At 43.4% G+C, this 144179-nt stretch overlaps 3 protein-coding genes and 2 pseudogenes across 4 annotated transcripts; 2 read left to right on the top strand and 3 right to left on the bottom strand.

Moving 5' to 3' along the window:
• The first annotated feature begins 57864 nt into the window (after nucleotides 1-57864).
• Nucleotides 57865-60291, top strand: HSD17B10 (hydroxysteroid 17-beta dehydrogenase 10). Its single transcript, XM_017654137.3, has 6 exons — nucleotides 57865-58009; nucleotides 58374-58538; nucleotides 59156-59320; nucleotides 59447-59575; nucleotides 59657-59765; nucleotides 59964-60291. The coding sequence occupies exons 1-6, from the start codon at nucleotides 57983-57985 to the stop codon at nucleotides 60152-60154; spliced, it is 786 nt and encodes a 261-aa protein (XP_017509626.1). The 5' UTR covers nucleotides 57865-57982; the 3' UTR covers nucleotides 60155-60291.
• Nucleotides 60292-60599: 308 nt separating this feature from the next.
• LOC140847347 (RIB43A-like with coiled-coils protein 1) lies at nucleotides 60600-62806 on the bottom strand (annotated as a pseudogene).
• Nucleotides 62807-79832: 17026 nt separating this feature from the next.
• RIBC1 (RIB43A domain with coiled-coils 1) lies at nucleotides 79833-82513 on the bottom strand. Its single transcript, XM_037010759.2, is given in 3 exon segments — nucleotides 79833-80830; nucleotides 81013-81094; nucleotides 82397-82513. Coding segments are annotated over 3 exon segments (714 nt in total). The 3' UTR covers nucleotides 79833-80315.
• Nucleotides 82514-87299: 4786 nt separating this feature from the next.
• Nucleotides 87300-140519, top strand: SMC1A (structural maintenance of chromosomes 1A). 2 transcript variants are annotated; one of them, XM_037010379.2, is made up of 25 exons: nucleotides 87300-87627; nucleotides 91655-91843; nucleotides 91955-92067; nucleotides 93034-93237; nucleotides 93327-93565; nucleotides 94214-94472; nucleotides 94564-94704; nucleotides 95507-95589; nucleotides 95744-95951; nucleotides 96877-97062; nucleotides 97155-97334; nucleotides 97434-97580; nucleotides 97673-97810; nucleotides 98635-98751; nucleotides 98855-98961; nucleotides 101053-101194; nucleotides 103228-103373; nucleotides 103464-103617; nucleotides 104632-104742; nucleotides 125082-125238; nucleotides 125715-125869; nucleotides 125991-126142; nucleotides 127275-127344; nucleotides 127629-127739; nucleotides 140271-140519. In XM_037010379.2, the coding sequence occupies exons 1-25, from the start codon at nucleotides 87519-87521 to the stop codon at nucleotides 140487-140489; spliced, it is 3837 nt and encodes a 1278-aa protein (XP_036866274.1). In that variant the 5' UTR covers nucleotides 87300-87518; the 3' UTR covers nucleotides 140490-140519. The 2 variants fall into 2 exon arrangements, with proteins under 2 accessions (XP_036866274.1, XP_017532982.2); XM_017677493.3 differs by lacking the exon at nucleotides 140271-140519 and adding an exon at nucleotides 128175-134481 and having other exon boundaries at nucleotides 87304-87627.
• LOC140847504 (large ribosomal subunit protein uL11-like) lies at nucleotides 112027-113911 on the bottom strand (annotated as a pseudogene).
• Nucleotides 140520-144179: the final 3660 nt, after the last annotated feature.

The following is a 144179-nucleotide window of genomic DNA, read 5'->3' as shown; positions in this document are numbered from 1 at the left end:
AGTTCATTGAAGAATGCTGTTGGTAGTTTGATAGGGATTGCATCGAATCTGTATATTGCTATGGGAAGGATGGCCATTTTGACGATATTAATTCTTCCTAGCCAGGAGCATGCGATGAGTTTCCATTTGTTAGTGACCTCTTAGATTTCTCTTAAGAGTGTCTTATAGTTTTCAGGGTATAGGTCTTTCACTTACTTGGTTAGGTTTATTCCTAGGTATTTTATTCTTTTTGATGCTATTGTGAATAGATTTGTCTTCCTTATTTCTCTTTCTATTAATTTATTGTTAGTGTATAGGAAAGCCACAGATTTCTGTATGCTAATTTTGTATCCTGCAACTTTGCTGAATTCCGATATTAGCTCTAGTAGTTTCGGAGTGGAGTCTTTAGGGTTTTTTATGTACAATATCATGTCATCTGCAAATAGTGACAGTTTAACTTCTTCTTTACCAATCTGGATTCCTTGTATTTCTTTGTTTTGTCTAATTGCCGTGGCTTGGACCTCCAGTACTATGTTGAATAACAGTTGGGAGAGTGGGCATCCCTGTCTTGTTCCCGATCTCAGAGGAAAAGCTTTCAGCATCTCGCTGTTCAGTACGATGTTAGCTGTGGGTTTATCATATATGGCCTTTATTATGTTGAGGTACTTGCCCTCTATGCCCATTTTGTTAGAGTTTTTATCATGAATGGATGTTGAATTTTGTTGAATGCTTTTTCAGCATCTATGGAGATGATCATGTGGTTTTTGTCCTTTTTGTTGATGTGGTGGATGATGTTGATAGATTTTCGAATGTTGTACCATCCTTGCATCCCTGGGATGAATCCCACTTGGTCATGGTGTATGATCCTTTTGATGTATTTTTGAATTCGGTTTGCTAATATTTTGTTGAGTATTTTTGCATCTACGTTCATCAGGGATATTGGTCTGTAGTTTTCTTTTTTGGTGGGGTCTTTGCCTGGTTTTGGTATTAGGGTGATGTTGGCTTCATAGAATGAGTTTGGGAGTATTCCCTCCTCTTCTATTTTTTGGAAAATTTTATGGAGAATGGGTTTTATGTCTTCTCTGTATGTGTGATAAAATTCCGAGGTAAATCCATCTGGCCCAGGAGTTATATTCTTTGGTACTTTTTTGATTACCGCTTCAATTTCATTGCTGATAATTGGTCTCTTTAGATTTTCAGTTTCTTTTTGGGTCAGTCTTGGAAGGTTGTATTTTTCTAGGAAGTTGTCCATTTCTCCTAGGTTTCCCAGTTGTTAGCATATAGGTTTTCATAGTACTCTCTAATAATTCTTTGTATTTCTGTGGGGCCCGTCGTGATTTTTCCTTTCTCGTTTCTGATTCTGTTGATGTGTGTTGACTCTCTTTTTCTCGTAATAAGTCTGGCTAGAGGCTTATCTATTTTGTTTATTTTCTTGAAGCACCAGCTCTTGGTTTCATTAATTTTTTTCTATTGTTTTATTCTTCTCACTTTTATTTATTTCTTCTCTGATCTTTATTATGTCTCTCCTTCTGCTGACCTTAGGCCTCATTTGTTCTTCTTTTTCCAATTTCGATAATTGTGACATTAGACCATTCATTTGGGATTGTTGTTGCTTCTTTAAATATGCCTGGATTGCTATATACTTTCCTCATAAGACTGCTTTTGCTGTATCCCACAGTAGTTGGGGCTTTGTGTTGTTGTTGTTTGTTTCCATATATTGCTGAATCTCCATTTTAATTTGGTCATTGATCCATTGATTATTTAGGAGTATGTTATTAAGCCTCCATATGTTTGTGAGCCTTTTTGCTTTCTTTGTACAATTTATTTCTAGTTTTATACCTTTGTGGTCTGAAAAGTTGGTTGATAGAATTTCAATGTTTTTGAATTTACTGAGGCTCTTTTTGTTGCCTAGTATGTGGTCTATTCTGGAGAATGTTCCATGTGCACTTGAGAGGAATGTGTATCCTGTTGCTTTTGGATGTAGAGTTCTGTAGATGTCTATTAGGTCCATCTGTTCTAGTGTGTTGTTCAGTGCCTCTGTGTGATTACTTATTTTCTGTCTGGTGGATCTGTCCTTTGGAGTGAGTGGTGTGTTGAAGTCTCCTAAAATGAATGCATTGCATTCTATTTCCTCCTTTAATTGTGTTAGTATTTGTTTCCCATATGTTGGTGCTCCTGTATTGGGTGCATGTATATTTATAATGGTTATATCCTCTTGTTGGACTGAGCCCTTTATCATTATGTAATGTCCTTCTTTATCTCTTGTTACTTTCTTTATTTTGAAGTCTATTTTGTCTGATACTAGTACTGCAACACCTGCTTTTTTCTCTCTGTTGTTTGCATGAAATATCTTTTTCCATCCCTTGATTTTAAGTCTGTGCATGTCTTTGGGTTTGAGGTGAGTCTCTTGTAAGCAGCATATGGATGGGTCTTGCTTTTTTATCCATTCTATTACTCTGTGTCTTCTGATTGGTGCATTCAGTCCATTTTCATTTAGGGTGATTATTGAAAGGTATATACTTATTGCCATTGCAGGCTTTAAGTTTGTGGTTACCAAAGGTTCAAGGATAGCTTCTTTACTATCTTACTGTCTAACTTAGCTCGCTTATTGAGCTATTATAAACATGGTCTGATGATTCTTTATTTCTCTCCTTTCTTATTCTTCCTCCTCCCTTCTTCATATGTTGGGTGTTTTGTTTTGTGCTCTTTTTTGGAGTGCTCCCATCTATAGCAGTCCCTGTAAGATGCCCTGTAGAGGTGGCTTGTGGGAGGCAAATTCCCTCATTGTTTGCTTGTCTGGGAATTGTTTAATCCCTCCTTCATATTTAAGTGATAACCGTACTGGATACAGTATTCTCGGTTTGAGGCCCTTCTGTTTCATTGCATTAAGTATGTCATGCCATTTTCTTCTGGCCTGTAGGGTTTCTTTTCAGAAGTCTGATGATAGCCTGATGGGTTTTCCTTTGTAGGTGACCTTTTTTTTCTCTCTGGCTGCCTTTAATACTTTGTCCTTGTGTTTCATCTTTGCCATTTTAATTATTATGTGTCTTGGTGTTGCCCTCCTTGGATCCCTTGTCATGGGAGTTCTGTGTACCTCTGTGGTCTGAGAGTCCATTCCCTCCCCTAGTTTGGGGAAGTTTTCAGCAATTATTTCTTCAAAGACACTTTCTATCCCTTTTTCTCTCTCTTCTTCTTCTGGTACCCCTATAATGCAGATATTGTTCTGTTTCAATTGGTCACACAGTTCTCTTAAAATTCTTTCCTTCCTGGTGATCCTTTTATCTCTCTCTGCATCAGCTTCTCTGCATACCTGTTCTGTTTTCTAGTCCATTGATGGTCTCTTGCATCTTGTCCATTCTGTTTTGAAGTCCTTCCAGAGATTGTTTTATTTCTGTATTCTCCCTCCTTAGTTCTTGCATATTTCTCTGCAAGTCCATCAGCATGGTTATGACTTTTGCTTTAAATTCTTTTTCAGGAAGATTGGTTAAATCTATCTCCCCAGGTTCCTTCTCAGGGGAAGATGTAGAAGATGTCAAAGCTGTCTGGGTTAGTCTTGTCTGGATCAAATTTTTTTGCCTTTTTATGTTGATAGATGCGGTGTTATGCTATTGAGTGTCATCTGGGAGAGTCAAGACTCCACTTGGCTCCTGGCCTTTCTTTACTGGGACAACTGCGACCCCTAGTGGTTTGTGTTGGGCAATTGCATGTAGATTGGGTCTCTGTATCTTCCCAGGCCGGAATGGAGGAAGCTCCCTTTCTGTGAGCATGGCCAGCCTCAGGCTTCTGCTCTACTATGGTAGGGCCCCAGAGGGGTAATGGATGGGGGGCTGTTTGGCTGTTTACCTCTGTGAGGGGTCTCAGAGCTGTTGCCCAGGGGGTTAGTGCACCCAGAGTTCCCTGGAATTTCCAGCTGCTGGACTGTGACCCGGGATGCTTCCATCCAGCTGTGGAGTCCCTGTCCCTTTAAGACTTTCCAAAAGCACTCGCTTTTCTTTGTCACAGGGGCACTGGCTTCGGGACCTGCTCACAGGTCTTACTGTCCTGCTTCCCTAGTTTCCAGCACCCCACGCATGCACTGTGTGTCTGAGCTCTGATGCAGATGGCTAGGGCTGGGTGTTTAGCAGTCATGGGCTCCCTCTCCCTCCCCGCTCCGACTCCTCTCCTCCCGCTGGGAGCTGGGGTGAGGGGCCTCAGGTCCTGCCAGGCCGCGGCTTGTATCTTACCCCTTTCACCAGGTGCTGGGTTCTCGCAGGTGTGGATGTGGTCTGGTTGTTGTCCTGTGTCTTCTGGTCTCTCTTTTAGGGATAGTTGTATTTGTTGTATTTTCAAAAATATATATGTTTTTGGGAGGAGATTCCCACTGTCCTACTCACACCGCCATCTTGGCTTCACCTCTGGACAAGATGGGTATTTTGAAGCCCACCCATAGTCCTTTCAATACCCCAGTGTTTCCAGTAAAAAAGCCAGATGGCTCATGGCGTATAGTGTGGATTACAGAGAACTGAATAAAGTCATACCCCCTATGCATGCTGCTGTCCCCTCTCTTGCAGGCCTGATGGATACCCTCAGCCATGAACTAGGAACATACAATTATGTGGTAGATCTTGTTAATGCCTTCTTTTTCATTGACATTGAGCAGGAAAGTCAGGAACAGTTTGCCTTCACATGGGAAGGGCGGCAATGGACTTTCACCATCCTACCACAGGGATACCTCCACAGCTCCATCATCTGTCATGGACTTGTAGCCCAGGACTTGGCTACATGGGAGACACTGCCAACGGTGTGGCTGTACCATTATATTGATGATGTCATGCTCACATCTGATTCTCTTTCAGATCTGGAAGGTGTAGCACCTAGACTGCTGCAACATTTACAGGAGAAAGAATGGGCTGTGAACAGCACCAAGATTCAGGGACCTGGTTTATCTGTCAAATTCTTAGGGGTCATCTGGTTGGGTAAGACCAAAGTTATACCAGAAGCAGTTATAGACAAAGTCCAGGCCTTTCCTACCCCCACAACTGTAGAATTGCTACAGGAGTTTCTGGGTCTTCTAGGCTGCTGGAGAGGGTTTATCCCACACTTGACACAAATTCTGAAGCCCTTATAACCATTGAATTCTGATCACAACTCTGGAACCGGGCAGAGATACGATACCCTTTGATAGAAAAACAACTGGCTGCATGTATCATGCCTTGCTGGCTACAGAATCCATCACTAGAATGGACCCAATAAAGTTAATAACCACCTATCCCATCTTGGGGTAGGTACGAGACTGGACCCAAAAGCCAAGGATTGGTGTGGCACAAACACCCACACTAGCCAAGTGGGGTGCTTACCTACAGCAGTGTGGTGCCCTCTCTAGTAGCCCTTTGAGTGAAGAACTCCAACGCTTGTTGGGGCCAGTGACATATACTAGTGAAAAGCAGGAAGAACTTGCTTTTGAACCATTAGTAGCAGAGAGTCCCTATCGGGAGGGAAGAGCCCCTATACCCAAAGATGCATGGTGCAAAGATGGTGACCTTGGGGGCAGGCAGCCCCCAAAATGGAGGGCCATAGCTTTCCATCCTAAGACTGACACAATAAGGATGGAAGATTGTGGGATTAATGGGCTTAATATATAAATCAAGTAATATAGAAATCAAATGTATGAAGATATGTGACTTGATTGTCTCTCCTACAACCTCTGATGTTTGGTCAAGGACAGAATGATTAAAGCCATAAAAAGCTCCTACAGCTCGTGACTGCCCTCACATGGTTTTGGTGCCCTTGAGGAGTGTCTTGTCCTTGGGCTGGACTCAAGGATAGATAATGATCATGTGCTGAACCCCCTACTCAGATTTCTTCAGATGTTCATTTACTCAGTAAATATGAGGAGTGCCTTCCTGGCATCACTCTTGAACTTTTACGCCTTGAGTCCCCTGGCTAGTTCATTCAGGTCTTCGATATCTCATCATGTCGCCTCCTTAATCTGCGGGTCAGAGACAGGGAGGAGGCTGACAAGTGGCACCCAAACAGGTACCTGAAAGATGGTCAAAACTCAGAGCGGGGAACCTCCACTCCAGGCGACCCTTGAAACTCAGAGCGGGGAAGCTCCAAAGATCGTCGACCTGTTAAGGCTCCCGAGAAAAGCATATGTAGGGACAGGGTCCAGACATCAGGAACACTATAATGGGCCATCATGAAACTAAAGCAGCTAAACTGGAGGATCATTTAGAATTACTCTGTGCCCTCCAAAAACATCAGGAGTGAAAACATCTAAAAGGGATTTTGCTCAACTTCATAAATATATTAGGAAACATTGTCATTGGTTGCCGCCATAAGGAACTCTTAAACAGGCTGATTGGAATAATGTGTTAAGAGATTTTAAGAAGGCACACAGACAGGGGGATGTTATCCCTGTGCCTGTCTGGTCTTTATGTAATCTGATCACTCTTGCCTTACAGCCTCTACAATCTCCCCTACTTTCTGATGCTAAATCAGACACACATGAGCAAGAGAGAGAACTGCCAGATGATGTGGTAAAATCAAGTAGACGTTCCTCATCTCCACATTCATCTGAATCCTCTTCTACCTCCTCCTCTTCCTCTCCAGAGAGTGAGGATGAGAGCCCTGTTCGTCTTTGTCACTGTAAAAAAAACCTCAGCTCCTTCCTCTGCTGTGTCCACCTTCGCAGCAGGAATACGCAAAGCCCAGAGGGAAGGTGACATAGATGTTTATCTAGCACCCTTAGTGGCACCAGTTAACTTGACTCTTTTTGGGCCAGGTGAGGATTCTGATTTTCCACAAGGCGGAGTCAGAGCAGTTTATACACCTACTCCCTATAAAACATTGAAAGATTTCAAGCAAGCCATCTCTACTTATGGCACTAATTCGTCGTATGTAGTGGGTCTTCTGAGAGGATTAGCAGAACAAGAAAGGATTATTCCTCATGATTGGGACTTATTGGCTCATACCTGTTTAGACTCTTCTGAGTTTCTACAATTCAAAACATGGTGGGACGAGGAAGCAAAGGCTCAAGCTCTGAGAAATCGGCATGCCAATCCTCTGATTCTTATAACTTATAGCTGAACAGCTAGCAGGACAAGGAGATTGGCTGCAGCTAGAAAGGCAAGCCAGGTATGAGGACACCGCAGTGACACAGGTGCGTCTGTGTTGCTTGAAAGCTTGGGAAAAGATACAAGCGACTGGACAGCCCATTTTACCATTCAGTAAGCTTAACCAGGGATTCAATGATCCATATGTTGATTTTGTTGCAAGGCTGCAAGATAACTTGAGACGAACAGTAGCACATCCAGATTTGAGGGATTTGTTGTTGCAAATGTTAGCCTATGATAATGCAAATACAGAATGTCAGAGAGTTCTTAGACCTTTGAAAGCTGCAGGAGCTAGAATGGAAGATTATATCAAGGCCTGTGCAGTTGTGGGTTCTTCTACCTACCAAGCTAATCTGCTACCAGCTTCTATGAGAGGAAAGTCAAGAGAAATATTTAAAGGTCTGACAAGTTTTGGTTGTGGCAAGCAAGGGCATATGAGGAGAGATTGTCAATCACAAAAGAGGGCAAAAGAGCCAATTTTTAAAAATAAACTGTCATCTGTTTGCCCAAAATGTATGAAAGGGAGACATTGGTCTAATGAATGCTGTTCAAAATTTGATAAAGATGGTAATCCTATCAATGAGTCTAAGCCTTTAGACCTTCAATCAGGCCAGCCTCTGAGGCCCTAGAAAATAATACAGAGGCATTTTCCCCAGTTAAAAGAATATGGCATGATTTACAAGCAGCAACTAGAGGAAGTGTAAGATAAATTTTAGCCAAAATAAGCAGGCAAAGAGAGGCAACAAAGGGCCAGGTAGTTTATTTGAATGCCACTCCCGGGTGATGTTCCATGGTCTGAAACACAGGCCAGGGAAGTCACACCCGGTCAGGGAGGTAGGGGCTTATAAGGGATTAGGAGGGGAGGAGTGGGCAAGCTATCCTAGGGGGTGTGGAGAGGTATGATTGGCTAAAGGTGACATAATAGACAACTAGAAACTTTTTTTCCTTCGAAGAGGGAGGAGGCTGACATCGGGGTCTTAGTTGGCACATCAGAAGGATCGAATTTAGGAAGAGCTGTCCCCTTTCCATGTAAGGCAAGGACCTTGAGGTCTGATCTGTTCTTCCCCTATGGCATCTCTTTGTTCTGTTTGCATGTCCTTATTTTTCCTTCCTCCAGCCTAACAGGAAGTGCTGCTGTAGATCCTGCCTCTTCTCAATCTGTATATTTACATCCATCATAAGGAGTCCAATTGCTTAATACGGGAATTTTTGGTCCTTTACCAGCTAATTCTGTAGGATTACTTTTAGGCCACAGTAGCTGGACACCAAAAGGATTAATAGTAAGACCAGGACTTATTGATCAAGATTATATGGGTGAGATCAAAATAATGGTATCATTTGATAAAGCATTATATATGTAAGGCTGGAGGCACCAGGGGAAGGGGTGAGCCTGATGGACAAGCTCAGGCCTCACCAAACGAGGCGAAGAGACCAACAGGTTCCGGTCTCACAACATTTCAGAGCCTGATCGGATAACTCTCCCAACTAGAGCCCTTCCCCCAAGCTAAAAGATTAGTGGTAACTTTCCAGTACCTGGTTAAAGGCCAATGAGAGACCCCCACGTACCCTAGGTGAGCCAATCCTCACACCACAGTACACCTTTGCTCTCCCTCCCCCTGCCTTCTTTAGAAACTTCCTCCCTGTCCTACTGGGTGTGACTTCCCCGGCCTGAGTTTCAGACCAGGGAACATAACCCAGGGATTGCATTCAAGTAAACTGCCTGGCCCTTTGTTGCCTCTTGTCGCCTGCTAAGTTTGGTTGGAATTTATCTTACATTGGAATTTATCTTACAATATATACCTCAGGGAAAAAGAGTTGCCCAGTTACTTTTACTTCCCTATCTCCCACCTTTAACAACACCTTATGAAAGGGGACAAGGTGGGTTTAGAAGTACAAATAAACAAATATGGCTTAATACAAAAATCACATCTGACAGACCTCAATGCAAAATCAGCATTCAAGGCCAGTCTTTTACAGTGTTGTTAGACACAGGAGCTGATGTGTCTGTAATTGCTCTTAAACATTGGCCAAAAAATTGGCCCAAACAAGAAAAGCATATTCAAGTGTCAGATATTGGCACAGCTTTTCAAGTATGGCAAAGCTCAGCTACGTTACATTGCTTAGGCCCTGAAAAACAATTAGCTTTACTAAGACCTTTAATTGTTGATGTAGCAATTAATCTCTGGGGATGAGACTTGATGCAACAATGGCATACTACACTGTCTTTTGATGAACCTTCCTCAATTCAATCTTTTTCTTAGGGGTCATTGATACATGGCTGCCAGCTCCTATACCATTACTGTGGACCACTCAGATGCCTGTTTGTGTGGATCAATGGCCCCTCAATAAAGAAAAACTGGCAGCCTTACACACAGTTCAAACCCAACTTCAGCTAGGTAGGTTAGAATTTTCCACAAGCCCGTGGAATTCCCCTGTATTTATTATAAAGAAGTCAGGAAATTGGAGACTTTTACATGATTTAATACAAATTGATGTGGTTCTTAAACCTATGGGACCTTTACAGCAAGGTCTCTCTTCTCCAGCTATGATTCCAAAAGACTGGAATGTGGCTATCATTGATCTTAAAGATTGCTTTTTTACAATTCCTTTGGCCGTGGTGGACAGAGAAAAGTTGGCTTTCACTGTCCCTTCCTTGAATTTGCAGGCTCCTTCAGAAAGATTTCAGTGGAAAGTCCTTCCTCAAGGAATGTTGAACAGCCCTCAATTTGTCAAAATTATGTGCATAGAGCTCTTCAGCCTGTATGTAAAAAATGGCCTTCTGCTTATATCATTCATTATATGGATGATATTCTCATAGCCCTGCCCAAGCATTTGTCCCTCACGACTATTCTTAATGAGACTGAGATTGAGTTAAAACAATGGGGCTTACAGATAGCTCCTAATAAAATACAAATACAATACCCAATGGATTATTTAGGAAATTAAATCCCAGAAAATTCAATAATTCCTCAGAATATTCAGATTAGGAGAGATCATCTTAGAACTTTAAATGATTTTCAAAAGCTTTTAGGAGATATTAATTAGATTTGACCATTATTAGATATTCCTACTTATAAATTACAACATCTTTTTAATACCTTAAAAGGACCCCCAGATCTTAACAGTCCAAGATATTTAACCTCAAAAGCTGAAGAACTCAAATGGATAGAACAACACATTCAAAAGACTCAATTATTAAGGATTGATTTACACAAACCCTTACTTATATTAATTTATTTTACTTCCCATTCTCCCACAGGATTGCTCTGTCAATGTAATGGTTGGTTAGAATGGATATTTTTACAATATCAATCTAAACCCTCGTTACAACCTTACATTGACAAAGTAGCCTCCATCATCCTCAAAGGACGACAGAGACTAAGGCAGATGATCGGTTACGATCCTCATTCCACTCTTCTTCCATTATCTAAACAAGATATCATACAAGTATTTCAAGAGAATACTCAATGGCAAGTTGCGCACTCTAATTTTTTAGGAAATATTGACTGCCATTACCCTAAAAATAAGTTATTTTCCTTTTTTCAGCCTCATCAGTGGATTCTTCCTCACGAAACTCCTACCAGTCCACTAGTAAATGCTGCTGCTTGTTTTACAGATGGTGCAAAATCTTTTAAAGCAGCCTATATAACTTGTTCTGGTCTAGCAAAAACCTCTCAAACATCTTTTACTTCTGCACAACAAAATGAGTTATACGCTGTATTGCAAGCTCTGCAAGACTTTCCAAGTCCTCTCAATATTGTTACTCACTCTGCTTATACTGCCTTTTCTGTTCCTTTATTAGAAACTGCAACATTGGGCACCACACAATCTCCTATTAACGCTTTATTTTCTCAATTGCAGGTGTGTATCCGTCAGCATCTGCACCCTTTCTTTATCACTCACATATGATCACATTCCAATTTACCAGGTCCTTTATCATACTATAATGATAAAGTAGAGAAACTTGTTTCTCCAGTTAATTACTCACCAGCTCAACATTATCATGACCTAACTCATGCTCCTTCCTTTACTTTGCAAAAGCCTTTTTCCCTTTCAGCCTCTGAAACTCAAAATATCTTGAACTTCTGCTCAACCTATTCTCAAATAAATTCTCCCCATTTACAGGCTGGAACCATTCCCAGAGGAACACGTCCTAATGCCCTATGGCAAATGGACGTTACCATTGTTCCTGAATTTGGAACTCTTAAACATGTTTATGTTTCTATAGATACGTATTCTTCTGCTTCTTGGGCCACTGTTTTAACAGGAGAACGATCTCATCACGTCATTACTTATCTCTTACAAGCATTTGCAGTATTGGGCGTTCCTGCTGCCATAAAAACTGACAACGCTCCAGTTTACCTCTCATCTACGCTAAAGAAGTTTTTTCAGCTGTACAATATCACTCATAAAATAGGCATTCCTTACAATTCTACAGGTCAAGCTTTAATTGAACGTCGTCATCTTACTCTTAAACATTATTTATTAAAACAAAAAGGGAGATTGCTCCCTGACATGATTAAATTAACTGCAAATCAACGATTAATGCATGCTTTACATATTCTTAATTTTGATCTTTTACAAGGTGACAGATGATCAGCTATGGAAGTACATTTTTCTGACACTATTTCTTTTTCTAAAACAACAGCAGTTCCTGTATGGTGGTCTCCAATAGGCTCTTCACAGTGGTATAGAGGTCATATTAAAGTATGGGGCAAAGGATTTGTTTGCGTTGTTGCAGAGGATCAACATCTGATCTGGCTACCCAGGAAGAGAATTAAGATATGATATGAAGAGGAACTCCCAATATCAACACCTTCAGACTACCATAATCACTGACTGTATATGTATTAATTGTACTCAGATACCTTCTTATTGTAACTCTACTATTCATGTAAAATGGCCATATGGATATAGACTCCCAAATGGCTGAGTGTTTTTATGTAGTAACAAAACATATCAAGCTTTTTCTTCACAATATCAAGGTGTTTGTGGTGTGGGACGTATTCTTCCTGCTCTCATAGATCATCCTAGATATACAGATAGAAGGTTTCCTTGAGCTTTACCATCTAGCTGTGATGACAATGTAAAGCTGTTGAATCCTACCGCTGTTGCAGTTGCTGCTGCATTTCTTTTGCCAGTTCCTGGACTTGCTGTAGGGATGCAAAATGAAATATCTAAACTGGCCTGTGCATAGAGTAGAACTACAAATGTGACTGCTCCTATATTATCTGAACTGAACCAAGAACTGGGAGAAGTATGAATTGCAGTACTTCAAAATTGTGCTACCATAGATTACCTATTGTTAAAAGAACATATGGGATGGTAACAATTTCCAGGGATGTGTTATTTCAATTTGCCTGATTTCTCTCATACTATTCAAAATCAGTTGGATGACATTCATCATGTTATTGATAAGTTTTCACAAATGCCTGGATTATCACACTAGTTTTCTTGGTTTCATTGGATATGGCCAATACTTATAGGTTTACTTCTATTATGCATTTGTATTCCTGTTCTTATAATGTGGGCATGTCATTTCATTACCAGTCTATTGAAGCCCATTCATGCTTATGCTATTTTTCCAGAAATAATGCCTAAAGAATGATTGTTCATGAGAGTCCGTGCAATGAATTTTTGTACTTTATGATTTTTATGATTGTAGCTAGACGCAGGAATATAAGAAGAGCATCAATCTACTTCAAATGCCTCTTTTTCCTGTATACTATCTCCCTGTATGGCCTCGGAGGATGGCTGGTTAGCCAGAGACAGGTAAGATTCCTCATGGGAGGAACAACCTAAAACAGGCACAGTTGCAGGGGGCCAACAGGTGAAGGCAAGGGGGCCAACTGAGGCGAGGCTTGGAACCTCATCCCCCCATTTATGTGAGACATTCTCTACTGCTTTCGCCTAGCTAAGTTGATATCAAGGTCTAAAAACGGACTTCTCACTTATATTGCACCTACTGTTTGGGTGTTCTTTAAGAAATAAGGGGGAAATGTGGGATTAATGGGCTTAATATATAAATCAAGTAATATAGAAATCAAATGTATGAAGATATGTGACTTGATTGTCTCTCCTACAACCTCTGATGTTTGGTCAAGGACAGAGTGATTAAAGCCATAAAAAGCTCCTACAGCTCATGACTGCCCTCACATGGTTTTGGTGTCCTCAAGGAGTGTCCCGCCATTGGGCTGGACTCAAGGATAGATAATGATCAAGTGCTGAACCCCCTACTCAGATTTCTTCAGATGTTCATTTACTCAATAAATATGAGGAGTGCCTTCTTGGCATCACTCTTGAGCTGTTATGCCTTGGTCCCCTGGCTGGTCCATTCAGGTCTTCCATATCTCATCACGTCGCCTCCTTAATCTGTGGGTTGGAGACAGAGAGGAGGCTGACAGAAGATGGTGAGGAGAAGAGCAGCCAATGGGCAGAGTTATGGCCTGTGTGGCTTGTGATTAGCCAGGCGCCCTCCCCTATAGTTGTCTGCACTGACAGCTGGGCTGTCTATTGGGGCTTGACCCTGTGGTTACCAACCTGGTACCATGCCAACTGGCTGGTTGGTCACTGACCCCTTTGTGGGCAAGAATTATGGCAAGACTTATGGGCCTGTGGTCAGACTAAAATAATTACAGTATACCATGGGACAGGTCATTTGCAACTGGCATCCCCAGGAAATGATGAGGCAGATAAATTGGCCCAGATATGTTGGTTAGAAGGATAGCCTGCCTCTGATGTAGCTACATCAGCGTTTGTTGCATGCAGGGTAAAAGACAATCTGGGCTGTAAACCATTAATGGGGCTTGCCTTCGACCTTCGAAGAAGTTAGCAGAGCCCGGCAGGAGTGTGTCATGTGCTCCAAAAGGGACTTAACACTGAGTTCCACAGCAACATGGGACAATAGCTAAGGGGCCTATACCCCTTGTCAAGTGGCAGATAGACTGTATTGGGCCTCTACCTGTGTTAGAAGGATATCGGTATGCGATTACTTGTATGGACAGAGCTACTGGACTTATGGTTGCTTTTCCCACCCATTGTGAAGAGTGGCAGATGACCAAAAGAGGCCTGGAGTGTCTCTTTGCTGCCTATGGCTGACCATAGGTAACTGAGAGTGATCAGGGCACCCATTTTACTGGACATACACTGCAAGAATTGGTGTGACAGCTGGGAATCAAATGGAAGTTTCATGTGTCACACAATCCTACCACAGCAGGTAAGATAGAGAGGCACAATGGATTGTTAAAATCCAGACTAAAGTCAGATACTAATAGTCTATAGGGATGGTCAGTCCACTTACGGACCATACTACAGTGTTTGAACGAGAGGCCCTAAAAGGGAGCCCTGAGCCCCATAGACATGTTAACACATATGGCTGCCTCCCCCATACAACTGCAAGTACAAACCAAGGAAGAATCACTGAAGCTGAGGTTTGGCCACCCAAATAACATCTTGCTGCTGGCACCAACTGCACTGATCCCCGGAGACTCCATTGAGTGGATGTGGCCTTGGACCTTTTGACACATGGACCAATGATGGCTGGTTCTCTTGGCACCTTGGGGACAAGGCCTGGAAGCTGGCCTCCTGTGTATTCCTGGAATAACAGCAGATTGGCCCCGAAAGTTCACAGTAGTATATCCTGAATGGCCAGAAGGTAGGAGCATCTTACCGGGGAGTTTTGTTTTATCATTATGGCCAATGCATGCACCTCCAGTAGAACTATACATAGACCCTTCAGTAACTCCCACAGGAAAAGAAGTAAACGTGTAGTATACTAAACCTGGAAGGGATCCCCTTCCTGCTACAGTCATATCACAGGACCACTCTCTTGCATGCATCCTACCTGATGGACAAGATTTGCCTGTGTTGGTGTCATTAAAACATGTGTCTTATCAAGCCTAAAGTCTTTGTGGATTGAGAACTTCCTCTGGTTTGAGGATTATTATAATTTTTGTTATTAGGAAGCTCCTCTGGCTTGAGCATTTTTATAATTTTTGTTATGTGTATCGAAATCTTGCTGTATCTTAATTTTTATTATCTCTAAGTAGTTGTTATCCTCTGTTGCTGTTGTGGAATCTGGTTACAGTGCTCCAGCTTTCTCACACAGGTGCCATTGTGGAAGATTGAAAGCGTGTAGATTGTAAGGTGAGAATCCTGGAGGGGTGGAGTGTGGGGAAGTTGGGGTTCCTATGGCCATGATCCTCACTGAACTTACACCACCTGATGATGTAATTGGCCTGTTGCAAGGCTACCCCTTCCACACCTTTAGGCAATAAGCTATTATTGCACTATATAGAGAGCTCAGCCCAGTGCTCTGGGCAGAGGCAGAGATGCTAGGGCTTCACCTACTGCCGGGAGAACAAACTGGGTAATAAACCCTTTCACCCCAAAGAATGTTTTGCTGTCAATTTCTTTGGCCACACTGAATCCATAGCAAACTTACCCAGGGCTGAAACCCATTGGCAAGGCAAGAGAAGAGCCCTGAGCCCCGCAGACATGCTAACACATATTGCTGTCTCCCCTATACAACTGAAATGTACAATCCAAGGAAGAATCATTGAAGACAGGGTTTAGACATCAGAATAATATCTTCCTGCCAGCACCTACTGCACTAAACCCTGGAGACTCCATTGAGTAGATGTGGCCTTGGACCTTTCGACACATTGACCAACAATGGCTGGCCCTCCTGGCACCTTGGGGTCAAGACCTGGAAGCTGGCCTCCTGTGTATTCCTGGAATAACAGCAGAGTAACCCCCAAAGGTCACAGTATATCCTAAATGGCCAGAAGGTAGTTTGGGATTGGTGGGGTTAATACATAATTCAAGAAAGGTAGAAATCAAATGTTTAAGCACACATGACTTGGTTGTTTTTTCCACACACTCTGTTCATGTGTAATCAAGGACTGAGTGATGAGAACCAAAGCAGTTCTCATGGCTCAGAGCCACCTTCACACAGTTTTGGTATCATTGGGAAGCATTGCATCCTTGGGCTAGACTCAAGGCCAGATAATGATGTTTGAGTTCATTGTAAGTTCATTTATTCAATAAATATGGGAAATGCCTTTTTGGCATTACTCTTGAGCTGGTATGCCTTGAGTCCCCTGGCTGGCCCTTTCAGATCTTCGACATCTCATCGTGTCTCCTCCCTTGTCTGTGCTCAGAAGCAGGGGGGGGGACAACAAGTGACAGCCAAACAAGGACTCTTAAAACTCAGAACGGGGACAGTTGAAACTCAGAGCGGGGAAGCTCCACTCCTGGTGACCCTTGAAACACAGAGCAGGGAAATCTCTGAAGATCATCGATCCAGTAAGGCTCCTGGGAAAGCTTACGAAGGGATAGGATCGAGACGTCAGGGACACTATAATGGGCCAAACTGAAACTAAAGCAACTAAACCAGAGGATTATTTAAAATTGCTCCGTGCCCTCCTTAAAACATCAGGAGTGAAAATCCTAAGAAGGACTTTGCTCAGCTTCACAAATATATTAAGAAATATTGTTATTGGCTGCCTCCACAGGGAACTCTCAGACAAGCTGATGGGAGTAATGTATTAAAAGATTTCAAAAAGGCTCACAGACAGGGAAACATTATCCCTGTGTCTGTTTGGGTGGATCAATAGCCCCTTAATAAAGAAAAACTGGCAGCCTTACACACGTTAGTTCCAGAATGGTTTCAGCTAGATGGTTCCACGAGCCCGTGGAATTCCCCTGTATTTGTTATAAAAAGGAAGTCAGGAAATTGGAGACTCTTACATGACTTAAGGCAAATTAATGCGTTCTTAAACCTATGGGACCTTTTCAACAAGGCCTCCCTTCTCTGGCTATGATTCCAAAAGACTGGAATATGGCTATCATTGATCTTAAAGATTGTTTTTCTTTTACAATTCCTTTGGCCATAACAGAAAGGGGAAAATTTGCTTTTACTGTCCCTTCTTTAAACTTACAGGCCCCTTCAGAAAGATTTCAATGGAAAGTGCTTCCTCAAGGAATGCTAAAGACCCCCACAATTTACCCAGATTAGGTGCATAGGACTGACTCTTCAGCCTGTACATGGAAAATAGCCCTCAGCTTATATCATTCATAATATGGATGATATTCTCATAACTCTACATAAACATCTATCTCTTACTACTATTCTCAATGAGAACGAAGTTGAATTAAAACAATGGGGCTTATAAATAGCTCCTGATAAAATACAAATACAATACCCAATGAATTAATTGGGGAATAGAATTCAAGAAAATTCAATAATCCCTCAGAAAATTCAGATAAAGAGAGATCATCTTAAAACTTCAAATGATTTTCAAAAATTATTAGGAGATATCAATTGGATCTGACCATTGTTAAATATTCCTACTTATAAATTGCAACATCTCTTCAATACTTTGAAAAGACCCTCAGTTCTTAATAGTCCTAGAGACTTAACCTTAAAAGCTGAAGAACTCAAGGAGGTAGAATAACACATTCAAAAAGCTAGATTATTAAAAACTGACTTACACAAACCTTTACTCTTATTAATTTACCTTGCTCCCCATTCAATGCAGTCCTCTTAGGCCTGTGCGACTTTCTCCTGTGTAATGTAAATGGAGCCCGTAAAGCAATCAAGCTGAACCCTCAGACCTCAGACCAACGTGTAAATAGCTCTATTCTATTAACTCCTTTCCTTAGAGGCAGTCATCCCGGAACTAGGCATTTCCCTGTCTGCAACCCCAGAGAAGTGAAACAAGCTTGTGACTCAGATCAAGGCTCTAACAGCAAGAGGTCACACAGTCCCTGCACTTATCAGACAGGTAGGGGCCTCTCAAGGAATGACTAAAGCTCAGGCAGAAAAAACTAGGAAAACTGAGAGTAATTCAATCCCTAAACTCTAAAAAAGAAGTGTCTTATCTTCTGCACACAAACCTGACCTCAGTACAAACTCTCTGATTAGAGAGGCATGGCCCCTGAAAGAAGTATGCAATATAATGTTATGCAGCTAAATATATTTTGCCACAAGGAAAGAAAATAGTCAAAAGTCCTCTGAACTACTACAATATGGAATTGGTTTCCTAATTCTTTTAGTAAAAATCTATTCTACTTATTGGGTTCATCATTATCTTTAAAAATTGGGAAATTTTAAACTAGACTCCCTGAGATAGAAGAAATTTATCTTTTACAATACAGCCTGGCATTAAGTAACTGGTGCTAGAATTGTACTTGCATTTCATTTCCAGCCCCCTGGATGCAGACAGTCCCTATCAATTCAGAACCTTCATCAGCCCTTTTAGTCTGGGGCCATCTAAACCTTAACCCAGTTATGTAAACTGCTCGCCCTTAGAGTGTATTCTTGAAAACTGAAGTACTTTTAATCAAATAAGCGAAAAGCAAAGAAGGCAATTGAATATTAGTAACTCAGATCTTTGCATCAGTTTGTCTGTGTATATGTTCTTTTATATGAAAAGTGTTGCTAACTGTAGTCATTACATCTCAATCTGTATGTTTGTGTGTCTAAGTGTGTAAATGAAAAATATTTTCCTACCTCCAGATGGTATTAGTAAAAATTGATTTAAAGATAAGCACTTGTGAAAATTGGGCATTCTAAAACCTCCAGAAAATCTAATAAAAAATATTAAGCATTAATGCTAATTTAAGTTTAATGGAAACAGACATGTCTTTATAGCTATCAGCTATATGCTAAGAATGTATGTTTTAGTAAAAGTAGGTATAAGGAATAAAAATGCCAAAGTTTACTTAAAGTCATTTAAGTTAATGTTACCTGTTAAATATTTCAAGAAGATGCTTAAAGAAAAGCTTGACTTTGATGTTTGGTTAAAGTTTTATAAGTAATCTAACATAGTTGCTAAAAATAAGTAAACAAGTGTAGCAAAAGAACATCTTAATGATAATGCTGTATTAATGTATAACAGTGTATGTATCTGCAAACAGCCTGAGAATTTTTGTGGTAACCAAAATTCTTGAAGTTTTGCTAAGTTATATAGACATATTTTGTACTTACTGAGAAATTGTGCTGTAAGGCACATTTCCAAAAATGATAAAATATGTTCATAAATGTATCAATTTGAAGGCTGCTGATGTAACAGTTTACAATGGCCTACTTCTCAGTGTTCATTGCAGGTTAAAGTACCAAATGCTTTTTGAAAGGAAAGGAGCGACACATAGCAGCAATTCACCGGAGAGTTCCGCTTTATTAGGGAAAGGTGCTGGGTTATATAGGAAGGGGCATGAATTGATTGAGGTGTCACTTCTTCGGGGCTGGTGGCTGTTGGCTAGGTGCTGGGATTGGGAGGGGGGCGAGAGGTGATAGGGCTTCAGGTGGCGCCGGCGGGAACTGAGGACCCCGAAGAGAAGCCGGAAGATTGCCATCTTACTGGTGGGGACCCTTCATTCCCCCCTTTCTCCTCTATGGGTTTGTGGACGTTGCTTTCTCTCTGGCTGCTTCCTGCTGAACAGGGGCGGAGAAGGGAGTGAGGGCTTGAGGATTGGGAGGAAAGGGTTGATAGGACTCCCCACAGTAAGGATGAGTAGATGTGGACTTCTTCAGGTTGGAAATCAATGAAGGTTCCCTGTAACCATAGGTTGAGGACCTGTTGATTACAATGGTGCCAAGAGGATATGGGTGTCAGGAGCCAGGCGTCTGCAGCCATTGTTTCCAGGAACAGTTTCTAGTGTAGAGAGGGGTCCATCTCAGCATGTGGTGAGGAGGTCACGTGAGGGTGAGGGATCTTCTGTGGCCAGAAGCTGGTAGTTCCTGAGTAAAAGCTGGTTGAAAGCTTGATTAGAGATTTTTCTGACTTGGGATTTGATGAACTTTATTATACAGGGTAAGAAGAGACAGGCGAGAAGAATGATTATTATGGGGCCTGCAATGGGCCAGAGCTAGGTGAGGAGGGGGTTTGTTAGTATTGAAGAGAATGGGTTGGAATTGGAAGCAGAGTGGAGGCTGGAGGCAAGGTCGGTGAGTTTGGTGATGTCAGTTTCTACAATGCCGGATTCGTTGATGTAATAGCAGCACTCTTCCCAGAGGAAGATGCAGGTGCCGCCCTTCTCGGCTGTAAGCAGATCTAGGGCCCGCCGGTTTTGAAGGGTGACTTTAGCTAGCGAAGTGACCTGTCTTTGGAGAGAGGCTAGGGAATCGGCCGTGGATGTCAGGGCTCCCTCAAGTTTGGCGTTGAGATCTCTAACTGCCTATAGAGAGTGACCCAAGGCTTCTCCCGAAAACCCTGCCCCAATGGCTGAGGTGATCAAAGAGCTACTGACCATGACGGGAAGGAAAGCAGCTCTTCTTGTGTGCGAGGGCAGGGGAGGTTGGAGCTCAAGAAATTCTGCCATGCTGTAAAGTGTAAACTGTGGGATTAGGGTGACGAGAATGCAGGGTGTATCGGAGTTGAGAGGCACTGAGTTGAAAAGACTGCCATTACACCAAAAGAGGGGTGTAGATAGAGAGGCAGTGAAGTGCGCTGGAGGGGGGTGGAGTTGGGCCTACACAGTAGTGGATGGTGAGATTATCTGCGTATTCTGGTTCCCATAGGGGTATGTCTGCCAGGGGGCAGAGGGGTTGTCCTGCATGGAAGTAGTTGGAAATATTAAGGGGCACGGCAGCCAGTAGTGGGCGCTGTAGTGATGCACACAAGAAACAATCTGCTGTGTTAAGGGTGTGGTTGAGAAAGATGGTGGTGTCCTGAATGAGCTGTAATGAAGAGTAGGAGAAATGGGAAGAGGGGTGGGGATAACAAGATGAAGAGGCGCCGTCAAGAGTTTGGATAATGACTTTTTCGGAATGTCTGATATCTGATGCAACTTGAGAGATCTGGGAATGAGAGGGAACATACTTTTGAGAGATATGAAGGGTACCGTGGGGGGTCGAGGACCCCCCGTAGTAAACTGAGGCTGTGACTCTGGCAGCCCATCGAGAGTCCCAGGGATCTGGGACTGATAAGGAGAATGAGCCGTTGGGATATTTCATGAAACGGTTGGAGGAGTAATACTGTGGGTACTGGAAGTTACCCATGTAGTGAATTGCACAAGACCAGTAGGGACATCCCCCGTAGGTGTCTGGCCATCTCCTGCAATAGGCTTGTTTTTGGTCATAGAGGAAGCAGAGGTAGGGAGAATAAGGGTAGCTGCTAGTGAACACTTCGGTGGAGGGAGGAAAGTGGAGGTATAAAGGCTCAGAGCAGCTTTTCAGAGGGCAGTCTGGTGTGGCAATGAGGGCAGTAACTTTTGTTTGATGCTGTGTGTAAGTCTCTCTGACTTTGAATCGCCATACAAAGGAGGCTGGGGTGGCGGGGAAGACAATAAGAATGAGGAAAAAAGCGAGAGAGCAGTAAAGGAGGAAAAAGTCATGATTCGGGTATGGATTGCAAAGGGGGTGAATGGGATTTTGGAGGAAAGAGGACAGTAAGGTGAGGAGTCTGGAGGGAGGGAGAGTCTGTAAACTTTTGTAGGTTAAGAGATCTTTTAGGTGATGTGGGGACAGAATGGTAAGGGGCACCCTGAATGTCAGTTTATGATCTTCTTTCTGCAAGAGCTGTCTAGCGGCTAATGCCCGTAGGCAGGGGGCCCATCTCCGAACTGTGGGGTCTAATTGCTTGGAGAGATAAGCTACTGGGGCAAAGGATGGGCCATAATATTGGCCTAGGACTCCTAGAGCTTGACTGGACCTCTCGTGAATGTATAATGAGAAGGGCTTCGACAAATCAGGAAGATGGAGAGCTAGGGCTTCCACAAGGGCTTGACGGAGCTTAATGAAGGAGTGTCGAGTTGAGGAGGATAATGGTTTTTTAGGGGGGCTCTTGCTGAGGTCGTATAGGGGTCTTGCCAACAGGGAGCAGGGAGAAGTTAGGGATCTACGTTCTAAAATATCTAGCCAGGCTTAGAAAGGAAAGGATTTCTGTCTTGGTTTTGGGAATGGGCAGGTCAGAGAGGAGCTATTTTCTGTCTAAGGTAATGGACTTTCTTTGTTGAGATAGAAGGAATCTGAGGTAAGTGACAGAAGGGGAAGAGATTTGAGCTTTGACGGGGGATACTCGGTAACTTCTGGAAGCTAGAAGGTTAAGTAGGGAGGCAGTGTCAAGTTGAGACTGTTCCCACGAGAGACTGCAGAGTAGAAGATTGTCTATGTATTATAAGGTGGACTTGGAGTGATCATGATGAAACTGTTTGAGGTCCTGAGCTAGGACCTGTCTAAAAATATGGGGACTACCTCGGAAGCTTTGTGGCAAAACTGTCCAAGTGAGTTGCTTAGAATGTCTTGTGTATGGGTCTGTCCAGGTGAAGATGAAAAAATCTTGGGAGCAGGGTTCTAGAGGGATAGAAAAATGGGTCCTTGAGATCTAGGACTGAGAAGTGGGATGCTGAGGCAGGGATCTGCGATAAAAGGCTGTATGGATTTGGAATTAAGGGATGGATAGGGACAACGGCTATGTTGATGAGGCGAAGGTCTTGGACAAGGCGGAAAGATCCGTTGGTTTTACAGCTAATATGGGAGTATTAAATGGGGAGTGAGTGGGTCTGCTTGAATGATGGGTTGGAGGCCTATGAGGGCTGAAGTGGTTAGGGGGTATTGGGCCTGACAGATATACTGAGAGGGGTCACATAATTTGATAGAGGCAGGGGGACATAGGGCCACGGAGGGGCTTGTAATCTCCCAAACTTTGGGATTTACAGGGTGTATGAGGGCAGAACCGGAGCTTTCATTGGATAGAGGAGGGTCGTCAGCTATGAGGGCCATCAGAAAGGGAGTACTGGGGGCTGTGGGAGTGGATATAGTTATGGAAATGTGGAGGAGGGAAAGGATGTCTCGTCCTAGTAAAGGGATGGGACACTGGGGCATAACCAGGAAGGAGTGGGAGAAAGGTATGGGATTGTCTAGGATTGTGCATAAAAAAGGGGGGGGGGGGTTTAATGGGAAAATCTGTTTACCTCCTACCCCGACTATAGGAGTAATGGCTGGCATGGTAGGGCCCCGGTATTCTCACAAGACTGAGAAGGTGGCTCCTGTATCTAGGAGGAAGGAGATGGGGCGACTGTCTACTGTTAAAGTAACCCTGGGCTCCTGTTTGGTGATGGAAATGGTCGGGCGAGAAGCCCCCGGGCCCCATCAATCTTCTTCTGCCAGCCCCACTATGGCGGGCTTAGGACGGGGGTTGTTCGTCCAGCCTCTCCTTCGGGTGGTTGGGCAATCAGACCCCCAGTGGCCCTTTTTGTGGCATCTGGGGCATGGGGTGGTAGGAGATCTGGGGGAGGGGCACGCCCTTGACCAATGTCCCTCTTTTCCACACTTGAAACAAGCTCCTGGGGGGGGGGGGGGCGCTTGTCTGTAGAGGGGCGCCCAGGTTGTGGTTTTATCAGCTGGGCCAACATCTGGAAATTGGCCTGGTCAGCCTTTTGTTTACGGCGTTCTTTCTCCTCCTCCCGGTTATGGAAGACTTTAAAGGCCACTGTTAAGATCTCAGTCTGTGGGGTAGCGGGGCCCTGTTCTAACTTTTTGAGTTTAGCTTTAATGTCGGGGTAGCTTTGAGCTAGGAAGTATGTCATAAGGACATGTCTTCCTTCAGGTGTTTCTGGGTCCAGGCTGGTATACTGTAATAGGGCTTGAGTGAGTCTGTCTAAGAACTCGGAGGGGGTTTCATCTCTCTTTTGAATTATGTCTTGGAGTTTTTGAAAATTGACTACTTTACGAGCTGCCTTTTTCAGACCTGCTATTAAGCAGGAGGCAAAAATATCTCGAGAGCTGAGACCCATGGCGGTGTTATAATCTCAGTGTGGGTCTTGTTCCGGGACAGCAGTGGGGCCAGGGGGATAGGTGGTGTCAGTCCTTTGGTTTTCGGTAGCATGCGTTTGGCCAAAGTCCCAAGCTCTTCTACGCTCTTCAGGGAGGAGAGTATTGGCCAGGAGCATGAAAATGTCATGATGCGTGAGGCTGTAAGACTGGAGGGTCCATTGAAACTCCCTGATGTATGTCGTGGGATCAGTGGAAAAGGAATTTAGGCGTTTCTCTAGTTGGGCTAAATCTCTTAAGGAGAAAGGGACGTGAACGTGCACGATGCCTTCGGATCCTGCTACTTCCTGGAGCGGGGCGATAATTTTGGGAGGCTCTCGGGACCAAGTCTGAGGGGGACTGAAGGGTTCTGGCTCAGTCTGTGCGGGGGAAACAGGTGATGGGGGCAAAGCCGCGATAATTTTGGGAGGCCCTCGGGACCGAATCTGAGGGGGCAAAGACGGACGAGGCTCTTGGAACTTAGTTAGAGGGGGGCTGAAAGGGTCAGGGTCGATTTGAGGGAGGGGGGGAGGTGTGAGGGGGAGGGAGGAGGAGGGGGGGAGGTGCAGGAGGAGAGGGTGGAGGAGGGGGAAGGGAGAGGATGGGAGGCTTCTGCGGGGGTGGAGGCGGCGGCGATAGAGGAACGGGGAGGGGCTGTTGTAGGAGAAGAAGGGGAAGGGAGAGGACGGGAGGCTTCTGCCGGGGGGAAAGAGGCAGCGGTGGCAGCGGTAGAGGAAGGGGGAGGGGCTGTTGTAGGAGAAGAAGGGGGAGAGGACGGGAAGCTTCTGCTGCGGGGGAAAGAGGCAGCGGTGGCAGCGGTAGAGGAAGGGGGAGGGGCTGTTGGAGGAGAAGAAGGGGAAGGGAGAGGATGGGAGGCTTCTGCCGTGGAGAAAGAGGCGGCAGCAGCGGCGGAGGGTGGAGGGGTTGTGGGAGGGGGAGGGGCCGAAGGGGGAAGTCTGTATGGCGGAGGCTTGTCGGCCGGGTCAAAGGTAATTGAAGAGGGACTGGGAGTGTGTGGAGGGGAGGGAGACGGCTTGCAGGCTAGGAGAACTTGGGGCGGGGAGCAGGTGGTGCAGAGGCTGGGATTTTGAGCTAGGAGGCGAAAAGCTTCCATATAGGGAATCTCCTTCCATTTTTTCAGGCGCTGCCAGTAGTTAAAGAGATTGCGAGTGATGTTAGGATCAAGAGTTCCCCCTGCGGGCCATTGGTTGTTATTGTCTAGGGAGTATGTCGGCCAATTTTGGGAGCAATATTTACGGAGAAGTTTTGGTTTTATATCAGGCGTCAGGGAGAGGGTAGCCAGATGCTTAAGCAGGCATTCAAGAGGTGAACTTTCAGGGAGGGATGAGGAGGCTCCCATGGCTAAAGGACAGAGAAGGAGACAAACAGGGCAAGACGAACAGAAATCCTTGGACTGGAAGCAGACCACAAGGAGACAAAGGGCGTCCCCGATGATCCTTGGTGGTCTGCGGAAACTTGTATATGAGTCGGAATTTCTTAGGAAGTGTGGGTCGTCACCCAGACTTCCCTAAGAAGGCAGAGTGCCGGAGTCACGAGGTACCTAGCGCTAGGCATTTTCGGCGGACGGAGCAGAAGGAGGAGGGGGGGAAAAGGGAGCGTTCTCATCCACAAAGGAGTCACCTCGTTTATGGCTGTTGGAGGGGGGTGCCTGAGAGTCGGCCGCAGCCGTGAAGGCCTGAGGCGGGGATTTATGACTGTCGGAGGAGGGGCCTGAACGTCCGCCGCAGCCGTGAAGGCCTGAGGCGGGGATTTATGACTGTCGGAGGAGGAGCCTGAGGGTCCGCCGCAGCCATAAAGGCTTGAGGCGGGGATTTATGGCTGTTGGAGGAGGGGCCTGAGGGTCCGCCGCAGCCGTGAAGGCCTGAGGCGGGGAGAGTTCCCTCCTCATCCCCAAGCGTCAGGGCCTTGCCGGACTATCACGGTCAATGGCACTGCGATAGCTCGGGGAAGAGTGGCCCCCTCCGGGGGGAAAAATTACCTAAAGGCCAGAGAGGAGTGGTGAGTGTGAGGAGCCAGCGCCAGAAAAAGAGGACGAGGGCAAGCTGCTGCTGGTGTCGGGGGGAAGACGGGGCCCAGTTGGGGTGTCCCGTCTCCCGGGTTTCGGCACCAATGAAAGGAAAGGAGCGACACATAGCAGCAATTCACCGGAGAGTTCCGCTTTATTAGGGAAAGGTGCTGGGTTATATAGGAAGGGGCATGAATTGATTGAGGTGTCACTTCTACGGGGCTGGTGGCTGGTGGCTAGGTGCTGGGATTGGGAGGGGGGTGAGAGGTGATAGGGCTTCAGGTGGTGCCGGCGGGAACTGAGGACCCCGAAGAGAAGCCGGAAGATTGCCATCTTACTGGTGGGGACCCTTCAGTTTTAAGTTCTAATTAAAACTATTTAATATGATAAGGAAAACATGCTAAGAATGTATGTTTTAGTAAGAGAAGGTATAGGGAATAAAAATGCATGTGTTGAAAGTAAAAGAAGATAATTATTCAAAAGTACAGCTGTTTGTTCAAGAAAACACTGAATGTAAGAGGAGAGTTGTAAAAGGTTTATAAAAGATTGATATAGTCATGCTATGTGAAATTAAAGCAAATAAATCTTGATATCACGTACACAGCAAGACTAGAATTTTTGTTTGTTAAAGAACAAAAGTTTATTACTCTACCTTTAATGTTGAAAGATTGTAGAAAGTTTTCTAATTGTTCATTAAACAGTTTCTTATGCTTAAAGTCTCAATGAGTTGTCTGAGTATTTAAGAAAATGAGATCTTAATTTAAAAAAAACTGTAAGCTAAGTGTTGTTAACAACTATGTAACCCTATGTATTTGCTTTTAAACTTTCTTATTATCATTCTGGTTAAATAATAAGTGTTAATAACTATAATTCTATTTAGGCAAGTGCCTTAAACACTTCTGACAGCTTCCCAAGACTAAATTTTTAAAAGTATTTTTACCTCTAGTTAACTCTGATATTTTCCAAAGGGCCCCTGGAACATGTCAGAGGAATTTCTTCTCCTCATCAAGGAAAATATTTGACTAATTTGGCTTATTTACCTGATATATATTTACCTGAAAAGCACTGTCAAAAGGAATAATGCTAAACTTTATTACTGAATGTTTTTGTACTACAGTCATATCCAAATTTCCATATATCAACTGTCTCAGTAAGCTCTCATCAGATCCTTAACCATTGTCATTCGTAAATCTTTTGTCATTTATAATTACTGTTTAATTAGCCCTAAACTAGTAAAGAACTAGATTTCAACAGAATGGGTATTGGTTACATAAAATTAAGTAAACTAAAGAAAATGATTTTGTAGCTTTCTGTTTCAGGTGGTGCTGATAAAATGTTTTAAGCTTTTTCTCTTAAGCTGACTGACAACGCTCCAGTTTACCTCTCTTCTATGCTAAAAATTTTTTTCAGCTATATGATATCACTCATAAAATAGGCATTCTTAGAATTCTATAGGTCAAGCTCTGATTGAACATCGTCATCTTATTCTTAAGCATTATTTATTACAACAAAAAGAGGGATTACTCCCTGATATGATAAAATTAACTGCAAATCAACCATTAATACATGCTTTACATATCCTTAATTCTGATCTTTTAAAGGGTGACAGACGATCAGCTGTGGAAGTGCATTTTCCTGATAATATTTCCTTTTCTGAAACAACAGCAGTTCCTGTGTGGTGGTCTCCAATAGGTTCTTCACAATGGTGTAAAGGTCATATCAAGGTGTGGGGCAAAGGGTTTGTTTGTGTTGTTACAGAGGATCAATGCTTAATTTAGCTACCCAGAAAATGAATTAAGATATGATATGAAGAAGAACTTCCAACATCAACATCCTCTGGAAGGATCATTCCAGAAGATGACCATCAAAAAATCTCAACAAAAGTCTGTACATCAGACACAGAAAGCTGAAGTCCACCAAATGATAGTATCTTTGTTTTTATTTCCGATAATGGCACTTATGCATGTACATACTACACAAGCTTGCATTATAACAGCGAGCATAAGTAACCCCCCTTATTTAGGCCGTGATGTAGTTCTGCACTGCTTATCTATTTGTTCCACTCCTGTGGGTCCTTTGGTATGGAAAAAGAATAGGGAGGAAATATATAGACAAAAGTCTGGAGGGAAACTTGGATGGAATAATATTACTGATCCATCTGTTAAAGATAATAATCATTATGATATTTATGTTGGCAATTATACCTGTGAGAAATTTCAAAAGGGAACTCCTGACATATTATACAAGAGTAGTTATGTGTGTTTAAATATATCACTCATTCCAGAGAATAATCACCTAACTTGTGGTTACAACTCACAAGCCAAGAGTTGCACAAGTCATCTTTTTGTGTCACAGGAGATTCCTCTATCAGTGGACTGCTGAAGAATTTAATAGGCGTAAGACTTCCTCTTATGGTGTTCACTAATATATCAGGCATAAATATCACTCTTCCCCCTAAAGTGCTTACTCCTGATGCCCAATTCAATTTACCTGTTAGTACTACTATAATTACTGACTGTGTATGTATTAATTGTACTTATATACCCTCTTACTGTAATTCTACAATCAATGTAAAATGGTCTTCTTGATGTAGACTTCCAAATGGTTTGGTAATTTTGCATAATAACAAAACATATTAAGCCCTTTCTTCACACTATCGAGGTGTTTGTGGTGTGGGACGCTATAGATAAAATGAGAGTTTCTGTGGCCAGGATTCTCACCTGGCCCTGGTTGACTAGCTCACTGCACACCTGTGGGCAATACATGGCTGTTGACTCTATAAAAAGAGCTCCACCCAGAGTTCTGTGTGCGACATGGTGGCAAGGGCTGCAAGGCTGTAGGAGAGCAGAGCAGAGGCTGGAGTGGTGGCAGTACCAAGGACAGAAGCCCAGAGGATGGCTGTGTGGGACGACTGGGCAGAGAGGCCTGGAGGACAGCTCTGTGAGATGGCTGTGCAGAGAAGCCCAGAGGATGGCTATGCGGACAGAGGGGCCCAGAGGCAAAGACCGGCTTGCTGCATGCAGACTCGCTCTGAGTGAATGGGATTCTAGTGACTGACTTGCCACCTGGAAATAAAGTTGGGTATAACCCTTTCACCCCAAGAACATTTTGCTCTCATTTTCTTTGGTCACACTCAATCCATAGTGAACTTGCCTGCAGCTGAAACCCATTGGCAAGACAGACACATTCTTTCTGCTCTAATAAACCATCCTGGATATAAGCACAGGAGACTTCTCTGAGCTCTGCCATCTGATTGTGATGAAAACTTGAAACTTTGAAATCCTGCCACTGTTGCATTTGCAGCTGCATTCCTCCTGTCAGTTCCTGGACTTGTTGTTGGAATGCAGAAAGAGATATCTAAGCTGGCCTGTGCATATAGCAAAACAACAAATTTGACTGCTTCTATATCATCTGAACTCAACAAAGAACTGGGAGAAATGCAAGTTGCAGTACTTCAGAATCATGCTACTATAGATTATCTACTGTTAAAGGAACATATAAAATACGAACATTTTCCAGAAATGTGTTGTGTTAATTTGTCTGATTTTTCTCAAACTATTCAAAGTCAATTAGATGATATCCATCATATCGTCAGTAAGTTCTCACAAATGCCTGAGTTATCTAACTAATTTTCTTGGTTTCATTAGATATCGCTGGTAATTGTAAGTCTGCTTTTGTTATGTATCTGTATTCCTGTTCTGTTAATATGTGTATGCAATTTAATTAGTAGTTTGTTAAAAACTATACATGCTTACGTTACTCTACAAGAAATCATGTCAAAGAAATAATCAATCTTCTCATATTCTCTCCTGTCTGCTACACTCTTTACTAGAATCATGCCTCATACTTAAAATTGCTGTGCATTATATTTATTTCAACTAGCAAAAATATCTTAATACAAGTGCTGGACATAGAAGCCATGGGGCATAAATCTGCAAAAAAGTGGAAAACTAACCTATTCAAAGAATGTTACTTCTCCCTCACTTATCAACTTTATATCTCCCTGTATGGCCCTGGAAGATGGTTGGATAGCCAGAGGCAGATAAGATTCCTCAAGGAAGGAACAACCTAAGACAGGCACAGTTGCAGGGGGGCCATCAGGTGAGAAAGTGGAAGCCAACAGAAGTGAGGCTTTGAACCTCACCCCCTCCCCAGTTTTGAGAGAAATCTTTTGCACCCATGGATATTTTGTTGCCCTTGCCCAGCTCAGATCAAAACACAGTCTATAGGTATAGACCTGTTCACCTGCACCTACCTTCTAATTGCACTACATTTATTTTCTATCTTTACTCTCCTTTATGTACGTTCAAAACATAGACTTTTATCTTATACTGTAGAATGTAGAGAACTACACTATGTCAAAAAGCCTTCCATTTGAAATTGTCTACTTATTGTACTCCTGTATCTATGTACTACTTAAAAGAAAAGGGAGAAATGTGGGATTGATGAGGTTAATACATAATTCAAGTAAGGTAGAAATCAAATGTATAAGCACACATAACTTGGTTGTTTTTCCCACACACTCTGTTCATGTGTAATCAAGGACTGAGTGATGAGAACCAAAGCAGTTCTCACTGGCTCAGAGTCACCTTCACACAGTTTTGGTATCCTTGAGAAGAGTCACATCCTTGGGCTAGTAGACTCAAGGCCAGATAATGATGTTTGATTTCATTGTAAGTTCATTTATTCAATAAATATGGGAAATGCCTTTTTGGCATTACTCTTGAGCTGGTACGCCTTGAGTCCCCTGGCTGGCCCTTTCAGATCTTCAATGTCTCATTGTGTCTCCTCCCTTGTCTGCGCTCAGAAGCAGGGAGGGGACCAACAAGGTAGGACTATCTTACTGGGGGGTTTTGTTTTGTCATTATGGCCAGTGCATGCACCTCTAGTAGCCCTATATATAGACCCCTCAGTAATCCCCATGAGGAGAGGAGTAAAGGTATGGTATACTAGACCAGGATGGGCTCACTTAATGCCACAGCCCTATCATAGGACCACTCTTCTGCATACATCCTACCTGATGGATAAGATTTGCCTATGTTGGTGTCATTAAAACATGTTTCTTATTGTGCTTAAGGTCTTTGTGGATTGGGCACACACCCTAGCAAAAAACCTGCTACTCGCTGGGATGCATGGAGTTCCCTATCCATACTACTAAGTGTGAGACATGAACTTATCTGAGTAGAACTGGTTTTGAATATAGCTGAAATAACCTCCTCAGGCTTGAGGATTATTATAATTTTTGTTACCTGTATCTCAATTTTTCTTATTATCTCTATGTTGTTGTTATCCTCTGTTGCTGTTATGGAATCTAGTTACAATGCTCCAGCTTTCTCACACAGGGACCATTGCAGAAGATTGAGAGCACATACATTATGAGGCTAGAATACTGGAGGGGTGGGGTGTGGATAAAGTGAAGGTTCCTATGGCCAGGATCCTCACCTGAACCTAAACTACTTAATGATGTAACAGGCCTTCTGCTAGGCTACTGCTTCCACACCAGTGGGCAATAAGCTATTATTGACTGAGTCACATATAAAGAGCTCTGCTCAGTGCTCTGGGCGGAGGCAGTGATGGAGGATTACAGACCTGCAGACTGTTGGATACAGACATAATTCCAGTGCTCAACCTATTGCCAGGAGAACAAGCCAGGTAATAAACTCTTTCACCCCAAGAGTGTTTCATTGGGATTCTCAAGATGGTGGCATGAGTAGGGTGCTGGAAATCTCCTCTGAAAACCATATATATTTTGAAAATACAGCGAATACAACTATTCCTAAAAGAGTGACCAGAAGATACAGTACACGAGCCAGGCTACATCTATGAGAGCCCAACATTTCATGGAAAAGGGTAGGATACAAAGCCATGACCTGGCAGGACCTGAGCACTCCCCCCACCCCAGCTCACTGGCAGAAGGAAGGGAATCAGAGTGAGGAGGGAGTGGAAGCACAAAACTGCTAGATAACCAACTCTGGTGGTGTGCTCCGGGAGCACAGACACACATTGCATGGTGCTCTGGATACTGGAGGAGCAGAAAAGCAAGGTCCGAGATTGAGACTGTGAGCAGGTTGCCACAGACGGCTGCCCTGGGACAAAAGAAAGGCACGTGCCTTAAAAGTCTTAAAAGGGAAAGGGTTTAACAGGTGGACAAAATCATCCTGGGACACTCATCCCAGCAGGCTGGGAACTTTAAGAAACTTCAGATGCCCTAACCCTCTGGGTGGCAACTCAGCTCAGAAGCCCCTCAGGGCAATAAGCAGCCTGCCGTTCCTTGCCCCACACTGGCACTGCAAGCCAACCGGCTGACCCACCATTGCTGAGAAACAGCTAGGAAGCAGCCCCACCTACAGTAACCACACAGCTTAGCACAGAGGCTTCTCCCTGTGCGTGGCTAACAGGCCCAGACCCAGAGGCTGCTCCCTGCACGTGGTTGACCAGCACAGATAGCAGAGACTGGCACAGAGTCCAGGAGGCACAAAGGGGCTTTGTTCTCATGGAAGAACATGCACCACTCGCCTGCAACCCCTGCCAGTGCCCTTGGCCATCCTGAGGGCCACTCTGCCGATGGCAGCTCAGGCAATTAACCCAGCGGCTGTTCCCTGCACGCAGTGGACTGGTGCAGAGAGGGGACAATGGTGCAGAGTCCAGGAAGCATGAAGGGGCTGAGTCCTTGCAACAGAACACATGTTGCCCACCTGTGACCCCTGCCAGTACCCTGAGATATACCAAGGGCTGCACCCCCCCCACAACAGCTTAGGGAATTAAACCCAGAGGCTGCTCCCTGTGTGCAGTTGACCAACACAGACAGCAGAGATGTGGAGACAAAAGGGTGCTTTGCTATTGCAGCAGAACCTGGGCTGCTGGCCTGCAACCCCCGCCTTTGCTGTAGACCATCTGGAAGGCTGCCCCACCCATGGCAGCTTAGGGGATTAACCCAGGTTGTTCCTTGTGTGTGGTTAACAGGCATGGACAGCAGAAACAGCAAGGTGACCAACAAACAGGAAGGGACTTTGTTCTCCCCGCTGACATGTGGCAATTGACTGTGACCACTCCCATTGCCATGAAAAGGCAGAAGAACCTTGTTCAGTCCAAAATCACTCAAAACCAGAGAGAGGGCTTGGTGAGACTGAAATAACTAATCTTCCTGTAAAAGAAACCAAAATAAAAATCATAACCATGCTGATGGACCTACAGAGAAACATTCAAGAGCTAAGGGATGAATTCAGGAGTGGGATAACAGAAATGAAACAAACAATGGAAGGATTTAAGAGCAGACTGGATAAGGTGGAAGAGACTGTTAATGGAACAGAAATCAGAGAACAGGAATACAGAAAAGCTGAGGCAGAGAGAGATAAAAGGATCTCTAGGAATGAAAGAATATTAAGAGAACTCTGTGACCAATCCAAATGGAACAATATTTGTATTAAAGGGGGTACCAGAAGAAGAAGAGAGAGAAAAAGGGATAGAAAGTGTTTTGAAGAAATAATTGCTGAAAATATCCCCAATCTAGGGAAGGAAATAGACTCTCAGACCATGGAAATCCACAGATCCCCCAACACAAGGAACCCAAGGAGGACAACACCAAGACATATAATAATTAAAACGGCAATGATCAAAGAAAAGGACAGAGTACTGAAAGCAGCCAGAGAGAGAAAAAAGATCACCTCCAAAGGAAAACCCATCAGGATACAATCAGACATCTCAGCAGAAACCTACAAGGCAGAATGGAAGGGCATGATATAATCAATGCAATGAAACAGAAGGGCCTTGAAACAAGAATACTGTATCCAGCAAGATTATCATGTAAATTTGAAGGAGGGATTAAACAATTCCCAGATAAGCAAAAGTTGAGGGAATTTACCTCCCACAAACCATCTCTACAATGTATCTTAAAGGGACTCCTCTAGATGGAAGTATGCTTAAGGCTAAATAGCTGTCACCAGAGAAAATAAAACCACAGCAAAGAAAGTAGACCAACCAAATACTAACTAAATGCAAAATAAAATCAACTATCCACAAAATCAGTCAAGGGAAACACAAAGAGTACAGAATAAAACACCTAACATATAAAGAGTGAAGGAGGAAGAAAAAGAAGGGAAAGAAATAATCATCAGACTGTGTTTATAATAGCAAAATAAGCAAGTTAAGTTAGATGGTTAGATAGTGAAGAAGCTGCCCTTGAACCTTTGGTAACCACGAATCCAAAGCCTGCAATGGCAATAAGTACATATTTATTGATAATCACCCTAAATGTAAATGGACTGAATGCACCAATCAAAAGACACAGAGTAATACAATGGATAAACAAGCAAGACCCATCTATACACTGCGTACAAGAGAATCACCTCAAAACCAAAGACATACACAGACTTAAAGTGAAAGAATGGAAAAAGATATTTCATGCAAACAATAGGAAGAAGAAAGCAGGTGTTGCAGTACTTGTATCAGACAAAATAGACTTCAAAACAAATAAAGTAACAAGAAACAAAGAAGGACATTACATAATGATAAAGGGGTCAGTCCAACAAGAGAATATAACCATTATAAATATCTATGCACCTACATATGTGAAACAAATACAAACAGAATTAAAGGGGGAAATAGGATGCAATGCATTCATTTTAGGAGACTTCAACACACCACTACTCCAAAGGACAGATCAACCAGACAGAAATAAGTAAGGAGACAGAGGCATTGAACAACACATTACAGCAGATGTACCTAACAGACATCTACAGAACTCTATACCCAAAAGCAGCAGAACACAGATTCTTCTCAACTGCACATGGAACATTTTCCAGAATAGACCACATACTAGGCCACAAAAAGAGCTTCATTAAATTCAAAAATGTTAAAATTGTACCAACCAACTTCTCAGATCACAAAGGTATAAAACTAGAAATAAATTGTACAAAGAAAACAAAAAGGCTCACAGACACATGGAGGCTTAACAACATGCTCCTAAATAATCAATGGATCAATGACCAAATTAAAAAGGAGAACAAGCAATACATGGAGACAAAGGAAAACAAAAGCACAATGCCCCAACTTCTGTAGGATGCAGTGAAGGCAGTTCTAAGAGGAAAGTATATAGCAATCCAGGCTGATTTAAAGAAAGAAGAACAATCCCAAATGAATAGTCTAATGTCACAATTATTGAAACTGGAAAAAGAAGAACAAATGAGGCCCAAAGTCAGCAGAAGGAGGGGCATGATAAAGATCAGAGAAGAAATAAATAGAATTGAGAAGAATAAAACAATAGAAAAAATTAATGAAACCAAGAGCTGCTTCTTTGAGAAAATAAAATAGATAAACCCCTAGGTAAACATATTAAGAAAAAAAGAGTATCCACACACATAAACAGAATCAGAAATGAGAAAGGAAAAATGATGATGGACACTACAGAAATACAAAGAATTATTGAAATCTACATGCTAACAAGCTGGATAATAAGTAGTGAGTCTACGGCACCTTACTATGCTGATGGACAGTGACTGTAACAGGGTATGTGGTGGGGACTTGATAATGGTGGGAGTCTAGTAACCACAATGATGCTCATGTAATTGTACATTAATGATACCAAAATAAAATAAATAAAACTTAAAAATAAATAAAAGAAGTGTCATCTATAATCCAGAGAATTATGGCCCAGATGGAGATTTTCACTACTGGGATGAGAAATATTGTGCTTCAAATGGCTCCCCCCCCCCCATTGTGTCTCTAGAGGCCATTCTTTCCCTTCATTTAGAGCATCCCATAAGCAAGGTGACATGTACAGTAGCAGACTTAGGAGAGGCTGAAGCAATGAGAACCTGAAAAGAAATAAGGTCTGCTACTCACAAGAAGAATGTAAAGGGCCCTATGAAGATTATGAGGACCCAGATGTGGGTTGATTTAATACAGGCAGGAGCAGATGGAAGGAAGGAAATTAGATGGGAGTCAAATAGGATCTTACTAGAACTATGGCAACAACTGAAACCAGAGCAGCAGTTCCAGCCATTAAGACCAAAGAGGCAGAGGTCAGAGACAGAGCCACAAGTCCGGCTGTTTGTTTGCAAGACTTTCTACTGGAGACCGAGCCAACCTCACTCAAGCCCACACAGGAAGATGATTGGGGAACACGGGTTGACTAAGAAGAAGGTCAAGTTATCTGCCTTGAGAGACCAGGGGGACCCGGAGGCCACATTTTGAAATAGCTATCCCTTGGTTCCCAGTGAACATACAACATGTCCTGGCTCTGCTGGATACAGGGGCTGAATGTTCACTGGTACATGTTAACCCTGAGCAGTTCCCCAGAACTCCCACCATCATAGATAGATATGGGCGTAAGGCTATCAGAGTGAAACAAGTCCAAATCCCTTTGGGAATAAGGTGTCTACCCTCAAAGGAGTATACTGTGTATATATATCCTATCCCTGAGTATAATTGGGGAATTGATATCCTGCAGGGTCTATGGTTGTAGACCACTGCAGGTGAGTTCAAACTGAGAGTACGTGTAGTGAAGGCAGTTCTGAGGGAACATGCTAGGCACCCACCCATAGCTTTGCCTGTTCCTCGGCAGGTGACTAATACCAAACAATACAAACTGCCTGGAGGGCATAAAGAGATTGAAGAAACTCTCCAGGAGATGAAAAAGGTGGGTATTTTGAAGCCCACCCATAGTCCTTTCAATACCCCAGTGTTTCCAGTAAAAAAGCCAGATGGCTCATGGCGTATAGTGTGGATTACAGAGAACTGAATAAAGTCATACCCCCTATGCATGCTGCTGTCCCCTCTCTTGCAGGCCTGATGGATACCCTCAGCCATGAACTAGGAAGATACCATTATGTGGTAGATCTTGCTAATGTCTTCTTTTTCATTGACATTGAACAGGAAAGTCAGGAACAGTTTGCCTTAACATGGGAAGGCTGGCAATGGACTTTCACCATCCTACCACAGGGATACCCCCACATCCCCACCATCTGTCATGGACTTGTAGCCCAGGACTTGGCTACATGGGAGAAACCACCAACGGTGTGGCTGTACCATTATATTGATGATGTCATGCTCAGGTCTGATTCTCTTTCAGATCTAGAAGGTGTAGCACCTAGACTGCTGCAACATCTACAGGAGAAAGGATGGGCTGTGAACAATACCAAGGTTCAGGGACCTGGTTTGTCTGTCAGCTTCTTGGGGGAGGTCTGCCCAGGTAAGACCAAAGTTATACCAGAAGCAGTTATAAAGTCCAGGCCTTTCCTACCCCTAAAACTGTAACATTGCTATAGGAGTTTCTGGGTCTTCTAGGCTACTGGAGAGTGTTTATCCCGCACTTGGCACAAATTCTGAAGCCCTTATACTGGTTGGTATGAAAGGGCGTCAAGTGGGACTGGGATGAGACATGTGCATCTGCCTTTACTACAGCAAAATGGGCAGTCAAGGCCATGCAGGCCTTGAGTGTGATAGACCCATCAACACCCTGTGAGCTGGATGTTCATGTGACTCAAGACAGTTATGACTGAGGTATCTGGCAGCGACTTGAATGAACTGGCCAACACATTGGATTCTGGTCACAACTCTGGAAAGGGGCAGAGGTATGATACACTTTTATAGAAAAACAACAGGCTGCTGTGTATCATGCCTTGCTGGCTACCGAACCCATCACTAGAATGGACCCAATAAAGGTAATAACCACCTATCCCATCTTGGGGTGGGTATGAGACTGGACACAAAAGCCAAGGAGTGGTGTGGCACAAATGCCCACACTGGCCATGTGGGGTGCTTACCTACAGCAGTGCAGTGCCCTCTCTAGTAGCCCCTTGAGTGAAGAACTCCACTGCTTATTGGGGCCAGTGACATATACTAGTAAAAAGCAGGAAGAACTTGCTTTTGAACCATTAGTAGCAGAGAGTCTCTATCAGGAGAGAAGAGCCCCTATACCTGAAGATGCATGGTACACAGATGGCTCCAGCCATAGGCAGCCCCCAAACTGGAGGGCCATAGCTTTCCATCCTAATACTGACACAACATGGATGGAAGATGGTGAGGGGAAGAGCAGCCAATGGGCAGAGTTGTGGGCCATGTGGCTTGTGATCAGCCAGGAGCCCTCCCCTATAGTTGTCTGCACTAACAGCTGGGCTGTCTATTGGGGCTTGACCCTGTGGCTACCAACCTGGTACCATGCCAACTGGCTGGTTGGTCACTGACCCCTTTGTGGGCAAGAACTGTAGGAAGACTTATGGGCCTGTGGTCAAACTCAAATAATTACAGTATACCATGTGACAGGTCATTTGCCACTGGCATCCACAGGAAATGATGAGGCAGATAAATTGGCCCAGATATGTTGGTTAGAAGGATAGCCTGCCTCTGATGTAGCCCAATGGCTACATCAGCGTTTGTTGCATGCAGGGTAAAAGACAATCTGGGCTGTACCCCATTAATGGGGCTTGCCTTCGACCTTCGAAGAAGTTAGCAGAGCCCGGCAGGAGTGTGTCGTGTGCTCCAAAAGAGACTTACACTGAGTTCCACAGCAACATGAAACAATAGCTAAGGGGCGTATACCCCTTGTCAGGTGGCAGAAAGACTATATTGGGCCACTACCTGTGTTAGAAGGATATCAGCATGTGATGACTTGTGTGGACAGAGCTACTGGACTTCTGGTTGCTTTTCCTACCTGTTGTGCAGACCAGCAGTGACCAAAAGAGGCCTGGAGCATCTCTTTGTTGCCTATGGCCAACCACAGGTGATTGAGAGTGATCAGGGCACCCATTTTACTGGACATACACTGCAAGAATGGGTATGACAACTGGGAATCAACTGGAAGTTTCATGTGCCATACAATCCTACTGCAGCAGGCATGATAGAGAGGCACAATGGCTTGTTAAAATCCAGACTAAAGTCAGATACCAATAGTCTGCAGGGATGGTCAGTCTGCTTATGGACCATACTATGGAGTTTGAATGAGAGACCCCGAAAGGGAGCTTTGAGCCCCGTAGACATGTGAACACATATGGCTGCCTCCCCCATACAACTGCAAGTACAAACCAAGGAAGAATCACTGAAGCTGAGGTTTGGCCACCAGAATAACATCTTGCCACCAGCACCAACTGCACTGAATCCCAGAGACTCCATTGAGTGGACGTGGCCTTGGACCTTTCGACACATGGACCAACGATGGCTGGTTCTCCTGCCACCTTGGGGACAAGGCCTGGAAGCTGGCCTCCTGTGTATTCCTGGAATAACAGCAGAGTAGCCACCAAAGGTCACAGTACTATATCCTGAACGGCCAGAAGGTAGGAGCATCTTACCAGGGAGTTTTGTTTTATCATTATGGCCAGTGCATGCACCTCCAGTAGCACTATATATAGACCCTTAGGTAACCCCCACGGGGAAAGGAGTAAAAGTATGGTATACTAGACCTGGAAGGGATCCCCTTCCTGCTACAGTCCTATCATAGAACCACTCTCTTGCATGCATCGTACCTGATGGACAAGATTTGCCTATGTTGGTGTCATTAAAACATGTGTCTTATCACCCCTAAAGTCTTTGTGGATTGGGAACTTCCTCTGGCTTGAGGATTATTATAATTTTTGTTATTAGGAACTTCCTCTGGTTTGAGGATTATTATAATTTTTGTATCAAACTCTTGCTGTATCTTAATTTTTATTATCTCTGAGTTGTTGTTACCCTCTGTTGCTATTGTGGAATCTGGTTGCAGTGCTCCAGCTTTCTTGCACAGGGACTAGTGCAGAAGATTGAAAGCATGTAGATTGTTAAGGAGAGAATCCTGGAGGGGTGGAGTGTGGGGAAGTTGGGTTTCCTATGGCCATGATCCTCACTGAACTTAAACCACCTGATGATGTAACTGGCCTGTTGCTGGACTGCCGCTTCCACACGTGTAGGCAATAAGCTATTATTGCGCTATATAGAGAGCTCAGCACAGTGCTCTGGGTGGAGACAGAGACGCTAGTGCTTGACCTACCGCCGGAGAACAAGCCAGGTAATGAACCCTTTCACTCCAAGAACCTTTTGCCATGGATTCCTTTGGTCACATTGAATCCATAGCGAACTTGCCCGGGGCTGAAACCCATTGGCAAGACAGGGGTGTACAGTGTTAATACCATTTGTGCAAAACATGACTAAATCATGTTTACAAAATGCTATGAAACATGTATGGATACATTCATATATTGAAAGTTGAAGAACAAAACATACATAGGCGTGGTAAACTCCAAATTCAGGACAGTGGTAAATGGGGGGATGCACCTGTGGAACTGCCAAGAGGGATTCAACTGTATTGTTAATGCTCTCTTTAAAAAATCAGACCTGAAGTAAATATGACAAAATATGAAGATGTGATAAAACTGGGGGTGTTTATATTATTCCCTACTTTTCTGCACACTTGGAAAGATAAGAACTATACAACATAAGTATTAATATAAACAATTTAAAAGCAAAACAAATAAAATGGATTCTTATCATTTGCCCTAGCTTAGTTCTATTGTCCATCCTGGTATAATGGCACAAAACAATTATCTTGGAATTGACAGCTGCTTCATAGAGATAAGAAATCAATAACTCAATACATTAAACAAAATTCATCTGTTTCCTCTCTGATTTTGGAGACATCACTGAGGACAGTTTTGCGAATACTGAACCATGTTATAAATGCTCAATAAATGTTCTGTTGAAGGAAACAAGGAATAGGAGAGAGACCCAGGAAGAGCCAGAAGGGGGAGAGAGTAGGGGATGCAGGAAGAGGAGGGAGAAGAGGGGGCCAGTCATTGGATGAAGTCTCATTCAGTATCACAGAGTACCCGGATGTACCATACTCTCCCTTGGTCAGTAGTAGTTTCAGGTTCTCTATAGAAGGGTTGAAAACGCCCATTGTGCGGCCGCCACAGGCCCTGTAATAACGTAACATAAATTCATTGCTTGTGGCGCTCTTTTGTTAAGACAGCTGCTCAGTGGTTTCAGCTTTTTCAGTAACCTCATAACTGGCAACTACTAGCTTAGCGCCTAGCACTCGAGCCACAGTTTGCCCCTCTAGAACCTTTGTTCCATTTAGACAAAGGAGCCCTTCTGGACAGAGGCAGCCCTTCTGCCTCACAGTGTGCTTAGCTTTTGGTTATTAGAAATAAGCAACCCTCCATGCTGGCTGACACAGCCCTGCGCCAGGATGCACTGCACAGCTGCATGAACATAAAAGACTGGCTTTTAGATCCTGTTCTAACCTCCTCAGCACAAGGTATCCTGCGCAGTGAAAACGTGCTCAACCTTGTGGGTTCTGCTGGCACACAATAGTACTTGTACTCTGGCCCTTGACTGACCCCTAAACTCTTAGGCTCACTTGTCCCACCCTCCCTGCCCTAGTCCTGCTTCTGTTCACTGCTGTCACTGAGTGTGTTACTTGCACTCCAGAAACACCAGCTTCACTCCTACCCTGCTGCCAGACAAGCCTGGGCCTGTCTCAGGTCTTTTCACTTGCTCTTCCCTATGGCATGCTTTCCTTCCTAGACCTTTGCATACGTGGGTTCTCAGTTCACCTACATAGTCAATCCCTTCTTCAGGTCTCCCAGGTCTTCAGTATCACCACTCCCTGAAAGTCTAATTTGCATGTTCATCATTGACCCCACTTCCCTTGAGAACAGCAAAAACTCACTCCAGCGCCCATCCCGTTCAACCCCACCCCCAGCCCCGCACTAAGGGGCTAGACCAAACTTTAGCACAGCTTCTAGAAGCCTAAGGCTGCAGGCATGGGATGACCCAGCCCCCATTTGAGTTCCTGTTGGTCAAGGCTCAGGGCTGTCAAAAAGAATTTACCATAGCTCTAACCAACACCTGGTGATAGGCTCCCAACCTTCCCCATTCTTAGAGCATTTACTAAAAAGGGCTTTCAACTGTGGCTTCTTCCTGTCCCTTTGAGATGTATATGTAGCTCCTACAACTCAGAAGGGCCTTTCTCAAGAATCTGAGAGCCATTCCTTTGAAATGTAATCAGCAGGAAAGCTAGGGCACTAGCCTTGTGCCTCTGTGGGAGGATAGCATCCTAACTTGGATAACTGCCAGCTAGTAGACACAGCTGGCCTAGTCCCTTTTACAGTGACCAAACCCTCTAACGTGCTTTTGTGATTTTTTCCCTGACTCTACTTGTGCCAGAGTCCAGCTCCAGCAGGGGGGTGTGAAGCCCAAAAGGATGAGACAGAATCGGTGCACAGAGAAACAGGACACAGAGTCAGATGGAGATGGTCTCTCGACAATGTGCTGATGACAGCTTTATTTATACCATTTTGCACAAGGATATAATTATTTTTTATTGTTCTGTTGATTAATTGGTATAGGCAGTTGATTAATAGGTATAGGCAACCCTTTTTCTTTCTTCTTCTTTCTAATCTACTTATGGTTGGTCAAGTGTTAGACAGGTGATCGTTTTCTGTTCCTTCATCGAAACTTTTCCTAGCAACATGTACTCTATTGTGTTTCTTGTTTCTATGCAAAGCGGTTTCTAAGTAATGCATGTGACCACAGAAACGTGCAGCATGTAATAGTGACTATGGAGTCTATCAGCTCAGGGTGAAATACAGGTCACTTACTACTACAGTTAGCTAGGCAGGTATCATCATCTATATTTTTAATGCAATGGATACATTTTATCTCCTCATAATATTTATTCTATCATAGGTAGATGCAAGATAAAGATAGAAAGCATGATTTAGAACTGTAAGAAGGCAAGTGTAGATGATCAGGTTTGTGCCTATAGACTAGGTATTAATCAAGCCAGACAAGGGCAACAAAACATCCACGGGTGTAGAAGATTTCTCTCAAAACTGGGGGGGTGAGATTCTAAGCCTCACCTCTGTTGGCCCCCATTTTCTCACCTGATGGCCCCCCTGCGACTGTGCCTGTCTTAGGTTGTTCCTCCCTTGAGGAATCTTACCCATCTCTGGCTAACCAGCCATCTTCCAGGGGCATACAGGGAAATGTAGTCACATCATTTGTCTTGGTTAACTAACTTGTTACCTGAGTCAAGCTGCTTCATCAGCTTGGTCCAGTTACTACTGTGTGACTTGGGGCAACATATGGAACCTCTCTTTGTATCAGTTCCCTCACATAGCAATTCCTTCCTCACAAGGTTGTTGGAAAAACTGAAATAGTGGGCGAGAAACACAAAAGTGTGAAAGTCGGCACTCAGGGAATGGGCTTCAGTTTTGACCTTTTCCTGGGTCTTTATCATCTGGTCTCTTACCCAAAGCAGTGTCGCTTGTGGTCGTAAGGGTGCAGACTCTGGTGCCAGGACCAGACTGCGAGAGTCTGAAGTCCTGCTTTGCTACCTGCTAGTTATGCAACTTTGGAAAGTGGCTTAACTTTTCAGTACTCACTTTCTTCATTGATAAAGTAGGAATTATTGTAATACCTACCTCATAGGGTTGTCCTGATGATTAAGAGAGTAAATACAACTCACAACAGAGCCTGAAATGTATATAAATGTTTAAGAGTATGATTAGACCTCAGGATCCTCATTCAAAAAAGCATTACACTTTAAGGTGCTTGGAGCCTCTGTGACTTTGCAACCCCAGTTGGAACAGCCAATGGCTCCCTTCTCTTTCTCTGCAGGAGTCATTAACCCAATCTCACACTGGGCCTCTTCACACCTCCTTCAGGCTTCACTTCGTCATTGGTGGTCTGCAGTCACTCTTCCGGGTGCTTGCCAGGTGGGTCTGGGGTTTTCCTCCACCTCAGTGGCCAATGAGGAAGCAGAGGTTTTCCCAGGCTGCAGAGGCGGCTCCACAGTCTGTCTTTCAACACCACCGAGCCCCACAGGATGCCCCGTTTGACTTGAAGCTCCCCAGACTGTGAGGTGGGACTCTGGAGCTGACTGAAAGACCAGGGATGGGGTGTGGCGTGGTTACTACCCAAAGGTAGCCTTTCTTCGGGGGAGATGATCTGAGGTGCCTGGACCTCAGATTGAGTCCCTTCTGGGCATAGAGATGTGAGGTCGAGATTGAGAGTGGTTCCCTACGGAACTAACACACCCACTCCCTTCAGTCCTCTCGTTTTCCGTTTCCTCAAGGGACCTCAAACTGCGCTGGCCTAAACCAACCCCGGCGGGCACATTTTTCCTCTTCCTCCCCCTGTAACCTGTCGCTATCACACACCGCTTTGTGCACATCCTCTGACAGCCACTCACTGGGGGCCAGGCCGCACTCCTCTCCTCAGCTGCACCGCCGGCTCCGAAGGGGCCTCTCCCACCCTGTTGGGAGTTTGGTGAGAGGGGTTCGCGTGCACCGACAGCACCTTCACGAGCACTGCTCTATCCCGCCGGGGGGCCAGGTGCGGGCAAAGCGCATGCGGAGACTCCCGGCACCGCTCCATCCCGGAAAATGTGCCGAGTGGGTGGTGACGCGAGGCTGAACCTGTACATCTCCATGCCCCCTGCCCTCCTTCCTGTCGCTGGGTCTCGTTTTCCCACATTCAGTCATCTATAGGACAGGCCCATATTGGAGTCTTAGTGTGAATCCTTCTGTGTAGCTAGTAATCCCTCTAATAAAACGAAGGAGGAAATGACAAGCATAATGAATGTAAGGTGATTTTTGCTTAGATTGGGTGCTGCCTGAACTTCGCCATCCGATCCTTGGTTCCAGAGTCTTTTCCTCCCCACCTGGAAGTGGCAGAAGTATAAAAGGAACTTGCCTTCTGCCCTAGCCCCTTTGCCAGGCCCTGCCTGTGATGACGGACCAGGGTCTCCCCACTATGCCCCACACCGCAACCTTTGGGACATTGTCACATGGCCCAAGTGCCCTAGGGTGGAGGGCACAGCACTGTTATGGGCCTTGTTCTGGGTTCTTGTCCCCTGTACAATAAAGAATTGAAAGTCAGAGACACAATAGGGAAGCAGAGCGAAAGTTTTATTTGAATACAGGGGAGGGAGGAGCGGGCCAGAACCCAGGTAGTCGAAGGACCCGAACTTTTAGGGGAGGGTCTATGTATTACCACCTAGTTGGGAGGTTGATTGACAGGGTGAGGTCATTTGATTGACAGCTCTAGTTACACACCCATTCTTCTCGGTGCACAGGTCTTTCCCAAAATACACGTAGAAAAGCCACAGTTTTGTTTTAATGAGATTATGAGAAGGCTTGGTTTGGATGGTTCTTAATTTTGCTGGATTGCACCGGGTTGGGACCTAGTTAGGACCGGTTTGGCCTGGTCCCAATAGGCAAGAAGTTATCTCCCTTCAAAGCGTTTGTTGTCTTCACGTCCAACCGCCTACTTGAGCAGAGTTTGGACAGCTTTTTGTCCTTAAACTTTATCTTCCCCTTGCTTGGCTGCTAATGTCTATCTTTCCACCTAACAGCACTAAGCACCACCGTTGCCACTGACTGACCTTCTGTGGCCGACCTAATACTCGGGGATAAAGTGAGTATCCTATTCCCACTTCCTGACAGAGGAAATTGAGGCTGGGAGACAAAGACGACTTGACGCAGGTCCCACAGTTGCCCCTTCAATGGGGTCATGGACAAGACTGATTATAGACACTGCCTATAAAGCCTTGCACCCAGAATAGGCATCCCCACACTGCGGACCCCCCACTTCTAGGTGCTGCCTGGTCACACTAGGGGTTCACTGGCAACAACCGCCGGCCCAGGCTGACTCATCTCCCCTACAGTAGTTCATTCTGTTTCAAGTCTTTCCTAACGCTACCGGGGTCGGCGTGGAGTAGAAGGGACTATCAGAATCTCTCCGTGGTCCTCCCGATTTGGGGCCTAGCCCCAAGATGGAGAGCTGGGAAGCCCAGAGAGGGCCAAAACCCGGTATCAGCCTCTGACCACAGACAGGCAGGCCGTAGTCCTCCGCGCCACCCGCATTAGGAGGGATGGTGAGGAGTCCCGGAGGGAGAAACATGGTTCCGCCAGCATTACCGCAGCCTCCCTCTTCCAGGCTTCTGTCCCCTGCAGGGCGGCGGCTGTCACTACTCGCCCTGATGCCGGCCAGCTCCCGGTTCCTCGTCTTCATTCCTATCTGCTTGCTTTCCTGCCTTTCTTCCGGCTGTCCACATCCCCTTCTCTTCCTCCCCCATTTCCTCCCTTGCTCCCGCCCTCTTTGCCTTCCTTGACCTCCAAATAACCAGAATAGGGTCGCATCCTCCCATTCCTCCTCTCCCTTCCAAAGAACCCCCAGCTGCTCCTATAATGTCTTCGCTAAGCCTGTGATTGACTCTCAGCTTTCTAGCTCACCTGCTGGATGGATGTATAAACCATGAAAGTAATTCTTCCAAGGCTGGGAAGGGAAGGTGGATATAAGTGGAACTGACACTGTGTAGTGATCACAACACTTGATTCCAATAAATGGTGCAGGTTGATGGTGATGTCACACATACACATTCATTCACTCAGCAAATGCCACCATCTGTTCTGCACCAGGCCCTGCAGGGCAACAAGGACACAGAGATCAGAGTAGCTCTCTGGAGCTCTCAGGGTGCTAAGTATTGGTTCAGAGGTGGCATACAGAGCTGTGGAAGCCTGAAGAGGGGCATCTCACCATCCTGGGGGTTATCTGTGGTGTAGGGTTGCAAGGTTTACCAATAAAAATACAGGAAGCCCATGCAGATGCAAATTTCAAATAAATAGAAAAATAATTTTAGTATAAGTATGTCCCAAATGTTGCATGGGTGATACACTAAAAATTCATTGTTTTTTTAATCTGTAATTCAAATTTAATTACTTAGCATCCTGTGTCTCATCTGGCGGCCCTATTTGTTGCAGGGTGGAAATCAAGTCATGCATTGTTGCTGGTATCAAGTCATACAGTGTTATACAGGCTGAAGTCAGTCAGCAGGCAGCAAATTATGGAGAGCCTTGAAAGTGAAGGAGAACCACTGAAAAGGTTTTAAGTAAGGTGGAGGGAGGCAACATCATAACATAAAATTTGAGTTTTAGGATGAAGAGGCTTCTGCTGGCTTCTTGCCCCTTTCAGTGGGATCTGATCAGTTGCTATAGTACAGACAAGAGATTAGGGGTGGTGATAATAGGAAGGTAGGAGAGAGGCTGTGCTAGACTCAAGAGGTATGCAGGAGTTAAGTCAGGATTTGGCAATTAATTAGATGGAGTGAAGAGGGCATCAGTCCCAGGGTCCAGCTTGGGTGTCTGGGAAGATGGTGTTGCTATTGACAGAGACAGAAGGTATAGGTGTAAATGATTGAGTTCAGGAGATGTTTTAGAGGTGCCTAAGGGACATCTGGTGTAGAGAGGCCAGCATATGATTGGCTATCTCATTCTGCAGTTTAGTGGAGAAGGTGAGTTGGAGGTAAAGATCGGGAAGTCCTCAGCAGAGAGGCGGTAGTGAAACCAGGAGATGGATGAGCTCCCCAGAAAGGGAGCAGAAGAAAAGAAACCCAGGGAGAAGACCAAGAAGAAACAGTTAGGGAAGTAAGAGGAACCAGGAGAGTGAGGTGTCATGGAAGCCAAGAGGGGGTTTCTAGGAGGAAGAAGTGATGACCATGTCAAATGCAGCCAGTAAGTTCTGATTATACAAAGGCTAAAGAATGGCCATTGATTTGGGCAATGGGAAAGTCATCATGACCTTAGGCTGCTATCACACAGGCTCATTCAGACGTCAGTCCCATTTGTTCAAATGGTAAACCTTCAGCTAGCTTGCACCCTCAGCATGCCTCCAGATGCTAACCACAGTCATTCTTCCAAATTTAAGCCATTCATTCAAATTGTGCCCCAACTCACTCAGATACAGGCACTTATTTGGGTACTCTCCATACTCATCACTCAGGTCCTTTATATTTGCCACTGTCACCTCAGAGCCAGCCAGAGTCAGTGCAGCTGTCTTAACAGGGGTAACTGCAGGCACCCATACGGGTTAAATGGGTTATCTTACGGCTTTTGTCTCCCAGGAGTGAAGACTACCTTTGTTTTTCTCTCACCTTCTGGTAGGGTTAATAACCCCTGTGGGTTGTGAAGTAATGCTGGCTGTTGCTAGTTCTGGTGTTCCTGACATGCCTCTTTGCTCCTCTGGCCCTCGTGCACCCAAATTGATGAATATCTGTTGCGTGCAAAAGTTGTTTACTCTGTTTCTTATTTTCTAATGATCTTTAGATAGAGGTGCCAACAATAAGAGAAGGTACTCAATGGCATAAATCCCCAAGCAAATGATAGGGGCTGAGACCCAGAGTCCAGTGGGAAGTGCAAGCTCCAAACAAGGTCTATTTTCCCTGAGACCCAAGGAAAGGATAGTGTAGGTAGAGACAATGTTGGAGGTGACAAGAAAAGAGGCATTCACCAAATTGCCTCCATTTACTCTAAACACATGAGTTCTTAACCCAAGATCCACAGCCCCTAAGGAGTCTGTAGAGAGAATTCAAGAAGCCCATGGACTTGGATTGGGCAGGGGAGGGGGAATTGCATCTTTATTTTCACTCTAACAGAAATGTAGCATGTCCTTTTAGAGGATGTGGGTAACAAGTTACAGTAGAATTAGCAGTGCCTGTGGCTTTGTCACTAATAGAAATCAGATTTTCATAGCATACCATGGTTGTTACAAATCTCTCAAAATAACATCACTATTTTGAAATCATGGTAGTCATTAGACCTGTAGATGAGCTTGCTATTTAATATATTAAAAGCAGCACATACATCATGCATTACAGATGTCTTATTGTTTTGGTAATTGTATGTCTTTTGTAATCCTATTTCTCTTACGCATGCATTATTCTGGGAAGGAATTCCTTAGACTTCACAAGACTGCTAGAGGTGTACGCAACATAAAAAAGGCTAAGAGGGATCACGGGAAGATGGCAGCATGAGTAGTTCAGAGTAAATCTCCTCCCCCCAAAACATATATATTTATGAAAATACAATAAATACAACTATTCCTAAAAGAGACACCAGTGGATGTAGTACAACAGCCAGGATACATCTACATCTGTGAGAACTCAGCATCACATGAAGGGGGTAAGATACAAGCCACGGCCAGGCCAGGTGGGACCCGAACGCTCCCCTGCCCCAAAAGCTGGCGGGAAGAAAGGAGTCGGAACGGGGAGGGAGTGAAAGCCCAGGACTGCTAAACAACCAGCTCTAGAAATCCACACCAGGAACGCAGACACAAGGTGCACGGGGTGCCGGATATTAGAGAAACGGAAAAGCAAAACCTGTGGGCAGGTCCCCACAACTGGCACCCCTGAGACAAAAGAAAAGCGAGTGCTCTCTGCAAGTCTTAAAGAGACAGGGACCCCATACTGGACGAAGTTGTCCCGGCAGCTGGGAATACGAGGGAAACTTAGGTGCCCTAAACGGAGGCAGTGCAGCTCTGCAGCCCTTCACAGGACTAGGCAGCCTGCCAGTCATTCCTCCACCTGGAGCGGACCCCGAGACATGGGCCCAGTAGCAGGAGAGTGGGAGCATGCACTGGGGGCGGAAGAGCTGGAAGGAACCGAGAACAGATCTGTGCACCACAGGAGACGCTTGTGCTAGCCTGCAGCAGCGCGACCAAACAGCCCAGGCGCGGCTCGCACGCACCGGCGGCAGTGAAGCTAGAGCCCAGTAGAAGCCTGCAAGGAAAAGCCCCGTGGACACTGACAACGGAGCCAGAGGGAGCAGGTGCGCTCCCAGGAGCGGACCGGAATCCCAGCCCAACTCACAGCCGTGCGGGCCAGACCCAAAGGCCATTGTTGCCACATAGCTGCCCGGCAGGGTTGCCGCTAGCATGGAGGAGTGCACCTGGCATGCCTGCCACTCCCCGCAGGACTCCAAGCTGCTCTGACGGACACCCTGCCCAGAGCAGCTTAGGAGATTATCCCGGTGGCTGCTCCAGGAGTGCAGGTAGCCATCACAGGCAGCAGAGAAGGACAAGGCATCCAGCAAGCAGGAAAGGACTTTCGTCTCCCAGCTGACACACCCACAACGTACCTACAGCCACTGCAATCACCATGAAAAGGCAAAAAAATCTGGTCAAGTCCAAGATAGTTACACCTGAGAAAGGATCTGCAGAGGTAGACCTAACCAGTCTCCCTGAAAAAGAATTCAAAATAAAAATCATAAACATGCTGACAGAGCTGCAGAGAAATATGCAAGAGCTAAGGGATGAAGTCTGGAGGGAGATTACAGATGTCCGGAGGGAGATCACAGATGTCCGGAGTGAGATTAGAGAAGTGAAACAAACTCTGGAAGGATTTATAAGCAGAATGGATAAGATACAAGAGGCCATTGATGAAATAGAAACCAGAGAACAGGAACGCATAGAAGCTGATGCAAAGAGAGATAAAAGGATCTCCAGGAATGAAACAATATTAAGAGAACTGTGTGACCAATCTAAAAGGAACAATATCCGCATTATAGGGATACCAGAGGAAGAAGAGAGAAAAAAAGGGATAGAAAGTGTCTTTGAAGAAATAATTGCTGAGAACCTCCCCAAACTGGGGGAGGAAATAGTTGCTCAGACTACGGAGGCATGCAGAACTCCTGAGAGATGGGACTCAAAGAGGTCAACATCAAGACACATATTAATTAAAATGGCAAAGATCAAAGACAGGGACAGAGTATTAAAGGAAGCCAGAGAAAGTAAAAAGGTCACCTACAAAGGAAAACCCATCAGGCTGTCATCAGACTTCTCAACAGAAACCTTACAGGCCAGAAGAGAATGGCATGATATATTTAATGCAATGAAACAGAAGGGCCTTGAACCAAGAATACTGTATCCAGCACGATTATCATTTAAATATGAAGGAGGGATTAAACAATTCCCAGACAAGCAAAAGATGAGGGAATTTGCCTCCCACAAACCACCTCTACAGAGCATCTTACAGGGACTGCTCTAGATGGGAGCACTCCTAAAAAGAACAAAACACCCAACATATGAAGAATGGAGGAGGAGGAAAAAGAGGGGAAAGAAATAATCATCAGACTGTGTTTATAACAGCTCAATAAGCGAGTGAGGTCAGGCAGTAAGGTAGTAAACAAGCTAACCTTGAACCTTTGGTAACCACAAATCTAAAGCCTGCAATGGCAATAAGTATATATCTTTCAATAATCACCCTAAATGTAAATGGACTGAATGCACCAATCAAGACACAGAGTAATAGAATGGATAAAAAAGCAAGACCCATCTATATGCTGCTTACAAGAGACTCACCTCAAACCCAAAGACATGCACAGATTAAAAGTCAAGGGTTGGAGAAAGATATTTCACGCAAACAACAGAGAGCAAAAAGCAGATGTTGCAGTACTAGTATCAGACAAAATAGACTTCAAAACAAAGAAGGTAACAAGAGATAAAGAAGGACATTACATAATGACAAAGGGCTCAGTCCAACAAGAGGATATAACCATTATAAACATATATGCACCCAATACAGGAGCACCAATATATGTGACACAAATACTAACAGAATTAAAGGAGGAAATAGAATGCAATGCATTCATTTTGGGTGAATTTAACACACCACTCACCCCAAAGGACAGATCCACCAGACATAAAATAAGTAAGGACACAGAGGCACTGAACAACTTGCTAGAACAGATGGACCTAATAGACATATACAGAACTCTACATCCAAAAGCAACAGGATACACATTCTTCTCAAGTGCACATGGAACATTCTCCAGAATAGACCACATACTAGGCAACAAAAATACCTCAGTAAATTCCAAAAGACTGAAGTCCAACCAGCCAACTTTTCAGACCAAAAAGGTATAAAACTAGAAATAAATTGTACAAAGAAAGCAAAAAGGCTCACAAACACATGGAGGCTTAACAACATGCTCCTAAATAATCAATGGATCAATGACCAAATTAAAATGGAGATCCAGCAATATATGGAAACAAATGACAACAAATACACAAAGCCCCAACTTCCTTGGAAGCAGCAAAAGCAATCTTAAGAGGAATATATATAGCAATCCAGGCATATTTAAAGAAGGAAGAACAATCCCAAATGAATGGTCTAATGTCACAATTATCAAATTGGAGAATGAAGAACAAATGAGGCCTAAGGTCAGCAGAAGGAGGGACATAATAAAGATCAGAGAAGAAATAAATAAAATTGAGAAGAATAAAACAATAGAAAAAATCAATGAAACCAAGAGCTGGTTCTTCGAGAAAATAAACAAAATAGATAAGCCTCTAGCCAGACTTATTACGAGAAAAAGAGAGTCAACACATATCAACAGAATAAGAAATGAGAAAGGAAAAATCACGACGGACCCCACAGAAATACAAAGAATTATTACAGAATACTATGAAAACCTATATGCTAGCAAGCTGGAAAACCTAGGAGAAATGGACAACTTCCAAGAAAAATACAACCTTCCAAGACTGACCCAGAAAGAAACAAAAAATCTAAACAGACTAATTACCAGCAACGAAATTGAATCGGTAATCAAAAAAGTACCCAAGAACAAAACCCCCAGGCCAGATGGATTTAACTTGGAATTTTATCAGACATACAGAGAAGACATAACACCCATTCTCCTTAAAGTTTTCGAAAAAATAGAAGAGAAGGGAATACTCCCAAACTCATTCTATGAAGCCAACATCACCCTAATACCAAAACCAGGCAAAGACCCCACCAAAAAAGAAAACTACAGACCAATATCCCTGATGAACATAGATGCAAAAATACTCAACAAAATATTAGCAAACCGAATTCAAAAATACATCAAGAGGATCATACACCATGACCAAGTGGGATTCATCGTAGGGATGCAAGGATAGTACAACATCCGAACATCCATCAACATCATCCACCACGTCAACAAAAAGAGGGACAAAAACGACATGATCATCTCCATAGATGCTGAAAAAGCATTCAACAAAATTCAACATCCATTCATGATAAAAACTCTCAACAAAATGGGCATAGAGGGCAAGTACCTCAACATAATAAAGGCCATATATGATAAATCCACAGCTAACATCATACTGAACAGCAAGAGGCTGAAAGCTTTTCCTCTGAGATCGGGAACAAGACAGGGATGCCCACTCTCCCCACTGTTATTCAACATGGTACTGGAGGTCCTAGCCATGGCAATCAGACAAAACAAAGAAATACAAGGAATCCAAATTGTTAAAGAAGAAGTCAAACTGTCACTATTTGCAGATGACATGATATTGTACATAAAAAACCCTAAAGACTCCACTCAAAAACTACTAGAACTAATATCGAAATTCAGCAAAGTTGCAGGATACAAAATTAACACACAGAAATCTATAGCTTTCCTATACACTAACAATGAACTAATAGAAAGAGGAATCAGGAAAACAATTCCATTCACGATAGCATCAAAAAGAATAAAATACCTAGGAATAAACCTAACCAAGGAAGTGAAAGACCTATACTCTGAAAACTATAAGACACTCTTAAGAGAAATTAAAGAGAACACTAACAAATGGAAACTCATCCCATGCTCCTAGCTAGGAAGAATTAATATAATCAAAATGGCCATCCTGCGCAAAGCAATATACAGATTCGATGCAATCCCTATTAAATTACCAACAGCATTCTTCAATGAACTGGAACAAATAGTTCAAAAATTCATATGGAACCGTCAAAGACCCCAAATAGCCAACGCAATCCTGAGAAGGAAGAATAAAGTGGGGGGGATCTCGCTCCCTGACTTCAATCTCTACTACAAAGCCACAGTAATCAAGACAATTTGGTACTGGCACAAGAACAGTCACAAACCAGTGGAACAGCATAGAGACTCCAGACATTAACCCAAACATATATGGCCAATTAATATTTGATAAAGGAGCCATGGACATACAATGGGGAAATGACAGTCTCTTCAACAGATGGTGCTGGCAAAACTGGACAGCTACATGTAAGAGAATGAAACTGGATCACTGTCTAACCCCATACACAAAAGTAAACACCAAATGGATCAAAGACCTGAATGTAAGTCATGAAACCATAAAACTCTTAGAAAAAAACATAGGCAAAAATCTCATGGACATAAACATGAGTGACTTCTTCATGAACATATCTCCTGGGGCAAGGGAAACAAAGGCAAAAATGAACAAGTGGGACTATATCAAGCTAAAAAGCTTCTGTACAGCAAAGGACACCATCAACAGAACTAAAAGGTATCCTACAGTATGGGAGAACATATTCATAAATGACAGATCCGATAAAGGATTGACACCCAAAATATATAAAGAGCTCACATGCCTCAACAAACAAAAGCAAATAATCCAATCAAAAATTGGGCAGAGGAGCTGAATAGACAGTTCTCTAAAGAAGAAATCCAGATGGCCAACCGACACATGTAAAGATGCTCCACATCGCTAATCATCAGAGAAATGCAAATTAAAACCACAATGAGATATCACCTCACACCAATAAGGATTGCCATCATCGAAAAGACAAACAACAACAAATGTTGGCGAGGTTGTGGAGGAAGGGGAACCCTCCTACACTGCTGCTGGGAATGTAAACTAGTTCAACCATTGTGGAAAGCAGTATGGAGGTTCCTCAGAATGCTCAAAATAGAAATAGCATTTGACCCAGGAATTCCACTTCTAGGAATTTACCCTAAGAATGCAGCACTCCAGTTTGAAAAAGACAGATGCACCCCTATGTTTATCGCTGCACTGTTTACAATAGCCAAGATATGGAAGCAACCTAAGTGTCCATCAGTAGATTACTGGATAAAGAAGATGTGGTACATATACACAATGGAATATTGCACAGCCGTAAGAAAAAAACAGATCCTACAATTCGCAACAACATGGATGGAGCTAGAGGGTATTATGCTCAGTGAAATAAGCCAGGCGGAGAAAGACAAGTACCAAATGATTTCACTCATACGTGGAGTATAAGAACAAAGGAAAACTGAAGGAACAAAACAGCAGCAGAATCACAGAACCCAAGAATGGACTAATAGTTACCAAAGGGATAGGGACTGGGGACGATGGGTGGTAAGGGAGGGATAAGGGCGGGGAAAAAGTAAGAGGGCATTACGATTAGCATGTATAATGCGTCGGGGGCACGGGGAGGGCTGCACAACACAGAGAAGACAAGTAGTGATTTTACAGCATCTTACTATGCAGATGGACAGTGACTGTGAAGGGGTATATGTGGGGGACTTGGTGAAGGGAGAACCTAGTAAACATAATGTTCTTTCTGTAATTGTTGATTAATGATACCAAAATAAATAAAATAAATAAAATAAATAAAAAGGGGGAAAAAACAAAACAAAGGCTAAGAGACACTGCTCTGAAAAGTAACCATAGCTGTCATTTACACTGCTCTTGGAAATGCATGGTACTGTTCTAAGTAGCTTTTTTCTTATGCAGTTGTTACCTTATTTATTCTGAAGAATCCTACAAGGCAAGTCCTTCGATTATACCCATTTTATGGAAGAGGAAACTGGGGCACAACAGTTAGGTAACTTGCCCAAGGTCATTCAGCTAGTAAATTATGGAGCTAAGATTAAAACCCAGGCCTCTGGCTTTAGAGTCTGTGCTGAAAAGGCAAGGAGTTGAATGGGTAGAATGACAAGAGGCAAATGCATTGAGGGTGCCAGCAAGGATGGGTAAAGAAAGGGGGAATGAGAGAGGATCTAGACTGGTCAGAAGAAAAGTAGGAAGAGGCTACTAGGCTGGAAGAAAATGAAAGGGCCTACAGAACAGAGTTCAGGGAGCTAAAATTAGTAATGAGAGGAGACCCAAGATGACTGGGAGAACATGGTCAGAGTGAGAACTGTGGTGGGTAGATGCCAGCGAGGTGGGGGAGTCATTCCAGGGCATGACATCACAAGATTAATTATGTGGCCTTAGACAGAGTTGGTTAAAGTAGAGAGGAGGTAAAGTTCCCTGGAGTTGAGCAGATGAAGGAATCATGAAGCTGAACCCACAGATTCTCCCAAGATTGATCGATTGGTTGATTGGTTTATTCGTATTGAGTGTCTAGTACATGCCAGGCAGTGTTTTTGGCAATGGGTCGCCGAGAAGTGAAGCAGCAGGTCAAGCGCTTGCCGCCATGAGGCTTACCTTCCAGCAGGGGGAGAAGTACACACTCACTCACAGCAGCGAGGGTTGGCTAGACACAGCTCAAAAGCCTTCGGGCATGATTCCACAATGCTCAAAGTTCTGAGAAGCAAAAGGTTGTTTTTTCATACCTTGGAGCCCAAACTCATTAGGTGACAAGACCTGACCTGAAGCAGTGTAAGGATATTTCTAGTCTTGATTCACACTTGCACCAATTTTCATACTTTTCACTCTAGAAATATTAATGTTTAATTTTAAGTGATGCTCCAGACCTTTCTCCATAGTTATTTAATATAGGGTATATGCAGTAAATAGAGTCACGTAACAGAGTATATGTCTTCCTTTCTAAAACTGAAAAAATTCTGAATTCCAAACGCATCTGGCCCCAAGGTTGGAAAAAAGATTATGGAAAAAGTGCTATGCAGCAAATTCAAATATGCAACGGGTTTGTTCACAAACAGGTCCCCATACAAGGAGGGCAAGGAAAGGTCAAAGAAAGAGGCAGGCTACTCCAAATGGGTATGAGGCAGGTTTAATAAGCAAGGGAACTTACAGGAGAGGCTTGTCTTGGGTGGTCACAAGTAGATTTCTGCACTAGCCTTCCAAATCTTAAAAGTTTATATTGAAGCCTTAATTGGAGTTAGTCAGTTATTCAGTCCAGATGGTCTTAACAACACTTTACTTCCTTAGGACTGTGTTCTTGAAGCTCTAGCTGTGGAAATGGTAGGGAGAGCATACATTCCAAGAACAAGGGAGAGGGAGGAGAGCAGATTGTCCAGGTCCTGTTCATGGGTCATCCAGTCGTTACATCACATCCCCATGACTTCCTTCAACATAGCAGGATAATAACTAGGTTATTGAGTGGTCAGGGAGAGAAGGTGACATTCAAGCTTAATTCTGGATGACAAAAATATGGCAGTCATGCAAAGATCAAGGGGAGAGCATTACAAGCAGAGGGAACAGCTAATGCAAAGATGAACACAAACAAGCTACTGTGGCTGGAGCATATTGATGAAGAGTTCTATAAATTACTGAGAGGACTTCATGTAGTCAGAGAGATTGTGAATATGGTACTAAATTCTTTGATGAATATGATGTAGTGACCGTGAGTATGGCGGTTGTGGTGGTTGTCAACAACTTGGAGTCCCAGAGGGAAGTCATCCTGGGTGGGAAAGCACAGGGGAGAGACTTCAGATAGAGGAAACATAAGGCTGATTGGGGCTGAAAAATCAGACTACGGTTTATTGCCTAATGACCTTGGTTTGGGGAAAAGTATAGTAGGAAATCAGATTAAGTAGTTTAGGTGGGCTCAAGATTCTAATTAGGATGCTGGTTTAAAGATGTTCTAGGATGACAAAAGGCTTAGGTCTTAAATGACAGTCTCTGGTTGAGGTTCAATCCTCAATGTGTGATCTAGGACTTTGGCTTTAAAACAGGTTAGACACAGACAGAAGGCAATAGCAAAGGTTGAATTGATAAAAGATGTTTTTGCTTCTCTGTTTATGCCTCTCTGGGCTTGGGCTTCTCTGCAGCTCTCAGAATGTCTGTCTCCTAGTGGCTTTCCACATCCATATCTCTGCGACCCTACCTGGCATCTCTGTTCTTCTCAATATCTTCCTCAACATATTTCTCTCTAGTGGTTCTCATAATCTCCATCTTTGGATATCCATGTCTGTGTCTCAGAATCTGGTACTCTATTCCGTCCTTTGTGTCTGTACTATAATTATCTTTTTTTCAAGTGAACTGTGCCTTTCTGGAAGGCATGAACCTTTTAATATTCCTCTGGGGATCCCCAGGGCCCCGCGCAGACCCTGGCATATAGGAGTCTCTCTGATAATTTTATACTTTAATGAGGGCTTTTCTGAGTAAGGGACACACTCTTGTTCTCCAGTCGCGGAGCTGGCCGCCTGCCCAAAGGCCGGCCAGAGAGTCTGGCGGAGAGTGTGGTGGTATTGCGCTGCTGCTACTGGGCTGTTTCCCCCACGTAAAATAACTGGGAGCACCTTGCCAGGGGCCCGCCCTCTCGGTAGGGGACCCAAGCAGCTGGCATTCGCCCCAGCGTCCAGCGCAGCCTACCGCTTCCTCGCCGGCCCCGCCCCGCGACACCGCCTCGCCCAATCAGCTATTGCACGACAGCCCGGCCCGTGCGGAAGCCTGGGCAAGATGGCTGCTGCGTGGAGGAGCGTGAAGGTATCCAGGTTTTCGCCCCTGCTGCTGCTTGCCCCGCTGCACCGGCTGGGACAGTGCGGCCGTGGAACTGGGGAAAAGAGATCGGTGCAGGAGAAAGGGTCACACTTATTTAGGCCTGGTATTGCGGCGGTTGGGCGCGGGACGGGAAGGTCAGTTGTCTGCAGCACAGTCTGAGTTGACTGGATGGGCTGCCCAAGGATGAGACGAGACACTCAGAGGTCCCATCGGTCAGGAGAGGAGGCACATCTGGGCCACATTTCACGGGTGACTAGGAGCCTCCCTTGCAGATGCCTGGAGAAGGGACAGATGATAGGGTGGGGGTGGGCGGCACAGTGTAGTGGGTTGACCATGCCCCTCTTCACAGGGCCTGGTTGCCGTGATAACTGGAGGAGCCTCGGGCCTTGGCTTGGCCACAGCGGAGCGACTTGTGGGTCAGGGAGCTGCCGCACTGCTTCTGGACCTGCCCAATTCAGATGGGGAGGCCCAGGCCAAGAAGTTAGGGAAGAACTGTGCCTTTGCCCCAGCCGACGTAAGTGGGGTCTCCTCAGCTCTCCCAGGGGACGCATGAGGTCACAGGCACTGCATCTGAATCCATGGGGGTGGATCCCCTCCCATAAGGGTGCTGTCTCTGTGGGCGGTGGATCCATCTCCTTGTCCCTTTTGTCCTGAGCTGTTTGTCAAGTGCTGTGGGAGCACCTGCAGTAAGGAATGTCCTGTCAGGACTCACAGTAATGGCAATGGAGATTGGACATATCAGAATCTCCTGGAGGGTATCCTGTAATTTTATATTTTACAAAGTCAAAAGTCTTTTTAAGAAACAAGCTACAGAAAGTAAAGCTTGATGAAATTAGGTAGGGCACGAAAAACCTAGTTTCTCTTCATATCAGTAATTCTCAAAACTGCTCTAATCCATGGCAACTGAGAATCTCCAGAGCTGTGTGAGTTTATCAGAAGAGGGTATAGATGTGAAGAACATTTGAACATTGCTCAACAGTACCTAACATTTTCATCTTTGCCCCACTCTCAAGTTGCCACTTGATTACACAATTCTGTTGGCACTCAAGACTGGACCTGCCCTCCCTTCCCCTCCCCCAGGTTTAGTGGTGAGTGTGTGCTGGGAGGTGAATAACTCTTCCCTTTGAAAAGGTGACCTCGGAGAAGGACGTGCAAGCAGCTCTGACTCTAGCAAAAGAAAAGTTTGGCCGTGTGGATGTGGCAGTCAACTGTGCAGGCATTGCTCTGGCCATCAAGACATATAACTTAAAGAAGAACCAGGCCCATGCCTTAGAGGATTTCCAGCAAGTTCTCAATGTAAGGCCTTGGAGGTTCTCTAGGGGCAGGAGTAAGAGATATCTGATTGTGGGTGCCCCCAAAGCTTTTAGGGGACAAAAGGTTGCCTCTGCCTCAGTTCCCACACCTGTCTCTACTCGTCTCCAGGTGAATCTCATGGGCACCTTTAATGTGATCCGCCTGGTGGCTGGTGAGATGGGTCGAAATGAACCAGACCAGGGAGGCCAACGTGGGGTCATCATCAGCACTGCCAGTGTGGCTGCCTTTGAGGGCCAGGTGTGTAGGCAGGGACAAGGCTTGTGCCTCTTTGGTGACTTGTTGGGGCCCTCCCACCTATGACCTCCACTCCTTCTCCAGGTTGGACAAGCTGCGTACTCTGCTTCCAAGGGGGGCATAGTGGGCATGACACTGCCCATTGCTCGGGATCTGGCTCCCATGGGTATCCGGGTGATGACCATTGCTCCAGGTAGACATATCCTCTCTCTACCACACCTGGGATTGAGTGGGATCCATGGGCATTGAGAGAGGAAAGTATCTACCACCTAAGCAGCAACAGCCCATCATCTCTGGGCATAGGGAAGCACCACAGGTCCGGCTAAGGTGAGAAAGGATTGGGGAAATATGAAAGCAAGGGTGGATTTCTGACTCTGGCTGTCTCATCTAGGCCTGTTTGGCACCCCACTGCTGACCAGCCTCCCAGAAAAAGTACGCAACTTCCTGGCCAGCCAGGTGCCCTTCCCTAGTCGACTGGGTGACCCTGCTGAGTATGCTCATCTGGTACAGGCCATCATCGAGAACCCATTCATCAATGGAGAGGTCATCCGGCTGGATGGGGCCATCCGCATGCAGCCTTGATGGAGAGGGCAGAGAACACGAGCTCCTGCTGCTGCTTGCCCTGCAGTCCTGTACTCCACCTTGGGAGGAAGCTCAGTGGCCATTTTGTAACTGCCCACTTGTCACACTATGTGCCTAATAAAGTCTTATTTCTCACAGAGAGTGGGCAGCACTATGTGCTGGGGGAACTCACATGGCGAAGAAAGACCAATGGGCGAAGACTGACAGCATCAGATGCTCAGAGCCCAGGGGTGGGGCAGGAAAGGCAGCACCTCACACCCTTTGTGTCCTATTACAACAGGTGGCCTTGATTTTAGTGAATAATTTTATTACCGAGGGTCGAAGGTGGGGGTATTGGCTCAGCTCCTCCCGAGGGTATGTAGCATTATCCTCTTTGACTTACAGCCTCTGTGAGCTTGTTGGTAGGGAAGGGAGCAATTACCATCCTGAGCTCAGGATGTAGAACTGGAGGTAATACTGGGCTATAGGTTGGTTGGTGTAGATTAACGAATTCAGGTAATTCTGCCTGTGAAAGAAGTGCAGAGGCCTCAGCTGATGGGTGTTCCCTCTCTCCCTAGCCCTTGCCATCCCTCCTCTCTCCCCCATGGCATTCATCCCTGCTGCCACCCCCTAGAACTCACTGGGTTTTTTGCTCCTGAGCCAGCTGCTGGTTGAAGGAGCCCAGCCCCCTCTCCTGCTCCTCCAGTTCCTTTATTGCCTGGGCCAAGTTTATGGCCTGGTTTTTCCATTTGGTATCCAGTGTTGTTTGGCCTGGCGCTGTGCTTCCTTTTCCTGGCGTTGTACCTCCTGGACTTTACTGATGGCGGCTCGCTGCTCTGGACTCATGCCCTTCCAGTAACAGGGCAAGACCTGGTGGGGAGCTGCAGGATGTTGAGTTACCTGGGGGATCTCAGTTAGGAGGTTGCCCATGATCCAGTTTCTGGATCTCCATGTGGTTGGTCTCCTGTTCACTCAGATGCTCTTGATGCTGCCACTTAGCCAGTTCAGCTGCCTGGGTGGGGGTAGGCCCTGAATGTGAGCCTTTGGGTGCCCAACCTCAGGGAACTCTCAGTCACAGAGGAGGGGGAGACAAGGCCCTACCCATCTCTATCTCAGAGAGACAAGAAACAGGTATTTTGAATGACCTAAGGTGGAGGGAGGGGTATAATGAAATTCCCTGCCCTCTGGAAGCCTATGGACTGAGAGGCTGTGAAGGGAGGGCAGCATTCTGTTCTCTAATCATCCTGAGTCTGGAGGCTGTGGAGGGGCATATTCTGGCGTAAGAGGGCCCTTAGTTCAGTGAAGGGGGAGTCCTTAGACAGATGAGGGCTGTGTTGATTCAAGAGGGGTTATAAGGGGACAGATGTGACCAAGGTTCTCCAGGACTTTGTTCAGAGGGTTGGGGAGAGCCTGACACACTGGAAGGCTCAGGCCATACCCGGGATTTGTTGGCTTTGGCCATGGCAGACATCATGGCCATGCAACAGGACTCCTCCAGCTTGGCCAACTGGGTGGCCCGCATGTCCATGGCTAGGTGCAGCTGGTCACGGAGCACATCTGTACAGAGAAATATGGCCAGGGCACTGCACTAACCTGCCCCATCCTGGTTCACTCAGCCATTTGTTCAACAAGCTTGGTGGATATGTGCATATATGTTGGGAAGGGAGTAATGTTCTATTTGTAAGGATGTGGAAGGAGCTACTCTTTGGGGCTACAGATAGCTAAAGTGGCAGCAACAAGGATTTCTCATGGGCCTAACAGAGAGATGCCTCCAATGGACCCAGGGCTATTGCTCCTGAGCTCTGTGACCTTGGGGAAGTCCTTTCATTTCTCTGAGCCTTGGTCTAAGGGCCATGTGTTAGGTTCTGAGGACACTATAGAATTATATCCTGTCCTCAGCTCCCTGTCTGGTGAGGGAGACAGCTCAAACACAGATAATAAGATGGTAAAGGCAATGACAAGAGAGGTATACAGGGCACTGTAGAGCTTTGGGTGGTGGGTGAGAGGAAGACTTCCAGGAGGAGGTGATCCTTGAAATACATGTTGCAAATAGGCAGTGAGAGGAAAGGGAATTTCAGACTGTGGGCACAGCATTAGCAAAGGTACTGACACTTGGTTTCAATTTAGCCACACTGGCCTCATTGCTATTTCTAGAACATGCCAGACACTCTTGCCTCAGGGATTTGTCATAGATGTTACTTGGTGCTCTCTTGCTTCCCTCAGGTCTTTGCTCAAATGTCAACACCTCAGTGACACCTTCCCTGTCTCTCCTATCTAAAATTGCAATGTGCCTGCTCCAACTTATCCCCCTTTCCTGATTAATTTTTTTGCCTAGCATTTGTCACCATCTAATATACTCTACCTTTTACTTGTTTTGTCTATTGCCTGTCTCTCTCCTCCCTAGAAGGTAACTTCTGTGAGGATAGGGATTTTTCTCTTCTTTTTTTTCACTACCATGTCCCAGCACCTACATCAGTGCTCAATAAATATTTGTTAAATGAGTGAAGGAAAAATCAAACAGTATGGTCTGTATCTTAAACTACAAATAGTCTGCTCTTGCTGGAACATAAAATGTAAGTGGCTAGGGGGCTTTTTACTGACCAGATTAAGGGCCAGAATCTTGCCCTGAAGGTGGTAGGGAACACAGAAGGGTTTTAAGCAAAGGGGTGACATGGTTAGATTTGCCTTTTAGAAAGCTTCTTCTAGTGGCCAGTAGAAAGAACAGTCAGGCAGGTGGGAGACAATGGAGGTAGAGAAGCCAGCTTGGAGGCTATAGGTCAATTGGGAGGGCTTAAAGTGGGACAGTGATGGAAAGGATAGAGGGGAAATGTATAGGTGGTTACACCAGCAGTACTTGATGGATTGCATGAGGGAATAAGGGACAGCAAAGACTGAGGGATGCTTCTTAGGGTCCTGGTTTGAATGACTGGGTGTATGATGGGCTACCACCGAAAGTAGAAAATACAGAATGAAGAGCAGGTTAGGGGGCACTGATGAATTCTGTTTAGGAAGCTGGGTTGGAGATGGTTAGGGGGCATCTGGATATCTGATTCTTCAGGTAGAGAGTCCTCAGCACAGAGGTGGTGACATGGTGGCTGAAACCAGAGTAAGGGCTGACAGCACCTGAAGTTAAGTATGCAGAGTAGGGAGAGCAGTGTGCCAGGAATAAAGTCTCAACAAGGAAGGAGTAGAAGGAAGAGGAGCCCACAAAAGGCAGATGGAGAAGGAATGGTCAAAGAGCTTTGAGCAAAATGTGCTGTCACAGAAGCCAAGGAAGACAGAAGTTCAAGGAGCAAGATGTGATCAGAGTCAAGTGTAGCAAGAAAGGTCTAGTCAAGGAGAAAAGACTAAAAAGAGCCTCTTGTACCTGATGTCACAAAGTGAATCGGTAATTTTAGTAGAGCAATGTCAATGAAGTTGTGTAGGGAGAAATGAGATCTCAGGAGGTTGAGGTGTGTCTGGAAAGTTAGGGAGAAAAGACATCAAGTGGAAGCAGGTGTTTCCAAAAGTATGACTGTAAAGAAAAACAGCCAGCTCACAGCATCTAGTGGGATCACAGGGTGGAGGGAGGCTTTTGTTTTTTTTTAAGATGGGTTAGACGTAAGCATGTTTACAGCCTGCACAGAAGGGGCCAGTGGAAGGGGAAATGTTGGGAACACAGAGAAAGGGAGACCTGAGGGAGCACAGCCTGGGGTGGGGCAGGGAGAAGGGTCCAGAGCAAAAGTTGAAAGCTTGGCTTTACAGAGGCACAGGGACATGGACTTCAGAGACTGGAAGGCAGCAGGGAAGACATGGTAGGGGTGCGTTGTTTCATTTCACTCGTCTCTTTTCCTAAAGAAAGGAAAGGATCAGCCCTATTTTTCAGATGGGGACACTGAAAGGTCCAGAGGGGAAGTAAAATACCCAAGGTCAAACAACAGGCAAGTAGTAGATTGGGATTTCAATCTAGGTCTCTTGAGGAATCAGCCCATGTGCCTTCTGTTACACCACATAGACACTCCTTCAGTGTTCTGCTGTCTCTGTTGCCTTGCTCTGCCTTCTTGTACATCTGCCTGCTGCCACTGGGCAGCTGGCCCCACCATGCCACTGCTAGTACTATGACAAAAATCAAATACTCCTCATTTCCAAGTCCAATAGACAGGTTTCTGTTCCTATCTGGACTTCTCCAGGGTGTTTGACATTATTGATGACTCCCTCTCTGAAATGCCTCCCATGGCCTCTGAGTACCCACTTTCCCATGGTGACAGAGAGCAGTCCAGCAGGGCACAGTGGTCAAGAGCACAGGTTCTGGGAGCCAACCTGCCTGAGTTCACTTCCCACTTTCATCACCGACTAGCTGTATGACTTTGAACAAGTTCTGTAACATCTCTGTTCTTCATGTTCCTCTGCTGAAAATTGGTGTGATACGAGGACTTCAGTACTTGCCTCATGGAGTTGTTCCAAAGATTAAATGAGATAATATATCATAGAAAACTCAGTGTCTGGTAGACAGTAAGTGATCAATAAAGGTTAGCCATTGCCATTATTCTTATTTTTTATTCATTTTATTGTCATTAATCTACAATTACATGAATAACGTGTTTACTAGACTCCCCCCTTCACCAAGTCCCCCCCCACAAACCCCATTACAGTCACTGTCCATCAGTGTAGTAAGATGCTGCAGACTCACTACTTGTCTTCTCTGTGTTGCACAGCCCTTTCCGTGACCCACCACATTATACATGCTAATTGTAAGGCCCCCTTTCTTTTTTCCTGCCCTTATCCCTCCCTTCCCATGCCTCCTGCCCAGTCCCTTTCCCTTTGGTAACCATTAGTCCATTCTTCGGTTCTATGATTCTGCTGCTGTTTTGTTCCTTCAGTTTTTGTTTGTTCTTATACTCCACATATGAATGAAATCATTTGGTACTTGTCTTTCTCCACTTGGCTTATTTCACTGAGCATAATACCCTCCAGCTCCATCCATGTTGTTGCAAATGGTAGAATCTGTTTTTTTCTTATGGCTGAGTAATATTCCATTGTGTATATGTACCACTTCTCCTTTATCCATTCATCTACTGATGGACATTTAGGTTGCTTCCATTTCTTGGCTATTGTAAATAGTGCTACGATAAACATAGGGGTGCACCTGTCTTTTTCAAACTGGAGTGCTGCATTCTTAGGGTAAATTCCTAGAAGTGGAATTCCTGGGTCAAATGGTATTTCTATTTTGAGCTTTTTGAGGAACCTCATACTGCTTTCCACAATGGTGGAATGAATTTGCATTCCCACCAGCAGTGTAGGAGGGTCCCCCTTTCTCCACATCCTCGCCAACATTTGTTGTTTGTCTGTTGGATGGTGGCGATCCTTACTGGTGTGAGATGTTATCTCATTGCGGTTTTAATTTGCATTTCTCTGATGACAAGCAATGTGGAGCATCTTCTCATGTGTCTGTTAGCCATCTGAATTTCTTCTTTGGAGAACTGTCTATTCAGCTCCTCTGCCCATTTTTTAATTGGATTATTTGCTTTTTGTTTGTTGAGGTGTGTGAGCTCCTTATATATTTTGGATGTCAACCCTTTATCAGATCTGTCATTTATGAATATACTCTCCCATACTCTATTGATGTTCTATTGATGGTGTCCTTTGCTGTACAGATGGTACTCCACCATGTTCTATTGATGGTGTCCTTTGCTGTACAGAAGCATTTCAGCGTGATATAGTCCCACTTGTTCATTTTTGCTGTTGTTTCCCTTGCCTGGGGAGATATGTTCATGAAGAAGTCGCTCATGTTTATGTCCAAGAAATTTTTGCCTGTGTTTTTTTCTAAGAGTTTTATGGTTTCATGACATACATTCAGGTCTTTGACCATTTCAAATTTACCTTTGTGTATGGGGTGAGACAGTGACCCAGTTCCATTCTTTTACATGTAGCTGTCCACTTTTGCCAGCACCACCTGTTGAAGAGACTGTCATTTCCCCATTGTATATCCATGGCTCCTTTATCATATATTAAGTGACCATAAATATTTGGGTTAATGTCTGGAGTCTCTATTCTGTTCCACTGGTCTGTGACTCTGTTCTTGTGCCAGTACCAAACTGTCTTGATTACTGTGGCTTTGTAGTAGAGCTTGAAGCTAGGGAGCGAGATCCCCCCAACTTTATTCTTCCTTCTCAGGATTGCTTTGGTTATTCGGGGTCTTTGGTGATTCCATATGAATTTTTGAACTATTTGTTCTAGTTCGTTGAAGAATGTTGTTGGTAATTTGATAGGGATTGCATCAAATCTGTATATTGCTTTGGGCAGGATGGCCATTTTGACGATATTATTTCTTCCTAGCCAAGAGCATGGGATGAGTTTCCATTTGTTAGTGTTCTCTTTAATTTCTCTTAAGAGTATCTTATAGTTTTCAGGGTATAGGTCTTTCACTTCCTTGGTAAGGTTTATTCCGAAGTGTTTTATTCTTTTTGATGCAATTGTGAATGGAACTGCTTTCCTGGTTTCTCTTTCTATTAGTTCATTGTTAGTGTATAGGAAAGCCACAGATTTCTGTGTGTTAATTTTGTATCCTGCAACCTTGCTGTATTCCGATATCAGTTCTAGTAGTTTTGGAGTGGAGTCTTTAGGGTTTTTATGTACAATATCATGTCATCTGCAAATAGTGACAGTTTGACTTCTTCTTTACCAATCTGGATTCCTTGTATTTCTTTGTTTTGTCTAATTGCTGTGGCTAGGATCTCCAGTACTATGTTGAATAACAGTGGGGAGAGTGGGCATCCCTGTCTTGTTCCCGATCTCAGAGGACAAGCTTTCAGCTTTTCGCTGTTCAGTGTGATGTTGACTGTGGGTTTATCAGATATGGCCTTTATTATGTTGAGGTACCTGCCCTCTATATGCATTTTGTTGAGAGTTCTTATCATGAATGGATGTTGAATTTTGTTGAATGCTTTTTCAGCATCTATGGAGATGATCATGTGGTTTTTGTCTTTCTTTTTGTTTATGTGGTGGATGATGTTGATGGATTTTCGAATATTGTATCATCCTTGCATCCCTGGGATGAATCCCATTGGTCATGGTGTATGATCCTTTTGATGTATTTTTGAATTCGGTTTGCTAATATTTTGTTGAGTATTTTTGCATCTACATTCATCAGGGATATTGGTCTATAGTTTTCTTTTTTGGTGGGGTCTTTGCCTGGTTTTGGTATTAGGGTGATGTTGGCTTCATAGAATGAATTTGGGAGTATTCTCTCCTCTTCTACTTTTTGGAAAACTTTAAGGAGAATGGGAATTATAACTTCTCTGTATGTCTGATAAAATTCTGAGGTAAATCCATCTGGCCCAGGGGTTTTGTTCTTGGGTAGTTTTTTTTATTACTACTTCAATTTCTTTGCTGGTAATTGGTTTGTTTAGATATTTGTGTTTCTTCCTTGGTCAGTCTTGGAAGGTTGTATTTTACTAGGAAGTTGTCCATTTCTTCTAGGTTTTCCAGCTTCTTAGCATATGGGTTTTCACAGTAGTCTCTATTAATTCTTTGTATTTCTGTGGGGTCTGTCGTGATGTTTCCTTTCTCGTTTCTGATTCTGTTGATGTGTGTTGATTCTCTTTTTCTCTTAATAACTCTGCCTAGAGGCTTATCTATTTTGTTTATTTTCTCAAAGAACCAGCTCTTGGTTTCATTGATTTTTCTATTGTTTTATTCTTCTCAATTTTATTTATTTATTCTCTGACCTTTATTATGTCCCTCCTTCTGCTGACTTTAGGCCTCATTTGTTCTTCTTTCTCCAATTTTGATAATTGTGATGTTAGACTATTCATTTGGGATTGTTCTTCATTGTATAAATATGCCTGGATTGCTATATACTTTCCTCTTAAGACTGCTTTCACTGCATCCCACAGAAGTTGAGGCTTTGTGTTGTTGTCATTTCTTTCCATATATTGCTGGATCTCCATTTTAATTTGGTTGTTGATCCATTGACTATTTAGGAGCGTGTTCTTAAGCCTCCATGTGTTTGTGAGCCTTTTTGCTTTCTTTGTATAATTTATTTCTAGTTTTATACCTTTGTGGTCTGAAAAGTTGGTTGGTAGAATTTCAATGTTTTTGAATTTACTGAGGCTCTTTTTGTGGCCTGGTATGTGGTCTATTCTGGAGAATCTTCCATGTGCACTTGAGAAGAATGTTTATCGTGTTGCTTTTGGGTGTAGAGTTCTATAGATATCTATTAGGTCCATCTGTTCTATTGTGTTGTTCAGTGCCTCTGTGTCCTTACTTATTTTCTGTCTTGTGGATCTGTCCCTTGGAATGAATGGTGTGTTGAAGTCTCCTAAAATGAATGCATTGCATTCTATTTCCTCCTTTAGTTCTGTTAGTATTAGTTTCACATATGCTGGTGCTCCACTTTTGGGTGCATATATATTTATAATGGTTATATCCTCTTGTTGGACTGTGCCCTTTATCATTATGTAATGTCCTTCTTTATCTCTTGTTACTTTCTTTGTTTTGAAGTCTATTTTGTCTGATACTAGTACTGCAACACCTGCTTTTTTCTCCCTATTGTTTCCATGAAATATCGTTTTCCATCCCTTGACTTTTAGAGTGTGCATATCTTTGGGTTTAAGGTGAGCCTCTTTTTTTTTTTTTTTTTTTTTGAGAGGGCATCTCTCATATTTATTGATCAAATGGTTGTTAACAACAATAAAATTCAGTATAGGGGGGTCAATGCTCAATGTACAATCATTAATCCATCTCAAGCCTAATTCTCGTCAGTCTCCAATCTTCTGAAGCATAACGAACAAGTTCTTACATGGTGAACGAATTCTTACAGAGTGAATAAATTCTTACATGGTGAACAGTACAAGGGCATTCATCACAGAAACTTTCGGTTTTGATCATGCAATATGACCTATAAACCATCAGGTCAAATATGAATATTCATTTGATTTTTGTACTTGATTTATATGTTGATCCCACATTTCTCCTATTATTATTATTATTTTTATTTTTAATAAAATGCTGAAGTGGTAGGTAGATGCAAGATAAAGGTAGAAAACATAGTTTAGTGCTGTAAGAAGGCAAATGTAGATGATCAGATGATCAGGTGTGTGCCTATGGACTAAGTATTAATCCAGGCTAGACAAGGGCAGCAAGACATCCACGGATGCAGAAGATTTCTCTCAAAGCAGGGGGGGTGAGGTTCTGAGCCTCACCTCTGTTGATCCCCAAATTCTCACCTGATGGCCCCCCTGCGACTGTGCCTGTCTTAGGTTGTTCCTCCCTTGAGGAATCTTACCCGTCTCTGGCTAACCAGTCATCTTCCGGGGCCATACAGGGAAATGTAAAGTTGGTAAGTGAGAGAGAAGCCATATTGTTTGCAAAGGTTAGCTTTTTACTTCTTTGCAGATTTATGCCCTGTGGCTTCTATGCCCAGCACTTGTCTCGAGGTATCTTTACCACCTGGAGGAATTATGATACTCGGTAAATTCGATATGAGGCACGAATTCTATTTAAGGTTTGTAATTAGGAAGGAAGAAGAAAAGCTATAGATGTAGCATATGAAGGAAACTTGGGAGGATTGATTATTTCTTTGACATATCTTCTTGTATAGTACCTTAAGTATGTATAGGTTTTAAACTACTAACTAATTTGCACACACATATTAACATAATAGGAATACGGTGACATAAACAAAGCAAATCTATAATTACCAGCCATCTCCAGTGAAGCCAAGAAAACCATTTAGGCACCCTAGGCATTTGTGAAAATTTATCTATGATATGATGGATATTTTCCAACTGTACTTGAACCATCAGACAAATTAAAGCAGCCAATTTCTGGGATCTGTTCACATCCCATATGTTCTTTTAACCATAGATAGTCTATAGTCATGAGATTTTGGGGTGCTACAACTTGCACCCCTCCCAACTCCTGGTTGAGTTCCAACAGTACAGATCCAGTCAAATTCGTTGTCTCACTGTATGCACATGCCAGCCTAGACATCTCCCTCCTCCTTCTTATGGCAAGTCCAGGAGACGGTGGGCTGGATGCAGCCACAACCGCAGCATCGTCCGGATCCCTGTGGAGGCTTTTTGATGATCATCCCCCGGCACGAGTCCTCCAGAGAGTGCTGATGCCGGAAGCTCCTCCTCATATCGTATCTTAGTTCATTTTCTGGGTATCCAAGCTAGGCCTTGATCTTCTGCGTAGAAACAAACAGACCCTTTGCCCACACTTTGACATGCCCTCTATACCACTGTGCAGAACTCATTGGAGGTCAGCACACAGTAACTGCTTTTTTTTTTTTTTTTAATTAAGAGAAAGGAATATTATCAGAAAAGAGTACCTCCATAGCTGATCATCTGACACCCTTTAAGTGATCAACATTAAGGATATTTAAAGCATGCATTGATCTTTGATTTACCAATAGTTTTATCCTGTTAAGGAGTAATCCCCCTTTTCTTTCTTTCTTTCTTTTTTTTTTTAAATTTTTAATCTACACTTACCTGCAGAATACTATGTTTACTATGCTCTCCCCTATATCAGGTCCCCCCTAACAACCACATTACGGTTACTGTCCATCAGCTTAGCAAAATGTGGTAGAGTCACTACTTGTCCTCTCTGTGTTGTGCAGCCCACCCTCCCCTTTCTCCCTCCCCCCCATGCATGCTAATCTTAATACCCCCCTTCTTCTTCCCCCCCCCTATCCCTCCCTGCCCACCCATCCTCCCCAGTTCCTTTCCCTTTGGTACCTTTAGTCCATTTTTGGGTTCTGTAATTCTGCTGCTGTTTTGTTCCTTCAGTTTTTCCTTTGTTCCTATACTCCTCAGATGAGTGAAATCATTTGGTATTTCTCTTTCTCCGCTTGGCTTATTTCACTGAGCATAATACTCTCCAGCTCCATCCATGTTGCTGCAAATGGTTGGATTTTTCCACTTCTTATGGCTGAGTAGTATTCCATTGTGTATATGTACCACATCTTCTTTATCCATTCATCTACAGATGGACATTTAGGTTGCTTCCAATTCTTGGCTATTGTAAATAGTGCTGCGATAAACATAGGAGTGCATCTGTCTTTTTCAAACTTGATTGCTGCGTTCTTAGGGTAAATTCCTAGGAGTGGAATTCCTGGGTCAAATGGTAGGTCTGTTTTGAGCATTTTGATGCACCTCCATACTGCTTTTCACAATGGTTGAACTAATTTACATTCCCACCAGCAGTGTAGGAGGGTTCCCCTTTCTCCACAGCCTCGCCAACATTTGTTGTTGTTTGTCTTTTGGATGGCAGCTATCCTTACTGGTGTGAGGTGATACCTCATTGTAGTTTTAATTTGCATTTCTCTGATAATTAGCGATGTGGAGCATCTTTTCATGTGTCTCTTGGCCATCTGTATTTCTTTTTTGGAGAACTGTCTGTTCAGTTCCTCTGCCCATTTTTTAATTGGGTTATTTGTTTTTTGTTTGTTGAGGCGTGTGAGCTCTTTATATATTCTGGACGTCAAGCCTTTATCAGATCTGTCATTTTCAAATATATTCTCCCATACTGTAGGGTTCCTTTTTGTTCTATTGATGGTGTCATTCGCTGTACAGAAGCTTTTCAGCTTAATGTAGTCCCACTTGCTCATTTTTGCTGTTGTTTTCCTTGCCCGGGGAGATATGTTCAAGAAGAGATCACTCATGTTTATGTCTAAGAGGTTTTTGCCTATGTTTTTTTCCAAGAGTTTAATGGTTTCGTGACTTACATTCAGGTCTTTGATCCATTTTGAGTTTACCTTTGTATATGGGGTTAGACAATGGTCCAGTTTCATTCTCCTACATGTAGCTGTCCAGTTTTGCCAGCACCATCTGTTGAAGAGACTGTCATTTTGCCATTGTATGTCCATGGCTCCTTTATCAAATATTAATTGACCATATATGTTTGGGTTAATTTCTGGGGTCTCTAATCTGTTCCACTGGACTGTGGCTCTGTTCTTGTGCCAGTACCAAATTGTCTTGATTACTATGGCTTTGTAGTAGAGCTTGAAGTTGGGGAGTGAGATCCCCCCTACTTTATTCTTCTGTTTCAGGATTGCTTTGGCTATTCGGGGTCTTTGGTGTTTCCATATGAATTTTTGAATTATTTGTTCCAATTCATTGAAGAATGTTGCTGGTAATTTGAGAGGGATTGCATCAAATTTGTATATTGCTTTCGGCAGGATGGCCATTTTGACGATATTAATTCTTCCTAGCCATGAGCATGGGATGAGTTTCCATTTATTAGTGTCCCCTTTAATTTCTCTTAAGAGTGACTTGTAGTTTTCAGAGTATAAGTCTTTCACTTCCTTGGTTAGGTTTATTCCTAGGTATTTTATTCTTTTTGATGCAATGGTGAATGGAATTGTTTTCCTGATTTCTCTTTCTATTTATTCGTTGTTAGTGTATAGGAAAGCTACAGATTTCTGTGTGTTGATTTTGTATCCTGCAACTTTGCTGTATTCCGATATCAGTTCTAGTAGTTTTGGAGTGGAGTCTTTAGGGTTTTTTATGTACAGTATCATATCATCTGCAAATAGTGACAGTTTAACTTCTTCTTTACCAATCTGGATTCCTTGTATTTCTTTGTTTTGTCTGATTGCCATGGCTGGGACCTCCAGTACTATGTTAAATATCAGTGGGGAGAGTGGGCATCCCTGTCTGGTTCCCGATCTCAGTGGAAATGCTTTCAGCTTCTTGCTGTTCAGTATAATGCTGGCTGTGGGTTTATCATATATGGCCTTTATTATGTTGAGGTACTTGCCCTCTATTCCCATTTTGCTGAGAGTTTTTATCATGAATGGATGTTGAATTTTGTCAAATGCTTTTTCAGCATCTATGGAGATGATCATGTGGTTTTTGTCTTTCTTTTTGTTGATGTGGTGGATGATGTTGATGGATTTTCAAATGTTGTACCATCCTTGCATCCCTGGGATGAACCCCACTTGGTCATGGTGTATGATCCTTTTGATATACTGTTGAATTCTGTTTGCTAATATTTTATTGAGTATTTTTGCATCTACATTCATCAGGGATATTGGTCTGTAATTTTCTTTTTTGGTGGGGTCTTTTCCTGGTTTTGGTATTACGGTGATGTTGGCTTCATAGAATGAGTTTGGGAGTATTCCCTCTTCTTCTATTTTGTGGAACACTTTAAGGAGAATGGGTATTATGTCTTCTCTGTGTGTCTGATAAAATTCCGAGGTAAATCCGTCCGGCCCCGGGGTTTTGTTCTTGGGTAGTTTTTTGATTACTGTTTCAATTTCTTTGCTTGTAATTGGTTTGTTTAACTTTTGTGTTTCTTCCTTGGTCAGTCTTGGGAGGTTGTATTTTTCTAGGAAGTTGTCCATTTCTTCTAGGTTTTCCAGCTTGTTGGCATATAGGTTTTCATAGTAGTCTTTAATAATTCTTTGTAATTCTGTGGAGTCTGTCGTGATTTTTCCATTCTCATTTCTGATTATGTTGATTTGTGTTGACTCTCTTTTTCTCTTAATAAGTTGGGCTAGAGGCTTATCTATTTTGTTTATTTTCTCAAAGAACCAGCTCTTGGTTTCGTTGATTTTTGCTATTGTTTTATTCTTCTCAATTTTGTTTATTTCTTCTCTGATCTTTATTATGTCCCTCCTTCTGCTGACTTTAGGCCTCATTTGTTCTTCTTTTTCCAGTTTTAATAATTGTGATGTTAGACTATTCATTTGGGATTGTTCTTCCTTCTTCAAGTGTGCCTGGATTGCTATATACTTTCCTCTTAAGACTGCTTTCGCTGCATCCCACAGAAGTTGGGGCTTAGTGTTGTTGTTGTCATTTGTTTCTATATATTCCTTGATCTCTATTTTGATTTGTTCATTGATCCATTGATTATTTAGTAGCATGTTGTTAAGCCTCCATGTGTTTGTGAGCCTTTTTGTTTTCTTTGTAGAATTTATTTCTACTTTCATACCTTTGTGGTCTGAAAAATTGGTTGGTAGAATTTCAATATTGTGGAATTTACTGAGGCTCTTTTTGTGAGCTAGTATGTGGTCTATTCTGGAGAATGTTCCATGTGCACTTGAGAAGAATGTATATCCTGTTGCTTTTGGATGTAAAGTTCTATAGATGTCTATTAGGTCCATCTTTTCTAGTGTGTTGTTCAGTGCCTGTGTGTCTTTACTTATTTTCTGCCCGGTGGATCTATCCTTTGGGGTGAGTGGTGTGTTGAAGTCTCCTACAATGAATGCATTGCAGTCTATTTCCCTCTTTAGTTCTGTTAGTATTTGCTTCACATATGCTGGTGCTCCTGTATTGGGTGCATATATATTTAGAATGGTTATATCCTCTTGTTGTACTAAGCCCTTTATCATTATGTAGTGGCCTTCTTTATCTCTTGTTACTTTCTTTGTTTTGAAGTCTATTTTGTCTGATATTAGTACTGCAACCCCTGCTTTCTTCTCACTGTTGTTTGCCTGAAATATGTTTTTCCATCCCTTGACTTTTAGTCTATGCTTATCTTTGGATTTAAGGTGAGTTTCTTGTAAGCAGCATATAGATGGGTCTTGCTTTTTTATCCATTCTATTACTCTATGTCTTTTGATTGGTGCATTAAGTCCATTTACATTTAGGGTGACTATTGAAAGATATGTACTTATTGCCATTGCAGGCTTTAGATTCGTGGTTACCAAAGGTTCAAGGTTAGCTTCTTTAGTATCTTACTGCCTAACTTAACTCGCTTATTGAGCTGTTATATACACTGTCTGGAGAGTCTTTTCTTCTCTCCCTTCTTATTCCTCCTCCTCCATTCTTCATATGTTGTGTGTTTTGTTCTGTGCTCTTTTTAGGGGTGCTCCCATCTAGAGCAGTCCCTGTAGGATGCCCTGTAGAGGTGGTTTGTGGGAAGCAAATTCCCTCAGCTTTTGCTTGTCTGGGAATTGTTTGATCCCACCATCATATTTAAATGATAGTCGTGCTGGATACAGTATCCTTGGTTCAAGGCCCTTCTGTTTCATTGCATTAAGTATATCATGCCATTCTCTTCTGGCCTGTAGGGTTTCTGTTGAGAAGTCTGATGTTAGCCTGATTGGTTTTCCTTTATAGGTGACCTTTTTCTCTCTAGCTGCCTTTAAAACTCTTTCCTTGTCCTTGATCCTTGCCATTTTAATTATTATGTGTCTTGGTGTTGTCCTCCTTGGATCCTTTCTGTTGGGGGTTCTGTATAATTCCATGGTCTGTTCGATTATTTCCTCCCCCAGTTTGGGGAAGTTTTCAGCAATTATTTCTTCAAAGACACTTTCTATCCCTTTTCCTCTTTCTTCCTCTTCTGGTATCCCTATAATACGAATGTTTTTCCTTTTGTATTGGTCACATATTTCTCTTAGTGTTGTTTCATTCCTGGAGATCCTTTTATCTCTCTCTATGTCAGCTTCTATACGTTCCTGTTCTCTGGCTTCTATTCCTTCAATGGCCTCTTGCATCTTATCCATTCTGCTTATAAATCCTTCCAGGGATTGTTTCACTTCTGTGATCTCTTTCCTGACATCTGTGATCTCCTTCCGGACTTCATCCCACTGCTCTTGCATTTTTCTCTGCATCTCATCCCATTGCTCTTGCATTTTTTTCTGCATCTCTGTCAGCATGTTCATGATTTTTATTTTGAATTCTTTTTCAGGAGGACTAGTTAGGTCTGTCTCCTTCTCAGGTGTTGTCTCTGTGATCTTTGTCTGCCTGTAGTTTTGCCTTTTCATGGTGATAGAGATAGTTTGCAGAGCTGGTACAAGTGACCGCTGGAAGAGCTTCCCTTCTTGTTGGTTTGTAGCCTTTTCCTGGGAGAATAGCGACCTCTAGTGGCTTGTGCTGGGCAGCTGTGCGCAGACAGGGCTTCTGCTTCCTGCCCAGTTGCTTTGGGGTTTATCTCCGCTGTTGCTGTGGGCTTGGCCTGGCTGGGGCTGTTCCTCCAAAATGGTGGAGCCCCGTTGGAGGGGGAGCAGCCAGGAGACTATTTATCTCCGTAAGGGGCCTCTGTGCTCCCTGCTGCCCAGGGGGTTAGAGTGCCCAGAGATCCCCAGATTCCCTGCTTCTGGTCTAAGTGACCTGTCCTGCCCCTTTAAGATTTCCAAAAAGCACTCTCCAAACCAAAACAACAGCAGCAACAATGAGAGAGGGAACAGAAAGAAAGAGAAAAAAAAAAAGGAAAAAAAAGGAAAAAACAAGCGATTTTTTTTTTTTTTTTTTTGTCCTCAGGTGCCGGTCCCAGGCACCCGCTCAAGGTGAGCCTCTTTTAAGCAGCATATAGATGGGCCTTGTTTTTTAATCCATTCAGTGACTCTATATCTTTTTATTGGTGCATTCAGTCCATTTACATTTAGGGTGATTATCGATAGGTATGTACTTATTGCCATTTCAGGCTTTAGATTCGTGGTTACCAAAGTTTCCAGGTTACTTTCCTTACTATCTAAGAGTCTAACTTAACTCACTTAGTATGATGTTACAAACACAATCTAAAGGTTCTTTTCCATTTCTCTTCCTTTTTCTTCCTCCTTCATTCTTTATATATTAGGTATCAAATTCTGTACTTTTTGTCTATCCCTTGATTGACTTTGAGGATAGTTAATTTAATTTTGCATTTGCTTCGTAATTAGCTGTTCTTCTTTCTTTACTGTGGTTTCATTACCTCTGGTGACAGCTATTCTACCTTAGGAACACTTCCATCTATAGCAGTCCCTCCAAAATAGACTGTAGAGATGGTTTGTGGGAGGTAAATTCTCTCAGCTTTGCTTATCTGGAAATTGTTTAATCCCTCCTTGAAATTTAAATGATAATCTTGCCAGATAAAGTAATCTTGTTTCCAGGCCCTTCTGCTTCATGGCATTAAATACATCATGCTACTCCCTTCTTGCCTGTAAGGTTTCTGCTGAGAAGTCTGATGTTAGCCTGGTGGGCTTTCCTTTGTATGTGATCTTATTTCTCTCGCTGGCTGCTTTTAGCAGTCTGTCCTTATCCTTGATCTTTCCCATTTTAATTACTATGTGTCTTGGTGTTGTCTTCCTTGGGTCCCTTTTGTTGGGAGATCTGTGGATCTCCATGGCCTGAGAGACTGTGTCCTTCCCCAGATTGAGGAAGTTTTCAGGACCTACCTCCTCAAAGACACTTTCTAACCCTTTCTCTCTCTCTTCTTCTTCTGGTATCCCTATAATGCGAATATTGTTCCGCTTGGATTGGTCACACAGTTCTCTCAATATTCTTTCATTCTCACAGATCCTTTTTTCTCTCTGTGCCTCAGCTTCTTTGTATTCCTCTTTTCTAGTTTCTATTTCATTTATTGTCTCCTCCACTATATCCAACCTGTTTTTAATACCCTCCATCGTGCTCTTCAACAGTTGGATCTCCGACCTGAATTCATTCCTGAGTTCTTGGATGTCTTTCCGTACCTCCATTAGAATGTTGATGATTTTTATTTTGAACTCCCTTTCAGGAAGAGTCACGAGGTCCATATCATTTAAATCTTTCTCGGGAGTTGTATTAATAATTTTACTCTGGACAAGGTTCCTTTGGCATTTCATGTTTGGATATGGCACCCTCTAGTGTCCAGAAGCTATAGTCTGTGGAGCTGCTCAGCTCCTGAAGCAATGTCGGGGGTCGCAGGGTGCCTGGGGGGAGGATAGAGCTGTTCCCCACCTCCCAGCTGCTGTGCCTGTCTCCACTGCCTGAGTCAGTGGGCCGGTCACACAGGTATAAGTTTTTGTCCCAGAGCAGGCAGATATGGATCCCTACTTTCTACAAGTGTCCAGAATCCCAGTTTCCCCAGGAACTCTGCCTGTATTAACTTTCCAACCCGATAGTCATGCAAGTCTCATGAAAGCACCATGAAATGTAGGTTTGTGCTCCCAGTGCAGGTCTCTGGAGCTAGGTATTCAGCAGTCCCAAGCCTTCCACTCCCTCCCTGCTCTGTTTCTCTTCCTCCCCCAGTGAGCTGGGGGAAGGGCTCCTGTCCCACTGAGCCACAGCTGTGGTACATTACCCCGTTCAGTGAGGTCTGCTCTTTTCTCCAGGTGTATGTAGTCTGATGTCGTTCTCTTTCCTGTTGCTCTCTCCGGATTAGTTGCGCCAATTAAATTTTCTAATTGTATCCAGTTTTAGGAGGAAGCTTCTGTCTCTCCTCTCACCCTGCCATCTTTAATCCCATTATTCTCATTTTATGCATGTTTTCCTACCTCCCCGATCCCTTCCTCAGTCTTTATTATGGGCTCCTTTTCCTCTACTCATTCATTCACTAAAGATACATTTACTGAACATCTACCATATGCCAGACACTGTGTAAGTCACTGAGGTTGTAGTAGTTAATAAGACAGTTCTGGCCTTTGTCATCACAGAGTGCACCATTTGCTCACTGCTTCCCCAGGCTCCAGATTCTGCTCATTTGGATACAGCCTCCCCTGGGGCCACAGATCTCTCCCGCAATACCAGGCTGGCTCAGAACTTCAGGATCATATAGCTACATGGCTGCCTGTCCACCACCTCCTCTTGGCTGCAATAATCTTCTACTTCATCTCCTTGTCTCTCTTACACCTCTAACCCAACTGCCACACTGACTGAGTTATCTGTCTAAAACACAAAACATGTGACTCCAGTGCTCAAAACCCTCCCGTGGCTCCTACCTCACTCAGTAAAGCCAAAGTCCTCACCATGGCCCATAAGGCCTATCTGATCTGGCCCGTCACCTCTCTGATCTCACTTGCTACCACTCTTCCCCTCACTCACTCCACATCAACTCCTCTGGCCCCATTGCTATTCCTCAACTATCCCAGACTCCCTCTTGCCCTTTGCTACTAGCCATTTCCTTCACCTGGATAGCTCTTCCCTCAGATATTTGAGCTGCTCACTCTCTCATCTTCAGAATTATATTCAACTGTTACCTCAGTAAGGTTTTCCTTATTTAAAATTGCAACTGTATACCCCCTCCAGAAGTCCCCATATCTCCTTTTGTGCTTTATTTTTCTCCTTAGCAATTATCTTAACACCTTATATATTTCACTATTTTATCTTGTTTATTGTCTGTCCCCATTAGAGTGTGAACTCCATGACAGCAAGGATTTTTGTTTTGTTCACTGCTCCATGCACAAAGTAGTAGCTTAATATTTGCTGCATATTGAAATGGTCTTGTTACTCCTCTACCTAAAAAACTCACAACTCCTTAGTTGGTATAGAAGGTTCTTGCCCGTTTTCTCTTACTCCAAGCCCTCAACCCTGGGCTGTGCTGACACTAAACTGCTCATGCATCCTAAACCCCCTGACCATTCACAGCCCTTGTGCTCTTCCTCTTGCTGCCCCCTCTACCCAGAATGGCCTTTTCTTGTTCCCTCTTCCCACGTTGGCAAAATTGTACCCAACTTCCCCAAGTGGGTTCCTGACAGCTGACCTGTGCCACCCACTACCATCTCCGTTTCCTTGTGAAAACTGGCCACTCCTATATTGATGTTTCCTCCATGTCCTAGATACACCTCTATCACAGCACCCATCATAGTACCTAATGGTTTTAAAGCATAAATATTTGCTGATGAATGACTTGTGCATGTATCTTTTTCTTTCAGTCTAAACTGATTTTCCAGAAGGCATGATTCTGTGGGCTCCTGGAGGGCAGGGCATCTGTCTTGTTTACTTTGGTCTGCAATGGTTCATTCAGCATGATTTATTGAGCTCCTCACAGCATGGCAAGCACTATTCTAGGCAACTGGGATTCAGGGGTGGAAATGAGAGATGTAGTTCATCTTCAGTAAGTTGACGTTTTGGGGAAAAGACAGACATTCCACAAATACTTTCAGAATTAGTTACATCTACGTCAAGTACATGTTAGAACAGGGTGTTCTAACAGGGGTGATTTGAAAGGTGAGCAGTTTGAGTAGGTAAGAGATGATTTTTGCCCTTGAAGGGCTTACTGTAATGCAAGGGGAGGATGTGGCCACAGATAGTGTCACAGTAATAATAGTAGCTGCTGGTTATTGAGCAATGATGCTTGTGCTTTTCAAGCAGTGTCTCACTTCATTCTCATACAAGCCCTATGTGGCATGGATTATTATCCCCCTTTTAAAGATGAGAAAAACTGAAGCACAGAGAGGAAAATTCATTTGCCCAAACCAGCTAGCAGGTGGCAGAGCTGTTAGGCCTGTCTTCACTGCACTTCCTCCAGGTAATGGAGTATCAGACTGATTGGGAACCAGTGCTCACACTGTCAGTTACTGAAGGAAGTCAGAGAGATCAGGGTCTGCTAGGTCTAACCTTTCAGCATTGACCCTTTGGGTAACTGGCCCTCCCCACACAGTTCTGGTCTCCTGGGTGCTGCACCAGGCTGTGCACAAACCCCTGCCCAACCTCAGGACCCAGCCTGAAGGGCCTGGCTGCTTACCTGCACATTTCTCATCAACTCTGGCTTGGTGTTGTTCCTGCAGCTGCTTCTCCAGGATGTACCTAAACTGCTCCTGCTGCATCCTCAGGCATGTGGCTCTGTCCAGGTCCTCCCCAGAGAAGCACTGCAGGCTGGCCAGGCCACACTGGGGATTGTTGTTACCAAAACGGGCTGGGAACTCCTTTCAGAGTCTGTTTGAATCCCAAAGGTCAAATTCATGCCCGTTCTTCAGCTGCTGCTTCTGCTCTCAAAACTCCTGGAGTTTTTTGGCCAGTCGACATGTCCATTCTGCCTGTTCCTTTTCTAGCATCTGGGCTACCAGATCATACTGTGCCTGGTTGGTACCTCGGGGTGGTGGGCAGGGACATGGAGAAGGCCCCAAGGGAGGGATAGAGCCCACTCAACATGGCCTGTACTCCCAAGGCCCATCTGGTTAGTCCCGTACACCCCAGGCATTAGACTCCACTCCAAGGCAGAACTGCCCTTATGTTACCCATCTTGGCTGGCCTCTGGCCTTCAGCTTTTACCATAACCTGCCTCCTTGCTCCACTCTGTTGCCTCCCGAAGCTTTCGCTCTTCCACTTGGCTGTTCAGGGCTTCAACACCCACCTGATACCAAAGAAATTAGCTCAATCAGGAGAGAGGCCCAGCAGCAGGCCTTGAATGCTCTAACACAAAAGGCTCAGAATTTATATGCTTCAAAATCCTCCTATAGATCCCCTATAGAATGTTATACTGGATAACATTCCATCATCTGAGCATGGTCTATAAGCCTCTCAATGGTCTAGCCTCTGCCTCCTTCTCAGTACCCTCTCGCCTTGTCCCACGCTCAGGAGATCTGTGCTTATAGTTCCCTGCATGTTAGGTTGTTCCAAGTGGGCAGTCTTTGCTCCAGCTGCTCCCTGTACTTGGAACACTCTTTCCTCCCCTTTTTACCCGAACTCTTAGTTATCCTTCAAGACTAGCTCAGGTTTCACCTTCCTGACCCCTTATACATGTGCTACTTCCATAGAATCTAGGATCTACTGTCCACATTATATTGAAGTTTGCATACATCAGTTGTCTCCTCCACCAGACTGAGTCCTTTAAGGGCAGAGACTGGGCCTTCGTCTGCCTTGTATCCCTATTGCTCAACCCAGGGCTTGGCACAGAGCCAGCCTTGAGGAAATGCTTGCCAACTGGATTTCAATCACACCACTCATCCCTCAGCCAGCTATTTACTTGTCAGGCACTGTGATCTGGTTTCCAGAGCCACCACCATATGGTAGTATTAGCCTCAACACTTCCTTTATTTAGCCTCATTTTATCGAGGAGGAGCTTGGAACTCAGAGAAGTGACTCATCTGAAGCCACCTGTCTAGTAAACAGCAGACCTGGTCCGTGAGCATAGGTAGGGTATCTCTTCCAGAACACCATGCTGCATTCCCCCCTCTATCCACCCACCCAGCAATCTGTTTTCTCAAACTATCAATATTTTCTCTTTATTTTGATTATAATTAATTTGAAACACTTCAAAATGATGCAAAAGGGAATAGGTTAGTGAAGAGTAACTGTCCCTCCCATCTCTGTCCCTCAGCTGGGTTAACAGTTTCTTATGCAGCCTTCCAGAGTTTAGGCATATGCAATAACAAATATTCTTTAGACTTCTTTTGGCTCCATATTGCTTGTCTCTTGAGAACCAGGCCACCTGGCCCAGAGTTGATTGGAGGAGAGTCAGCTATCACCAGCTCCTTCTCCCCTACACCCCCATCCCCCTTCCTATTCCTGGGGGTGGGTGCTTTCTCCCCCTCTCCTTCCTTTACAGCCCTAGGACCTGCTCGTATCAGGGATGGGCTGTAACAGGCACTGCTAGGTTGTTTACCAGCAACAGTGAATGCCCCTGGTCCTGAGAATGTCTCTGCTGCCCACTTACCCCCATGACTCGGGTCCGTACATCAAAGAATGGGCTCTGTAGCTCCTTTTCTCGATTTCTTCCAGCCTCAACGGCTGCCAACTCCTTAGGATCTGGTGACAGATCTACCTTTTACATCTGGAGCAAGGGTGAGGTGGAATGGCTGATGAGTGCTGACCATCATTTTTGACCCCACTCCCACACCCGTCCCTTTCTCCCCACAGTATCTCACCAGTTATTGATTTCTACTGATTTTACTTCCTGATATATTTCATACCTGTGTCCTCCATCTCTGCTGTCACCACCTAATTCAGGCCTTAAAATCGGGTGCCAGACAATATTCCCAGGAGTCTCACTGGCCCCCATTTCTCTGGTGTTAGCCTCTCCACTTCTTTCTCTGCACTGGCTTACCAGAGTGATTTTTCTGAAAGCAAATCTGACCATGGCACATCTCAGCTTAAAACCATTAAAAGCAGCCTTAAAGCCAATGATTCCCCAGTGTTCACAAGATACAGGTCCATCTCCTTTGCCAGATTTGTAAAGGTCTTCATGATGTGACCCCTGCTTACTCATCCAAGTCTCACAACATTCCCTTTCCAATTATGCTCTATGCAGTTTTCCCTATTTCAGTAAGTTTCTAAGAAGATGTTGAGTGCTATGGAAATGCCAAGGGGAAGTGTTGCAATTTTAAATACGGAAGTTAGGGAAGGCATAACCGAGAAGGTAATATTTGAGCAAACACTTGAAGATGTGGGAGACACCAGTGCAGGTATCTAGAAGGACAGCACTCCAAACAGGGGGAACAAGTCAAAGGCTTTAAGGTGGACACAAGGGGCATGCATTCTAGGAACACTAGGGAGGCGAGTGAGTGAAGGAGAGGTAGGTAGGAAATAACATTAGAGAGATTATGGGGTCGGGTGCAGGGAGAGCATATAGGACTTTGCAGACCATTGTAAAATGCTCTGGCTTTTACTCTGAGAGAAATGGGCAGCTACTGGAAGGTTTTGAACAGTGAGAGTGACATTCTGCCTCTTGATTTTTAAATATCACTCTGGCTGCTGTATTAAGAATAGATTTGGGGGAGCAGAAGCCAGTCTCCCTCCTAGAAGTAGGGAGAGCAGAAAGGAGCCTATTGCAGTCATCCAGGCAGGGGATGATGGTGACTCACACTGGGTTAATAGCAGCAGAAGTAGTGAGAAGTGGTCAGATTCTGGATATATTTTGAAGGCAGAGCTGACAGGAAATCCTGATGGATTAGATGTGTGGTGTGAGAGCAGTGTCAAGAATGACTTCAAGGATTTGCGATGGGGATATCAGAGGGATTAATTTGCTATCAACTAAACAGTTTCTGTGGGGAGAACAGTATGGGGTGGAGGAAGGATCAGATGAGTTTTGAAAGTGTTGAGTTTGAGAGGCCTATTAGATATCCGTTGATAGCACACAGGTGATATGGCAAATTTTATTATTCAAAAAGATATGCTGCTTCTCTCTACAGGATTATACCTTCTGTATAATCCTTATCTCATTGCCCTCAAGATTAGCCACGTAATTTGCTTTGCCCTCTGCTATGCGAGAGCTGACACATGCCATTCCCAAGCAGAACTAAGAGCTATTATGTGATGGCCCGGTTTTCTCTTCACTCTCTGCCATGAGGCTGACAATGTCCCAGGTAAGGGCTGCTCCTCCAGCCTCTGTCCTGGAATGATGACATAGAGCAGAGATGTAGCCAACCCACAAGACAAGAATCATGAATGAGAAATAAGTTTTCCTAAGCTGTTGAGATTTGGGGATTCTTTGTAATTTTGTTGGTTTCTCCCAGAGAAGGACGCCGCCCCAAATCACACACGGAAGGCGTCTCTTGATGCAATAAGCAAGAGGAATTTATTCAGGAACCAGCTAGCTGGGGTCCAAGTTAGCCCGAAGCAGCTGGTCTCAACAAGGACTCTGAGCACACAAAGCCAGAAGGTTTTATAGCATTTTCAAAGGGGGCAACATTTTCCACAATCACAATACAGTGTTTTTTCATAGACACATAAATCTTTGGCTGGGGCTACATCCTGGGGTCTGGTTAGATAAGATTATCTTCGGAATGTTTAGGGTGGTTCTAGCAAGATAAGCTTGGTGTGTATGATTAACTGATTTGAGGTCAGCTAACTAAAGGTCACTACATTTAACACTGGCTGACTAACTTGTTTTTCAAGATTCTAATAATTTTCCTCCTTCTAGGTTAGGGGGTGGTATTTAAGCCTTTAAGATGGCTGTACTTATGCTAACTTTTGATTCTTCAGATCCTACAATTTCAGCATAATTTAGTTTATCCTGACCAATACAAAGGCATCTAAAGCTATGAGGGAGTGAGTATAGATGGATAAGAATGCCCCAGGGTAGCCGGGGAGAGGCTGGGCTAGCACTGGAGGCTAAGGTGGAGTAGTCTTTGGCAGAGGAGGAGTGTGGGCTCAGAGAAGCCAAGTGAAGAAACTGCTTTTGGGAGGAGTGAGCAACTGATGTGTTAAGATGGGGACTGAGAACCGGCTGACTTAGAAACATGAGGGTTGCCGATGACCTTGACAAGCACATTTTTGGTGTGTGGGGATGAAAGCCGTACTGAAGTGGGTTCAAGAGACTAGGATTCTGAAGGACAAACAAGCCACCTTATTTTTTTTAATTACAAGAGAAAAAGAGGGAGGAAGAACCTGCAGATTTTTAAAAGAGATATATATGCAGGCAGGAAAGTTTTTCTAGCTTATACCTAGGAGTGGAAGTGCTGGCTCATAGGGCTAAGTGTATTTAACTTCACAAGATAATGCTAAGTTGTTTTTCAAGGAGATGACTGTGCCAATTAACACTTCCACTGTGGTGTATAAAAACTCCAGTCACTCCACGTCCTTACCAGAACTTTGGTATTACAGATTTTTTTAGTTTTTGCCAATTTGTGGGTATGAAATTGTAATTATCAGTTTTAATTGCAATTTTCCTTATTGCTGATGAGGTTGCACATCTTTTCATGTGTGTTTTGGCCATTTTTGATTACTCTTTTGTAAAGTGCCCATTCATGTCCTATGTTCATTTATTTAAAAATTATGTTGTTCCTTTTCTTATTAAGTTTAGGAGTTACTTCTGTATTTCACACACTAGTTATTTCTTAGTTTACATGTGGCAAATATCTCCCATCTGTGGTTTGCCTTTTTACTTGACTTACTTTGTGGCAATTTTATGGTAACAATTGACACATACAAGGAACATGATTAACACACTTATGTTAGGAAGCAATACAACAAAGTGAACACCTGTGAACCCTCTGCAGAACCCATAAAATAGAACAGTATCAATATATTAGAAGCTTCTTGTGTGCACTTATTTGTTTTCACTTTTTTATGTTACAATTTGGATGAATTTGAATGTAGTCACATTTACCAATCTTCTTCTTTATGCTTAGAAACCTTCATTATTTAAGACATCCTGAGGTTGTAAAGATACTCCCCTATGTATTCTTCTAAAATTTCTAAAGTTTTGCCTTTTTAAGTTTCTAATTTATTTGAAATTGCACTTTGTATATGGTGTGTGGTGAGGATGCAGTTTGACTTTTGTCTTCTAAGCCCCATCTCATCTTTTTAAATGGAGTAATATAGCTCCTGTTAATTGTATGAGATTGCTGTCCTTTGGTCATTTTATTCCCTCAGCCTGATTGTGACTGTTTCTCCCAGCTGAATTCATTTATGGATCCTCTACTAGATTCCATCAACCAAGCTTTCTCACTTTCCTGGACTTGTCCTGAGACTTTAAGACTCTTCCCATCCTCCAGACAACATTTTAAAAATAGCTATAATAATGGCTATGACAACCACCAAACCCTTTCCACGTCTAAGTATAACACCAAACCCAGCCTACTCATTCCATCTGTCACCACAATGCAAAGTCACTGAAGGGAAAGATTCCACAAACATTTTAAGTTTCTTGGACTGCTGAGGCCATGGCCTTAGTATTAGCAGGTATAGGGTGATAGGGGAATGAGGGAATGGAGGAGAGGGATAGAAAGGATGGGAAACAGGAAGGGGAAAGGGACGGAGAGGGCAGAGTCGGGGGGCAGAGGAGGAGAAAGGAAGAGGGGCAACAGGGAGGTTGATGGGGTGGAGGATGGTAAGCAGAGAGAGAACAGGAAGGGGGAAGCAAGGGATGGGGCAGTGGGATGTCAAGTAATGGGATAGGGATTGAGGCAAGAAAAGAGAGAGGGAGAAAGTGCGCAGAAGGGAAGAAAGGGCAGAGGTGGAGAGCACTGGCTTATGGACGCTGACTCTCAGATTCACACAAAATTCCTTTCTCAGCAAGGAGCCCCAATTTTGAAGCTCCCGGATTGGCTCAGGTCCAAGACTATTCTTGGGCTATCGCGATAGTCTCTGAACTCTGCGTGGAGGAACCGGAGGCAGGCAGGGAATAGGGGCAGTACTACTGGCCATAGCTTTCCTTAGCCTGCATTCCTGTCGCTCCAGAATAGCCTCATCTCCATTCACACCCTACCTTCCTCCCCCACCCCCACCCCATCCCACCTGTATCTCTACCCCACTCCACCCTCAGCAAGGTCTGAGCTCACCTAATACTGAATCCTCCCGCTGGCCCCTCCTGCCCGTACAGCCCTCGGCTCCCCGGGGTCCTTCAAATTCCTGACACCGTTCCTGTCTGAGCCTTCCGGCCGGCCACGCTAAAGTCACAGCCGAGCTCCCACCTTCCTCTTGCCCTAGGGCATAACCCTGCGGTGACTTCTGATTCGTCTTAGCCAGCTTGGGTTCCGGTCCCGCCTGCTTCCTCGGATCCCAAAGCTGCAGAATCCTCCAGGAACCGCCTCCTCTCCGACTCGGTGGGCTAGGGCAGCTGTTTCTGAACACGCAACAAAAGAACTGGGCAGCACAATCCGAACTCCTCAAAAACTCGTGCCCTGGCAACGGATCAACAAAACCTTCTTGCCCGCCGGAGGGCCCCACCCATGGTTCCCGCTCGCGCCGGAAGCAGGAAGTTCCGTTCCGCCTGAACTTATTCTCGCGAGGTTTGCTGCACGCCCGGCCTGCACTGCGGTATTTCCCGCGCGGGCTGTCCCAGTTCCCGGGCGGGCGGCGCGGCCTCTCGTACCCCTGCTGGTGCTGCTGCCGTCATGGGTTTCCTGAAACTGATTGAGATCGAGAACTTTAAGTCGTACAAGGGTCGACAGATTATCGGACCGTTTCAGAGATTCACTGCCATCATTGGACCCAATGGCTCTGGTGAGATAAACCCGCTGCGGCCCTGCACCCGTCCCAGCCTGGATCCCCTATCCGGCAGCAGAGTAGTACAGCCCAGCCCGTGCAACCTGAAATGTCACGAAACCTAACAGGTTCCATGTCCTCCTGAGGGCGCTCGGCGGGAACTTGCTCTCCCCGTTCGGGTGGCCTGAGTTGAACCTCTTCCCCAGGTGTCAGTTGCCCGCTGTTTGGGAGACTCCGCTCGGGCTGCAGTGGTACTGGCCCAACTGTAGGTTACCCCGCCCACTGTCCCCTCCCGCCAAAAGTGGCGCGTTCCGAGCCAGCTGCCGGCCACTGGCAGCTCAGATACCCCGCCAGACCAGGTGGTTCCTTCCGGCTTCCCCGCCTTGTTTGAACCCTCCGGAAGATGTGGGACCGCTGGTAGCCCTTCCATGGCTCCGGTCCCAAACGGTACACTTCTGCCTCAGACAACTCCCCCTCCTGTCTAGCATTGGTACGCTCCAATTCTTCCTTTCTTTACTCTTTGGGGAGGCGGCAGTTTTGAATTTCAGTCCTATCTCAGAGGTGGGGATTCCTAGAACGCACCCCTTTGCCAATACTGAAACCGTTAAGAGACAGAACTCATTCGTTTGCCAAATTTGTTGTATGTTTACTGTTTCATAAGGAGTTACTCAAGGTGCTAGGGCAATAGCGGAGAAATAGAGTAAGCCATGTTTTCAGGGAACTTCCATTCCAGAGGGGAAAGACGATAATAAAGGAGGAAATGATTTCATTTTTTAGCTGTGCTAAGTGCTATGCAGGAAATTAGGTTGCTGTGATAGAGTGACTTGAGTCTTTGGGCGCCTTTAGGAGTGGTCCGTAGTTAACAGTACCGTAATGTATATTTGAAAGTGCTTAGAATAGGTCTTAAAAGTTCTCATCATAAGAAAAAAACGTAACTGTGTTTATGTGAGTTGATGGATGTTAACTAAACTAACTGTGGGAATTATTTCTCAATATTTACAAATATGGAACCATTATCTTGTATGTGTGAAATAAATACAATGCTTTATGCCAGTTATATCTCAGTAAAACTGGAAGAAAAAAAGTTGGTCAGAAAAAGCCTCTATTTCGTCTTTTAATTCTACATCTCTAAATGAAGATAGACCAATCCACCTTCATAGACCATGGATTCCTCCCATCTACCTCCACAAGCAGGTTGATTGGAATCCTCCACCCCAGAGGTGTTCAAGCTAAATCATTTCCTAGCCTGAGGGGCTGCCCTTGCTGAAGCAGCTCAAACTGAGGACCTTCCCTGGAGTCTTACTTGGGTTTGGCTTTCTTTGTAGAGTGGGGTTACTGAACAGTGGCACTACTGACATTTCCTGCAGGATAATTCTTTGCTGTGGTTTCCATCCCGTACATTACAGGGTGACTAGTGGCATCCTTGGCTTCTATTTGCTAGAGGACAGCACTCCTACCCCCCCAAGTGTGACAATGAAAAATGCCTCCAGACATTACCAAATGTCCCCTGGTGGGGTGGGGGTTGGTGGGGGGGAATTACCATCCCCCACATCCTTTTAGAACCACTGACCTAGAGGACTAATGCTTGGTGTTCTCCAGTTTCTTGGGATTTTGGTATGGTGGTCCCCGTGGAAAGAGCCATGATACACATTTTTGCATTCAGTCCCCTCAGCATGGGTAGATTTGTATACCTAGCTGTTCCAAAAAGGCCCTTGGTTTCACTCTCTTCCCCCCCAACCCCCATTCTTCAGTGTCTGTGTCCACAAGCCATTCTTGATTCCCCTTAGGGAATTGCTCTTCCTTTCTGGCATATAGTAGATACTTGGTACGCATTAACGTTTATTTACTTGTATTCATGGTATATATTTTTGTATCTTCATCACTTGTCTATGCTACGAGTGGTCCAAAGAAGACACTCATAATACATGTTATAAAAATGTTTACAATATTGAATGATGGCAAGATGTTTTGTGAGGTGTTCTTACCATCCCTGAAGAGCATGGGAGAAGCACAAAGGTTGGAAATGGTGCCGGAAAGGCTGACTCCTGATCTGCATGATGTGCTAGTTCCTGCTGAGATGATGGAGACAAAGCTGAGTTCAGATTTGTGTTTTGAAAGGACTGTCATTTATTGAGCACCTGCTGTGTGTCAAGTACTTTATTTATTGGGACTCTTTACATTTAAATTCTCAACCCTAGGAGGGAGAAACTATTACCTTTCTTTTATAGCTGAGAAGACTGAAGCACAAAGGGTTGTGATCACTTGCATACTAACTGATTCTTAGAGCCAGGGTTAGAACCCATGCCTGTTATACTTCAAAACCTGTGCGCCTGCCACTCTAACAGAGAACTATGTGCCAAACATTGCTTTAGATGCTTTACCTACGAGTCATGGTTTTTCACATTTTCCAGGTGAAGGGAATGGAAAGTCAGCTAAGAAGTAGTGAAACTAAGATTAGAACCTGAGCTATTGGACTAGAACCCAAGTCTTAATCACTGTTTTGTATGGCCTCTGTGGAAGGACATGGCATGGGTTGCCAGTTTTATAGCTGGGTAGAAAGGTGTTGGAAATCAGGTCCTCAGTTCAAGGTTATATAACATGTTTGGGGAGAATATTGAGCTAGAACTTGTAGATAAACTTTTCTAGCCCCAACCCCAGTCTGAATTTTAAAAATATTCTTTTTTTTGAGCCTAAAATGAGGAAAGTTAGAACTGTGACTCCACTACTGAAAAGATAACTTTTGCTGTAAGAACTCTTTATTTATTTGAATAGCAATACATGTACATGGTATAAAATTTTTTTTAAATCCAAAAGGATGTACAGTAAAAAGACACCCTCCCTTCCCTGACTTGTTACCTACTTTCCCTCCTGGAAGCAACCACTGTTACATTATTTTCATTTTCATGTATTTTTTCCTATGCCTTTTCCTCTCCCCAAATTTTTATTATGAAAATTTTCAAACATGTATGTGTGTTTTGCTTAATCATTTGAAAGTAAGTTGCAGACTTAATGGCATTTCACCCTTAAGGGATTCAGCATTCATGTCTTAAAATCATCATTCGCCTGTATTACCAATATACCATTATAACACCTAAGAAAACTAATTTCTTCATGCCATCAATTATCCAGTTTATACTCAAGCTTCCCTAATGGCTCCCCAAAATGTCTTTTTGACTTTTTTTTTAACTATAGGATCCAATCAAAGTTCACACACTGCCTTTGCTTATGTCTCAATAATCTCTTGTGCTCTCGAATATTCTCCCAGTCTTTCTAATTACACATTGACTTTCTGAAAAGACCAGTCAGTTGTCTTGTAGAATATTCCACATTCTGTGTTTGTCTTAAGGTTTCCTCATGGTGTCATTTACCATGTTCCTCTAACTGCCGTATTTCCTGTAAACTGGAAGGTAGGTCTAAAGGCTTGTTTAGATTCAGGTTAAATGTTTTTGGCAAGATACTTCATTGATGATGCTGTGTGCTTTATATTGTATCATAAAAGGAATATACCTTTTAAAAAATTATGGTAAAATACACAACATGAAATTTACCATCTTAACCATTGTTAGGTGTATAGTTCAGTAGTGTTAAGTGTACTTACATTGTTGTACAACTGATCTGAACTTTTTCATCTTGCAAAGCTGAAACTCAGTACCCAGTAAACAACTCCCCATTTCCCCCTTTCCTCAGCCCTGTTTTGTTTTGTTTTTTAAACTTGGTTGAGATCAAACTATATGGAGTTTTATATCTTGCTTTGTTTCTCCTGTTGTAGACATTTCCCCATGTCACTGAAGGTTGTAGAACAATCCATTTTGTGACTGTACCATTTCCTTAGACAGAGTTCTAGTCTTTGACTGCTCTAAGTAATAATGGTAGAGGGACTGTTTTTCTAAGCCTTTGACCCAGGGCTTTGGTTGGGCTCAGTCTTTACAGGGACTGAGTACTGAGAGCTTAGGAACATTCCTATTCCTCTCAATTTCCCCTTTATTCTTTTTCTTTTCCCCTTATTCCTGATTTCCCTCTTCTGTGTTGTCCCCTCCTCCCTTAGGTAAGTCAAATCTCATGGATGCCATCAGCTTTGTGTTGGGTGAGAAAACCAGCAACCTGCGGGTAAAGACCCTGAGGGACCTGATCCATGGAGCTCCTGTGGGCAAGCCAGCTGCCAACCGGGCCTTTGTCAGCATGGTCTACTCTGAGGAGGGTGCTGAGGACCGCACCTTTGCCCGTGTCATTGTTGGTGGGTGAGGCTGGTCAGAAGGCTCTCCTTGGGTCCTGGGAGGTGGCTAGACTAGTTGGCTGAGGTAGGAGGGAAGCCTGATCCTTGGCTGACTCATGCACTGTCTCATAGGGGGTTCCTCTGAGTACAAGATCAACAACAAAGTGGTCCAGCTACATGAGTACAGTGAGGAATTAGAGAAGTTGGGCATTCTCATCAAAGCTCGTAACTTCCTCGTTTTCCAGGTGGGCATTTTTTAAAATAATTATTGGCTATCTGCTTTTTGCCAACTCTTGTTCCATCCCCACTGGGCCTTCTCTATCTCTGGCTACATCATCTCTCCCGTGAACTAATGAAACAGCTTCCTCACTGGGCTTCCTGCCTCCAGTCTGGCACCTTCCAGTTCATCTCCTAGGCCAGCTTCATCTTATGAGCACACAAACCTTCTTCCCTTTCTCTCCTTAAAACATTTCAGTGACTTCTCATTGCCTTATAACGGTAGTTCTTTGCAGTCTCCAAATCAGCACAACTGGGTACAGATATATTAGAAATGCACATTCTCAGACCCAATCCTAGACCTAGATATGCAGAGCTATGGGGTGGGGCCCAGCAATTGGTGTTTTACCAAGTTCCCCAGGCATTATAATGCACACTAAAAGTTTGAGAACCATTGCCTTAGCATGAAATCCAAGCTCCTGTCATTCAGGACACATCATCCTTTGGTTCTTGCCCACCTCACTAGCCTCATTTACCAATATTCTTCCCCTCCAGCCTTGTTGCAGCCTAATTAAATCATCTACAGCTCCTCAAATTCACCTGCTTTCTTTGGCCTGCAGGCCTTTGCATATTAATTTTCCTCTCCATGGGATAACCTCTTCTCTCTTACTTTCTTGGTTAGTTCTTCCCTATCTTCCAACTCAGTTTAGTTGTCAACTTTGGGAAGCCTGCCAGTCTCCTGCCCCCACGCTTCATTTAGTCCTCCTTCTGTGCTGCTTCTGTCACTGCATGTAACACATGGTGTTGTCTTTGCTTCCATCTCTTCTGCTCCCCATGCACCTCAAAAGGCAAGGATTGTGTCCTCAAAGCCCAATGTGAAATGTGGCATGCAGTGGGAGAGTCAGTGAACTTTTTCTGAATGATTGGGTGGGAGTGGGTAGGGGGAACAGAGCTGGCTAGCGTCTAAGTGGGGAGAGTGTTTTGACCTTTACTAGGGTGCTGTGGAATCTATTGCCATGAAGAACCCTAAAGAGAGGACAGCTCTATTTGAAGAGATCAGTCGCTCTGGGGAGCTGGCCCAGGAATATGACAAGCGAAAGAAGGAAATGGTAAAGGCTGAAGAGGACACTCAGTTTAATTATCATCGTAAAAAAAACATCGCAGCTGAGCGCAAAGAGGCCAAACAGGAAAAAGAAGAGGTAGGTGGGCTAGCTTTGGGTTCTGAGGGGCCAGGATGAGGGCAGTGCCTTACTGATGCACCCCTGCATCTATGTCCCTATTTGCACAGGCTGACCGCTACCAGCGCCTGAAGGACGAGGTAGTGCGAGCTCAGGTTCAGCTGCAGCTCTTTAAGCTTTATCATAATGAAGTGGAAATTGAGAAGCTCAATAAGGAACTGGCCTCTAAGAACAAGGAGATCGAGAAGGACAAGAAGCGTATGGACAAGGTAGAAGATGAGCTGAAGGAGAAGAAGAAGGAACTGGGCAAAATGATGAGGGAGCAGCAGCAGATTGAGAAGGAGATCAAGTAAGAGGCAGGCCTGGGCGGGAAACCAAAAGATTGTACTGCTTCCTAGGGATCCTCTGAGCCTAGAGGCAGTCCATTGCCCATACTTGTTTTCTCTCTTTCCCTTGATTTGCTTTGGCCAGAACCAGGCACATTTCTTGACATGCATTTTAGACAATTAGAGTATTTAACTACACAGACTTTGGGTAGTTCATATTTGGAAGACTGAGGACTTGAAAGGGTGGTGGCCTTGCCAAGCAAGAGGTAGTGATGGGAGGCCCATCTACCGGAGTGTCTGGGAGTGCTTTCCTAGAAGAAGAAAATTGGAGCAAGACATTTAAAGGACAGGAATTTGAAAGGGTTAGATAGGATGAGAGACAACTAAGTGAACACAGGGTGTGCTTGGGAGTTGTTACTGAGGGGTCTGGCTTGGCTAGAGTTGAGCCGGGGTGGTAGCTTTACCTTAGGAGTGGCTGAAGCCACCCATTCCAGGGACTAGTCAGATTGCCCCTTGGCTGAGGATCTGTGGGATATCAGCCCTTATTCTTTTAGGCAGTTCCCTGAGGCTGGCTGGCAGGGCTCAGGTCCCCATTTCTCTGAGGAAAAAACCTGGGAACCCTCCCTTCTCCCATGGTGCTAACTGGTTTTCCCCCTTCCCTCTGCCATAAGAGAGAAGGACTCAGAACTGAACCAGAAGCGGCCTCAATACATCAAAGCCAAGGAGAATACCTCCCACAAAATCAAGAAGCTGGAAGCAGCCAAGAAGTCTCTACAGAATGCTCAGAAGCATTATAAGAAGCGTAAAGGTGACATGGATGAGTTGGAAAAGGAGATGCTGTCGGTGGAGAAAGCCCGGCAGGAGTTTGAGGAACGGATGGAAGAGGAGAGTCAGAGTCAAGGCAGAGACTTGACTCTGGAGGAGAATCAAGTAAGTTCTGGCAGGATTGAGGGGGTGGGGAAAACACTGGGCTGAACAGACTGGCTTGGTCATCCCTGACCACCTTCTCTATCTCTAACAGGTGAAGAAATACCACCGGTTGAAAGAAGAAGCCAGCAAGAGAGCAGCTACCCTGGCTCAGGAGCTGGAGAAGTTTAATAGAGACCAGAAAGCTGACCAGGACCGGCTGGATCTGGAAGAGCGGAAGAAAGTAGAGACAGAGGTGGGCATGTGTTATAAGATTAGGGAAGATGGCCCAGAGAAAAGGAGGTAATGATAGTCCTAACAGTAATGACATATACCTAACACCTGGTGAGCAGTCAACTGTGTGCTAGGCACTGTACTTTACAAGTATTTACTGATTTAATCCCTCATTTTCCAAATGAGGAATCTAAAACACAGAAGTAAAATAATTTGCCTAAGGTCACATCACTAAGTGGTGCAAGGATATGAACCTGAGCAGTCTAGCTCTAAAGCTCACACTCTTACCATGTGTACTTCACTTATTGCCTAATAGCAATAATAGTAAAACAATAACAATAAGAGAAAGTTGTTATAGTGCCCCAGGAATCCACAGTGTTCCAGGCATTCTGCTAAGCACTTCTTCTAAGTATTTAAAACAAGGTGGTAGGCATTAATATTAATAGCTACCCTATATTAAGCACTTAATATGTAAGTGGAGGTTGCCTGCATTTTACAGATGAGAAAACAGGTGTAGAAAGGCCCAGAAAGCTAAGCTTTGCCTCGGTTTGAGCCTCACTGATTGGTGAGGAAGTTTAGCTCAGGCTGGGGAGAACTCTGTGTCAGCATCTCATAGGTCCCTGGGAGGCCCCATCAGTTAAGAGTCACCCTGAACACCGTCTGTGTGTCTGCTTTTTAATAGGCCTCCTGCATTAGTGACAGATTGTCCTGGACTGTTAGGCTCTTGGGTGAGTGGGCACATAGTGGGTGTAAGCCAAGGCCCCATGGTCTTGGAGTTAACTTGCTCAGTCCCTGGTGGTAAGGTGTATTTGTTTCTCTTCCAGGCCAAGATCAAGCAAAAGCTGCGGGAGATTGAAGAGAATCAGAAGCGGATTGAGAAACTGGAGGAATACATCATGACTAGCAAGTATGTGGCTCTGCAATCTTCCCTTCTGCTTCCAGGCCTGTTCTTGTGAACGCTCCCTGTCCTGCCCCTCCCTGGATGGGAACCCCAGAATTCCTGTTAGCCAGGAACATTTCCTAACCAACCAGGGTAATCCCTGTGTTCCCTCACTTTGTAGGCAGTCCCTAGAGGAGCAGAAGAAGCTAGAAGGGGAGCTGACAGAGGAGGTGGAGATGGCCAAGCGGCGAATTGATGAGATCAATAAAGAGCTGAACCAGGTGATGGAGCAGCTCGGGGATGCCCGCATTGATCGCCAGGAAAGCAGTCGCCAGCAGCGAAAGGCAGAGATTATGGAAAGCATCAAGCGCCTGTATCCTGGGTCTGTGGTAAGAGTGGAGAGGGGACTCATTTCTTGAGCACTTACTCTTCACCACTCACTGTCAGATAATTTTCTCAGCAGCCCTGTGAGGTTTGCAAGTTAAATGACTTGCCCCAAACCGCACATCTTATAAGTGAAAGAACTGCAATTCAGACCCAACTTGTTCTGACTCTTAGCCTCATGTTCCTTTCATCACACCAGTTGTACCTTCCTGAGTGCTTTGTCTTGCTATACCCACTCCTCTGTGGGAGGTGGGGAAACTAGAGAGCCCTTTGGAAGGGGGAGGGGCCATGGATTAGCCTCCCAGGAAGTAACTCTGTGCAAGCTTTGATATGAGCTCCCCTGGCAAGTACCAACTGGCCTGTTTACATGTAGGGACATCCTAGGTTTTATCAGATCTCTTGGCCTCTTGAACCAAATCCTGAGTTTCCAGGTTCCCTGAATATTATCCCTCTTGCTATAATCCCATTCCTGGGTTCAACTTAATTTGGTTCTACAAATATTTCATGATTTCTTGTCTAGATACCGCTGAGGAGTTTATAAAGATGAATTAGGCTCAGTCGCTGCCCTTGAAGATCTTACCATTTGTCTGATAGTTGTTAGGGAACCATGATTGGTTTGAGGGGTGTGGGAAAGTGAGCTGGAAAAAAGATTTATTTTGCTGGATGCATGTGAGAATTTGAACTAATGTATATGGCATAGTGCCTGGGGTAGCAGTGGTCCTGATATGGTAAAAGTGAGGTTTAAAAAGGTGATTTTGGATTGCGACATGACTGCCTGAAGTTGTTGCTTTGAGGCCAGAGTAGGTTTTTCTTTCATAGCATGAGGGCTATGTTCCTCATACAGATCTGGTCTTCCAAGCTGGGAATTCAGGTTCCTCAGCCAGTTCCCAAAAGCCTCATACTTTAGTTTTCTCTTCTGACTTTCCTCAGTACGGCCGCCTCATTGACCTCTGCCAGCCAACACAAAAGAAGTATCAGATTGCTGTGACCAAGGTTTTGGGCAAGAACATGGATGCCATTATTGTGGACTCAGAGAAGACAGGCCGGGACTGCATTCAGTATATCAAGGAGCAGCGTGGTGAACCCGAGACCTTCTTGCCTCTTGACTACCTGGAGGTGAGGCTGGTGGGGATGGGGTCAAGACCGTGGGAGGGGGTCCTTCCTTCTGGCCTCCCATATTCTGCCACTAACTGGACGTCTTCCCACAGGTGAAACCTACAGATGAAAAACTCCGGGAGCTGAAGGGGGCCAAGCTGGTGATTGATGTGATTCGGTATGAGCCACCTCACATCAAAAAGGCCCTGCAGTACGCTTGTGGGAATGCCCTCGTCTGTGACAACGTGGAGGATGCCCGCCGCATTGCCTTTGGGGGCCACCAGCGCCACAAGGTAGGGATCCCCCTGCTCACAGTGGAGCTAGACAGACTTAGTATTAGAGATGCCTCTGTCCAGCTTGTCCCCTTCTCCTCTCTCCTCTCCACTGTGTAGACAGTGGCACTGGATGGCACCCTGTTCCAGAAGTCAGGAGTGATCTCTGGTGGGGCTAGTGACCTGAAGGCCAAGGCGCGGCGTTGGGATGAGAAGGCGGTAGACAAGTTGAAAGAGAAGAAGGAGCGGTTGACGGAGGAGCTGAAAGTAAGCCACTGGCAGTGCTATCCCTAGGACTTGGGGTCCCAAGCCCAGGCTGTCTGGTCACCTGACTACCTAGCCCTTCTTGTCCACTTCAGGAGCAAATGAAGGCAAAGCGAAAAGAAGCAGAGCTACGACAGGTTCAGTCTCAGGCCCATGGACTGCAGATGCGGCTTAAGTACTCACAGAGTGACCTAGAACAGACCAAGACAAGACATCTAGCCCTGAATCTGCAGGTGGGGTCTGGCCTTCAGCACTGTCCTCCAGAGACAATCCTCACATTCCCAGCCAAGGTTTCTCTGGGAGTGGGGGACTTGTCTGATGTCCATCTCACCTCCTGGCCTGCTCCAGAGAACCAAGCATGGCAGAGTCAGTCAGGGGTTCAGATCTTGACTCTGTATGATATGAGGCAAATTGTTTAGCCTGTCAGTGTCAGTTTTTTTGTCTCTGTCTGTAAAATGGGAGTTAGAATAATACCTGCTTTATAGATTGTTGCAAAGATTGAATGAGTTTGTACATGTAAAGTGCTTAGACTGATTCTTCATGCCCAGTAAGTGCTCAGTAAATGTTAGGTGCTATTATTAGAATGATTCATTCAGCAAATATTTGGGTTTCTTCTGAAAGTGAATTGAAAGTGAGCTATAGGCATTTCAATCCCTGTGGGTGGGGATACTCTTCTAGGTGTATTAATGTTTTTAATTTTGGGGTGCTTCCCCACACCACTCTGGAGATACTATGCAGTGTATAGTATACATACCATTTTGCCTTTTTCTAAAACCTGAATTCCAAGGGTTATAGATAAGGGAGCGTGGACCTGTAAGTAATGCTGTTTACCATGTGCCCAGCCCTGTGGATTAAAAGCTGGTTAATTGGAGGCTGGGGCAGAAGTCATGTGATGGTTCCAGTGGGAGATGATGGCACCCTGACTGAGGCAGTACTAAGTCACATTCTCTCAGAATGTGAACTAGCCCTTCCTATCCATGAGGCCAATGCACTTGGGGTGGTTCTTTTCCTCCAAGGATCCTGGTCTCTTTTGCCCTCTCAACCCTGTTTCCTACAGGAAAAGTCCAAGCTGGAGAGTGAGCTAGCCAACTTTGGGCCTCGCATTAATGATATCAAGAGGATCATCCAGAGCCGAGAGAGGGAAATGAAAGACTTGAAGGAGAAGATGAACCAGGTTGATAGGGGATGAGCCATGCCAGCATGTGCAGCAGGGTAGGACTGAGACTGACAGCACTCTGACTCAGAGGGACTTTGCCTTCCCTTGCTTCTCCCTGCAGGTAGAGGATGAGGTGTTTGAAGAGTTTTGTAGGGAGATTGGAGTGCGCAACATCCGGGAGTTTGAGGAAGAGAAGGTGAAGCGACAGAATGAAATTGCCAAGAAGCGGTAGGTGGAAATGTGGGTAGAAGAGGATATAAGATACTCTTCAGTCCCCAGCCGATAGCCTAGGAAGTCAAATGCCATCATAAGGCAGGGCCCAGGTCTTAGAATGATGGGCATTTATGGCAGGTCAGCCTTAATGGACAGGGACATCAGAGAGACAGTGTGGCATAATCTAGTGGTTCAGTGCCAGCTTTAAATGTGGTTTACCTGGGTTAAAATCCTAGCTGCCAACTCATTATCTTGGGCAGTTCCCTCTCTGAGCTCTAGTTTTCTTATTTGTCTTACAGCATTGTTGGGCGGATCAGATGAAATAATCCTTATAAAGTATCTGGCATTATACCTAGCACCTATGAAGAGCAGTACAAGTTAGCTTTTATTGTTCTCATTGTCCTGATGGATAATGTGGGGAAGGAGGAATGAAGTTCTGGGTTGGAAGAATAGTAAGAACAAAACATCAGTTTCTCCTCTCTTCCCCACTTTAGTTTATTAACTCATTCAACAAACCTTTCTTGAGTACCTATGTTGTGCCAGTTTGTCCTGTATATACATGTGTGTTACTTAGGAGTACATGCTCACTGTAGGGAAGATAATGGAAGTAGAAATCAGGGACTGAGCCAAAGTCAGGGTCTTGCACAGACAGGGATTATAAGTTGTGTTATGAACTGTGGGTAGCTTAGCTGCACGAGAAAGGGAGGAACCCAACAAAGTTTAATAGAAACTAAGAGTGTGCTTACAACTGTCGGGAAAGTTTTGTAGAGCAAGGACTGATGAACTGGAGACCTGTAGAGTAAGCAGGATTTAGCCAGCCAGTCAGAAGACAGAAGGGAGTGCTAAGTGGTGAGAACAGCATGCTCAGAGGTGTGAGAGAACATGCCTTATACTGGAAACAGTACTTTTGAATGTCTGGAGCAAAACAGTGGGGTCAGTAGGAAGGTGGGAGTGGTGAGAGGTCAGCAGGGGCCAGATCACAGAGGGCTTTATGAATCATGCTTAGATTGGACTTAAAATTGCATAGCTCAAAATTATAGAGTTAATTACATTCCATTTAGGTTATAGTGACTAATAGGTTTAAGCTCCTTGCATGACATCTGGCAGCATCTGTCACACCATACTGGGGGGGGCAGTTGGAAGTTAGCCCTGCCTGGCCTGCTAGTGTCTGTATGTTGGTTACATACTCTTTGAGTTTCTGAAGAGATGGGGAAGAAGGCAATAACAGGAATGTAGTATTTTCACCATGTTGTTTTACTACTCCAGCTATGCCTCTTAGAGATTCTGGAATCTTTGGGCAGGGGTGTGTGTGTGGGAGTGGTAGTTGGAAAGAATCAAGGTCCTTGGGCAAGTAGGAATACAGCTGTGGACATGGTGATAATGATAGTAACTAAAATTTGTTGAGTATTTACTGTGTTCCAGGCCTGGTTCTAAGGGCTGCTATGCACATTAACTAGTTCAAAAAATCTCCCAATAACTCTGAGGTAACTACTATTATCTTCATTTTACATATGAGGAAATAGGCATGGAGAGTATAACTAACTTGCCTGAAGTTACAGTGCTAGTAAATGGCAGAGTTGGGATACAATCCTCTTACCCCACCACATGGTATTGCAATGATGCCATATGAGGAGGAGCACAGGTTTTGGTGTTAGACCTGGGTTCCAGTCTCACCAGTGCCATTTACTAGCTGTGTGGCCTTAGGCAAGGTCTTTTACCTCTTGGTGCAAGTTTCCTCATTTATAAAATTAGGATAATAACACTTGCTTGTGGAGCTGCTGATTAGAGGATTAGAAGTAATGTATGTAAAGTACACAGAAGCTTAATAAATAGGAATTATCATAGCTGGTGGGTTCAGATGGGCTTCTTTGTGCTTCCTTCCAGGAACTCAGCGGGGCTCTGGAGCCCTTCCGTGTTTAAAGGGGGATTAATGTAGTCTGGCCCAATCTCCCTTGCCTTGTGCCATATCTACACATCTAGGCTGAGGAACTTATTTCTCCAATTTAAGGCGACAGTTTCATGTTGATATGGGTGGATGAGCTGAATGGTGAGTGAGTAGTAACTGAGTCCCTACACCCTGGGCCTAGTTCTCCTTTCTCCCCACAGTTTGGAGTTTGAGAATCAGAAGACTCGCTTGGGCATCCAATTGGATTTTGAAAAGAACCAACTGAAGGAGGACCAGGATAAAGTACACATGTGGGAGCAGACAGTGAAAAAGGATGAAAATGAGATAGAAAAGCTCAAGAAGGTAAGGAAGGAGAGCATGAAAAGACAAACTAAACACTGGGAGGAAAAATTGGAAGAGATATGATAGATAGAGGATAATAGCTATAATTTATAAAGTTCTCATTGAAAGTTCTAGATAAACAGGAAGAAAAATCAGTGGCACAAACAGTTCAAGAAGAGATTCACATAAACCATAAATACATACACATAATTTAGCCTTATTAGAAATCAGAGAAATGTAAGTTAGAGCCGCAATCAGGTACAATTTGTTTCCTATTACATTACCCAAGACGTAAAAGGAAAGGATAATGCTTAATACTGGCCGTGGTGCACAAGACCAACATTCTTGGGCTATATGGCACCATTCATTGAGAGTCTTGTACATTTATCCCCTCAATTGCAACAATATCTGAGGAAACTCAAAATGCTGACACAGGTTGTGAACACAGGTTGATGTTTATTAGCATTTATACTTCCAAATTGGAAACTATCCAGTGCCCCCAGGGGATTTAGGCATTTAGCAAATTATGCTACATTCATCTAAGCTTTGTATAGTTTAATGGTCTTCAAATTTCAATAATATACAAACCCCATTTAAAGATCTAATATCTCTAGCGTTGGCTTAAAAACCCTTAACGTTAAATATATACAGACATACACATTTAGAACATTTACCCAAAAAGCTAGGAAAAACCAATTGAATTTTATAATCAACCACGTTAATTCAGTACGGCGGATGATGGTGTTTTACTGAAACTGAGTCCCTTTCCTAGAGTGCCTGTGCTGCAGAAGGCCACGGCTCAGTTCCTTTGACCCTGCTTATGCCACTGAGTATTGTCTGATGATTCACTTTTCCCACACCCCTTTTCTTTAAATTCCTGTAAAGCTTTTGTTCATTACAGCACCCCTGCCTGAGGTGATTTGGGCCTCACTTGGTTTGAGCTTATCATTTGACTTTTATGTCTGCTTATGTTTGTTGTTGGTTTGGTGGGGGATTTCCCCTCATTCAACCCTGTTGATTAAAGTAGTCCTCTTTGGTATCACTGGAATCTTAAATGTAAATGCAGATTGGGCAGTGAAATTCTGGGGCAGGACTAGGTGGACATCTCAATGATCCAAAATCTACATTTCCATGAGTTTTTTATTTTTTATTTTGAAATCATTTTAAATTTAGCAGAAAGTTGGAAGAATAATACGAACAAAAGTACAACATGCTACCTGTACCTATACAAATAGTACAAAGATCAACCTATCACTAAGATTCATCAATCATTAACATGTTATCATATTTGCTTTTACATTCCCTCTTAATGTGTGCATATTATTTTTATGAGCCATTTGAGAGTAAGTTGCAGATATATCCCCTTTATGTGACTTTAAGATCAAAATGAAAACAAAACATTCTAAAAAATGAGAACATTATAATTAAGACCACCCCTTTGGCCACTCCAGTCCCAGGGCCTTTACTCTGCCTGGGGCTAATCCCCATGTATTGTGCATTTTTCCAGACATTGTAGGCGTGTACTTTAATAGTTTTTACATTCATATGTGGGTACTCATAGAAAATACACAGTATTGTTTGTGTGGGTTTAAAAAAAATACTTATGTTATATTGCTTATGACAATAGTTTTGATGTGGAAAAGATGCTTAAATATAACAGTCAGAATATAGAGTTCTAATTTCAATCTAGTCTTAGGTATGTAATGCTGTCTATAAGTCAATGCTGGGAAGAAATAGGTTAAAATGTTAATTGGTTGTGTTTGGCTGGTGGGATTACAAGTGATTTTTTTCCCCTCCTACTTCATGCTTTTTTGATATTTTGAACTTCCTACAGCAGATAACTTACATAATGGGGGTGTGGAGGGGAGGACAAGCAGATAATTTGGAAAAAGATACAAGAAGCCCAAGGTGTGACAGTGGTATGTGAAAGCAGAGCTCATTGAATAGAGGCTCCAGCAAACTGTCTGGTGGAAAGGGCAGGTGGCAAGTGGCAAAGATCCCAAGGTGAGACGGGAAAGCCTTCACCTCTTTTCCTGTTCTCCCACTGGGACCAGGAGGAGCAAAGACACATGAAGATCATAGATGAGACCATGGCCCAGCTGCAAGACCTGAAGAATCAGCACCTTGCCAAGAAGTCAGAGGTGAATGACAAGAATCATGAGATGGAGGAGATTCGTAAGAAACTGGGGGGCGCCAACAAGTGAGTGGGTTCAAGCCTGGGTTTGGGGGAACTAGGTAGATCAGGCAGCCTCTGGATTTGAGTCTTACCTCTCTCTCTGGACCTTCTTAGGGAAATGACTCATTTACAGAAGGAGGTGACAGCCATTGAGACCAAACTTGAGCAGAAGCGCAGTGACCGCCACAACCTGCTACAGGCCTGCAAGATGCAGGACATAAAGTTGCCACTGTCTAAAGGCACCATGGATGATATTAGTCAGGAAGAGGTGAGTATTGTGGCTGGTGGTGGGAGTGGGCTATAAGCAACATTAACCAGGGATGGGGGATAAAAAAGAGTGAGGGAGGGCTCGTGAGAGAGAGAGACAGTGGGTGGAGGTGGTATAGGGCATGAGGAATGCAGGGGAGGTGAGACAGGGTGAGGCTGTGAAGGCAGGGGAGGTGAAAGGTACTTTTCCAGGAGAAAGTTGAACTGGGGATAGAGCTGTTGTCAATAAATGGTGAGGGAGGTAGGCCAGGAGAAGATGAAATTGTTCATTAACATTACGGACTTGAGCTCACTTAGCTCTAGCAAGTGATGGTTATTGGTAAGAATGGGAATGGAGGGACATCAGCCAAGAGCAAAGGAAGATGGAAGTGGGGGGGCTTGAGGAATGATAGCTTAGCTGCAGTGAGGGAGATTGGCCAGAAGAGGGTTGGGTAAGGGACATCAGCAATGCAGAGGTGACAAAGCTCAGTATAGGAAAGGGAAGGACACTAGGCATTAGAGCCAAGGCATGCTATCCACTGGCAGTGAAGATTCGTAGCAAGGGGGTGGGATGTTAACTGCCAAGAGGTTTGTATACATCTTGTTTTTGACCTGAGATGCTCAGTCCCTTGCATCTTTCTCCCTCCCCACTTCCCAAATAGCATTTCAGTTTAATTCAACAAAATACTTTCAACACCAGCAATGTGCCACTATCATGGTAACACATGACATAATTACTCCTGATCCTAAGCACAGACCTGCCAGGCAGACATTGTCCTATGTTACAATTGGAGGTTTGTGTTTAAATCAGGATTCAAGTGTCAATCAGGATCTGACAGCATGGCTTGTTGGTCAGTTTTAGAGCCAAACTTTGAACTTAAGTCTTTTTGCCTTCAAAGCTGCTGTCTTTCTGCCACAGGTGCTTTCTAGCAATGTGCTTCTCAAAGACACTGAAGGCTGCAGAGGCACCCCCAGTCCCCTCTAGAGGGGCACTCATGGCCTGTCTGCTCCATTTGACTCCCTCTTACCATTGCAGGGTAGCTCCCAGGGGGAAGATTCTGTGAGTGGTTCCCAGCGAACTTCTAGTATCTATGCACGAGAGGCCCTCATCGAGATTGACTATGGTGACCTGTGTGAGGATCTGAAGGTGAGGATCAGCCTTAGGGGTTGGGGACATCTTCGTAGCTGTACAGAGAGAGGGTAAGCCCACAACAGCCCATGTAGACCACAGCTAGAAAGAGAGACAGGCTGCAAGGGAGAGAAGGGAGTTGTGATCCAGGGTCTCCCCCTATATGTACACATGAACACACACACACACATACAGACACACACATACACACATCTTCCATTCCCATGCCCAGTTACCCCTGTCCCTGCCTGCTGCCAGTCTTCCCTTTCTAAGCCTGTACATGTCTCAGCCCAGACACACACACAACATACTTCTGTACAGTGAACAGATGGGCCTTTGGTATTCCTCAGCGCTCTCACAGGCACTTTTTCCTTCTTCTTTGGCAGGCATTCTCCCATCCTGGCTATTTTTTTCACTCCCCTAGCTTCAGCTACAATTTCTGTGCTAGGTACCACAGGTATTTCAAACCCCAGCCTTCCTCCCCAAACCTGCCCCTTCTCCTCAGTGCCAGCCACAGGTTCAAACCAGAAATCTGAGCCTTGTTCTTGATTTTCACTGTCACTTCGTATATTCAGATAATTAACAAGCCCTATCCATTTTACCACCTAAATATGTGTTCAAATCTACTTTTTTCTGTTTCTACTGTCTCTAGTGCAGATTGCTTTCACCTTTCACATACACTACTGCAGGACCCTCCTAAACACTTCCTGAGTCTTTCCCATCCACCATTATACCCAGGGGGACTTCATTTTTTTTTTCAGCCTTCCCCTTTGTAGATTTTTTTTTCTTTGGTATCACTAATCTACAATTACATGAAGAACATTATGATTACTAGGCTCCCCCCTTCACTAAGTCCCCCCAACATACCCCTTCACAGTCACTGTCCATCAGCGTAGTAAGATGCTGTAAAATCACTACTTGTCTTCTCTGTGTTGCACAGCCCTCCCCGTGCCCCCCCACACTATACATGCTAATCGTAATGCCCCCTTTCTTTTCCCCCGCCCTTGTCCCTCCCTTACCACCCATCCTCCCCAGTCCCTTTCCATTTGGTAACTATTAGTCCATTCTTGGGTTCTGTGACTCTGCTGCTGTTTTGTTCCTTCAGTTTTTCTTTGTCCTTATATTCCACATATGAGTGAAAACATTTGGTACTTGTCTTTATGCACCTGGCTTATTTCACTGAGCATAATACCCTCTAGCTCCATCCATGTTGTTGCGAATTGTAGGATCTGTTTTTTCCTTATGCTGAGTAATATTCCATTGTGTATATGTACCACATCTTCTTTATCCATTCAATTACTGATGGAGATTTAGGTTGCTTCCATATCTTGGCTATTGTAAATAGCGCTGCGATAAACATAGGGGTGCATCTGTCTTTTTCAAACTGGAGTGCTGCATTCTTAGGGTAAATTCCCAGGAGTGCAATTCCTGGGTCAAATGGTATTTCTATTTTGAGTTTTTTGAGGAATCTCCATACTGCTTTCCACAATGGTTGAACTAATTTACATTCCCACCAGCACTGTAGGAGGGTTCCCCTTCCTCCACAACCTCGCCAACATTTGTTATTATTTGTCTTTTCGATGATGGTGATCGTTACTGGTGTGAGATGATATCTCATTGTGGTTTTAATTTGCATTTCTCTGATGACAAGTGATGTGGAGCATCTTTTCATGTGTCTGTTGGCCATCTGAATTTCTTCTTTAGAGAACTGTCTATTCAGCTCCTCTGCCCATTTTTTGATTGGATTATTTGCTTTTTGTTTGTTGAGGTGTGTGAGCTCTTTATATATTTTGGATGTCAACTCTTTATTGGATCTGTCATTTATGAATATATTCTCCCATATTGTAGGATACCTTTTTGTTCTATTGATGGTGTCCTTTGCTGTACAGAAGCTTTTTAGCTTGATGTAGTCCCATTTGTTCATTTTAGCTTTTGTTTCCCTTGCCCGGGGAGATATGTTCATGAAGAAGTCACTCATGTTTATGTCCATGAGATTTTTGCCTATGTTTTTTTCTAAGAGTTTTATGGTTTCATGACTTAAATTCAGGTCTTTGATCCATTTCAAATTTACCTTTGTGTATGGGGTGAGACAGTGATCCAGTTCCATTCTTTTACATGTAGCTGTCCAGTTTTGCCAGAACCACCTGTTGAAGAGACTGTCATTTCCCCATTGTATGTCCATGGCTCCTTTATCAAATATTAATTGGCCATATATGTTTGGGTTAATGTCTGGAGTCTCTATGCTGTTCCACTGGTTTGTGACTGTTCTTGTGCCAGTACCAAATTGTCTTGATTACTGTGGCTTTGTAGTAGAGATTGAAGTCAGGGAGCGAGATCCCCCCCCACTTTATTCTTCCTTCTCAGGATTGCGTTGGCTATTTGGGGTCTTTGACGGTTCCATATGAATTTTTGAACTATTTGTTCCAGTTCATTGAAGAATGCTGTTGGTAATTTAATAGGGATTGCATCGAATCTGTATATTGCTTTGCGCAGGATGGCCATTTTGATGATATTAATTCTTCCTAGCTAGGAGCATGGGATGAGTTTCCATTTGTTAGTGTCCTCTTTAATTTCTCTTAAGAGTGTCTTGTAGTTTTCAGGGTATAGATCTTTCACTTCCTTGGTTAGGTTTATTCCTAGGTATTTTATTCTTTTTGATGCTATTGTGAATGGACTTGTTTTCCTGATTTCTCTTTCTATTAGTTCATTGTTAGTGTATAGGAAAGCCACAGATTTCTGTGTGGTAATTTTGTATCCTGCAACTTTGCTGAATTCCGATATTAGTTCTAGTAATTTTGGAGTGGAGTCTTTAGGGTTTTTTATGTACAATATCATGTCATCTGCAAATAGTGACAGTTTGACTTCTTCTTTACCAATCTGGATTCCTTGTATTTCTTTGTTTTGTCTAATTGCCATGGCTAGGACCTCCAGTACTATGTTGAATAACAGTGAGGAGAGTGGGCATCCCTGTCTTGTTCCCGATCTCAGAGGAAAAGCTTTCAGCTTCTCGCACTGTTCAGTATGATGTTGGCTGTGGGTTTATCATATATGGCCTTTATTATGTTGAGGTACTTGCCCTCTATGCCCATTTTGTTGAGATTTTGTCATGAATGGATGTTGAATTTTGTCAAATGCTTTTTTAGCATCTATGGAGATGATCATGTGGTTTTTGTCCTTCTTTTTGTTGATGTGGTGGATGATATTGATGGATTTTCGAATGTTGTACCATCCTTGCATCCCTGGGATGAATCCCACTTGGTCATGGTGTATGATCCTTTTGATGTATTTTTGAATTCGGTTTGCTAATATTTTGTTGAGTATTTTTGCATCTACATTCATCAGGGATATTGGTCTGTAATTTTCTTTTTTGGTGGGGTCTTTGCCTGGTTTTGGTATTAGGGTGATATTGGCTTCATAGAATGAGTTTGGGAGTATTCCCTCCTCTTCTATTTTTTGCTGAACTTTAAGGAGAATGGGTATTATTATGTCTTCCCTGTATGTCTGATAAAATTCCGAGGTGTATCCATCTGGCCCGGGGATTTTGTTCTTTCGTAGTTTTTTGATTACCGCTTCAATTTCTTTGCTGGTAATTGGTCTGTTTAGATTTTCTGTTTCTTTCTGGGTCAGTCTTGGAAGGTTGTATTTTTCTAGGAAGTTCTCCATTTCTTATAGGTTTTCCAGCTTGTTAGCATATAGGTTTTCATAGTATTCTCTAATAATTCTTTGTATTTCTGTGGGGTACATCGTGATTTTTCCTTTCTCGTTTCAGATTCTGTTGATGTATGTTGACTCTCTTTTTCTCTTAATAAGTCTGGCTAGAGGTTTATCTATTTTGTTTATTTTCTCATAGAACCAGCTCTTGGTTTCATTGATTTTTGCTATTGTTTTATTCTTCTCAGTTTTATTTATTTCTTCTCTGATCTTTATGTCCCTCCATATGCTGACCTTAGGCCTCATTTGTTTTTCTTTTTCCAATTTCGATAATTGTGACATTAGACTATTCATTTGGGATTGTTCTTCCTTCTTTAAATATGGCTGGATTGCTGTATACTTTCCTCTTAAGACTGCTTTTGCTGCATCCCAGAAGTTGGGGCTTTGTGTTGTTGTCATTTGTTTCCATATATTGCTGCATTTCCATTTTAATTTGGTCGTTGATCCATTGATTATGCAGGAGCATGTTGTTAAGCCTCCATATGTTTATGAGCCTTTTTGCTTTCTTTGTATAATTTATTTCTAGTTTTATACCTTTGTGGTCTGAAAAGTTGGTTGGTAGGATTTCAATCTTTTTGAATTTACTGAGGCTCTTTTTGTGGCCTAGTATGTGGTCTATTCTGGAGAATGTTCTGTGTGCACTTGAGAAGATTGTGTGTCCTGTTGCTTTTGGGTGTAGAGTTCTGTAGATGTCTATTAGGTCCATCTGTTCTAGTGTGTTGTTCAGTGTCTCTGTGTCCTTACTTATTTTCTGTCCGGTGGATCTGTCCTTTGGAGTGAGTGGTGTGTTAAAGTCTCCCATAATGAATGCATTGCATTCTGTTTCCTCCTTTACTTCTGTTAGTATTTGTTTCACATATATTTGTGCTCCTGTATTGGGTGCATATATGTTTATAATGGTTATATCCTCTTGTTGGACTGAGCCCTTTATCATTAGGTAGTGTCCTTTTTTATCTCTTGTTACTTTCTTTGTTTTGAAGTCTATTTTGTCTGATACTAGTATTGCAACACCTGCTTTTTTCCCCCTGTTGTTTGCATGAAACATCTTTTTCCATCCCTTGACTTTTAGTGTGTGTATGTCTTTGGGTTTGAGGTGAGTCTCTTGTAAGCAGCATATAGATGGGTCTTGCTTTTTTATCCATTCTATTACTCTGTGTCTTTTGAGTGGTGCATTCGGTCCATTTACATTTAGGGTGATTATTGAAAGATATGTACTTATTGCCATTGCAGGCTTTAGATTTGTGGTTACCAACGGTTCAAGGTTAGCTTGTTTACTACCTTACTGCCTGACCTCACTCGCTTATTGAGCTGTTATAAACACAGTCTGATGATTATTTCTTTCCCCTCTTTTTCCTCCTACTCTATTCTTCATATGTTGGGTGTTTTGTTCTGTGCTCTTTTTAGGAGTGCTCCCATCTAGAGCAGTCCCTCTAAGATGCCCTGTAGATGTGGTTTGTGGGAGGCAAATTCCCTCATCTTTTGCTTGTCTGGGAATTGTTTCATCCCTCCTTCATATTTAAATGATTATAGTGCTGGATACAGTATTCTTGGTTCAAGGCCCTTCTGTTTCATTGCATTAAATATATCATGCCATTCTCTTCTGGCCTGTAAGGTTTCTGTTGAGAGGTCTGATGATAGCCTGATGGGTTTTCCTTTGAAGGTGACCTTTTTTCTCTCTCTGGCTGCCTTTAATACTCTGTCCTTGTCCTTGATCTTTGCCATTTTAATTATTATGTGTCTTGGTGTTTACCTCTTTGAGTCCTGTCTCTCAGGAGTTCTGTGTGCCTCCGTAGTCTGAGCAACTATTTCCTCCCCCAGTTTGGGGAAGTTCTCAACAATTATTTCTTCAATGACACTTTCTATCCTTTTTTCTCTCTCTTCTTCTTCTGGTACCCGTATAATGTGGATATTGTTCCTTTTGGATTGGTCACACAGTTCTCTTAATATTGTTTCATTCCTGGAGATCCTTTTATCTCTCTCTGTGTCATCTTCTATGCGTTCCTGTTTTCTGGTTTCTATTTCATCAATGGCCTCTTGCATCTTATCTATTCTGCTTATAAATGCTTCCAGAGATTGTTTCACTTCTGTAATCTCCCTCCGGACGTCATCCCTTAGCTCTTGTATCTGCATCTCCATCAGCGTGTTTATGATTTTTACTTTGAATTCTTTTTCAGGAAGACTGGTTAGGTCTATCTCTTTCTCAGGGGTTGTGATTTTGGTCTGTATCAAATTCTTCTGCCTTTTCATGGCAATAGAGATAGTTTGTGGAGCTGGCAGAAGTGATGGCTGGGAGAACGTCCCTTCTTGTTGGTTTGTGTCTTCCTCTCCTGGGAGAACAGCGACCTCTAGCGGCTTGTGTTGGGCAGCTCCGTGCAGATGGGGCTTCTGATTCTTGCCCGGCTGCTATGGAGTTTAGCTCTGTGGTCGGTGTGGGCATGTCCTGCCTTGGGCTGCTGCTCCAATATGGCGGATCATCATTGGAGGGAAAACGGCCGGGAGGCTGTTTATGTCCGTGAGTGGCCTCTGAGCTGCCCTGCTGCCTAGGGGGTTAGTGTGCCCAGAGTTCTCTGGGATTCCTAGCTGCTGGGCCACGTGTCCTGGGATGTTTCTGTCCAGCTGTGGGTTCCCTGTCCCTTTAAGACTTTCAAAAAGCACTCGCTTTTCTTTGTCCCAGGGGCGACAGCCGTGGGGACCCTCTCACAGGTCTTACTGTGCTGTTTTCCTAGTTTCCAGCACCCCATGCACTCACTGTTTCTGCGCTCTGGTGTGGATGGCTAGGGCTGGCTAGTTAGCAGTCTTGGGCTCCCTCTCTCTCCCTGCTCCGACTCCTCTCCTCCTGCTGGGAGCTGGTGTGAGGGGCGCTCGGGTCCCACCAGGCTGGGGCTTGTATCTTACCGCCTTCGCAAGGCGCTGGGTTCTCGCAGGTGTGGATGTAGTCTGGCTGTTGTCGTGTGTCTTCTGGTCTCTGTTTTAGGAAAAGTTGTATTTGTTGTATTTTCAAAAATATATGTGGTTTTGGGAGGAGATTTCCTCTGCTCTACTCATGATGCCATCTGGGCTCCACCTTGGGGAGTTGATTTTTTATAAAACTTTTAATTATGGAAAAATTTGAACTGTATACAGAGGTAGGGAGAATAATATAATGAGTCCCGGATACCCATCACCTAGCTTTACTCACTAGCAACATGTGGTCAGTCTCATCTTGTATATCTTCCCCCCTTTTTGGCATATTTTATATGATATTCCAGATATTTTTCCATTCATAATTACCTCAGCATGTATCTCCAGAATAGAACGTCTCTTTTTAGAAAGTGAAACCACAATATCATACTAAAAAATTTTTAATGCTAATTGTAATATCATCCAATATTCAGTAAATGTGTAGATTTCCATGAATTTCACATGCGTACCTTTTTATTTTAAACACAATTTGTTTAAATCAGGATTCAAGTGAGGTCCATATGTTAAAATTGGTCTCCTAGTTTACAACATTTTCTTAATTCTTTTTATTTTTTCTTATTTATGGAAGAAACTGGGTCATTAGTTATGTACAATTTTCTACATTCTAAATTTGGCTGATTGTGTTGCATGATGTTATTTAACATGATCTTCCATCCCCTGTATTTCCTGTAAACTGGTAGTTAAATCTACCAGTTTGACTGGATTCAGGTCCGTTTTTAATTTTTAGCAAGAATATGTCATAGGCGGTGCTGTGTACTTGTGAACTTCCTTTTGCATCACATCAGTACACACTGGATGTCAGTTCTCTCTGTCTTTGTAATGTTAAGATTTATCAGTGTTCAATGTCACCTATGAAGTTTTCTTGCCAAAAACTCACACAAGGCTCTGGTCAAGCTTTTGTATCTACCAATTATATGAAACACTAGTGCCAGAGGAACATCTGACATAAAAGTATAGGATTTTAGTTAGCTAAATCCATCCTGTGGGAAACTCTAAAGCACAAGAGACTTGGGTTCTTCCATCAATAAATGGGGAGAAAGAAAATACAGAGGGAAAAGCTTAACAGACTCCAAGAGATAAGTCAGCCAATTGGAATGTGTGGCCCTCCCTTTTATCTACTACAAAGAGAGGAAGGGGAACCTATGGATTAAATTAGATTTAAGAGACATATCAGCCAATTCCCATGTGTGCACCTTATATGAAACCTGCTTTGAAAAACCTGTACAATTTACTTTTTATGGTACAGGGTGATTTGAACATTGATGTTCAGGAATTGCTGTTAATATTTTTAGATGAGATAAGGTTTTATGGTTTGATGATTTTATTTTTAAAATGTTTTTATCGTTTTAAAATTTTTTAATTGAACTTTTTAAAAATGTCTTTATCTCTTATAACAGTGGTTCTCAATGGGATGGGGTGGATTTGCCTCCCCAGGGAACATTTAGTAATACCTGAAGACATTCTTGTCACACCCAGTTGTAACAACTAGGCAGAGGTTATTGCTAGTATCTAGTGGGTAGACACCAGGGATGCTGCTAGACATCTTGCAGTGTGTAAAAGGCAGCCTCCAGCCTCCACAATGACAAATCGTTTGGCCTGAAGTGTCAGTAGTGCCAAGATTCAGAAACCCTGTTTTAGAGATATGTATTGATGTATTTATAAATGAACTGATATGTCTGAGATTTGCTTTAATTGGGTATAGATGGCAGAGTGTTGGCCATGAGTTAATAATATTTGAAGCTGAACAGTAGGTGCATGGGAGTTTATTCTGTTATTCTCTGCACTTGTGTGTATGTTTGGAAATTTACATAGTATAAAGTTTAAAAAAAAATCATGATCATTTGGATCAGTTGTTAGCCCCATCCACCCCCCCCCCTTTTTTTTGCTGTCATATTATCCTTTATTGAAAAATTTTCCTTTGTAGTACTTAACTAGCTGGGCATTCCACTGGACTACTGTTGATGTCATCTATAATGTCATGAGGGTGACAGCTATAAACACTGAAGCCCCCAGACTGGGTGGTCCTCATGTATCTCTTTGATGGTTCCAGGAAGTTCTCTAGCTAAAGATTGGCACTGCATATGTTGGGCAACATTTACAATCTCATCAAAAGTGATATTTGCACTGTGCTTAATGTTTTTCTGCTTCTTTCTGTTGGCAGTTCCTTCAGGGCTTTGATGATAAGGGCAGAGGCAGAAAGCACCACCTCGATCTAGGCCTGTCTGTTCTGAATGGTCAGCTTCACTGTAATCCTCAGACCCTTCCAATCACTAGTTCCCTTGGCTATGTCATCACCAGCCTTTTTGGGAGGCAGACCCAGGGGGTTGGTCTTGAGGACCAGGGCAGATGTGGCACTAACTTCCCCACTGGTGCACCTCAGGTATAGTACTTTGATCTCTTTGGGGTCAAACTTAGGCAGCGTGGTGGAGGCAGCTGGTGTCTGATGAACCTGGATTCTGGACGACTGAAGAAAGTTGCACCATGGCCTTGTCCAAGCCAAAAGCTGAAAGCCCCATCAATTTTTATAAAGTTCTCTATCACCCTTTCATGAGTTGGTTTTAGCAGCTGTTAATCATCATTGCTTAGATCCATTAAGCGTTGCAAAATGATAATTTTCTAATTCTAACATTCTTCCTCTATTTATTAATTCGAATTCTAAAAAGAACGTCTCACCTGAGCTACTTAGTTCCATTGAAATCGTTATTACAGAAAAGGTAGGATACATACTTCATTCTTTTCCTTTATTTACCAGCTATCAGAATAAGGTGGTTGGTTGCCCTGGTAACCCATAAAGGTGACCAGTGAGGTTTTTTATTTGTATTTATTATGAACTTGTGTTTAAATGTATTTTGATTTGTCTATTGGAGGCATGTGTCTTCAAATTGTCCCATCCTTGGTCAGTGGGAGCCACTTCAAGTTGATTTTTGTTGTTCTTATTTTTAGATTTTTATTATGGAAATTTTCATATGCAAAACAAGATACTATAATGCTACCTCATACAGTCATCACCAGTTTCACCAGTTATAAACTCATAAACAAACTTGTTTCATGTGCCCCATGTGAAACATACTCCATCCTTCCACTCCATTGGGTTATTAAATTCTGGACATCATCTCATTTCATTCATAAATACTTCAGAATGTATCTCTAAAAGATAAAATTCTTTTTTTAAATTGTTTTTATTAAGGTATCATTGATATACACTCTTATGAATCATGTGAAAAACAGTATGGTTACTACATTCATCCATATTACTGAGTCCCCCCCCCACACACCCCATTGCAGTCACTGTCCATCAGTGTAGTAAGATGCCACAGAATAGCTACTTGTCTTCTCTGTGCTACACTGTCTTCCCAATGATCCCCCCCACACCATGTGTACTAATCATTAATACCCCTCAATCCCCTTCTCCCTCCCTCCCCACCTACCCTACCCCACCTTTTGGTAATGGCTACTCCCTTCTTGGAGTCTCTGAGTCTGCTGCTGTTTTGTTCCTTCAGTTTTGCTTCATTGTTATACTCCACACATAAGGGAAATCATTTGGTATTTGTCTTTCTCTGCCTGGTTTATTTCACTAAGCTTAATACCCTCCAGCTCCATCCATGTTGTTGCAAATGTTAGGATTTGTTTCTTATGGCGGAATAGTATCCCATTGTGTATATGTACCACATCTTTATCCATTCATCTACTCATGGACACTTAGGTTGCTTCCATATCTTGGCTATTGTAAATAGTGGGCTGCAGTAAACATAGGGGTGCATATGTCTTTTTGAATCTGGGAAGTTGTATTTGTGTAAATTCTTAGGAGTGGAATTCCTGGGTCAAATGGTATTTCTGTTTTTAGTTTTTTGAGGAACTTCCATATTGCTTTCCACAGTGGTTGAACTAGTTTACATTACCACCAGCAGTGTAGGAGGCTTCCCTTTTCTCCCCATCCTCACCAACATTTGTTGTTCCCAGTCTTTTGGATGGTGGTGATCCTTACTGGTGTGAGGTGATATCTCATTGTGGTTTTAATTTGCATTTCCCTGATAATTAGCGATGAAAGATAAAATTCTTATAAATATTTTGAAGCATTATACCAAACAAAACAATAATTCTTTAATATTAGGATTACATATTATATAATTCCTTAATATCAATCTTATGATTAGTGTTCACATATCCCTGATTCTCATACACACACACACACACACACACACACACTCACAGTTTGCTTGCTTGAATTGAGACTCTTAATAAGATGATTGATAGATATACATACACAGATGATTGGTTGATACGTCTCCTAAGTCTCATTTAACCTACAGTATTCACCCGTTTATCTGCAGTTCCTGCTTTTACAATTACCTGCGGTCAACTGCGGTTCCAAAGCAGATGATTCTCTTCTGATGTATAGTCAGCAGGTCAATAGCAGTCTAATGCTATATCACAATGCCTTTGTCATACACCTCACTTCATCTCATCACATAGGCATTTTATTTCACATGACAAGAACAATGAGTACAGTATAATAAGGTATTTTGGGAGAGACCTCAGTCATAAAACTATTATTATAGTATGCTACAATTATTCTACTTTATTAATAGTTATTGTTAATTTCCTATAGCTAATTTATAAATTAAGCTTTACAATATGTTTGTATGTATAGGAAAAAGCATAGTGTATTGTAGGGTTTGGTGCTAGCCATGGTTTCAGGCATCCACTGGGGGTCTTGGAATTTAACTCCCATGGATAAGAGGGTGGCTGCTGGGTAACATCCCCCCTTGTCTGTTTTTATTTTTCTTTGTAGTATTTTTTTGTTGTAGAAGAAATTGATTCATTTCTCCTAAACTATTTCTTTTTATTTATTTATTTGTTCGTTTAATTATTTTGGTATCATTAATAATTACATGAGGAACATTATGTTTACTAGACTCCCTCCATCACCAAGTCCACCCACATACCCCATTACAGTCACTGTCCATCAGCATAGTAAGATGCTGTAGACTCACTACTTGTCTTCTCTGTGTTGTAGAGCCCTCCCTGTGCCCCACCGCCTACATTATGTATGCTAATCGTAATGCCTCCCTTTTTTTTTGCCTTATCCCTCCCTTCCCACACATCCTCCCCAGTCCCTTTCCCTTTGGTAACTGTTAGTCCATTCTTGGGTTCTGTGATTCTGCTGCTGTTTTGTTCCTTCAGTTTTTTCTTTGCTCTTATACTCTGCAGATAAGTGAAATCATTGTCTTTCTTTGCCTTGCTTATTTCACTTAGCATAATACCCTGTAGCTCCATCCATGTTGTTGCAAATGGTAGGATTTCTTTTCTTCTTATGGCTGAATAATAATCCATTGTGTGTATATACCACCTCTTCTTTATCCATTCATCTACTGATGGACACTTAGGTTGCTTCCATTTCTTGGCTATTGTAAATAGTGCTGTGATAAACATAGGGGTGCATCTGTCTTTTTCAAACTGGGCTCCTGTATTCTTAGGGTAAATTCCTAGAAGTGGAATTCCTGGGTCAAATGGTATTTCTATTTTGAGCTTTTTGAGGAACCTCCATACTGCTTTTCACAGTGGTTGAACGAATTTGCATTCCCACCAGCAGTGTAGGAGGGTTCCCCTTTCTCCACATCCTCGCCAACATTTGTTGTTGTTTGTCTGTTGGATGGTGGCGATCCTTACTGGTGTGAGGTGATATCTCATTGTGGTTTTAATTTGCATTTCTTTGATGACAAGCAATGTGGAGCATCTTTTCATGTGTCTGTTGGCCATCTGAGTTTCTTCTTTGGAGAAGTGTCTGTTCAGTTCCTATGCCCATTTTTTAATTGGATTATTTACTTTTTCTTTGTGGAGGTGCTTGAGCTCTTTATATATTTCGGATGTCAACCCTTTATCGGATCTTTCATCTATGAATATATTCTCCCATACTGGAGAATGCCTTTTTGTTCTATTGATGGTGCCCTTTGCTGTACAGAAGCTTTTCAGCTTGATATAGTTGCACTTGTTCATTTTTGCTTTTGTTTCCCTTGCCTGGGGAGATATGTTCATGAAGAAGTTGTTCACGTTTATGTCCAAGAGATTTTTGCCTATGTTTATTTCTAAGAGTTTTATGGTTTTGTGATTTACGTTCAAGTCTTTGATCCATTTTGAATTCACTTTTGTGTATGGGTTAAACAATGATCCAGTTTCATTCTCTTACATGTAGTTGTCCAGTTTTTCCAACACCAGCCATTGAAGAGGCTGTCATTTCCCTATTGTATATCCCTGGCTCCTTTATCATACATTAATTGATCGTATATGTTTGAGTTAATATCTGGAGTCTCTATTCTGTTCCACAGGTCTGTGGCTCTGTTCTTGTGCCAGGACCAAAGTGTCTTGATTACTGTGTCTTTGTAATAGAGCTTGAAGTTGGGATGCGAGATCCCCCCTGCTTTATTCTTCCTTCTCAGGATTGCTTTGGCTATTCAGGGTCTTTTGTGATTCCATATGAATTTTAAAACTATTCGTTCCAGTTCGTTGAAGAATGCTGTTGGTATTTTGATAGGGATTGCATTGAATCTGTAGATTGTTTTAGGCCAGATGGCTATTTTGACAATATTAATTCTTCCTGTCGAAGAGCATGGGATGAGTTTCCATTTGTTAGTGTCCTCTTTAATTTCTTTTAAGAGTGTCTTACAGTTTTCAGGGTATAGGTCTTTCACTTCCTTGGTTAGGTTTATTCCTAGGTACTTTATTTTTTTTTTGATGCAATTGTGAATGGAATTGTTTTCCTGATTTCTCTATCTGCTAGTTCATCGTTAGTGTATAGGATAGCAACAGATTTCTGTGTATTAATTTTGTATCCTGCAACTTTGCTGAATTCAGATATTAGTTCTAGTAGTTTTGGCGTAGAGTCGTTAGGGTTTTTTATGTACAATATCATGTCATCTGCAAATAGTGACAGTTTGACCTCTTTGCCAATCTGAATGCCTTTTATTTCTTTGTTTTGTCTGATTGCCGTGGCTAGAACCTCCAGTACTATGTTGAATAACAGTGGGGAGAGTGGGGATCCCTGTCTTGTTCCCGATCTTAGAGGAAAAGCTTTCAGCTTCTCGCTGTTCAGTATGATGTTGGCTGTGGGTTTGTCATGTATGGCCTTTATTATGTTGAGGTACTTGCCCTCTATACCCATTTTGTTGAGAGTTTTTATCATGAATGTATGCTGAATTTTGTCGAGTGCTTTTTCAGGGTTTTTGTAGATGATCATGTGATTTTTGTCCTTTGTTTTGTTTACGTGGTGGATGATGTTGATGGATTTTCGAATGCTGTACCATCCTTGCATCCGTGAGATGAATCCTGCTTGGTCATGGTGTATAATCCTCTTGATGTATTTTTGAATTCAGTTTGCTAATATTTTGTTGAGTATTTTTGCATCTATGTTCATCAGGGATATTGGTCTGTAATTTTCTTTTTTTGGGGGTCTTTGCCTGGTTTTGGTACTAGGGTGATGCTGGCTTCATGGAATGAGTTTGTAAGTATTTCCCCCTCTTCTATTTTTTGGAAAACTTTAAGGAGAATGTCTTCTCTATATGCCTTCTCTATATGTCTAATAAAATTCAGTGGTTAATCTGTGTGGTCCGGTGGTTTTGTTCTTGGGTAGTTTTTTGATTACCAATTCAATTTCCTTGCTGGTAATTGGTCTGTTTAGATTTTCTGTTTCTTCCTTGGTCAGACTTGGAAGGTTGTATTTTTCTAGAAAGTTGTCCATTTCTTCTAGGTTTTCCAGCTTGTTAGCATATAGATTCTCATAGTATTCTCTAATAACTCTTTGTATTTCTGTGGGGTCCGTTGTGATTTTTCCTTTTTCATTTCTGATTCTGTTGATGTTTTTAGATTCTCTTTTTCTGTTAATTAGTCTGGCTAGGGGCTTATCTATTTTGTTTATTTTCTCAAAGAACCAGCTCTTGGTTTCACTGATTTTTTTCTATTGTTTTATTCTTCTCAATTTTACTTATTTCTTCTCTGATCTTTATTATATCCCTCCTTCTGTTGACTTTGGTTCTTATTTGTACTTCTTTTTCCAGTTTTGATAATTGTGACATTAGACTATTCATTTGGGATTGTTTTTCATTCTGTAAATATGCCTGGATTGCTATATACGTTTCTCTTAAAACTGCTTTCGCTGAGTCCCACAGAAGTTGGGAGTTTGCATTGTTTTTGTCATTTGTTTCCATATACTGCTTGATCTCTATTTTGATTTGGTCATTGATCTATTGATTATTTAGGAGCATGTTGTTTAGCCTCCATGTGTTTGTGAGCCTTTTTGCTCTCTCTGTACAATTTCTAGTTTCTTACTTTTGTGGTCTGAGAAGTTCTTTGGTAGAATTTCAATCTTTTTGTATTTACTGAGGCTCTTTTTGTGGCCTTGTATGTGGTCTATTTTGGAGAATGTTCCATGTGCACTTGAGAAGAATGTGTATCCTATTGCTTTTGGGTGTAGAGTTCTATAGTTGTCCATTAGGTCCATCTGTTCTAGTGTGTTGTTCAGTGCCTCTGTGTCCTTACTTATTTTCTGTGTGGTGGATCTATCCTTTGGAGTGAGTGGTTTGTTGATGTCTCCTAAAATGAATGCATTGCATTCTATTTCCTCCTTTAATTCTGTTAGTATTTGTTTCACATATGCTGGTGCTCCTGTATTGGGTGCATATGTATTTATAATGGTTATACACTCTTGTTGGATTGACCCCTTTATCGTTATGTAATGTCCTTCTTTATCTCTTGTTACTTTCTTTGTTTTGAAGTCTATTTGTCTGATACTAGTACTGAAACACCTGCTTTTTTCTCCCTGTTGTTTGCATGGAATATCTTTTCCCATCACTTGACTTTTAGTCTGTGCATGTCTTTGGGTTTGAGGTGAGTCTCTTGTAAGCAGCATATAGATGGGTCTTGCTTTTTTATCCAGTCTATTACTCTGTGTCTTTTGATTGGTGCATTCAGACCATTTACATTTAGGGTGATTATTGAAAGATATGTACTTACTGCCATTGCAGGATTTAGGTTTGTGGTTACCAAAGGTTCAAGGTTAGCTTCTTTACTATCTTACTGTCTAAGTTAACTCGCTTATTAAGCCATTATAAACACAGTTTGACGATTCTTTATTTCTCTCCCTTCTTATTCCTCCTCCTCCATTCTTTATATGTTAGGTGTTTTATTTTGTGCTCTTTTGTGCTTCCTTTGATTGCTTTTGTGGGTAGTTGATTTTATTTGTTGCCTTTAGTTAGTATTTGATTGTTCTGGCTTTCTTTGCTGAGATTTTATTTTCTCTGGTGACATCTGATTAGCCTTAGGAGTGCTTCCATCTAGAGCAGTCCCTCTGAAATACCCTGTAGAGGTGGTTTGTGGGAGGCAAATTCCCTCAACTTTTGCTTGTCTGGGAATTGTTTAATCCCTCCTTCATATTTAAATGATAATCGTGCTGGATACAGTATCCTTGGTTCAAGGCCCTTCTGTTTCATTGCATTAAATATATCATGCCATTCTCTTCTGACCTGTAAGGTTTCTGTTGAGAAGTCTCATGATAACCTGATTGGTTTTCCTTTGTAGGTGACCTTTTTTCTCTCTCTGGCTGCCTTTAATACTCTGTCCTTGTCTTTGATCTTTGCCATTTTAATTATTATGTGTCTTGGTGTTGTCCTGCTTGGGTCCATTGAGTTTGGAGTTCTGTGTACTTCCGTGGTCTGAGAGTCTATTTCCTCCCCCAGTTTGGGGAAGTTTTCAGCAATTATTTCTTCAAAGACACTTTCTATCCCTTTTTCTCTCTCTTCTTCTTCTTCTGGTACCCCTACAATGCGAATATTATTCTGTTTGGATTGTTCACACAGTTCTCTTAATATTCTTTCATTCCTGGAGATCCTTTTATCTCTCTCTGCGTCTACTTCTCTGCGTTCCTGTTCTCTGATTTCTATTCCATTAATAGCCTCTTGCATCTCATCCATTCTGTTTTTAAGTCCTTCCAGAGATTGTTTTATTTCTGTATTCTCCCTCCTTAGCTCCTACATATTACTCTGTACGTCCATAAGTATGGTTAGCTTTATTTTGAATTCTTTTTCAGGAAGATTGGTTAAATCTATCTCCTCTGATTCCCTCTCAGGGGAGGATGTCTGGGTTAGTTTGGTCTGTATCAAATTCTTCCGCCTTTTCATGGTGATAGAGGTAGTTGTGTGCAGTTGGTACATGTGTCAGCTGGGAGAACCAAGACCCTTTCTACTTCCTCCTGTCCTTCCTTTCCTGGGAGAATGGCGCCCCCTAGCGGCTTGTGTGGGGCAGCTGCGTTCAGACGGGGTCTCTGATTCTTGCCCAGCTACTGTGGAGTAAGCTCCGCGATTGCTGTGGGCGTGGCCAGTCTCAGGCTGCTTCTCAGCTCTGGCGGGAGGCTGTTTATGGCTGTGAGGGGCCTCCGAGCTGTGTTGCTGCCCAGGGGTTAGGGTGCCTGGAGTTCCCCAGGATTCCCAGCTTCTGGGCTGAGTGAGCCAGGATGCTTCCGTCCAGCTGTTAGGCCCCACTCCCTTTAAGACTTTCAAAAAGCACTTGCTTTTCTTTGTCGCAGGGGAGCCAGGCTGCGGGGACCTGCTCACAGGTCTTACTGTCCCATTTCCCTAGTATCCAGCACCCCATACACTTTGTGTCTGCGCTCCATTGCGGATGGCTAGGGCTAGGTGTTTAGCAGTTCTGGGCTCCCTCTCCCTCCCTGCTCCGAGTCCTCTCCTCCCACCGGGAGCTGGGGTGAGGGGCGCTTTGGTCCCACTGGGCGGGGGCTTGTATCTTATCCCCTTCTTGAGGCACTGGATTCTCGCAGGTGTAGGTGTAGCCTGGCTGTTGTCCTGTATCTTCTGGTCACTCTTTTAGGAATAGTTGTATTTACAAAAATATAAGTTTTGGGGAGGAGATTTCTGCTGTCCTACTCATTCTGCCATCTTGGCTCCTCCCCCTCGCATTTTTTATTTTGAAGGAAAAAATGTATCATGGTTTAATATTGGTACTTCAAATTGAAATTATTATTTTCAGTTTAACATCATTGATCTTTATGTTTGAGTCTCTAATTAGTCTTGCTAAAATTCTTAGTTCCTAGCAACACTAACATAGCACATTTACTTTATCTTATTCTGTATATAATAATTTGAAAGTCCCAAGAAGATATATTTGTAACAATTTGATTATTGAAGGCTGTTTAACATTTCCTTGAGGTACTTTTGTCTAATGGCTCATTGCCATATACAGTTGAGTTCCTATGTTTTAAAGTGATTTGAAACAATTCTTTGAGTGTTTAACCAGCTAAATATATAGTCAGGTTTCTTGTTTAGCTTTCAATTTTTTAAGGGATTGCTCTTCTTAGCATTTTTATTTTTTCCAACTTTAATTTTGAAAAATTTCAAACCTACAGAAAATATGAAAGAATAGTACAGTGAACATCCATATACCTTTCACCTAAGAGTCATCAATGAATATTTTTCCCTTTTGTTTTCTCTCTTGTCTTTCTTGATTCCCTCCCTCCGTCTGCATTACACACTATTTTTTGTTTTTGCCATACCGTTTGAAGGACATTGCAGACTTCAACTGTAAATATTTCAGCATGCTAAGAAGAAGGGATTCTCCTCCATAACCATGATTCCATACTACAACTAAGTAAATTAATAATAATTTCATATCTAATATCTCACTATGAACTAGGAAATTCAAATTTCCCTAGTTGTTTCAAAAGTGTCTTTCATAGTTTTTTGTTTTAAACTATGACCACTCGAGATTCATGTATTGTTTTTGATTGTTCTGTCTCTTCAGTTTCTTTTAATCCTCTCACATTTTTTCATGACATTGATCTTTTGAAGAGTCTGTATGTTGTCTTGAAGAATGGATATGTTATGGGTACACTGTAGATATGTTAGTTTCCTTTCATTATAGCTTGTTCTTCCTAGCCTTGTATTTCCTCCTATAAATTGGAAGTTTGATCTAGACTGGAGGCTTGATGGATTTGTATGAAGTAATTTTAGGGCAAAATATTTTATTGCTGATGCTGTGTACTTTATATTGCATCATGCCAGGAGGCACATAATATCAGGATTTTCCACTCTTCATTATGCTCAGTTTGATCCTCAGTTAAGGCATTGATCGCCAGATCTCTTAATGCTAAATGTGTACTTTTTCCTTTGTAAGTAGTCTTTAGGGTGATTCTTTGGCATCTTGGGAATATCTTGTTCCCCAACAAGTTTTTTACCGATTGGTCTTCACATTTTGATTTAATTTTGTTTTATAATTATCTAAAGTCTTTATATGGTTCTAAAACCAAAAGTGTAATACAATGTACATGAAAAGAAGTTTAGCTTCCTGTCCTGTTTCCTTCACCTTCCTTCCTCTATACATAACCATTTTAATTAGTTTTTAGATTATCTGGTATTGTTTTTACAAACAAACATTTGTATGCAAATATATTCATATCCTCTCAGATAAAAGATAGCTTTCTATTGTACACCTTTCCTGTTTTACTTAAAACATGTCCAGGAAACCACTCTATAACAGTACATAGAGATCTTCGGAAAGGCTTCTCTAATACATATATATATATTCATGTCCTTCCTGTGCTTGAAGACATTCAGTGGTAGTACACCTCCCTTGGTATAAAGTCCAAACCTCTTATGAGGCCTGAAAAGCCCTTTATCATCCGGCTTCTTCATGTGCCCTCCAGCCTTGTCTTTCCCCCAATGCATTTGCATGGGTGCATGCACACAGGTGCACACAATTGCTACTGTTGCCACGTTGAACCACATTTTGTTTTGGTGGGTTGTTTTAGTTTTTATTTTTTTGACTTTTGAAGTTTGCTAAAGTTGATTATTCTTTTGAATTGCTTTAATTTCCTTAAATGAACCTTGAGTTAATCCTGGTTTTGCATGTGATGCTCCTATCTGCATAGGATATTACTACTTTTCTCATTTCTCAGTATCCTTCCTGTAGGCTTGAGCTTTAAAAATTCCTGGAAGCCTTCTTAGCCTCAGAGTCTAAGTTAGGTGCCCTTCTTGTGTGCTAACTCAACACTGTTTGTTTATCATGGTTTTGGTACTCACCATACGGCATTCTGATTGTTTACTTATTCTGTTAGTCCATGAGCTGTTTGAGCACAGGAACCATGGCTCACAGAATATGAGTGCCCCAGTACCTGGCACTTGGAGGGCATCCAGTAAATATTCATTAACTAAAAGTGGCAGAAAGGCACAAGTCCAGACATGCATTGCAGTATCCATAAGACTTAAAACCAAACTCAAGTAGAATTTGCTCAGATCAAGTGGTGATCAGAGCAGAAAATTTCACTTGCCTTATTCATTGTGCAGACCAGCCTGTGTGGGAGCCTCTAGGTCACCCTGGGATGGTGCTGGCTGATGGCCTGGGCTGAGAGCCAGAGAGGGCCCCACCAGCTGCTCCTCGTTGGAGACGGAGAGGTTGACAGGACCTGGGGGTTGGGCTAGAGATGAGAGAGCAGCAGCAGTCTGTAATTCCCAGGGATGATGGGAGTGGTTACTGTGGGCAGGACCTAGTAGGAGGAACTGAGTTGGGAAAGAACCTGCCTTCTGCATGGGAGCAGGCGTCCAGGCCCTCACTTGGTCAAGCCTCTCTTCTGGGCCTGGGCTCAGGGGCCTGGCCCTTCTTGATGTTGCTGGGCCTGGGGTTTACAGGATGCGCAGGCTGAGGAAGAGATCAAGCAGGAAATGAACACACTGCAGCAGAAGCTGAATGAGCAGCAGAGTGTGCTTCAGCGTATTGCTGCCCCCAATATGAAGGCCATGGAAAAGCTGGAAAGTGTCCGAGACAAGTTCCAGGAGACCTCAGATGGTAAGATATCCCCCTTTTACTTGGGTGTAAGATGAAAGGAGGAGCCTGGAGGTATGGCAAGGTCTCTTGTTAGACATCACAACTACTCTTGTTTTTACTGCTTTCTTCCTTGAAACTTCCAAGAGCCCTAAACAGTAGGGGTTATCACACCTTTCTATAGAGTATAAAACTGCTGAGGTTCAGCGAGGGCAAATGACCTGCTCAAGGTCACACAGCTGGTTGCTGATAGAGCCCAGGGAAGCATCCATGTTTATGTGGCTCCAAGCCCATATTTTTTCCTTTGCATTACATGGCCGACCGACTGGATACAAGTGGTTGTAGGACTGTTTCCCTAGGGCCCTTCCTAGGCATTCCTTTCCCTTTGGGATGTCCCTGCTCTGTGGATTGTCATCTGCATGTCATTCTTTCCATGGCCCTGTCTTCAGCCATGGCAGAGCCTGGGCACTGAGGGGTCACATGTCTTTCCCTTGTGGCAGAATTTGAGGCAGCCCGAAAGCGAGCCAAGAAGGCCAAGCAGGCATTTGAACAGATCAAGAAGGAACGCTTTGACCGCTTCAATGCTTGTTTTGAATCTGTGGCAACCAACATTGATGAGATCTACAAGGCCCTGTCCCGCAACAGCAGTGCCCAGGTAGGCTGGACCCCCTTACCCAGCCAGTCCCTACCATCCTGTTGCTCTTCCTTTTAGTCTTCCTGTCCTCATCCCCTTCCAGATCCAGACCCAGTTCCTCACCCATCTGCATTTCCCCTAGGCATTCCTGGGCCCTGAGAACCCGGAGGAGCCCTACTTGGATGGCATCAACTACAATTGTGTGGCTCCTGGCAAACGTTTCCGGCCTATGGACAACTTGTCAGGGGGGGAGAAAACAGTGGCAGCTCTGGCTCTGCTCTTTGCCATCCACAGGTAAGGCTGAGACCCCCAGGGCAGTTGGCAGAGAGACTGAACTGAAGCCACTGGAGGCTCTGAGACCCAAGGATATGCAGATTTGTAGAGGTGAAGATGTTTTGGTGGAATCTGGATTGTGCCCCTTTTTCCCTACCTGCTACAGCATATCTGGCCTTGGTTTCCTGGACCTGTCTTCCCCATCCACCCTCATCCACCCAGCGTGCCCTCACTGTCCCCTGCATGTGTTCGGTCCCACCACCAGGCTTTTGCTCACATGATTGCTGGTTAATAAGCCCTTTGCATGCACATCTATCATGACCATCACCTACCACCCCATCACATCTCATTTTCTTCCTCCTGTTCCTCTAGGAAGCCTGCTTTGACCATAGTGGCATACCCTGACCTCCCCCTCCTGAATGCCAATAGTACTTGAATCTGACTCCCACAACTTAGTGCTTGATTATACAGTGTCATTCAGGGAGCATATCTATCTTGAGGGCTACTTTGTACCAGAGCGTGATGAGGGATTAGGGACACAAATGAGTCAGAAATGGGCTCTGTCCTCAGGGAGCTCATGGTCTAGTGGAAGCCAGATGTGTAAATAGACAGTGAGTCTCATGTTATAACCAGCTGAGTATATGTGCTTTGGATGCACAGAGGAGGGAAGCCAACCCAGTCTAGAGGAGGGTGCGTGGGTGGCGAGGGGAAGCTTTGAAGGGCAGGTAACACGAGCAAGAAATGTGAACGGTGAGTACAAGTTCACCAGGGAGACAGCAGGCTTCCAGATGGTGGTGTGGCCTGTTTAGAGGCAGGGAGCTATGGCAGCATGGTGCAGTGGGTAGGTGGGTTGGGCCTCCATGTAGCCTGGTCAGTGTGACCAGAGCCTAGGACAGCTTTATTTCCCTAGCCAGATGGAAGCTCTGGAGAGGCCATGTCCTCTCCTGGTTCTGTAGGGCCCTGGAGTGTACAGCTGTATGCAGAGGTGGGCTCAGTTGGTGTATTGGCCTGTAGAGGCTTAGGCAACATTAAGACCTGGGTTTTTAATCTCTGAAGAAGTGGAGGGGGTAGTTGGCCTATGTGATGGGCTCTGGGGCTGTCCTGCCCCACCTCCACCCCATTAGTGTCAGCTCACTTACTGGTTCCCTCCCAGCTACAAGCCAGCCCCCTTCTTCGTCCTGGATGAGATCGATGCCGCCCTGGATAACACCAACATTGGCAAGGTGGGTGCAAGGAGGTGGGTCCCGGGAGGGAGGCCCCTAGGTTGGGGCTGGGTTTCAAGGAACAGCACCTGAGTGCACCCTAGCCATTTCTGCTGCCTGTTGTCTGTGCCTGGGAGGCTGGGCCCAGGGTCATCACACCGTGCTAGTCAGTGGCGTCCTCTCAACCTCTCTTCCCCCTACCTTCCACCATCCTTCCCACCCTCTCTGCCTCTGATTCTGACTGGGAAACACAAGAGAGTGTTAGGGCTTGAGCCCTCCTAAGTGCATGGCGGCCCCTCCCACAGGTGGCAAATTACATCAAGGAGCAGTCTACTTGCAACTTCCAGGCCATCGTCATCTCTCTCAAGGAGGAGTTCTACACCAAGGCTGAGAGCCTCATTGGAGTCTACCCTGAGGTAGGACGGACCTGGCTCAGGAGCCAGTCCCACTCCTTGCCTGACTTCCCAGGGCAGAAAGGGAAGGCTGCAGTGGAGGAACATGGGGGCAGGGGAGCACAGGGACTCAGGTCCTGAAAGGCCATCTGGGCATGTTGGAGCAAGCCCTGCCCTGGAGGCTTAGCCAGCCCAGTTTGGCAGGGCCATTGTATTTTGGGACAGGTAGAAAGGCCAGGCAGAGGCAGCCAGAAAGCAGAGAAAAGTAGAGTGTGCAGGTAGGCAGGGAGAGAAGGCACATGGGACTGAGCACATCCTCTCACACTCAGAGAGAACCATTGCCTGGGCTTTGGGCAGGTATGTAGGGAGGAGGGTTTGAGGACCCCAGTCCTGGGGTGCTAGACCCCTCTTAATTCTCTCCTTACAATTTCATTTTTCTTTTTCTCCCTCCTCCTTTAGCAAGGGGACTGTGTGATCAGCAAAGTCCTGACCTTCGACCTCACCAAGTACCCAGATGCCAACCCTAACCCTAATGAGCAGTAGCAGTAGTTCTACCCTCCTGCCCTGTCTGGATCCCTAAGCTGCCCCTCTCCCAGTCTCTGAATATTTGGCTTCCAACCTTCCCCTACCTCCTGTCCCTGTTTATGATATAGTCATAGGAATTAGGCACCGCTATCAAGCATGAAGAGGAACAGAGGTGATGTTAGGTCTGGAGCAAAAATTCCTGAGCTACAGGGAGCATCCTGGCCTTTGGAAGGAGGTGCTGAGCTGAATTGAGCTTAACAGGGCCATCTGTCTTTCCCCTTCTCCCCTTCCCTCCTCTCCCCATCACCCATAATCATAGGTCCCTTGGGCCCCCTTGCATTTTGGCGTGCGTGCATGTGTGTGTGTGTGTGTGTCTGTGTCTGCATGTGCGTGTGTTTGCAAAATAAACTTATTGGAGACCCATTTTAGCAGGACACTAGGCTGAATTTGATCCCAAGAGAACTTGTATGACAGCATCCCAGAGCTGGGTTAAGGTATTCAGGACCTCATAGGGGTCAGGCATTCTCATGAAGCCACCCTCATTCACTCTTGTGTTTTCATTTGTGTATTAATCAAATATATGCTGAGCACCCTCTATTTGTCAGGCTCTATAGTAGAAATACAGAGATGAATCAGACATGATCTCTATCTTCCTGCTAAGGAGATGGAGTGGTTTTATGAGTTCATGTGGTTAGTTGAATTACATTATAGATGCTTTGAATTTGAGAAGACGACGATCACCTCCCAGGCTTCCTGGAGAAGGTGATGTTTGAGCTGGACCTTGACAGATGGGTAGGATTTGGTCAGGCACTAGGAGCAGAGCCTGGGCCCTGGGAACAGACAATTGTGGAATCTAGTCCCCACCCCCTCCTTTTTTGTAATCACTTACTAGTTTGACATTGGGCAAGTCATTTGACCTTTCTGTGCCTCAGTTTCCTCATCTGTAAAATAGGGCTAACAATATAAACCTACCTCATAGGATTTAATGATGTCAGGCTCCTCACTGGAGGCCTTATCCCCTCTTGGAGCCCACTAGGTAGCGACCCCTCAGAATACAACCCTTCTCAAGCCTGGATCCCTGAAGGCTTCTGATCCCAGTTGTTAGGGACAGAAGGAACCTCCAAATCTGGGAGATGCTGAATGCCCTGGCTATTAGGAAATTTCCAGGGCACTGATGGAATTTGCCTGGTAAGCAGAGGGCCTAAGGAAACCTTTAGCTTCAACCATGTATGGTAACCATGTGCCTGAGCCCCAGCTTGGGTCATGAGGAAGTAGGGGAGAGGTAGCCTGGGCCACATCCCTGCCAAATGCGTGTGATGTTCTTTTTGGGAACAAACCGTGTTAGCTGCAGGGACCGTGCAGAGGCAGCACAGCCTGTTGCCATGAGGTCAGCCTTTGCTCATTCACATACACTGTCAGACCATCACCCCGTCCTGATCTGTGTATTCCATTTTTGTTTTTTAAATCAGGGCTCTCTTGTCCCCTCCTGGCGTGAGCGGGGAGCTCTGTCTGTCCTCACTGTATCTCTCAATAAAAGCCTCCCTGGCTCTCCTACCTTAAAAAAATGTTAAATCAGTTATAATTACCCAAGTAATGCACGAGTCCATTCTCTTTCTAAGAAACTAGATTGTTATAGGTAAAGTTAGCCTCATTTGACTACCATTCCTCTCTCCCTGCTAACTGCTGTTGTTGTATTATCCGTCTAGACTTTAAGACTTACATCTGTGAAATCATTGAAAATATGGTGTATTTAATGCAAATGGTATATTGAATCATGCTACAATTTGCTTTCTATGCTTAACAATGAGATCTACGCATGTTGCAATATGTAGATTCAGTTCACTCTGTAATTGCTGTATAGAGTGCCATCATATGACTACCACATCTTACCCATTTCTCTTGTGACAGACCATAGGACTATTTTCTGTTTTTGCTATTACAAGATACTACACAGGAGCATTGTGTGAGTGTGTGTGTATGAGCTTACCTAGGGTTACTTCCTAGAAGTTGAATTGCAGAATCATAGGCTATTTATATTTTTGTTTTAAATAGACACTTCCAAATTGCCCTCCTGTACTATATACTCAATATTGTTCTTGAGGTTGTCTTAGGTCTAATGTCATTACCTACTTGTTTCCTCCTAAGTAGTGACATCCATGAAAGCACAGGTTTGATGTGCTAATTATGTATTTTTCTAATACAGACTAAAAGACATAACAGTCAAATAATAAATTTGTGTCCAACCAAAGAAATCACTTACCACCAGTGGTACATGTGCTTTAGTTTGGAAAATGCTGGCATATCTGGAAGAGCACACTTTGGGAGTCACCTTGATTCAAATCTTAGCTTTAGAAACTGGAGCCTATTACTTCACCTCCCTGAGCCTCTGCTTCCTCACACAGGAAAGAAGATAATAATGCACCCACCTTGCAGTAGTGCAGGAAAGGTGAAATGAAATATGGTTGAAGGAATTTGGCTGGCAGGAGATCATCACAGGCTCTTTGAAGTAGTGATTTCCCACTTCATAGATGAGGAAGCTAAGGCCCGAGAAGGTTAAATGACCCTGCTACCAGATTACAGGATTTAAGCCCAGATCCTCCGATTCAATCTTGTGCTTTCTGCACTTTGGGAGTGGTTATCAACTGTGGCTGTGTACCATAATCACTTGTAAAGTTTTTTATGTTTCCTTTTTAAAAATCAAAGCAATATATATATACTGGTTACAAAATAAGGTAGTACAGAAGGGCTTGTAATGTAATGAAAAGCAGCAGTTCCCTGCTGCACCCCTACATCCAAAGAATGCGGAACTCCTTGCTCTGGTCCCACCCCTGGAAATCTAATTCAATAGGTGTGGGTAATCATCTGGATAATAATCCCTACCTCACAGGGTAGAAAGAATTACATGAGATGCCTTGGGCTAAGGCCTAGCATACAGGAATAGGAGCACTACAAAAGACTTAAGTCCTGAGGATCAGAGAGGCGACTTGACTTGAGATAGTGGGAGAACCTAGACTTCAACTTGAATCTCCTGTGTGCTGGCTGTGTGCTTTCCCACTGTGCCACACTGCCTGGTATCATCACAAGGCAGCATGTACTCAGTGAAGGCTGTGCTCAGAGGAGAGCAGACACCATGGTGTGTTTCTAAGAAGCTGATCTGAGTAGAATTCCTAGGGCTTATTGGACACTAGGTTGACTCCCTTGTACTGCGGACCCAGTTGCCTTGTCTAGGGAATTGAAGAGTACTCCATGATGGTGTCTTAGTTTAATTGGGTACTTCACTCTGAAAATCAGTGTTGTACGCTGGGGACAGAAACCTTTACCCTGCCTTTGAGGAGTTCACTGTCTAGTTGGGGAGGCAATTCATAGAACAGCCGTTCACCATACAGTGTGATCAGTGCTCTGAACAGGAGCACAGAGAAAGGGGCATCCAGCTTAGGCTTCAGGGAACACATCCTCTAGTCTAGGAGGTGACTTCTGAGCTGAGTCTTAAGAGACTGGTAGGAATTAGCCAGTTGAGGAAGTGGAAGGAATTTCCAGGTAGTAGAATTCATTCATCCAGTTCAGTAAATCTTGGCTAAGCACCTCCTGTGTGCAGTGAGGCTCTCCCAAGCCAAGACTCTGATTCCCTCTTTCCTCCCTCAAGAGATGTTTTTGAGGGCTTTCCCACATATGCAAAAGACCTGAGGGCAAACAGCAAAGCAACTCTGAAATACTGAAGCATAAGGTTTTGTGAGGTGGAGAAGAGCAGCAGGAAACGAAGCTAGAGGCATAGTCAGGAATCAGATTTGAAGAGGGTAGTAAGAATCTGGCAACAGTTTTAATTTGTCTCATGGAACAATGTGGTTCCCAAACTGGCTGTGCATGCGAAACACATGGGACATTCTGAGGGCCCAACCTCTAAGTCCCTTTTCTGTAGCTGGGGCGAGGCCTCAGGATCTTGTTGCTTATAATGACTTTGGGGTGCAGCCACATTTAGGAACTGCAGCCTGAAGGCTGTGGGGGAGCCATGCAATGGTTTTAAGCAGCTGAGACTCTGGGTCAGATGTGAATTTAACAAACCCCTTTCTGGCCAGCCAGTGTGGAAGTGGATTGGGTTAAATGTTCCTGCTGTATGCCCCAGTTTGTAGTTCCCTGCTGCTCAGCTTCTCTCACTGTACTATGTTTGCTTGCTTTGCCTCTCTGACTAGTCTGTAAGCACCACAAGGGTAGGCATGGGGTTGTCTTACTACTGGTATCCCCAGCAAAAAGCACAGTGCCTGAATAAAAACAAGCACCCAATAAATAGTTTTTAAATGAATGAATGCATTTGTGAGTGAGCAAATGGAGACACGGAGATTACTTAGGAAACTATTGAAAATACCAGGAGTCCAATTTATGGGCAAGGGGGAATGGATTAGAGGTGATAAAGTGTTAACTGTTAAGATGAACCAGGCTTGGTGACTGATTGGATGTGGAGGGTAAGTGAGGTGACAGAATGAATACCCATTAATAGCCAAGATTTCTACCCTGTCCCCATCATTCTCCTTCCTCATCCATCTGAATCAAAATCTTCCAGCCTCCTCAGCAATGGAATTCCTCCCTCAACATTGTTAAACATTTTCTGTGTGCTGTGTGGTCTCCCCCTAACCCTAGCCATTGAATCATTCATCCAGTTCAATAAATCTTGGCTAAGCACCTCCTGTGTGCAGTGAGGCTCTTCCAGGCCAGGACTCTGACTCCCTCTTTCCTACCTCAAGAGATGTTTTTGAGGGCTTCCCCAGGTAAGACTCACATCCCTTACACAGTAACTTACAGTGAGATATCCAGATGTCAGAACTAAGAACTTCCAGGTTTTACTCAACCCCCTCCTAAGGCCCTTGGAGGGGTACAAACTTGCTCAAGATCCCACTAATAGTAAGTGTTAGAGCCAGAACTGGAGCCTAAGTTCCCTTTCCACATCGTCCCTAGAGCCGTGATCTCTCCCATTGCAGATCAGGACAGGCCAAGGTGGCCAGGGAGGTGGGACTTAGGTTGGCCTTGAAGGTCCATGTACTGGACAGGCCATACAAGAAGCTTGCCAGTTACACTGCCCCCTTCTGGAAACCCTCAGCAAACCTGCCATGCCCACAGTCCCTTCTAAGGGGTTTCTTAAGCATGAGTTGCCATGCTCTGTACCATGTGACCTCACATTCCTGGCCACAGATGGTTAGGTTGGGATAGTGTGTGACTCAAGGGGAGCCAATCTCTAGGCTGGCCTGTGGCCTATTAAATGGTGGACTGATGTAAGAACTACACCTCATAGGAATGGCCTGTATTAAATTGCAAATGTATGAAACATCATTTTTCAGGGATGCTGAATGTGAGGCATTCAAAAGTGAATAATTAGAGAATTAGGCTTGGGGTAGATTAATGATTGTGCATTGGGTCCCCTATACAGAATTTTATTGTTGTTAACAACCATTTGATCAATAAATATGAGAGATGCCCTCTCAAAAAAAAAAGTGAACAATTAATTAGGATTTAGCAAGGCAGAAGTGGTGGTGTATGAGGGGTGCCAGAAACTGAACAGCAAAAGCAAGGAGAAGGCTACAGAAGCCATGAGACATTTGTGTCATGAGAACATGGGGTCACAAGGTAGCAGAAGCTGTGAAGCAGCAAGACAACAGTGGGCCAAGAGGACACTGAAGCCATGAAGCAATAGGAGCTCCAATGTAGCAGGAGCCAGGAGGAACAGAAACCATTACCCTGACTGAATCTTGAGATCCATGAAGCAGCAGAAGGCTTGAATAGACTAGATCCATGAGGCAGTAGAAGTGGTAAGACTGTAAGCCACAAGGTAGCTGGAGTCATGTGGTAGCAAGGCAGCAGGAATTACAAGGAAGCAGAAGCCACAACAGAGAAGCCCTGGAGTAACTGGAACTGATGCCTCAGAAGCCAGGAAACTACAAGAGCCAGGAGGCCCAGAAGCTGTGAGGTGCTGAAGGCCATGCGCTATATGGGAGAGGAGCTGAAAGGAGGTAGTCAGTAGCAGTAGGAGGAGTATAAATACAGCCAAAAAGAAGTTGAGTCACCATTTTGGGGAGCACTAGAGAAGGGAGCAACAGATACCTGCAGCTGAGGGGGTGACGAGATAAGCCAGGCTCTAGAGCTGCTTTGGATCATGAACGATTTTCAAGTTTCTGTTCTTCTGTGAGGCTGCCTGTGTAGCTGTTTTTGTCTTCCTTATTTCCCTGTGAATGATTCAATAAATCTCCATCACTAACTTGAGTGTGTCTGTTCTTGTAATCTGAGAGGTTAACACTGCTGTGCACTTTACATGGGTGGGGAATGGGGCAGTAGGTCTTCAAGGTGAATTTGAACCAAGACAGGTGGGAATTCACTGTTTTCTGTCATACCCTCACTGGGACTTTTCATTCATTTACTTATTTGGCTTTTTTTTCATTCACTCATCCACTCATTGATTTATTCACTTACTCATGTGTAACTCAGTCATTCACTTATTAACTTATATGTGCATTAATAGAAGCATTTACTCATTCATTTGCTCATTTGTTCTTTCTTGTATTCACTCAAGTCATCACTTTTCCATCCATTTGGTCAGCAAGCCTGCATTGAGTTCCTGCTGCATGTCAGATTCTGTCCTAGTTCTGGGTAAGATACACTCTGAACTCTGGGAATTCAGTTTAATTGGGGGTCCAGGTAAGTAAGCAGATCAGTGCAACAAATGTGACATAATATAATGGAAGTCTAGATGAAGCAAAGTGAGGAAATACAGGAATATTGGATGGTTCTTCCTGGGGTGGGGTGGAATGGAGGAAATACTCACGAAAGCTTTTTATAAAGAAGGTGCTCTTGAACTGAGTCTTGAAGGAAATGTTAGTGTTTACCATGTGGAAAAGGAGGAAAGAACATTCCAAGCCTAGGAGCCTAAGCAAAGTTGTACAAGTGTGAAAGCGTATGGATTTTGAGGGGAGTGGGCATTGTCTCATGTGGTGGAAGGAGTGTTGGAAGCCAGGCAGTCAAGTTTAGTTTTGACCCTATGGGCAGTGGGAAGCTGTGGAAGGGTTCGAAGCAGGGGAGTGACAGAGTCAGGTTGGTAGTTTAGGAGGATCACCCTGGTAGCTGGTATGAAGGATGGTTGGGGGTGTGAAACACTGACCTAAATAATATCCTTGAAGAAAGAATGTGTCATAATTAGAGGCATGAATGAAGATAGAAGTCCCTGAGGAGGGAGGACAAAGTTCTACCAAGGGACTAAGGAAAGGAACTAAGGGCTTTTTGGAGGAGGAGGAATTTGAGTTGAGCCTTGCAGAATAGTGAGGATTACAACTGGTGGAGATAAGTATAGTAAGGCCTTTCCAGGCCTGGGAGACATGAAAACAAGCAAGACAGGTAGGTGTAAATATAACAAGTTTGGGCTAACAAAGATTTCACTTTGACTGCAGCATGGCTGTATTTAATTGAGAGGAGTGGGGACTGCAAGGTATCCCAAAGTTTTTTTTAATTGCTGCTGCTGTTAGGTCTATAGGGACAAACGAAATTGGGGATGGGTAAGTGGTGGGCAGGGGTATGCTTTTTCTGTGTTTTTAAGAAAACTTTAAGTACATGTTCATTTTAAAATAGAAATAATGCATGCACATTATTTAGAAAACAAATCAAATTCAGATCAGTGCAAAAAGACATGAAAAGCAAGAGTCTAATGCCCCACACATCCCCACCCCCACTTTAGTTATTAGCATCCAGTTTTAGTTATTTCTTCTGTTATCTGCATACCTAAATAATATATTGTGTGGGCATTTGTCTTTTATCAGTTTCAGTTACTGTTAGTATCCTGGTATGACAGATGTCAACTTAGATCATTTACACAGGGTTCAACTCTTGTCTTTCCTGCTTCTAATAGAATTTAGTTTCTCTATTAGATGCCTTCCTGAATTTAAGTAAGACCTTTATTTCTGGTTCTATGAACTACAGACAATGTTTCTTCACCAAAACTTTGTGAGATGAGAGTATCTTTTCCTTTTGTCCCTTTCCTTACCATCAACCTCCCAACTTCTGTCATCTGTTCTTTTATACTGTCAGTTGATAATATTGAATTCTGTTCCATAAACATAATTAAGTTTTTTCTGTGTGATTTACCTAAAGTTTGGTAGTTTAATTCTAAAAGTCAAGAAAATAAACCACTATTACATTCATGTATATTAATATAAGACTATTAATATAAATGACTATTGTTCATCGAAGAGCCTATTTATAGTTTTTTCCTTGTAACAGTTTTTTGTTTTTTCCTGAATCTTCTAATTCTTTTTTCTCTTTCACTATTTTACTTTATCATATATTCTACTTTTTTCTTTTCAAAATCTCTTATTACATTAAGTATTTCATCAAATTCACTTTTTCCCCCAAGAGACCTTCCTGGAACCTTCCATCCCCTTTCTCAAATCTGGATTTGTGCCCTAGAACTGATGCATGGCTATCATTTTGGGACTTCCTGGCACTGCTTTCCTTGGTTGTTTCTACTATTTACTGGTTCACAGGGGTTTGGTTTTGTTTATTTTTTCCATTGTTTTGATGGTGTACATCCTCAAAGGTTGTATAGGAGGTAGACTTCCTGAGTCTTTGCATGTCTAAAAATATCTCTTTATTCCATCCTTAGGCTTGTCTATAAAGTTTGAGGTTCAATGTCACTTTCCTACAGAACTTTGAAGGTATTACTCCACTTCTAGCATCCAATTTTGATGATAAGAAAAGTCTGATATCAGTCTGAGTCTCATTGCTTTATAAGTAACTTTCCCCATCTCTTTTTCTTCTCTTTCTGGGACCTTAATGAATGATAGGAATGTTAGGTCTCACATGTCCCTAAGGCTCTGTTCACTTTTTTTTTCCAGTCTTTTTTTCTCTCTGTTCCAGATTGGGTAGTTTCTATTGTTCTGTCTTCTTCAAGTTCACTGATTCTTTCCTCTGTCCTCTCCGTTTTGCTGTTAGCCCATCCATTGAGCTTTTTGTTTTGGTTATTACATTTTTCAGTTCTACAATTTCCATTTGGTTCTTCTTTATATCTTTTATTTCTTTACTTACAGTTTCTGTTTTTTTCATTTGTTTCAAGCTTGTTCCTAATTGTACATTGAGGCATTTTTATGATGGCTCCGTAAAATCCTTGTCAGGTAATTTTTAACATCTCTGCCATCTCAGTGTTATAATCCTCATTCAAGTTGAGATTTTATTGGTTCTTGGTATGATGAGTGATTTTCTATTGAAACCTAGGCTTTTTGGATATTGTGTTATGAGACTGGATCTCATGTACATGCTCTGTTCTAGCTTGTCTCCTCAGACACTATTCCCACAGTGAAAGAAGGGATATTGCCTTATTACTGTCAGGTAGGCATGGAAGTCTAGGACCCCCTCCAGTCTCTGTTGACACCCAGAGGGAGGGTTTCCTGATGGCTCTTGGGTGGAGGAATGGGGGTTCTGGCTCTACACTCAACCTTCTCTGCCACAACCCAGTGGGAAGGGTGACTTTTTACAGCCAGCGATAGTGGAAGCTAGGCTCTCCACTTAACCTTTGCTGATGGGGCCACAGTATTTCTCTGGTGTTTGGCTTGAGTATAGTGGTTATCATCTGATTGCTGCTTTCTTCAGCACCAAGTCTAGGATATGTGAGATGGAAAGCAAACCCAGAGAACTCAACCATCATGTTGCTTCTCTGCTACTGAGGTGCTCAGCAGCTTTGCCTTCTTTCCACCTCTTAGAGCCTTCTTATGTTTATATAATAGTGTTTATGCTATGTTTATGTTAATGTGTATGTATATAATGTTTATATATAATATCCCAGGATTTAGCTGTACTTGAAGAGAGGTATAGGAAAAAGTACTTCTACTCCATCACCTCCACATTAGTTATATTTTTTAATTGTCTTCTTGTTCTGAAATTTCATAATTATATGTTTGGTTTTGGTAATTTGTCTTTCATTGTGCTGGTCATTGGTTAGGTCCTTTCATTTTGAAGTTCTTTAACCCTGGGAAATTCTCTTATATTATTTCTTTGATACATCCCTCTCTTCTGTTTTCTGTTTTCTCCTGGAACTCCTTAAAGTTGGGTGGCAGACCTTCTGAATTGATTTTTTATAGTTTTTATCTATTTTCTCCCCTCCTCTTCCCTGCCTCCCTCTTCCCTCCCTTCCTAGCTCTCACCCTCTCTTCCTCTTGTTTTTACTTAGTTTCTGGGAGATTTAACTTTCATCTTCCAATTCTTCTGTTGCATTTCTTTTCGTTTGGACAGTCACATTTTAAATTTCCAAATATCCATTCATGTTCTCTTTTCCTTTCTTATAGCATCCTGTTCTTGATTACTAGACACACTTATCTTGACTTTCTCAGAATAATAGAGGTATTTTTATATTTCTTTTTGAAATACCTATTTCCTTTGAGAGTTGTCTTTCCCCATTTGCTTATTTTGGTCTCTTTAAATTTGCAGTCTTTTCTCAAATGCCTAGTAATCCACGGTTGTTTACTCATGTTTAAGAATGTAGCAATAAAAATCTGGAAGCTCTGTATATGGGGGACAGGGCTGGATGACTGGTGGCTTTCCTTTAGGATGTTTGGAGGAGAACTGACTGCTATGTTGCATCCCTGAATGTCAGAATGCAAACATCTTTTCTCTGAGGTGGTTCAGTTTCCTAAAATAAGAATCCTGGTTTTTGCCTAATGGGTAGATACTTGGCTACTGTGTATTATACAGAAGTAGGTGGGTTAATGGTTTGATATACAGCTTTCCAGTTAATCTCCCTGTTTTCAGCCTCACATCTCACTCCCCCTTTATGTCGTACCTGGCATTATTAAGACCCAAGACACTCCAGGCTTCTGCAAAGATCAGCTCATTCCTCGGTGGCATCAACTTCATGCATACTCCAGGCTATGGCTTCCTCCACCATGCTTCATCAGTCACCATTCCTCCATTTACTTCCTATCTTCCAAAAATGTGTTGAAATCTGTCTTCTGCTGATGGAGCTTCTCCCATTCTCTTCATCATTGTGTTTTTATACGTTTTAAAAATTCCTTTACTATCATTTTAGCAAGGTCTCAGGTGGGAGTGGAGATAAACATGTGGTAAGTCTACCATCTTGGCCTGGAAATCTATCTACTTACAACTTTGTTTTTAATTTTTCTGGTAGTTATTTTCATATCTCTAAATAACATATGGATTTTTCTATTTATCAACTTATTTATCACTTTATGAGATTATCTATTGACTTCCTGCTGTTTAAACACAACTGCCCTCCTCCCATGTTCCCAATATAGCCATACCATTAATTATATATCCTTCATTCCTTACCTTTGTACCTTTAAATAATAGACTTACACTCTCTCAACTTCTGTCATTTATACTTTTATATCAACAAGATTAAAAACATTTACATTCTGTTTTATAACCATAAGTAAGTCATCTATACTTTGCTTACAGGTAATTCTGAAGGTTTAAAGGCAATAAAGTGTTTATGTTATTATGATTATGTAAATGTTCCTTAAAGTTCCAGTTAGTGTACTAGGATTACATTTCTTACACAGTTTTTTTCCTGGAGTTTCTAATTGTCTTTCTTTTTTCTTTGTATTGTCTGCCTTTATCTCCTTAAGTTGTTCTAAACTCTCAAGGAAAGTATAAAATCATTTGAATCCCCTTTTTTCCCAGATACTTCCTCCTGGAGCCCTCCATCTTCCTGCTCCACTTTGGACTGATTGCTCTGTAGGCCTGTGGCACAACTCATCCAGGACGTCCCTTCATTATTTTTCTGGGTTGGACCCAATCTTTCCTGGACCCCATATCTTCCTCTTTCTTAGTCTACTCTGTTGTAGTGGACTTTATGGTTATTCTCCAACACCCATTTCTCTCCTTCCCCATTGTATAACAACTGCAATTTGAGTGGGGCTGACCCTGTCACAAGCTCTGGGTATAGGCCTTTATTGGTATAAACCAATCTAAGTAATCTCACCCTCTTGCTGCAGTGTTGATTGGTTCAAGGATGACCCAATCACACTGAAGTTTAGGACTTTTGTTCAGTTTTTGAGGGAAGAGATGGCCTGTCTTCCCTTGGACATGAACAAAGAAGCATGTAGCCTGGTCACTGCTGTTAGCCATCTTGTGAACATGCAGAAGGCCTACCTGAGGATGGAGCTGACAAGTGGAGGAGTCAGAGTCAAGAGAATCACAGAGAACTGGAATCATATTCCTGATCATACCATGCCTGAAGTCTGCCCTGCCTATGGAGTTCAAAGTTAAGTGAGCCAATAAATTGCAATTATTATTTAAGCCAATTTGTGTTGGGTTTTACTTGTACCTGAAATCATTCTAACTTAATACTTTTTGCTGTCTTCCTTTAGAGAGGGAACACGTGCATTTTTTGGTTATATGAGGCACTGTATTAGGTAGAACCATTTTTTAGAGTAAGTATGGGGAAAAGTGTGTATGTGGATGCTGGACAACCAAAGGAGTGAACTGTAGTGTCTGCCTAGCATTGAAATCCCCATGCTGTTTGGGGGGACTCCCCATCATTTGAATCTTGGTGGGAGGGAGGCAGGACCCCACTTCCTACTATGGAAACTGAAGGTGGTCAGAAACTTCCTTTCCTTTCCCAGCAGGCAGCAAGGGCTGGATACTCTGGTCATGGCTTTGAATCCAGAGTCCGTAACACAGAGGAGATAGGAATATACAAAATTAACAGATGAATGATAGATTAGGAGAATGTATTTGCAACATGCAAAATTGATGAAAGATTAATAACTAGAAAAAAGATAGTAAACCCAACAGGAAAATGTGCAAGGGATATGAAGAGTAAGTAACAGAAGGGGAACCTTGAATATATTAAGAGACTTTCAACTCTGCTAATACTTAGAGAAATGAAAAATTAAAATAACAGAAGTCACTACAAGACTGGTAACATACAGCAAGTCAGATATTATTAAGTGCTGACGAGGATCTGAAGGGAAGGAAAACCATGGGTGGGAGTGTAAATTGGTTCAGCTAGTCCAGAGAGTAATTTGGCAGTACCTCCTGAAATTATGTGACTATGACCCAGCAATTGTGTGCCTGGGTGTATATTCCAGAGAAGTTCTCACACAGGTCTTTAAGGAAATATGGTTGAGGTGGTTTGTTCTAGCACTGTTTGTGGTTGTTAAGAATTGGAAGCAACCCAGCTATCCATCACCATGGGACTAAATAGGCAAACTGGTATATTCATAGGATGAAAACAAAAAATATAAAGAAATAAGCTAAATTTACATGTTGCTGCATAGGTATGTCTCCAAAACATAGTGTTGAGTGAAAAAGGTAAGAGAGATTTACAGCATAATACCATTACATAATTGTAAAACAACATATTTTCATGGATATACATTTATCTAAACATGGAAGCTGGATTGGAAGTGTACATACACGGCATAACTAAAGTAACTAAGGTGAGCAGGAGAATGGGAGCGGGGATGGGACTTATGGGGAAAAGAGTAATGAAATGAAATAAAAGGGACTTGAATGGACTGAGGGAAAAAAAATGTGCCATGGATTGAAGAGCATGAGTGACACAGTCCTGAAGTTGACCACAAATAAATAGAAACAGAAAGGAGGTTGGCTAGAGTTCATGTGCAGTGATATGTGATGGCAGGGTGACATCCAGGAGTCATAGTAGCAGGGATAGCAGTACCAGTAGCAGCATTCTAATCTACATGCTCCCACAGTGTGGCCTTAGCTGTGGCTTCTGCCTGATTCTCCACACTGTTGTGAGCTGCTTGATAACCTTGCAATAAATCTCTCTTCTGCTTAAGTTAACTAGAGTCAGTTTCCAGTTATTTGCATCCAAGGATCCTGACTGATATCTGATGCATTTTGTTGGAGGACATCCTGAAGTAATTTCTTAAGAAAGGTAAATTTTGACGTATTTGCATGTCTGAAAATGTAGCGGTATTTTACCTTCATATTTGAATGATAGTCTTTAGAATTCCATGTTAAAAATATTTTTTCCTCTGAAATTTGACTGTATTGCTTTTTAGCATGGAATATTGTTGATTTAAAGTCAGGTGCTAATATTATTCTCATCCCTTTGGTGGCTACGTCTTTTCCCTACCTTTGGAACCTTACATTTTTTCCCTTCGTACTTAGGAAATATCACAATGATGATCCCAGAACTGTTTTTTCCCCATCTGTTTTTCTGGTCACCTGGTGAATGGGCCTTTTCATTCTGAAGACTCACATCCCTCTTCTGAGAAATTACTGTTTTATTTCTTTGTTGATTTTCTGTCCTTTATTTTCTCTGTTTTCTTTAGACCTCTTACTTGTTAGATTTGGATTGCCTGGAAGATTGTCTTTGTCTTTTTATTTTCTCTCATATTTTTCATGTCTTTGTTTTTTAATTCTGCATTCTGGGACATTTTCTTGACTTTCTCTTCTATTGAACATTTTTATTTTGGCAGCCATTTTTAATTTCTAAGCACTCTCTTCATCTCCAAAGGTGCCTTCTTCAAAGCATCCATTTCTAAAAATGGATGCATATCTTCTCTGTGTGTGTGCTTAATAGAATTTTACTGGAGTGTTGGGGACAACAGGTGATAATTAACAAGCCAGAATGTAAAATTGTAAATAGATACCAGATATTACTCCCCTCCTTAGCCCTCTAGTCTGATACCATCTGTGTGTGTTTGTAGGGGGCTGGGGGCAAGATGATCATCTACCAACTAGATGGGTTTTGGTCACACACTCCCTACTTTGAGTGCTGATCTGCAGCTCTCACCTTGACAGAGAGAGAAGGTCATCATTCTGTTCCCCACTCCAAGGCCAGCATAGTACCCCACAAATCCATTTTCTCCCTGAGACATTCTCACTTGCTTCCCACAGTGCTGACCTGGTCTCCATGGCCCACATGAGGCAGTCACAGTAGTCAGCACCATATTTCACAGAGTGGATTGTTTTCAATGTTAAATAACAATATATGTAGCAAAAACAATAATCCAGTCTAGTTCCTTTTTACAATCTTTACTCCAACAGAAGTCAGCAGCAAACCAAGCCTGCTTATCTCTTGATGTGGTCCAAACTGAGTACCTGCTGAGATCAAAGGCCTGGGCAAAAATATGCACACATATTTCTCAAGACCAGATAATAATTTTCAGGGGCAGCTCAGCTCAAACCTATGTTTAGGATAAAAAAAATGAACTCATTGGGAGCATAATACTGTTCAAGGATACCCAAATTATGTCACTACCCAGAACATTTAACATTTTAATCAGAGTGGGTAACATTCGGTGAGTGCTTATTCACTGTATCAGGCACTTGAATTACCTGCATTTCATAAAAAAAGAGGCTCCCAGTTATCACTTGCCCGAGGTTATATAGCTAATAAATGATAGACAGGAAATTGCACAGTAAACCCATGTAGCTGCTACACAGTGCTGTACTGGTTTCCATCAGGCACATTCTGGTTAATAATGATAGCACAGTTTTCTCTAATTTCAGTGGGTGGATCCCTAGGATACCTTAGTCTAAGTAAAGGGCCTATTCTGTTAAATTTGCTCTGAAGTGAATTGATGTCCTTTCTTCCAGAGACAAAAAGCTGCTACCAGCTTTTATTTTTGAAATGTTTTTCCTTCATAGAAACCATAACACTTCTGGATTTTAATTTTTCATCAAAGTAATACTTGCACATACTTAAAAAAATAAAACAGTGCTAAAGAGCTCATTATAAAACCCAGCAATATACTGTCCCACCACTACTGCAAGTCCTGCTCCCTAGAGGCAACTACTATTTTAGCAGTTCCTGGCTGTTTCTTGTGGTATTTGCCACTCCCAACCCTCTCCTCCCTCAGCATCTCCCACTCAGAGGCTGAAGAGTATGTTCTTAGCCTCCCTTGCAGCTAGAGATGCCTATGTGCCCAGTTATGGCCATGAGATGTTTGCTGGGGCCTTTGTCATTCTGAAACACACATA

This window comes from Manis javanica, chromosome X (assembly GCF_040802235.1).
Source record: "Manis javanica isolate MJ-LG chromosome X, MJ_LKY, whole genome shotgun sequence".
Lineage (NCBI taxonomy): Eukaryota > Metazoa > Chordata > Mammalia > Pholidota > Manidae > Manis > Manis javanica.
Note: the sequence above shows the minus strand (reverse complement) of the source record. Positions and strands in the feature narration are given on the sequence as shown.

What these genes read in the sequence shown, in the direction of transcription:
- SMC1A (XM_037010379.2), top strand. Translation starts at nt 87,519, where the DNA reads ATGGGTTTCCTGAAACTGATTGAGATCGAGAACTTTAAGTCGTACAAG. An exon ending in TGACTCTGGAGGAGAATCAA is followed by an intron (nt 94,473 to 94,563) that starts GTAAGTTCTGGC and finishes TATCTCTAACAG; the next exon opens with GTGAAGAAATACCACCGGTT. An exon ending in ATGATATTAGTCAGGAAGAG is followed by an intron (nt 103,618 to 104,631) that starts GTGAGTATTGTG and finishes TTACCATTGCAG; the next exon opens with GGTAGCTCCCAGGGGGAAGA.
- HSD17B10 (XM_017654137.3), top strand. Translation starts at nt 57,983, where the DNA reads ATGGCTGCTGCGTGGAGGAGCGTGAAG. An exon ending in CTGCGTGGAGGAGCGTGAAG is followed by an intron (nt 58,010 to 58,373) that starts GTATCCAGGTTT and finishes CCCTCTTCACAG; the next exon opens with GGCCTGGTTGCCGTGATAAC. An exon ending in GGTGATGACCATTGCTCCAG is followed by an intron (nt 59,766 to 59,963) that starts GTAGACATATCC and finishes TGTCTCATCTAG; the next exon opens with GCCTGTTTGGCACCCCACTG.